This window comes from Periplaneta americana, chromosome 7 (assembly GCF_040183065.1).
Source record: "Periplaneta americana isolate PAMFEO1 chromosome 7, P.americana_PAMFEO1_priV1, whole genome shotgun sequence".
NCBI classification, from domain to species: Eukaryota; Metazoa; Arthropoda; class Insecta; order Blattodea; family Blattidae; genus Periplaneta; species Periplaneta americana.
In genome coordinates, this window is record NC_091123.1 from 160,140,059 (window position 1) to 160,265,499 (window position 125,441).

Consider the following 125,441-nt stretch of genomic DNA (forward strand, 5'->3'; position numbering starts at 1 on the left):
ACTGAATGTGGAATTTTAGACTTACCACGTATTGGTTTCGTGCGGAAACCAAGCAAATGTGCACGATCTCGCAGAAATTATATCTTTCCTAATAACTAATCTAGGTTCAAAACGTTTTATGTGTAACACTGTCATTTTAGGGGTATAGGAACTGGCCATCCTATCCCATTATCTCTTGGCTTAGTTGCCTCATAAGTAATCCCTTGTTGATATCTTTTGTGAAGTTCAAACCTGTCTTCGGACAGTTGACTAAACAACAAACTGGAATTTCCTTAACTTGGAAATTGTCACGATTATGCACTTAAACCTTTTGTCGCCTAGTAAAGTTGTATTTCTTCGTGAACTTAAACGCTGAAATATGAGACATAGATCCACTATCAGAATTACAATCCGGTACACAACACAAACGGCCCATTTCACGACATAATTAAAACAAGAAAACATCACAACAAAACTACGTGGTAGTCATGCTTGGACCGCTACCGGCGCCATTTTGGCCACTATCGATACCTATACTATTTTTGCTGTAAGAAAAATCCTAATGTAAACATAAGAACGTTGCTGTCATAGCCGTGATTGGCTCCCAGTCGAAACACTCACATGACGCAGGAAAATATAGTTCGTATTTGGAAACCATAATCTTGTATTATTTGAAAATAAAAAATTGAATTCTAATTGTTAAATACAATGAAACATATAACTTCACTTATATGTAAAACGCTATGTAAAAGAAAAGCTATATTTTGTTATGTGCTATGAACGCGGATGAATACCAACAGTAATACCGAGGTAGTCTGTTCTTGTAACAAGCTGGCGTCACTTGAGCTCGTAGTTGATCACGTAAGCACGTGGTACTGAAGTATGGCTTCTGCATCCTCGATGTGTATGGCTATTAATCATAACAGTGGAAACCCTCTCAAAAGCGGACAAAAACAAATAGTCTTAACTGTATATAATAAGTGAGTTTTAATTACAGTAATTATAAAGTAAATGTTTCCTAAGCAAACGAATGCATAGTAGTGAGGTTAGGCCTACTTGACGAGTAACGGGAAATGTTTAGCATGAAACAGAATGTACAACAGTAGGCGGGAACACGTACTCAGAATCTATGGCGCCAAACAGTGGCCAATTAAGCCTCACTTCAGTCACGTGCTATTGTTTACATTAGGATTTTTCTTACAGCGAAAAGATTATACATTAAGGTCTGAGTATTGGAGACGGTCTTGCCAAATTTCTTCTTTTTTTAACGTTACGTATTCCATCTGTCTTTTTGTTTTTAATTACGTTATGATCAGTAGCGGCTCGTAGTTAAAGGCTCTTAGGCGGAGCCGCCCCTATAAAAATCTCCTACAAAAATCTTGACATTTGTTTGTGTTTAATAGTAGAATAAAGATTTTCAATAGAGGAGAAACATAGAAATTTTACTCGGCTCGTTCGTTAATAACTGTCAATATATTTGGAACTGTTTTTACCGACAGATGTTTTTGAGATAGGTTATAAGTAATGAAGGCTCAACCTTTCACTGTCCATTCCGCACAATAGAAACAGAACGGGGTAGTTTCCTACTGGATTCTGGCTAATAAGGGTACAGCTAAGGCGTAGAGATCTATGCCTTGAGTCGTTGCCAACATTTTCTAGCTCTGAGTTTTAAAAATCTCTCCTTTGGAGAAGAGAAAAGAAACAATGTGTGACACTCCATTCTTGAGGTTACGTCTCTGCTCTCTCATTCATTTTACGGTAGGTCGTAGGTCTAATTGACATTTTAGGATAACATTGCGATGATAAGATGAAGGAGTCATTTAGCTATTCGTTGACACAATTGGTATACCATAAAGTGAAAGTTTTTCAAACCTCCGTCAGGGAAGGGAAAACAACACAACTGAAATTCTAACGTGCGAATTAGTTTTGGCTTGCTTCGTAATACGAGTATCGGTATTTAATGTGTTTGTGAACTTGTGATTGTGAGAACCTTTTGCGAAAGAGAGAATGGCCGATTTCGTCTACAAGCAAATGAATGAAGGTAAGTCAAGTGCCCGTTATGCAGGGTGTTTAAAAAATACGGGGCATAATTTCAGGTATGTATTTCCCACATGTAGACAATAAAAATAGTTCATTACAACATATGTCCGGAAATGCTTCATTTCCGAGTTATGGCCTTCACAACATTGAAATTCACCGGAACGTTTTTCTTTCCGCAGGTCGTTGTCATTACAGAAGATGTTCAAAATGTCCACCTCCTGCTTGAATACAGACCTCACATCGATGTCTCACTGACCTGCGAACACGATCCCAAACTCCAGGAGTATTGCGAATGTCCTCAGAACATGCCACAATTCGATTCCGAAGGGATTCCAAATCAGGCACCGGAGACGAATAAACCAATGATTTTAAATGGCCCCACAAGTAGAAATCGAGAGGGTTCAGATCAGGTGAGCGTGGAGGCCAAGCAATTGGGCCACCTCTACCTATCCATCGATCAGGAAACCTTCGATCCAAGTACCGGCGAGCCGTACGACTGAAGTGTGCAGGAGCGCCATCATGCAAGAAGTGAATGTGTTGACGATTGATCAGTGGAGTGTCTTCTAAAACATGAGGTATGGTTCCGGTGAATTTCAATGTTGTGAAGGCCATAACTCGGAAATAAAGCATTTCCGGACACATGTTGTAATGAACTATTTTCATTGTCTACATGTGGGAAATACATACTTGAAATTATGCCCCGTATTTTTAAACACCCTGTATAATAATAACAATAATAGTAATAATAATAATAATAATAATAATAATAATGACTTACTGTTAAAAATTCCCAGTTACGGAAATACACGAATAAACAAATATAAATAAATAAACAAATACTCATGCTGGAGACCTTGAAAATTTGCCATTTCAGCCTAGAGCCTTCCTCAATTTTAAACCACGAGCCGCGACTGGTTATGATGACATACTGTATTTAGGAAGAATATCGGGAATTAAGACCGTTGTTAGCCTGCTGAATGCATCATTTGTTCATATTATTTTGGAGCGTGTTGCATGTGCGTTTTATTTATTTATGCTCGACCATGCCGAAATGTAGTTATTATACACCTGGTAGCAACCCTTTAATGGACCTCATTAAAGTACACCTATTCATTAAAGTTCAGGTCTTCCACCAATCAGAAAACGCCATTGTAGCAATATGAAAGCGCAAGTATCGATTATTCTCGGATATTCAATCGAAAGACAACTAGCAAAACGTCACAGAGACTGGAAATCCAATACTATCGCAGAAGGTTATGTTCTGTTACTATAATAATTAGTGTTAATTGTAAATAATATTCAAATAAATTCCATTTGTCATCTCGTTTTTCAATGTCTAAATCAATTTCAAGGTTATATCAAGATTAGGCCTAATGTTCATTTTACTCTCTAGATTATATCAAGGTCAATGATATTTGTTCCTCGGAAAAAATCAATACTTTCGCTTCTGCGCACATCTCACAATTTACGAGATATTGCACATGGTCAGTTCCGCTCCCCAATCACATAAGAATAACATGAATACTTATGAATAATTTCAAGTTAGAAATATGGTCGAGCATAAAAAATCGTATGAAACTTGCCTATAATGGTAATTAAGACGCTGGCCTCTTAATTACTACCATTATAGGCTCGTTGCATAATGTACTATTATAGTGTCGCCCATAGACGAAAGAAAGTTATTCTGTCCCTGTGCAAGTAAGGCTACAAGAATGCCTAATAATAAAATATCTGCAAGGGACAGAGCTTTCCAGTATAAAAAGCATGGGTTTTATTGCACACACAAAAGTACAGTCATATGTAGAATTCTGTTCAGATCCGTGTGACACACTGACACTGCAGTGATAATAGGCTACAGTGAATTGCAGAGTGTGGTGAAAAATAAGCTGAGCTCTGGTGAAGAAGTGGAAGTAAGTTGAATTATGCATTAAAATTTGTATCATAAAAGGCAGCGTGGCGATTTACAAGTAATAAAGAGAAAATACTGTGTATTGAAGTGAATATATTCACGCTTGAAATATAACGATATGGTAGAGAGCTGAAATTACGATTTTTTTATCTCATCAAATTAAGGTATAAATATCGTATCAAAACCACCGCATCACATCACATCGCGATATGAAATCATTTCCGATACTAACATTTGTTGCTTTAGCTGTCACTCAGTTAGTGTGGGTAAGTTTTACATCGTTTACGATAGTGTTTATGTGTTGTTAGTAATCATTAACAAAATCGTGGAAAAAGAGAGAAATGTATGTATGTATGCATGTATGTATGTATGTATGTATGTATGTATGTATGTATGTATGTATGTATGTATGTATGTATGTATGTATGTATGTATGTATGTATGTATGCATTTATTCACACTGCAATGGGTATATACCCGGTGGCAGTGGTAACTAATTACACTCAATAATGACAATAATAAGCTTGTTAATTAAAAATACACTTAATAATATTTACTTACTGGCTTTTAAGGAACCCGGAGGTTCATTGCCGCCCTCACATAAGCCCGCCATTGGTCCCTATCCTGAGCAAGATTAATCCAGTCTCTACCATCATATCCCACCTCCTCAAATCCATTTTAATATTATCTTCCCACCTACGTCTCGGCCTCCCCAAAGGTATTTTTCCCTCCGGCCTCCCAACTAACACTCTATATGCATTAATACCAATAATTAATACTAACAATAATTAATAATAATAATAATAATAATAATAATAATAATAATAATAATAATAATAATAATAATAATAATAATAGGGAACATCCTAAATTAAATGAACCACTATCACTTAAAATAACATTTAAAATAAATCTAATTTGTATCTTAAAACTAAGATCGAACTAAAACCCACGAGTATGATATGTTCATATCTGCACAAGTACCTTTCCACATTACACTCATTTCGCTGTCAACTCACTCACTGCACTGGAAATGTAAATTCTTAGAACGAAGAAGTGTAAATTTAAGAAAAAATACTGAATATACTTGAGTCCTTGTTTGTTTATCAACATTTTCAAAATAACCTAGTTTATTAGTTCTCTTCCTTCTATTCTGAGTGCATTTAAGTCAGTACTTCATGTTATAACAATTCAGGGATCCAGTGAGACAGGGACATAGCGGCAGACATTAACAAATATCAAGCTATAATAATAATTCGATTAAAATTGCATGTGTTTGCATTTGAAATGATGTCTAAGCAGAAATTGCTAATGTCATGTCTGTCATTTTAATAGGGTGACGATCCTACTCCTGAGGACAGAGAGGAAGCCCTAATGAAGTGTGCTGACGAAATAAGTTTAAAATTTCCAGGTAATATCAGATGATGTACGAGAGAGGATTTAAGAAGTAAGCAAAACGAAATAATGCAGAAAAAAGCTACAAGTTTTACCTATTTTTCAACACAGGAACCAAGTCTCTCGACACATTTCCCCCAATGTGACATCAGATTCAGTACACCTCGTTCATAAAACTTCGTTTTCTAGGCGTATAACCATCTGTGCACGACTGATTTCACTTCTACATCCGAACCAAAACGTTGGTCTCCTAGGAATTTTTTAATTGGCCCGAAGAGGTGAAACTCAGACGGTGCGAGGTCTGGACTGTAGGATGCGTGATTGCCGCCTCAATGCCTCTGACATTGGGTGGTGTTGCAGCGGTCACTGGTCGGCCGGAACGTGCTTCGTCTGTAAGATTTACTCGGTCCTCTTCGAAGAACCTGCACCACCTGGAGATGTTGCTACGATCCAGACAATCAGCACCATACACCTCCAACATTTCCCTATGGATTTCACTCAAACTTTTTTGTTTTTCCCAGAAAAAACGGACTATACCTCGCTGCTCTTCACAAGTAGACGATGCCAGCACACGTTCCATCTTTATACAGTAGTTACCGCTCGTTCCGCCAGGGTGACACCTAATCGAGCCATTACTGCCTGTAGTGCAAAATTCAAACTAACTTTCTGCCAACTTTGAACGTGCTAATCAAAATAGTATACTGTAAAGAAATTGTTGTGCGTTACTTTCTGACTCTACCTAGTTATACACTAATGTTTTGGTTAGATTTTATTGGTTATGATTTGTTGTACAATTATTCATAATACACAGTTTTCTAATGTATGTAACGTACCCAATAAATAATTTCTTGCCTTAATGTCACTGACAGACATTGACGTGGCATATTATCACTAGAGGCCGGATTTTATGTAATTACTAAACCTCGGATTTTTAGGCACCTAAAATAGGCACTGAATTTATCAAAATAGACATTACAAACATATATTTAGGCACCTAAAAATACAATTTAAAGCAGCTAAATATACTATTTTATGCAGGTAAAATGTAATTTCTATACACACAAACTACAGTAACTATAAAAATGCAATTAATTACTGAGTATTAAGCATTACGGTATACTGTGACATAAACAGTAAAAAAATGTTTCGGTTAGAAACTTTGTTTTTGTTAAGTTTTAAATTATGAATAATGGTACGTAATTTCTAATGAATTCATCGGCTTCATTGCTCTAAGGCTGCTAATACATAAGTGTTCATATTGCAATTAAATTAATTAATTTACGAATGAATTTACATTTAACACATTATTTTTAATTGGCATTGAAATACATAACATCATTTTCTCTAATCTTCTAGTGTAAAACTTTGCCTTTTCTTCCAAGATACCATTTTATAAGCGAAAAAATTCTTCCCAGTGACACCGAAGTAATGGATGTATATCTAAATCTAGTAATATTTGCCATGCTGATTTATTTAGGGACAACTACAACCTCCTGATTCACCACATTTCTACTGCTTGCTCAAGTACTCAACAAAACCAGATACCTTCCAAGAATTTCTTTATTCCTACAAACAAACTACAGTATTACACAATATCTGAACCAAACTCATCCCATGACATTCAAAGCTTTCCCTTTCACTGCTACATAAAAATTAAAAAATATATACGTAACAAATAAAAATAGGAAATTTTAGGCTCTAAAACCTTAAAATAGGACTCAATGGGCAAAACAGGCATTTTAGACACCTTAAAATTGCTTTCAAACATTCGTACTTTATACTGTATAACATGTGAAGATATTTAACTAGTTTTAGTTTATCCCTACAGAAAAAAATAGGCATTTAACCTAAAATCCGAGCTCTAGCAATTACATATTCTGTTCCTATATAAAATTTGTAGCTGTAAGAAACGCTGAAATGTCGGCTTATCATACCAAAGGGATCATTATTACAAAGTTTTAAGTTACATATTTTTACATATTTTGGTACTCTGGGCATATATTACATATTTTACATATTTTGAAGGATATTTCATGTTTTGAAACAATACACATTTTTTCAAGCTTTTATCATCCAGTCTGCTCTCTCGAAATCTTAAAATTAGAATTTATAAAACAGTTATACTACCGCTTGTTCTTTAAGGCTATGAAACTTGGACTTCCACTTTGAGAGAAGAACAAAGATTAAGAGTGTTCGAGAATAAGTTTCTTGAGAAAATATTTGGGTCTAAGAGGGATGAACTTACAGGAGAATGGAAAAAAATACACAACGCAGAACTGCACGCATTGTTTTCTTCACCTAACATAATTAGGAACATTAAATGCAGACGTTTGAGATGGACAGGGCATGTAGCACATACGGGTGAATCTAGAAATGCATATAGAGTGTTAGTGGGGAGGCCAGAGGGGAAAAGGCCTTTGGGGAAGCCGAGACGTAGATGGGAAGATAATATTAAAATGGATTTCAGGGAGGTGGGATATGATGGTAGAGACTGGATTAATCTTGCTCAGGATAGAGACCAATGGCGGGCTTATGTGAGGGCAGCAATGAACCTCCGGGTTCCTTAAAAGCCAGTAAGTAAGAAAGTAAGTAACAATTTTGTGTTTCCAGCGGATGTTGACTTCCTGCAAACATTGCAGGATCCGCTCACGGAAGCAGGAAAGGTAAGTAAAGTGCAATATTTTCAGCTAGATATGTTATAGTTTATATCGAATTTGTGTATTACTTTTTAACAACTCAGATGGTTAAATAAATTGTAATTATCCTCATATTTCTTCAGTTCTATTTATTAATGTCATATTATTTATCTAAAATTTAACACTTTGTTTCAGTGTCTCGTAGGATGCATGTTCGAAAGAAATGGCTTGGTAAGTAAAGACAGCATTAAAAGTAAAGTAGCCACGTTCAATTAGTAGGCTAGCGGTGTCAAAGAGGACGGAAGCTTTGTAGTTTCAATAATTTTAATTATGTCGCACTGTCCATTGTCGTCAAGTCTTTTGAAGGCCGCCCTAATACTCCACGCGGAGTGTATGGACGGAAGCTTTGTAGTTTCAATAATTTTAATTATGTCGCGCTGACCATTGTCGTCAAGTCTTTTGAAGGCCGCTCTAATACTCCATGCGGAGTGTATATATAAACCAGAGTTGCAAATTTTAGCAGTGTGTCTTGTTCCATGTTATATTAATATATAGCAGCAACAAACAAGACGTGACAACGTCGCATTTTCATTTTATTATCGGTGCATGCAATAAAGACCTACAAATCTTAAAAGGAATGCCGCTGCCTGATAATTAAACGAGGCTACTATATAAAACATTTTTATCATGATCTTTGCAATACACATCGACAAATGTACGAAGTCTGCAAGTACCCATAAATGTGTCTGAATTAGAAATTAATTGTATATTAAAATGTGGGCCTCCGCCTACGTATATAAGGAAACTATTCACTATATTTCAGGTATTAACTCTGATTGAATTGTGAAGAAGATTGTGATTATTACAACCATTTGTTGAGTCTTGATTTCTCAAACGTTGTGGAATTACTTACAGCTTCCATCCAAGTATGGCCGATCTCGGGAATTTGCTTTCGAATACAAACGTCACAACGATAGATTAGAAGTTTGGGCGAGAGTAGACTAGAGATGGGAACTATATATCGGTTTTTACGAAATACCGATATTTTCTTTTCGATATACCGATATATCGATATCGAAATTTTGATTCAATATATCGTAAAATAAATCGGGTTTCTCATAAATTTATAGATTTTTTAGTGGATTATTATCATTATCAACAACAACAAAATCCACACTAGACACTCCGATAATTTCCGAGAGATGGCGCTACTGAAGGTGGACAGTTACATACTAGAGTTGGGCAACACGATTCTTTTTCAGTAGTCGATTCCAACGATTCAATCACATTACGAATCGATTCTAACAATTCGTTCACGATTCTTCTCAGTCTGCGATTCCAACTATTCTTTTGAATCTTCAACGAGTTCACGATTCTTCCCAGTCTGCGATTCCAACTATTCTTTTAAATCGTCGCAAGACACTTTCCTTTGCAAACCACGCGTAGAACAAAAACGTTCTACATCTCTCGCATATATGGCATAAGAGGCGAGACATTGGATTGTCTCTTTCTCATTGGCTGGAACCATTCAGTATGCGTGCAGTTCTGTGTTCTGTAACTTTCTCCATTCTCCTGTAACTTCATCCCGCTTAGCCCCAAATATTTTCCTAAGCACCTTATTCTCAAACACCCTTAACCTATGTTCCTCTCTCAGAGTGAGAGTCCAAGTTTCACAACCATACAGAACAACCGGTAATATAACTGTTTTATAAATTCTAACTTTCAGATTTTTGGACAGCAGACTGGATGATAAGAGCTTCTCAACCGAATAATAACAAGCATTTCCCTTATTTATTCTGCGTTTAATTTCCTCCCGAGTGTCATTTATATTTGTTACTATTGCTCCAAGATATTTGAATTTTTCCACCCCTTCGAACGATAAATCCCCAATTTTTACATTTCCATTTCGTACAATATTCTGGTCACGAGACATAATCATATACTTTGTCTTTTCGGGATTTACTTCCAAACCGATCGCTTTACTTGCTTTAGGTAAAATTTCCGTGTTTTCCCTAATCGTTTGTGTATTTTCTCCTAACATATTCACGTCATCCGCATAGACAAGAAGCTGATGTAACCCGTTCAATTCCAAACGCTGCCTTATCCTGAACTTTCCTAATGGCATATTCTAGAGCGAAGTTAAAAAGTAAGGGTGATAGTGCATCTCCCTGCTTTAGTCCTCAGTGAATTGGAAAAGCATCAGATAGAAACTGCCCTATACGGACTCTGCTGTATGTTTCACTGAGACACATTTTAATTAATCGAACTAGTTTCTTGGGAATACCAAATTCAATAAGAATATCATATAATACTTCCCTCTTAACCGAGTCATATGCCTTTTTGAAATCTATGAATAACTGATGCACACCCTTATACTCCCATTTTTATAATCATTTATATAATGTTTAATTTTTTTTTTTAATTTCTGAATTGCACATTGTACTATGATTGCTACCTACTGTACTGATTTTTCCCTCTATTCCATATATAGATTTTGTTAATTGATTTCCGGACCTATATGATGACAGGCGGATATAAAATAAAATAGGCTAAAAATAAAAGAAAATGTTAATTTTTACAAATGTCTGGTCATTTCTGTAGATCCTTCCCCTCAGTGAATTCACGTACATATTGCTCCTATATTAATAAGTATGTTTATGAATAAATTAAATAATATTTTGTACCATTCTCGAAATTCCTATAGCTATAATTTAACGAAATACATATGATTTTGTAACATTCGCTACTTCTTGAATACTTAAACTATGGAGTAACATAGGTTTATATGAAATAGTAATATACGTTACAAGAGCGGTATGTTGACGTTTTCATATTCGAGGAAAAGATTGAAAAAGCGAAATGTAATTCAGCTTTTTTAATTTCCGAGAACATGAAAACAAACATACCGCTCGTGTATCGTACATTATTTTGTGCGAAGATCGTTTATTACATACCTGAAAGAGGAATTTCTAATTAGTTGCAATGAAATCTCCATGTTGGTTTCTGTTTAATGACGGCAACTTCGGAAAACCAAAATATCTTTCTTCAACACTGTTGCTATAAAATGTTTTCTGTGTTTACTATACTCCAGCAGGCCGTGATATACGTCTGTCTTTTTTTTCCCCCAGTCTATAAATGCGAACTTAAAACAAACGGTAAGGTTATGTAATGATTTATTTTTCATTTTAATATTTTAACAATATTATTTATATAATATATTGCAGTAATAACATCGGCATCTGGAATCTTATTGATTTTTTCAAGGGCTTCCTTAATGTTACTTGTATCAAGAATGCAATAAGTTTCGTGGAGTAGTAGACTTTACTTAATTTTTGCAAATATTTAAAAACAATAATTAACAATGCAATTTAGGTGAAATTGCAGTGGTAAGTTTCCAATTTATAATTATTACTATGTTAAACGTCTCTAAAAATAATATGTTAAAAGCCTAAACAGTAAAATGAATGTCGCGCTTAAGCGGTAAGAAGAGGGAAATTGTTATGTGTGTTACGTTGGGAATACTGAATGTGGTATTTCACACTCACCGCGTATTGGTTCTGTGCGGAAAACGAGCAAATACGCACGATCTCGCACAAAAGTCTTTTACGAGTATAAGTTCAACAATAACGCTTAATATTTAATTTTAGCTGTAACTTGTTTATTTTTTCAGTTGGTAGATGGCGAATTCATTGAAGAAGGTTGTAGAAATTGGTCTTACAGAAGCAAGATACCCTTAGAAGTGGCTATGAATGTATATAGAACTTGTTCTCCAATGGGTAAGTACATGGACCGCATTTATAAAATCAGGCCTAAAAGCTGCATAATCACTAAACTTATGAAAAATAACGGTCGAGTTGCTATATTTAATATTGTTTTATTGCATTATAATGTATTAACTTGTAAGACGAAATATGTATCACGGGTTTGTTTAAACAGGATGTCAAAGTCTCAAATAACAGGAAATCTCATAATGAAATCAACCTAATAGGAACATATACAGCAGGGATGTCAATCAGAGCGTATATGCGCTACAGAGAACGCTTGCACCACTGGAGCACGTAGAGAGCGCAGCTATGAATATGTGCTTCAGTGAGGGTTGTACTGAGTTTTCATTTCAAAGTGTGTCATGACGTCACTGTTGATGAATCAGCGATTTGAAGCGAGCTTTTGTGTCAGAGAAGTTGCCTATTAATCAAGGCATTCAATCTGCACTTGAGAACGTGAACGGTATAACTTGAACGTTGTAGCAACAGATGGCGGTCTGTACGGTCTGTGTGCTACCATAACCTCTTTCGAACTGTGTTTTGCGCGGGCAAGTCGTACGCAGGGTATTTGTTATCATCGGTTGCGTACGGCAATATTCCACAATACGAGTGTCTTAATTACCATTATAGGCAAGTTTCACACGACTTTTTATGCTCGACCATATTTCTAACTTAAAATTATTCAGAAGTATTCATTTTATTCGTATCTGACTGAAGAGTGGAAGTGACCTTGTGCATAGCTCGTAAATTGTGAGATGTGCGCAGACGCGAAAGTATTGATTTTTTTTTCGAGGAACAATAATGTCATTGACCATGATATAATCTAGAGAATAACATGAACTAATTTTGATATAACCTGGAAATTGATTTATAATTGAAAAACGAGATGACACGAGATTTGAATATTATTTACAATTAACGCTAATTATTATAGTAACAGAACATAATCTTCTGCGACAGTATTGGATTTCCAGCCTCCGTGACGTTTCCCTCGTTGTCTTTCGATTGAATATCCGAGAATAATCGAAAATCTGAACTTTAATGAATAGGTGTACTTTAATGACATGCATTAAAGAACTGCTATCAGGTGTATAATTACTACATTTCGGCATGGTCGAGCATAAAATAATTTAAAGAAAAGGGTCCCGTTAAGTACGTAACAGCTACCGGCGTAGCTAAGTCGGGTGAGGAGTTTTCCTGCCGATCCGGAATTGCACTCGGACGCGGATTTGATTCCCGCTTGGGGCTGTTTACCTGGTTGGGTTTTTCTGAGATTTTCCCCAACCGTAATAATAATAATAATAATAATAATAATAATAACTACTGTAAGCTTATTGTAGTCAATTAGAATGTGGCTGGACTGAAAACAAGGCCTACTGACCTTAGCTCTGCCAGATTAAATAATAATAATAATAATAATAATAATAATAATAATAATAATAATAATAATAATATGGACATGTTAAAAACTTTTTCGAACTAGAACTGCAACAGGAAAACAATATGGGTATCGTGTTCAAACAGGATGATGCACTTCATTGGGTAACAGACTTCATGATTATCTGGGTAACACATTTGGTAACAATTGGTATGTCGAGGAGGACCAATTATATGGCCTCTATGATCCCCAGACCTGATACCACCCGATTTCTTTCTCTGGGGTTTCGTGAAGAATGATATGTATACCAAGGATATTCATGATCTCAGAGCAAAGATATTCTCAGGTTTTTAGAAAGTTACCCCTGAGATGTTAGACCACACGTGGGAAAAATTAGCCTCAAGATATGAACTGTGTCGTGTTCGCAATGGTGGGCACGTTGAGGACTAATTTGGACAAAACTCTCATTCTTGTAGAATGCATGTACAAATTATTTAACAGTAAAAAGCAACAGTTCTCATTTTATTACGTTTTTATTTCATGTCTTCCCAAATGGATCACTCTGTAGTTACATCGCTTGTTTATTGTGTCGTGAATAATTAAATTTGTGAATGAGAGAAAATGTCATATTCGTAATTTTTCAGTGGGAGATGGAGATGATCGTTGTGATACGGGTCCTAAGCTCTGGGCGTGCTTAAGACTACATTTCACGAGACCAGTCCAGGTACGTAAGCTATTGTACCGTTAGTGAGCTACGTACAGATGCCTCAAACTAGCAAGCTGTCTCGTTCGCGCAGGCGCATAGAGCACTTCTCCCCTACCACTGTCCGTCTACTGCTGTGCACTGTGGACTAGAACGGTACAGCTCAGTTCTAATAACAGTTGAGAAGGCTGCATAGGGAGGGTACATCTTGAATACATTGTCAAGCGGTCAACTTTTCAGATAATGTGACTATACCTGGGTATCGGAGCCTAGGTGGGCCCCCTCCGCTAGCTCTACTACTTCCCCTCTCCAGGCAGCTTCCTAGTTTGAGGCATCTGTAGTTGGCGGAATTTTCGTAATAGAGAGAATAAAATACGTTTATTTTGATATTACTTTTAGTAATAGCTGTATGAATATTTTATCCATTACCTAATAGCCCAGATCTTATATTAACAAATTGATCAACTTTATGGGCTTTGAAAACAGCAACTTTTATCGATTTCACTATTACTGCCATCTAGCGAATGCAGAAAAAATCACGTTAGAACTCTCATTTGAATTGCATGCAGCAACTGCACTTCCATCTAGCGGTCGTTACCAGTCGACAATGGCGATCCTAATGGTTGTTCTCTTCCACATGTTGCCGCTTTTAACATAGGGATGACCAATCTGTTATATTATGTGATCAGGGCTAATAGGTAGGGTAAGGTTGCCTATATCGCACCACTTTAGCATTTATAATTTTTATTGAACAATACAGTTTTTATTTTCTGCTTTCCTTTACAGAGATACATTCCCAGAACATTTACCTTTCATGTAAAGAGGACTCCTTGAATTTGATTTAATATTTTTTAATTAGAATGACATTTTCGAAACACTTGTCTGTGGTGCCATTTTGGCAACTAGTTTCCTAAATAGCACCTGCGGTTTCTTACATCGCACCTCTTTAACTGTAGGGAACAGGATGAACGAAGGATTTTAATATTGAACATATTGAACAGTATTTAATATGAATTATGTAATAAATTCAAATTACAAATTTATTTAAATTAATGAAAGAGAGTAACGCATCTTCAAATGAAATTGAAAAAATAGAGCGTAAATTACGTAATATTTAAACTTTCTGAATGCGTTTTTTATTGTTATACAATTGCCATGTGCTTCACCAGGCAGTTCAGACTGTAAACTGCGTCACCTTTTCTCCACGATTATCTCGAAGCCACCTAAGAACTGCTTCATGATATAGCTGTCTGAAGTGATTTGAAGATAGAAACATCTAAAGGCTGGGCCTATGATATTATGACGAGGAAGCTGAAACAGGAGCATACCATTTTCCCGAGATAATCTAGCTTCTAAATTTTTGGAATGGATCGTATAGGTCAGTAGTGTCAGAGTTGTAAGCTCCAAAAGCAGTTGTGGAGCTAGAGTCGGAGCTTGAACTTGCTTATGTTGTGGAAGCACCGGAGCACGCAACAGGCATAGTGGAGCGCTCCGCTCCGTTTAGGCTGTGTCTGACAACGCTGGTATAGGTGGACATACAGAAGCAGCACTTTTTTCTATGGCAGGTTTGAGTGGCAAATAAAATGTTTGAGCTATTCGACAAATAGTTCACTCTTGATGAAACCTGACTCTGAGCACACAAATAACGATCCTGGAGGAGCACCAGCTGATAATGGAGGATGGACTGTTTGACGTTTAAAAATTATCACAGATGGCACAAAATACCTGGTGCGCTTGTACAACACACACTTGTTGTATTAACGCTCTTTTCACCACTTGATATTGCACCCACCTGATGCATTCCTAGTTCAGTTAAAATTTTTGGGGCCTTCTTTTGTATGGTTAGAATTGCTACAGTTGCTCATATCGCACCGGTGCGAATTAGGCACCTACAAAGTGGTGCGAATTGAGAAACTACGCCATAAGTTATTATTTCCTTCATTCTAGCCTATAATCACCACATGTTCGAAAATCCTACTAAGTTAAATGTTCTTTAATACCTCTTTAAACGAATAACATCTTAAGATTATGGATTCCTTTGCATAGAAATCCGTTATTTAGTTTCAAAATGTTAGCTAAATATACATCCACCTGAGCGATTATATTAGATACACTATCACCACGCTGCTGACACAAAGAAGTGGCAGAAATCAAGTGACATGGTGTAAGTTCATATGGTAGATTGTAACAATACCACTAGATGCCACATTACTACAGTAACTTGTTTTAAACTAGCAGTGGTGCGATTTAGGAAGCGGTGCGATTTATGCTACTCTACCCTACATATGCGGAGATAAAAGGACTTCTTTAGGGAATACATTAGGACGATGAAATTAGCTAATTCATAAAGACATTTTCTTATCTTGAGAATACGAATGCGCCCACATGCATAAAGAAATACAAATACAACCTTCCTTTTTGACAGAGCCCAAAGCTTTTATTGTAGTCCGAGGCTTAGGGGAGAATCGGGTAGTATCGGACATCGGGTAATATCGGACAGTGACTTTCTTTCATCTACCACACGATGATAGTACCTGATTGACATGGTTACGTTTCTATGATGTCGCATAGAGAAACGTAACCATGTCATTCAGGTACTACCATATGGTGGTAGATGAAAGAAACGTACTGTCCAATACTACCCGATGTCAGTCCACACCTGTGGAGTAACGGTCAGCGCGTCTGGCCGCGAAACCAGGTGGCCCGGGTTCGAATCCCGGTCGGGACAAGTTACCTGGTTGAGGTTTTTTCCGGGGTTTTCCCTCAACCCAATACGAGCAAATGCTGGGTAACTTTCGGTGCTGGACCCCGGACTCATTTCACCGGCATTATCACCTTCATTTCATTCAGACGCTAAATAACCTAGATGTTGATACAGCGTCGTAAAATAACCCAATAAAAAAAAATACCCGATGTCCGATACTACCCGACTCTCCCCTATGTGCTTACCACTGCTGTTCTGTGAATGATATTTGTCGCCGAACTGCCGCGCTCTTGTACGAATTCAGCACTCTGCACCGTGAATTTAATCCGAGCTTTGGTAATGAAGATGATGGCATTTGAAGAAATGATAGCAAAATGTCTCCGAGATCTAACGTCGAAAGTTATGTAGCAATTCTATTTCAGTTAGTTGAGGGAAAACCACGGGCAAAACACCAGCCAGGTGACTTGTCCCAACCGAGATTTCAATCCGTTTCCTCTCGTTTCACAGTCAGATATACTAACCATTACTCCACAGTAGTGCACTATACATATCTAAAAATGCTCAATGAAAAAATACAAAATGTCAAGTACACTGCCGAGCAAAATAAAAACGCAACACTTGAATAAATTTGAAATATGAAAATATAATACAAATTATAACATTACTGTGTGCTTCTACGGACCTGTTTGTCTTAAGCAAGTATTAATTCATGTTTTGGGAAGGAAAGTATACTGATTGGGTGGTTTATGACACCCTTTTTGCCACTTCCAGTCCCTTACTCTATATTGATTGCTGTGCCATTAAAATTTACAACCCTAAACACAAGCATCCAAAACAAAGCTACAACACTATTGTTTTCTTTTTATGTTTATAATGGAATTCTCTGATAATGAACTCAGTTTTAAACAATATTTGCGAGAGTTAATATGCCGTTAAGCCCCGAGGACGCCACTAGAGTAATCGCGTTGGTAGAGGATGACCACAGCTTACGTTATGTTACTCAGGAGTTGCATACATGGCCCCGTAGCTCTTGAAGATTATCTGAAGCATGGTGACGGATATTCCTTCCTAAAATATCGCACAGATGATCAGTTGGGTTAAGATCCGGACTGAGTGATGGCCATTGCATGAGTTGGATCCCTACTTCATTGAGGTGCTGGAGGATATATCGCGCCACAAGAGGACGTGTAATGTCTTCCAAGAGCACGAAATTGTCACCAATAAATGATGCAAAAGGAAGAACATGTTGCCCAAGGATTTCTTTTATGTAGCGATGGGCAGTAAGAAACTCACCCTCCACAAAGACAAGGTCCATTCGTAGAGTAAAACTGATGCCTGCCCACACCATCACTGAACGGCTATGAAATGCTGGCCTTGATGAAAATTTGCATGGAGAATGTCTTTCTCCAGTCCTCTTCAACGCTTTTTCTCTTCCATCTGGTGATCTGAGGCAGAATTGAGTCTCATCTGAGAACAAAACTGTTCTCCACTGTTCCTCAGCCCATTCCTCATCTTCTTTTGCAAACTGTAAGCGAGTTTGACGATGTTGTCTTGTAAGTTCTGCGCCAGGAGCAGGTCTTCTGGAGATCAGGACAGCATCACGTAACCTCCTCCTCATAGTACACTCACTGACATTCACACCTCGCACTTTTTCTAGTCGATTTCTGGCTTAGACTGCAGTGGTGCGGCGGTTACGCAGCACTTCAAGGCGCAAGAACTGGTCATCTATTGCAAGAAGTTAATCTTTTCTTACCATATCCCGGTCTTCGAGAATATGAACGAAATTCCCTGTACCTCTGCACTGTACGTGAAACCGTCGACGGAGTTGTATGCAACACCTGAGCCACATAACGTAAGATGCTGCCATCCCCTACCAACGCCACTGCTCTAGCAGCTTTCATGGGTTTTAACGGCATCTTAACTCTCTTAAACGTTGTTTAAAACTCAGTTCAATATCACAGAATTCCATTATAAGCAAAAAAAGAAAACAAAAATGTTGTAAATTTGTTTTAGCTGCTTGTGTTTAGGATTGTAAATTTTAATGTCACAGCAATAAATACAGATAAGGGACAGGAAGTGGCAAAGATGGTGTCACAAGTCACCCAATGGGTAAACTTTTCTTCCAAAAACATGAATTAACACTTTCCTAACACAAAGAGGCCCATAGAAGCACACAGTAATGTTATAATTTGTATTATGGATTGATATTTCAAATTTATTCAGGTGTTGCGTTTTTTTTTGCACGGCAGTGTAAATGAAATAAATTTAATATTGTTAATTTTTGTAGATCCATGTTATAAAAAGGTAAATCGCATAAACCTTAGAAATGTAGCGTTTATGCAAAAGTTGATTTTTATATTAATTTGCAAAATTATACTTGTTTCATACTTCATCACTCTGACCCGGGTGGCAATACCCCTCTAACACCCTCATATCTCTACCTATGCGTAGGTATACTCATGTCTGATATTGACAAAAAAATGAATTCGTTAGGGCCTAATATGTGATAAGAACTGTTAACGGTTTATAACTGTGAATGTCTATCCTGTTAAGTGTCAAATAATGGAATTGTTATTCACATTTGTATTCTCATTTGCATTTCAGAAATACGAGTAGAGACTATAGGCCTAACTGGATCTGAGATCTGAAAATGCCACGACCTTCAGCTCAATAAGAAGATATTTTATTTTCTGTCGGTATTACACCTTGCAATGCATGAATATAAAACTGTACACAGAAACAATGTCACATTTACTTTCACGACTTTTCATTCAATAAAGGAAAAGAACACAATATGTCGTTACTTAATTGAATATCATGGTTATAATGGGTTCATAATACTAGTTCTATGACTGTGAAAACAGTGCCTTTCAACCATGTTTTGACTGTGTCAGGATTAAAGAATTCTCGTTTAAAACCAAAAAAATTGTTTGGTGTTATTGTAACATCAACAAGATTATGACGGACACATTCAGAGGTCTTACATTCACGGTGTTTTGCCACTCCTATAATTTAAAGGAAGAAATGAACGTGGAAGAAATAAAACTACTTTAAGGAATAAAACTGCCTATGTTACAGCAAACTTAGATTGTGCACCAATATACTTGGGTTAAATCCCAAGCGGCAAAGTTTTATGGAAAACATTTATTAGATGCCTGTTTTGTACTTAAAAACAAAAAAAACTTTGTCTATCCTTAAAAGAGCCCTTGTTATTAAAATTATAGATTGTCATTGTAAACGAGGATTCTTTACATAATTTGCTTTCGTTGTACGCGTGGACATTGCATTGCAAATGATAAGAACAAATGAAGGGTTCGAAGCCATAGTGGGCCAAGCGCCATATATTAAAAAAGTAGAAAACAAGGGTTAAATTAAGTGACTACCATAATTCAATGGAACATATAGCAAGTAGTATAAAGTATGCACATTAAAACTAAGTGACATGTCAATCTTCATTAAATTATGGTATTTACTTAACTTTAATCCTTGCTTTCTCCGTTTGTAATAAATGGCGATTGGCCCACTATGACTCTGAACCCTTCAAAATACACTATCTACCAAAAAGTAATTTGGCACTGATATTTGCCCCTTTAGAACCTCGTGTTACCACCTCTTGTTGCTATAACAGCAGCCACCGTGTCAGGCATGTTCTCCACTACTTTGTGTAGGATATCCACTGGAATGCGTCGCCATTCCTCCTGCAATATGGCTCTCAGTTGGACAATGGAAGTTGGACGAATTTCCCGAAACATCAATCGCCGGTCCAATTCGTCTCAAAGGTGCTCAATGTGATTGAGATCAGGACTCTGTGCAGGCCAGCCCAACCGGTGAACATTATTGTCTGCATACCATTGCATAGTAGCCACCGAAACATGGCATCTAACACGTAAAATCCTGGGTGCCCAATTACTTTTTGGTAGATAGTGTATAATCAATAAGCAATATGTATATTGGCAAAACCTCTTGCTCTTATAGAATTTTCTTAATAGTCTTGCAATACGGCCACTCAGTCTTGTAAAATGGCCACTACATGGTCATATTACAACAATGTGCATATCGATATAGTTAATGGTCTGCAGAACAAATGGCACTACGGATAAGAATTTCGACCAAAGCCAAGTGAACACAAAGAAGTTAGCTATCATCACAATAAACTGTATTTGAGGAAAAGACGTAGTGGATAAATATAATATGCGTAGTTTAAAAAAATAGTACCATTTCTTACTCGCTTCCAAGTGCAAGCGATATTATAAAATACCTTCAATTCCTAAAATACTCGCTACACAATCGAACCAAATTCAAAATTAAAATTTTTTTTTTATTTATTTATTTATTTTTTTTTTAACTGCCCGTATTATAGGGCTTGACCCTATAAAATCATAAAAATGAATCATGTATTGAAATGTTTCTGTCCGGTATTAAGAATATTTATGTGTCCGAAATATGAACATAGCACTAATTATCCACAAATTCCCGAACAATAATCAAAGCCCTATTCTTTGGAATGAAAACATAATAAATTTGTTGTAAAATAATTTTATCTTCTTTACAGAGGATCTATTATAACTCAACTAGTGGCTTGTGCAGCAAATGCTGCAAACTAAGTTTATTAGACGTTCAAATAAACATTTTTCAGATTTACAATATTTTGAATGAAGAATACCAGACATTTTGAAAGTTATTTGCTTCTGTAATAATGAAACATACTCCCTCTGAATTTTTTTTAAGCTAAATACTTTTTTTGAACCTATCCACCTTCAGTTTTTGAGTTTCATCGCGAAAACGCAAGTAACAATGTCAGGACGATCAGTGGGTTTTTCATGTGGGAGTAAAGCAATAGTTATTTCAGGTCATTGTGGATTGTAGGTGCAAATGTCAGGTTTGCTATGCTTTCGAACAATAGACATAGCATCTTGGTATAGCTGCTGCATGTAGAGCTTGAATTGTAGAGGGTAAACTCATTTTATCTCGCTAAGAGATCTTGCTGAAATAATCGGGAGACTACAAAATTTTGTAGGCTTCTTATTTTATCATAAGTAATACCGTTTGGTCTTTCCTTAGGAAATGTAATTTTTGCGCTCGCTCGAGCCAATACTGAAGAGAATGACGCATATAAATATCTACACCACACCGCCATCAAGTACAGTAGCGTGCAAATTAATCCGAACAACGTAATTACTTATGCAAAAACACTCAAACGGGATAAAAAAAAGGATCTAAGACATACCTCAGTAAGCTATGTGGCCTCCCTTGTTCCTAATAACAGCTCTGAGACGATTTGGCATGGATTCCACTAATTTCCCACAAATATTCTTCATTTCTTTATCGCGAAACCATACACCAATGAGGGCAGAAATCATCTTCTCCTTTGTAGAACAATCCATTTTTTGCATTCTTCTTTTGCAAATTGACCACAAGTTCTCAATGGGGTTGATGTCGGGTGAGTTTCCTGGCCAGGGGAGTACCTGAATATTCTTCTTGTTGAAGAATTCTGTAGTTTTTCGAGATGTATGGCATGGTGCCAGGTCTTGTTGGAACACACCTCTACCATCCGGAAATGATTTTTGCAGCTGGGGTACGATTCTGGTTTCCAATAAGTGAATATATTTGTCAGAATTCATCATTCCCTTGATAGGTATTAATGCTCCAGGCCCTTCATGTGTAAAACAACCCCAAAACATTACTTTAGGGGTGTATTTGGGTGCTTGTTGGAGATGAGCTGCTGTTAATTTTTCGGATCCTTTCCGTACGTAAGAAACACGGTGGCCGTGGACCTCGAAATGAGACTCATCGGAAAAAAGTACATTCTTCCACTCATTCACTGTCCAGTGTTGATGTAATTTTGCCCACATTAAGCGTTTTTTTTGCACATAACAAGGGTTAGCAGTTGCTTCTTAATAGGCTTACGAGCCCTTCGTCCAGCTTCCAAAAGCCTACGCCGCACTGTTTTTATTTTTTTATTTTATTGGGTTATTTTACGACGCTGTATCAACATCTAGGTTATTTAGCGTCTGAATGAAATGAAGGTGATAATGCCGGTGAAATGAATCCGGGGTCCAGCACCGAAAGTTACCCAGCATTTGCTCGTATTGGGCTGAGGGAAAACCCTGGAAAAAACCTCAACCAGGTAACTTGCCCCGACCGGGATTCGAACCCGGGCCACCTGGTTTCGCGGCCAGACGCGCTGACCGTTACTTCACAGGTGTGGACACGCCGCACTGTTGTGACGTGAATATTCGCCCCAGTGGTAGCCATTAACTCGCGGGTTAAGTCGACAGCAGTTAGTCTAGGATTTAATTTACTTTTCATGACAATTAAACGATCATCTGCAGGTGAAGTCTTTCTTTTTCGGCCACAGTTGCCTTTTTTTGGGGTGTGATGGAACCAGTCTCCCTTTATCGTTTTATGATCGAATTAACAGTAGCCAAACCGATGTGACATTCTGCAGCAATTTGCCTCTGTGTCATAGAAGAATGCTCTGCTAATGTTATAATTTTAGACCGTTTTCGTGGAGTTGTATCCATTTGTGAAGACGACAGAACGTACACAGGATTGCAGTATTAAATCAACACAACTGAAATGCTTATAAATACAAAACGACAGGCAAAATGTCACATACTGTATTATAAAAAAAAATAATGACAGACCTTCAACAATGGAATTACACGTACTACAGATGTCAATTAAAGCTGTATGAGCAGCTGTGAGGCCAACAATGGCAGAAAATGTAAAAATATATCGTGTTCGGATTAATTTGCACGCTACTGTATATGAAAAAGACCCAACCTCACTTGATTAATAACTATAAAAATATTTGATTTTTAATAACAATATTATTATCTTACATAAGTTTTGTAGTTATGTAGCTATACTATATACCCGCCATTCAGTAAATGATAGAAATGGAGATCTAATTTAAGATATTCTCTACATCTACTTGCATAACCCCAAAACGTTTCACTTTCATATCATTAATATGTAAAATTAATGAAAAATAGTCACATCATGGCATTAATTATAATAATATTTCATTTCTAATGGTAATAATGTCATCAAACCACCTCAAAGTTTGTAGATTTTAATATCCAATACACAGCTGTACTAAGAAATTTACACACCGCAACCTGTAAATTATTTTTAGTAAGTCTTGAAGTTTTTAATAACCAATGAATTTTAGTTCTAAATATGTCAGCAATCCTGCAGGTCATGGCCTTCGTGTAATATCCTATTCTTTATTGTAGTGTGTTTGTGTTTTGTTTTATTCTTAAAAGTCATTATTTCTCAAAACTGACGACAAATGGATTTTGGAAAATAGGAAAATAATGTAGGAAAATTGATATTTCACTGAAACTGCTATTTTTCTGAAAAACTTTGGATTCCAAGCTTCAAAATGAGGGGTCATTTATTAAATTCCGTTCAGCCATTTTCCCATAATTTCCATTACCAGTTCAAATTATATATATATATATATATATATATATATATATACATATAGATAGATAGATAGATAGATAGATAGATAGATAGATAGATAGATAGATAGATAGATAGATAGATAGATAGATAGATAGATAGATAGATAGATAGATAGATAGATAGATAGATAGATAGATAGATAGATAGATAGATAGATAGATAGATAGATAGATAGATAGATAGATAGATAGATAGATAGATAGATAGATAGATAGATAGATAGATAGATAGATAGATAGATAGATAGATAGATAGATAGATAGATAGATAGATAGATAGATAGATAGATAGATAGATAGATAGATAGATAGATAGATAGATAGATAGATAGATAGATAGATAGATAGATAGATAGATAGATAGATAGATAGATAGATAGATAGATAGATAGATAGATAGATAGATAGATAGATAGATAGATAGATAGATAGATAGATAGATAGATAGATAGATAGATAGATAGATAGATAGATAGATAGATAGATAGATAGATAGATAGATAGATAGATAGATAGATAGATAGATAGATAGATAGATAGATAGATAGATAGATAGATAGATAGATAGATAGATAGATAGATAGATAGATAGATAGATAGATAGATAGATAGATAGATAGATAGATAGATAGATAGATAGATAGATAGATAGATAGATAGATAGATAGATAGATAGATAGATAGATAGATAGATAGATAGATAGATAGATAGATAGATAGATAGATAGATAGATAGATAGATAGATAGATAGATAGATAGATAGATAGATAGATAGATAGATAGATAGATAGATAGATAGATAGATAGATAGATAGATAGATAGATAGATAGATAGATAGATAGATAGATAGATAGATAGATAGATAGATAGATAGATAGATAGATAGATAGATAGATAGATAGATAGATAGATAGATAGATAGATAGATAGATAGATAGATAGATAGATAGATAGATAGATAGATAGATAGATAGATAGATAGATAGATAGATAGATAGATAGATAGATAGATAGATAAAGATATTACAACAGGACGAAATAAGAAGATGTTCTATTAACCTTTGCTCACTTTCCGCGCTACATGGAGCTAAGATTTCACGTACAATCTCACTCCCATGTGTCGCAATCAGCTGTAGAATGTTATTGCTTTCTATGGACTAGCTAAACGAATGTATAAATGATTCTCTACAAGCACAGAATGACAAAACGTTAGGAGTGTCCGGAAATAGGATCTGTCCGGTAATTGACTCCCCTACCCTATTATTTACTAAGATTTCCCATTTATTTTGTATTTTTTTTTTTAATTTTATCAAATAAGAACTCAAACAAATAATAAAAAAACAGCTTCAGAATACTCGAAACACACAGATTTACAAATTTTAAAAATTTCATGGACCTAAGTAAAATAAATCCTGAGAAAATATTCTTTTTATTTAACATAGGGAAATATGTAGATTCCGTATCCACTTAAGTTCATTACAAACAAAACTATAAATAAGATTTACTAAATTTAGAAACATATTATTACTTACATAAAATAGAGAAGAGACCGGCAATATGGTGTACACTCACTATACGATTAAGAAATTTTGGCAGAATGAAGAAGTTTCAGGCGTGTATTCTACTAGCGTCTTATTCCTGGCGCTTTTCTCGTGTACGACTCGAAGTATAACAAATATCAGAATGTAGGGTGACCAGACGTCCTCTTTTATCAGGGCATGTCCTCCTTCTTAGGCCTCTGTTCGGGGTCCGGACGGATTTAAAAAAAATCAAGAAATGTCCTCCTTTTTGTAACTTATATGTCTGATATTTTGAAATGATCTGATTTGACGCCCTTTTCAAGTAAGTTGCCTGTAGGTGGTAGCAGCATCGACGGAATATACTCTTTGCCAACGATCACAACTCTCTTTGCTCCTCCTTATGGTCGTTGCTCATAGGTAGCTAGTAAATCGAGAGATCGAGGTGCGAATGTAAATCTAAATATCGGTAGATATTTTTGTCCTCTTTAATAATATAGTTCTCTTGACTTTCATAATGTGTAGCTAATAATCATTTTTTAATAAAATAGATATTAACACACTTTTAAGTATCATATAAGCCTAAATCTGTACTGTAAATATTTTGTAATAAAATAAATATTGACGTAATTTAAAGTATAATATAGGCCTAAGCCTAAATCTAAGTATATATTTTCTGTCCTCCTTCTTGAAGCTTTGTGTCCTCTTTTTTATCGAAGTGAATCTGGTCACCCTACCAGAAGACAGCATTGTCCTATTATACAAAATCCCTTATCTTAACAAGCTGGAAAATAAGCCTCCGTCATCCAATTTCGGAACCAACATGAAATCTTAATGGAGAACAATACTTTATTTCGATCATAATATAAGGTAATATGTGTAACTCGGAACTAATCATCCTATTAATGAAGAACTGCCGATAAACTGTTTATGTAATAGACAAAATTCTTGAAGTGAGTGGATTCATTTCTCCACAATAAAATTGTCTCTATATCGTCCTTATTTAAATTTGAAAAAGTTTATCTGGAATATAATAAAGATGAAGATGAACGAAAGAAACATTTCCGACCTTCTGATCTGAAGTGCATATCAGAGGTCATTTTAAAAATACCAAATGAATACTGGAAAGGATCCGTGAGTCTTCAGATTTCTTCTTTTCGTCCTGGTTGTTAACTGTAGGGTTGCCAACTGTTTTTGAAGAAAATACGGGAGACTCAGCGATCTGCAAAATTTCATGCAAAATAACTGAAAAATTATTCAATTCAGTTAGGCTTAAATTACGAGTATTTTTTAGACATTTTGCCTCGCGTAATACTTTCAAACAAATTGTAAACATTCCCTGCATGAGTAGTTGAAGTCCACTGTGATTGCCAATTCTCATTTAATTAGATGTTTCGTGCTCCTGTTTCGAACATCAGCTCACTTACAGTTCATAAGAGAAAACACCCTCTGCATGAGCTTTGCTGCCCCGATATGCTTATAACACAACTCACTAGTTTTTTTTAAATTTCTAACTCTAACATTGTTTGATTTTAAATTGTGAGCCCTGAAACTATTCTGGCACAGAAATTGCACATTTCAGTGCATATCTGGAACAAGTGACTCCATAATATTGTAACTTTTATTCAACAATAATGTGACTTATTTCCTACTTTAGTCACACAACAATGGGTATTCCACTCAACACAGCAACACAGTAGTCGTTATTGCACTCCAACGAACGACATTGATAATTCACGTGTATTATTGAGAAGAACAACAATGTACTCTTAATTTCAACTAATGTTCACAAAGCACTATGTGCAGAACAAAACTGTCAGTTCTCAGTTCACAGTTCATTCGCCTTGGCTAGTTCTTGTAGCTCACTCCCTCAAGTTCACGGTACGTTGAAACCTAAACCTTTAAGATACAGTTCACTGCACTTCGAACCCAAGACTTCCGGATACGCCGCAATCGCCTGGACGCTGCCACAGTTGTGGACCTACTCAAGTTCACTGCACGTCGAACCCAAGTTCACTTTGCTCCAAGACTTAAAGGCTAACTAGCTCTCTCGCAATTGACTAACTGACTGACTCACTCGCCCCTTTTATTTATTAAATCACACGTTCTCGAATCTTCGGTTCGCGTGGCTTTGCGAAACTTCCAGAGGCATACGTTTCTAGATGTTTCCCTCTTCCACCTCTGCTCCGCATCGCCCCGCGCCTTCCCTTGCGCTAGATGCGTGCGCAACTTCTGAGATAACCAGATCTTCCAACATGGCGCCACAATATAAATCACCTTTGATCATGAAAAAATTAAATGTTTCAAATATAGTTTTGCATTCTGAAAAAATACTGGGAGGAAAATGTTCGAAGAGAAGAAAAATACGGGAGACTGTCAAACGTTAGGGCTAAATACGGGAGATCCCCGGGAAATATGGGAGGGTTGGCAACCCTAGTTGAAAGAGATGCACTGTTTTAATCAGAAACTGAACAAATGACAAGGGTCGTTTTTAATAGCTGCTACGCGTGTTATGTTGACGAATGACCTCTATTGGTCAATGTTGATAGTCTTTCGGTTAGTGAAATCGATTCTGACAAGAATGGTGATTATTTTGCGACCGATATTGCAGACGAAATACTACTAAAATAAAAATGTTTTTCACTGTGGACATCTTACCGGGAGGTGTTCATCCTCCTGGGAGTGCCGAACGCAATATTTGTGACGCCATTCTTCAATTTTTCACAGCTGTTATCTGGCAAAGAAAATTAGTAACTTATTTGTTAAGGTATATTTGTGTGGGAGGTGTCTGCAACTGTACATAAATACGTGGAGTGTTGTAATACTTTCCACATCAATATTAGGCCTATTTTATGTACAGTAAGTGACTTGACATCCCAACAAACAGATCTTTAAGACGGCCACTACTACGATGTAAGGATGTTATTATACTGGACTCACCTCACCGACCCTGTGAATAATGCAAAAGGATTGCATCAACTGTTACTTACTCCAAAGCTACTTGAAACCACGCCCCTATTCGCCAGCTTCCGCCACAATACAAGCTTCATAAAACATTAACGAATTACTATACCTGTACCGACTTCTGCGGTAGCTGAATGGTCAGACCTTTAGCCTATCAGCACCTCTTATTAAATCATCTACAACCCCACTCTCAGCTTCCCCTATGATGTTCTTGTCCAACTAGGCCGATAACGTGAGTCACTCCGGAGCTGAAGTGAAAAGAAGCGCAATAAGCTCTAGCTTTCATGCGTAGATTAAGAAGATTATTTCATACTTCATTAGCATAATGTTTATAATGTCCTTATGCCACACTGTAGAGTAAATCGGGGGAGATGATTATCGGGAGAAGATGTTTATTTCTTTGTAGTTTCACCAGCGAATAGGAATTATAAAGAATGGACACTGAGCGAATTTTCCTGTGTTTTGTTTCTCTGTGTGCCGGCGTTTAGTTCCACTTTCAAGCGCTAGAGGTTAGTGTAATCGAACATACGCTAAGATAATAATTGAGTATAGAGTTGAGACACACGATCCAAACATCGCCTACCTTATTGCATAATCCAGTAACGCTTTGCTTCAAATAAATTCAAGTTAACAGCTTTTCCTTATTTCTCAGTGGCAGACTAGTTGTAATAATATTATTTTTATATTTCAGATATAATAAATTATATTATAAAATAATATAATACATTATAAAATTAAGTATCGAATTCGTTTAATATTTGTATATAACATAATATAGGTATATGGTTTTACTTCTCGTAAGAGTTTTGTTTTTCCATTTCCAGACCTATCAAATCATTACATATTTTAATTGTTGTCGGGGTCAACGTCTCAACTCTCATTATAAAGGATCTCTAGGGTCTAGACATTACAGTTAGTAACGGATTTATTATTTTATGGATCCAATTTATTTTGAGTACATAATGTACCTAGATGTATTAATTATATGTGTTATATTTCCGCTGTGTCGACTGCTAGCTGGTGTGATGTCAGCGCCAACTCTAGGGAGAAAGCAGAATCTCACGCTCTAGCTGGCTTGAAGGTCATTGAAATCAGTCCGGCTACATCAAAGGTACCGACGCGAAGTGTCCATTCTTTATAATCCCTATTCGCTGGTTTCACATTCTTCCAATATGTATACATGATCACTGAGACAGCTGAATGAATGGAGAGTGGAAGCTAACTCATTTTTGCGCTTGTTCTTGTTGTGAGGAGAAGAAAAACAAGGAAACAGTTCATTTTTTCTGCTATAAAATAATTGCAAAGGTATGTTAAAATTTTAATACATCCTTGAATTTGTTATAACGATCAAATTTTTTTAATGGTTAGTGTAATGAAGGTTCTCAAGTTTGTATTGTGAATAACCAACGACCTTGTTTCGCCATCTTAGGTCGCGTAACTGCATTAGGCATCTTACCCCGATACACTTTATTTTCGGAGTAAGATCACAAGATCACAACTTGTTGGAAGAGTTTTATTTTTTGTTTTACTGTAGGAAATGCCTAGACATTACGTAAGGTCCTCTGATAGAGGTCAGAGGAGTGAGGGCAGTCTTCAACTTGCGAACAGGTGGTATGAACTGTATTAGAGCATCAAACAAAAGAAAGGCAAAAAATGAAAATGACTGTACAGTTTGTAAGGTGAACTACTATGATCCCAAAAGGATCTCGAGTGGCTTCATAAGTCTTGTACACGGCAACAAAATCTGTGCAATGACTGTGTTGCTATGTACTGGCAAACGAGTGAGCATGAGCTTTATATAGATTGCATATCGTTCAAGTTGGAACCTGAAGACTGAAATTTAGGGACACGTATTAAACAGATAAAAAAACGGCAGATAGACAACACATAAAAGTCGAAAGAAATTTCTCAGGCGATCTCATTTCTGTTAAATTACGTAGCTCAATAGTCTGTGATAAAAATGCAACAAGTTAAAATATCAGAGAACGTGATATAATTAAAGTTAATGAAAATACCATTAGAAAACACTACAGTTTGAGAATTACTAATGTAATATTAAACATTCAACATTTATATAACGTAGTGTTGACTATATTTCGCTGCATTAAGGTAGGGTCAACTGTTCACTCGTCATTTAAAATGTAATGTAGCGTGTAATAACCCTATTATAAATCTCAAATAGCATCTAAAATTGCTTACGTCCGCTTACGCCAAACATAATCAAGGTAATATGCGTTTTTAGGCTTTCACGGTGATGGTGATCAGAATTAGACTTTGATATGATACCTCTTGCACAAAAGGAGAGATCTATAACTGAAACTTGATTAATATATTTCAGTATTATTTGTATTTATCCTGGTAATAATGAACACTTTGACTCGTAGACATTTTGTTTTTCAGCATTAACTTCCCATGATTACTTATATGAGAAGATTCGAAGAGAACGGCAGTTACGTAGACCTTCGGCTCCCCCCTACTACCAATAATGCACAACACAATGTCAATACGGCGGTTGCTGTCGTCTGCGATACAACGAACTTTTCTGTTGATTTTCGAGTTCATTTTTCTTCTGGTTATTATATGCTTATTTAAGTTGTGTTAACTCTCGCTAAGTGGTTTCATATTTTATTTTATCCGTCTTAGTATTTATTTTATTATTGTAAATATTTTTGTTTTATTATTATTATTATTACTATTATTATTATTATTATTATTATTATTATTATTATTATTATTATTAATGAATTAATTTGTATTACCATCTTTGTATCATCTTCGTCACGGATATTCTATTATTATTATTATTGTTATTATTATTATTATTACTATTATTTCTATCATCAACATTATTATTGATGTCTGTAAAATTTATGTAGACTACTGGAATGTACCCGAGCACCAGCATATGCTCATTTCGGGTATCTATTCATATGTATCATTTCAAATGCAAATTGTGAATAAATTTGAAATTTGAATTTGGGATATTTCACAGTGTCTATTGAATTATCATTTGTTTTATACTACCCAGGATACTTTAAAGTTAAAAAGTGTTCATATTCACCCCATTTTACGGTATCAAAATGACAAAAGAAGAAAAACCACTGATTAAATATGAAAAACATATCTGATTACCAGGAAACGATTGGCATTCATACAGTTCTCTCTATAGATTAAAAACTCAAAAAAGTTTCATATCCATTGTTCAAGAATTAAAACAGAATATCAACATCCCGAATTTAAAAGAAAACTTACAAATTAAACCAAATCCTTTAACTCTATTAAATATAGAGTATAATCTAAATTTAACAGAAGAAATACTGAAACACCGAAATAATGAAACAATTGTCTTTAGAGGTATCCTCCACAAAATTGGCTTCATTTATACACCGATGGATCCTTGATCTCCAGGGAATAAAGTGCAGGTACAGGTGTTACGTGCTGTCTCTTCTCACTTTATAGATCTCTTGGATATGGAACAAGTTTTGATGGAGAAATCATTGCAGTAAGTGAAAGTCTCAGGAATCTTCTATGCCACATCAATAAATTTAAGAATGCAGTTATATTGTCAGACTCCAAAGCAGCTATTTCTAGCCTATCAATAGTTTCTAGATACACATCTTCATCTCAAACAACCGAAATAACTATACTTGGGGCAGAAGAAATCGGCGGGTATGGCGAACCCCTCATTCACTACCCCTATTCCTACACCCCTCAGAACCCGCTTGGTGTTTGGTTCTGTCCCAAATAACTTACTCCTCCATTCACACGCTTTGCACTATAGGAAAACTTAAAATAACAAAATAATAACGTGATTTCTAGTCATTACAAAGACCTGATTTACTGAATATTGTTGTTTTGTTTAGCCAACTGTTCGAACACAAGTCTAAAACTCATAAGTGAAAAAATACAGCATCACTCATGAGGTAACTAAGCCAGGAGATAATGGGTTACGATGGCCAGTACTTTTTCCCCCTCCACTGCATATATCGCTGAATAGTAACATATTACACTAATCAGACATTGGTATTGTCATTTATAATTTTTCGCAAGTAGCCATTTCACAAATGTACCTAATAATGATTATAATGTAATGTAAACCTAATACGAGAAATCAAATATTTAGCATTACACACAAGCATTTAGCACGCATGGGCGAATCCAGAAATGCATATAGTGTGTTAGTTGGGAGGCTGGAGGGTAAAAGACCTTTGGGGAGGCCGAGACATAGAGCGTATTCCGAATCTCAGCGCTGAGCAATCTGATGGCATCACGGTGTTCCGAATTTCACCGATGGAGTCACTGATGCTCCACCGGCGTCGCACCGCTGCCATCAGCTTGCAGAGGTGGTGGCAGTCTCCATCAGCCGCCATCAGTGAATCTGATTGGTTCTTGTATAGGGCGGGAATTAGCAGACGAATGACATCGTGCACTGTTGTGTCATGGCGGTGTGTTCTGTTTTAGTTCTGCTGTATTGTTTGTAATGATCACAACGTAAAAACAATACGTTAATGGCTTATGAGCGAATATGTCAACGGACCAGTTATTACTACCGGTTCAAGAAATAAATTGTTTATGCTCTCTTTTCTTTGAACGAGATGGCAGTACGGAAATTTCGCAAGATTTTGCTAGTGTAGCACAGACAACAACTTATACAGTCGCCATGACAGCCATCGATCCTTCCAGCAGTTTTGTTCCTATTTCGCTGCAGCGTGACGTCATTGTTGTCCACCGGTCCGGTGAGATTCGGAATACGCTGTTAGATGGAAGGATAATATTCAAATGCATTTGAGGGAGGGTGAGATACGATGATAGAGACTGGATTAATCTTGCATAGGATAGGTTGATGGCGGGCTTATGTGAAGGCGGTAATGAACTTTCTGGATTTTTAAAAGCCATTTGCAATAATAATAATATATTAATAATAATAATAATAATAATAATAATAATAATAATAATAAAAATAATAATCTTCTCCATCTTCTCCAGTGGCTTTTAAGGAACCCGGAGGTTAATTGCCGTCCTCACATAAGCCCGCCATTGGTCCCTATCCTGAGCAAGATTAATCCATTAATAATAATAATAATAATAATAATAATAATAATAACAATAATCTTCCCCATCTTCTCCAGTGGCTTTTAAGGAACCCGGAGGTTAATTGCCGTCCTCACATAAGCCCGTCATTGGTCCCTATCCTGAGCAAGATTAATCCATTAATAATAATAATAATAATAATAATAATAATAATAATAATAATAATAATAACAATAATCTTCCCCATCTTCTCCAGTGGCTTTTAAGGAACCCGGAGGTTAATTGCCGTCCTCACATAAGCCCGCCATTGGTCCCTATCCTGAGCAAGATTAATCCATTAATAATAATAATAATAATAATAATAATAATAATAATAATAATAATAATAATAATCTTCTCCATCTTCTCCAGTGGCTTTTAAGGAACCCGGAGGTTAATTGCCGTCCTCACATAAGCCCGCCATTGGTCCCTATCCTGAGCAAGATTAATCCATTAATAATAATAATAATAATAATAATAATAATAATAATAATAATAATAATAATAATCTTCTTCTCCATCTTCTCCAGTGACTTTTAAGGAACCCGGAGGTTCATTGCCACCCTCACATAAGCCCGCCATTGGTTCCTATCCTGAGCAAGATTAATCGAATAATAATTATAATAATAATAATAATAATAATAATAATAATAATAATAATGTTTTATTTTTTCTGGCAGAGTTAAGGCCTGTGAGGTCTTCTCTTCCACTCAACGTATTCTACATATGAGTATAAGTATAGTTTCAGGGTAATTGTAGGATCTTCGGTGATGCCGAATAGAGACGACCAGCTATTGTTTGAGAGACTTTGTGCGGTCATTGGGGAGCGGTCTGTGTTTTCTAGTGATCGTTAGGGTCCTGCCTGTGTCGAATCGTGGATTCATCCATTCATATATCTCTACCTTCCTGAATTCATACTGACGAAAACGTCACTCACGTGGAAGCCTTGATAAAGAACGACCATCCAGTGACCTACAGAGAGATAGAAGAATCTGTAGACATCATTCTCAGCAGGTGTCCGAAAATCTCCATAATTATTTTCGTTTCACTAGTTTTCGTTTCTGTTATTAATTTTAACATGTGCTACAAAAGCTGCTGGAAATGGGGACTAATAACTTCCTTACAACCATTGCACTTGGAAACCATGTTCTGGTAGTATACTTTCTTAAAGTGTTTGATCTCTTCCATCCCGACCAGAATATGTGCCATCAAGTTTTATTCAACTCGATGGGAGTCTATACTTCGTTCCATAATGTCTGACAGGCGACGTAAACATTTCCGGCAGAGAAAGAGAAGGATAATTGCTATTCAACTAATGGCAGAGGTTTCATTCCACGCTTTTCTTGAAGTTGGGCGGTCTGAAGCGTTCTACCTCCGATCAACTTCAAGACAAGCTTTGAATGTGACCTCTGACATTAGTTTAATAGCAATTATAGTTCTCCCTCTCTCTGCCGCATTGTTTACGTCCCCTGTGAGACATTGTGGAACGAAGTATAGGAAACAAGGCTGCTCATGTGGTCCAGAGAAGCACAGAGAGACAGCACAACATACTGATCGCTTCTATTCTGGCACCTCTACAAACCCTAAGAATTCGTAAGAGGAATTCAATTGAGGGGTTAGCTGGAAGAATTGCGTAACTCACAAAACATAGTTTTGAGATAATCAACAAAATCTATCTGCACCCTGCATCTCTTGCTGGAATATGACGCTATTCATATATATTGTAGAGTAATACGTTCTCTTGTGATTACCGTACAATGATTTCCATGGTTAATGTTTAAATATTGTACGAGAACAAAGCATTCAATTTTTTTAATTACGCCCTTCTTCCATAGAAGAGGGTTGAAAAATACTGCAATACTGTTAACCTTTCTATTTTTCTATAGGAAAGTCTAAATATAGGTCTACACTACAATAATGAAGATAATTACAATGTATGTTCTGCAAAAAATAAATATATAATTTATAATATGTTCGTTTACTAAATTCTTATCACAATATTAAAAATAATTAATCCCACTTATTTCATGTTATCATTTTAACTAAAAGTACCTACAATATAGGCCCGGCTTCTTCAACCTTTGTTAAAATGCACCTAACATAGCGTTAATTAACTGGAAGTTAAAAGTATGAATTGCTGTTAAAAATATTGCGTTTCTTCAACTTTACATTTCAAATTTTAACATTCTATTTGTTAACTCTCTGTTAGGACCAGAGATTCTAGAGTTTAACCATAACTTATACCGAAGTATAGGCTCACTTATTTGCGATTCTCGCTTGTTTCCGTTGTTTGATTCAGAGAGGATAGAAGTCCTTCTATTCTCTCAGGTTTGATTTCTGCTTCTTTCCTCGTCTGTATCACAATAGCGTGGAGCGGCGTATTGGTATTGCTGTTGTGAAATGGAAAACACTGGAACAAAAAGAAATCGTGGGACTAATTTCTCTTCGTTCGAAAGAAACCTTCTGCTGGAAATTATTTCGCAGCATAAACCAATTAATGAGAATAAACAAATAAACGGATCTACGAGTAAGTTGAAAGCGAAAAGTGAGGCTTAGCAGAAAATAGCCTATACCTTTGTATAAATTTCTGGTCTGTCAAATCACAGAAATCATCCCCTCTGTTTATGTATTCATGGATATCATTTTCTAAATAATCCAGATATATAAGTTCAGCATCTAACGCACCAGCCATATTGGATACTTCTATCCTAACAGAGAGTTAAATGATTTAACTGCATGAAATTGGGCAGTTAAATTAACATAGGTTTTAACAGCCTGTTACTACTAACAGTAGTTGAATAAATGCTTCAACTGTTAAGTTTACAGTTAAAATGGAATAACACACTGTTATAATTTAACAAAGGTTGAAGAAACCGGGCCATAGACTTACAAACACTATACCACTTTAAGTGATATAATAACCTCTAATAAGTGGTCTGTTTGCCTCTCATATCTGTCATGACAGTATCACCTAGTTTCACTATATTTTGTATAGTTATCATCGTTTCTTAGATGTTTTAAACAATGACAGATAAAGGACTTGCATAAAAATTCTTCTCAGTCATGATACCGTATACCCAAGAACATTCTCGGTGCTATGGTTTTATAGTTGTTTGACGTTGCTTAATGGTCCTCCTCTCCAAATATCCCATAAGAAATGTATCCTGTTGGTTTTTGATTCCAGTTTCCCAAAGTCCTCAATGGAAAATGGCTTGTTCCTCTGTAGATATCTCATATTTCTTCTGGCAGCAACTGGCTTAAATGTTTTGCTGCTAACATGTCAGAAATACGGTCGTTCCTAAATGACTGACTGCTAGCTGGATCTAACATATTATAGCAATGCATACGCATATATTATTAGTATCTTATATTCATTCTCCATTGACAAAAATAAATAATAATACTGTATTTCTTTCACCGTTTCTCCTGACCTACTTGTGTAAGCTTTGCCGTAATTTCGTCGTCGCTTGATAGATTATTCTTTCATAGTTTGTTAAACTGTTTTCGTTTTCTACCTTTCCGTTTGTAATTCGTTGTCGCTGATACTTTCAACATCAGAAAGGTTATATTCGCTTCTATTAGGCGAAAGATAGGATAGATCAGAACATTCGTCAGACAACGCTAACACCCTTGCAGTTACCTTCGCCGGTCCTCGAACCACAGTACTGAGATGGAAGACGGACGCAATTCAGTAATACCTCTCTATTGCAATCTATTGGGACTACAGCAGCGGTGGCGAAAATGTAATCGTGCGCCGAGCCACTGTGTAACATGCAACGTGCATAGCACCTATGGAGGGAGGCGAACACCCGAAGGGGAAGTGAAGCAACTGTCTGACTTATTAACGGATTTTCATTTTCCTTACGTCAAGCACTTAAATATAATTTTATGCAGTACAACGCTACAAACTAATGTTTAGTACGTGTAACGAAGAAAGAAATGAACAATAAATGAACAATATCACAACCTAAAATTAACTGTCTTCAGAATGTCTCTGCGACAAAGTTTCAAAATCAGGAATTATATCACTTACTGCCAGTCGTAGTTGATCACGAAGGTAGCCTATTTGTCTGTTAGTCGTGATCTAAATTTAGTTTTTACTATTTTAATAGTTGAAAATACTTTTTCACAAACGTAAGTTGTAGCAAACATGGCTTCAACATAGCAAGCAAAAGAACGAAGTTTCGGATATTTATTTTTAGCAAAGATTTGAAAGTTCAACATTTGTCAAGTTCTTACATCTAGCTTTCATTTGGCATAGTAAATGAGTTCAAATTGAAGAGCTAACCGCATTATTCGTACATCTGCTGAAAAAGGGTCGACGTACAGAGATGATGATGATGATGATGATGATGATGACGACAACAATAACATTTAACCTTTTAATGTTTCATTAGTAACATGTAGTATAATGCCGTTTTATGTTATACAACAGTTTTCCTCGTAATACTTGTGAACAATAATCATACATTTAATATTCTCATCATATTGACAGCAAAAAAATGCGTCCTCCCATCCTACTTGGAACTTTCGTACATGGTTTCGAGAGAGACATATGCCACTCGCAGGTCAGAGACAAATACAAATGGAACGGAGTTTGACTCCCGTGAGTGAGAGGGTGGGGGTTAGCGGAGGTTAGAAGCAAGCGAAATGCACAGCTATCACAGCGAGCCACAATGTCTCGCGAGTCATGTTCTCGCCAGGGCTGGACTAGAGGCATAATATTGTGGTGGTTGACAGAAACGCCGCCAAAGAATGCATATAGCTATTTTACGGATAAACGCCGTAATTCGAATTACGCTCTTCTTCCAGCCAATCCCTCAATTGCATCCTGTATCCATTTTCATTAAATGAGGTAAACATTACTAGCATTGGTATGAGCGTCACTCCATGAGCACAAGATGTCAGATGGCCTTTCAATCAACCATTATACATTTATTAGAGGGAAATTGCCGTTTATTGCTGATGTATATCAATGACGTATCATTACTGCCTTGAGGAAATTGCTTATTTCCTTCGTTCCTGCATATTATACATAATAGTTTTGTATTTTGAATGTTCATTTGAAAATGATTGGATTGAAACGGAAGACAACTATTTACGCTATACAATGGACATAATATGAACTGCTATGACTTGACAAGTGATGAAATACGTGCTTAGAATTAGCTGATGTAATATGTGGAAGGAGTTAGAAAATGTTTTTACTGGTGCCTGCATGGTATAAATGTTACATCGAACTAATAATCTCCTCACAAGATGAAGGGACCTCTGATACTATCAGCTGTTCTCGCAGCAACCCTCACTTATCTAGTATCGGTAAGTTCTATTTTTTTTTCATACTGGTATTGCAGAAACTTGTTAGGAATTGATCATTGATGTACCGTCAACTGGGGTAACATCGGTCCAATTTTTTATCGTTCTATAAGTAAACTTTTATAATTGGATACTTTAAAGTAGAAGGGTGCAAAGTGCCAAAATGAAACATTGGAGATAAGATAAACCAATGTAGGTATGAGAATAATTGTACACATATTTGTGTCATGTATTTTTTTTTACTGATAGAAAACAGCAATAATACAGTGTAAATAGTGGTATGTAAACACATTATCTCTCCGGATTTAATTATATAACACAAATTGTGAAAAGGGTTAAGTAATGGGTACAGTTGCAGTAGAATGGTGCAAAGTCCAATACTTATTTTTTCCTATCCTGGAGCAATTTTTACTCATAAATCTGCCTGTAGAACTGTCTGTGCTCCTCATTTGGAAGATAGGGAATCATTGCTTGTAGATCCCTCTTCTTTTCTTCAGTAATTTCTCTATTTTGTACTTTAACTTGAAACAACGCTGACTGCACACCTTTTACATTTTTTTTCTTTTTTAAGCACTTTAATGGTATACACTGCTTCATTATCATGGGAATGTTTCACAGAAACACAACCTGCTTTACTAACATCATACTGAATGCAACATACCTTAGAAATATTCAAGTTCTTGATGGAAATTAGTTGATCAGCAACATCTTAGTTATTAAGGACATCTGACTCTAGCATTGGAACTGTTTGAAATGGTTTTACAACTTGAATGTCTTGTACGATTTTAAGCAGGTCACTAAGAAAGAAGGCTTTTGTCACTTTTTTGTCTTTCAATCAAAGCGAAATCAGAATCACATTGTAAGAAACTGTAGCCACTGAGAAGGAAACTTTGTTCTATGTGCTCAAATAAACCAATGGCAACTAAAAAGAGACACAAGAAAACCATTACACGGTTTTTGTTTTGAGCTGTACAGTTGTCAGATTCTTCTTGTTTGTTGTGTCCATATTGATCAATTTTAGCAGACACTAGGCAATCTCATTGGCACCTCTACTCGCGATGCTTTCATCCCACATACACATGTAAGACTGCATTGTATCACAGACACAAACTGCGAAAGCTGACGTCTGTAAAACATTTCGCTGTGTGTAAGTGCGGTCACAAACATGACCTGTTGAAGATCCATTGCAAGGGAACAAGCATTACTATCAGGCAACTATGAAAGACTGGTGTCAGTCTTCATAATATTTTGTGCACACACTGCCCTTCTATGATGTAGCTCAAGAGGGCGATTACCGTCTGAAACTGCATGGTGCTGGCAACGTGACATCTAAATATCTCGCTTATGAAGCACAACTGGCTGTAGCCTTTTTCATACATCATCCTCCTAGGCACATAGCTCTTTTCTGCTTAATAATTTCGTTTTCCATGATTTTGGCACTTTGCACCTTTCTAATTTAAAGTATCCAATTCGTGTGTTTGTTAATTTATTTTAATGAAACATTTTAGAAGATTTTTATGAAGTAATACTGGCTCCGAAAGCAATGCAAATATGTTGCTTTATATTTATCTGAGTTCGTAATTGTTTAAATATTAGGCCAATGTTATCTTGAAATGGAGTAACTTTGCCCCAACTTTCCAATTTGCATAGTACACTGTATTTAGGATCATCTTGGGCTACTGTAACCCCAAAATGAGTGCTTGTTTACCCAATTAATATGATAAAATGCACTGAAATGATACTCACATGACAATTTAATTAAGAACAGTGCATATTTTATTAGGAAAAACACACAAATTGAAGGTCATAATGGAAATGTCTAAAATCCACAATTTTTTAGCTAGAAAGTTAACATTTTTACTAAATATGCATATTAACATCATGATCAGACATTGTAAATTTGAATCTTTTCTCATAAAACTAAAAAGAATTGAATTTACCTATTTTATTTCTTTTTTAATTTTCTTAGTGAAAATCATATTTCTAAAAAAATATATATCTTTAAATCTAAAATTTTCTTAAAGATAACACTGCATATTGTGCAATGGAGCATCAGTAACGCCCTACTCTAATTTGTTCATTTGTTAAACAAATTAATTTCTTCAATGTTTAAACATTAATGAAAATAATAATAATGTTTTACGTATAATTCTTTAGCAATAAAACTATGCTGAATACAGCCAATCAAATGCTCCATTTCACAACAGAGATATTAATGAATAAGCATGCCAAGTTTCATCACTCAAGCTTTAACCACCGAGAAATAAAATGGACACTTGCCTTTAAAAACGTAGGAAATTTATTTTTGAAATAATTAAATTTAACGTTTTGGATATGGTACATGTAATTCGTACATTAATATAACTTGTACCAATTATATAAAAGTATACTCATAACTAAGATATTGAGAAAAAATTTTTATGAAACCGTAAAAAAAAAAATGATAAAATTTGTCAAAATTAGACTATTTTCAGTAGCGCATTGCATGAAATAGTCATTTCGAGCATCGATTCAACATGATCATATTTGCAATATAATTACTTCAGTATGAATTCCAGGTGCCCGGAGTTTGAATTTTTAAGCATTCTGGCCAATGAATTACATGGTTTAATTCTATGTAACCTACAGTCTGATCCGTTTGGGTATGGATAATATTAATTTATTATTATAAAGCTATTATGATAGTAGAAAACATTTCTTGTTGATTATATTATGATTAAAAGATGGGAGTTTCCATATATGACAATCAACAATGCATAATCTGAAAGGACAAATGAAAATCGTAGATGATTAAAATGGCTACTACAAATCAACAGCGGGCACAATGTGTTCTTTGGTATGCTAAATTGGAGAGTGTTGAAGAGTTCAAAGGGAATTTCGACGTGAGTATGATGTGCGTAATGTACCTAAATACGATTCTATAATATTGTGGTATCGAACTTTGTAGAAACAGGTTCTGTATTAAAAAAACATGCAGGAGATCGCAGGCGAAGCCCAGTACGAGAAGCAGCTCTCTCTTGGTTTGGCCCCCAAACTCCCCAGATTTAACCCCTCCTGACTTTTTCGTTGGGGGTTTTATTAAAGACATTGTCTATTCACACAAATCCAGAAACATTGATGATCTGAGAGTAAAAATTACTCAAGCTTTTCAACAAACCACCCCTCTTATGTTACAACGGAAAAGGGCTAAACTGCATCACCGTTATGAGTTGTGCAGGGTGTGCAATGGGGGTCATGTTGAGCTCTGAGAAATATCCTATCATTCAGTGCTGAATGCACGAAGTTTCAACAAATAAAGTATAGTGGTAAATGTTTTACGATGTTTTTATTTTATCCATTCCCAAACGGATCACCCTATATTATACCCTAGATCATATATATAACAGATAACTCATCGCTATGTTAAAATCGGCAGCACTTTGAAGAGAACAACCGCCAGGATCGCCACCCGTCCGTCGTAAACGAACACGAGATGGCAATACAGTCGCTAATGCAATTCAAATGGGAATTATGACGTGACTCCTTATGTAACAACTAGATGGCAGAGTAGTAAACCTGACAAAAGTTGTTAACGTCAAAGCCTATAAGGCCGACCTATCTTTACATATATGATCTGGGATTATACTAATAATCAAAGTCATGCAATAATTTTAATGTCCTTATAGTTCGATATTTAATTCGCATGTGCTAACATAATTACTCCTAGATTAATTACTGAGAAAGTTTTTCTTACAATGCAATGTACTAATTTCACGCTTATTATTTTGACAGTGTGAAAAAGTTACTGATGAAGAAATGGTTAAAATATTACGAGAGTGTATAAGGATTACCAACGTAAAATCACCTGGTAATAATTTTATATCTTCTTCTTAGTTTAAAACCTGCGATAAAATCCTATTTATTCCTAAATACAGAGGAATAAACTGGGTTTTATGTATATTTTCTAGTGGCACGAGTAAAACTTCAAGTGATTTGGGAAGTGACTTAATTAGCTTAGAAGGAAGGTCAGTGCCGAGAGAGTAAGTGAAAGTGTTTCTGTGACTGCAAGGGCTGAAATGAGGAGAAGTGAAGAGAAGAAAAAAGAAGAAGAGTTTATGATACGAGTGGGTGAAGTGAATGTGTCTGGTCCAGTGATGATTGGAGATATAGTGAGTAGATTAAATAATACATTTCAGAACTTAAGTAAGAAGGTAAGTGAGAAGATAGGGGCAATGAAAATAGGAGAGGAGGATGGTGGAGGAGGTTAGGTAGGACAGTGAAGCACAGCATGTAGAAAATAAGTGAGATAGAAAATGTAATGAACTTAAGAAATAGACATAATAACGAACCGATGTATAATGGCGTAGTAAGGTTTAGCAACAAGTATAATTAGAAGCAGAGTGTGTTCGATATAAGTGAACTGGAAATCAAGAAAGGAGTTGTAAAAGTGCCAATTTTGAATGATCTAAATTAAATCGGAATATGTATGATGAGACTGTCCTGTGTTAAACTTCAACGTACCTCGTTTACATGTTTCGACCTATTTATGGGTCATCCTCAGAATTAGGGTCGACCTGGTTGGCGAGTTGGTATAGCGCTGGCCTTCTATGCCCAAGGTTGCGGGTTCGATCCCGGGCCAGGTCGATGGCATTTAAGTGTGCTTAAATGCGACAGGCTTATGTCAGTAGATTTACTGGCATGTAAAAGAACTCCTGCGGGACAAAATTCCGGCACATCCGGCGACGCTGATATAACCTCTGCAGTTGCGAGCGTCGTTAAATAAAACATAACATAACCTCAACCTAACCTCGTTGTTGATCTTGGAGCCTCTTTTTCTGTTTCCTGTGAGGGTGCGTTCGTGTGGTATAGTGTAGAGTCAAAGAGTGTGTATGTTTTGAAGTTGAGTTGTGTGTTGAGAATTTCGTTGGGGTGTGTTTTCGTGTGTCTGTATATTTCATATTCTTCTAGTGTGTTTAGTTTCTGGCTTTTTGGTTGGATGTGTAGTATTTCCATGTCTGTGTTGATGTCTCTGTGGGTGTGTTTAGCATTTGTGTTCTGCATATGTGGAGATGTTTTGTAATTTTGTTATGGCTGTGATGTGTTCTTCGTAACGTGTTTGAAACGATCTGCCTGTCTGTCCTATGTAGACGTTTTTGCAGGTGTTACATTTGAGTTTGTATATGCCTGTGTGGTTGTATTCGTTTATTTGTGTTGTATGTGTGTTGAGATGTTTTTGAAGAGTGTTATTTGTTCTGTATGCGATGTTGTAATTTAATTTCTTGAAAGAGGTTGCAATTTTGTGTGTGTTTTTGTTTTCGTATGTTAGTGTGATGTATTTTTTGTGTTCTTGTGTTTGTGTTGTATTATTATGTTTTTGTGATTATGTTTTGTCTTACGTTTCAAACTAAAACTGGTTTAACAATGTGTACACATCTTCCAGTGTCCAATATTCTAGTTTTTGAAAATTAATTTTAAACATTCTCTCCAATCTTCTATGTTAATCCACTCTCCTTCCTCCAATCTTCTTTCCTTCATTGTTGTTTTAATTCCATGAATCCATGTACTATTAGTTAAAATTAATGGGTTTAATATAAATGTCCGGTCAGCGTGTCTGGCCGCGAAACCAGGTGGCCCGGGTTCGAATCCCGGTCGGGGCAAGTTACCTGGTTAAGATTTCTTCCGGGGTTTTCCCTCAACACAATACGAGCAAATGTCGGGTAACTTTCGGTGCTGGACCCCGGACTCATTTCACCGGCATTATCAACTTCATTTCATTCAGATGCTAAATAACCTAGATGTTGATACAGCGTCGTAAAATAACCCAATAAAATAAAATATAATATAATATAAATGTCATGATTATAACGCCCCACTATAAAAAACGACCTGTATATGTTCAAAAAATATATATTAACAACAAGAACAATCATTCAGGAAGTCCCGGGTTCAAACTCCTTGGCCGGTCAATCTGAATGGGATTTTTCATGGTTTTCCTCAGTCAGAAAGGCAAATGTCAGATTGGAAATTTACATACCAAAATTTATCATCTCTTCAATCACCAATATCATAAGCATTAATCAAAATCGAAAATCAGTTACATAAACACAAGTCATCTACAAAATACAACAGAAACAGGAACTCAATTGTAACCACGGCCTACTGGTATATCCACAGATTCTAAACACGGGATATGACCACAGATGTTAAAACATGTATGAATAAACTTAAAAAACAACAATAATAATAATAATAATAATAATGATAATAATAATAATAATAATAATAATAATAATAATAATAATAATAATAATAATAATAATAATGAAACCCCAATTATTTTATTTCAGTTTGCTCTCCACATTTGTCTCGTAGGATATGTCATTATAGCATGGCACATCTAGCTAACAAAGGACTCTGAAGCAAGAGCAATTTGTATTCGTTCGTCAGTGGTGGTCCTGGTACATTTCTGTTTTCTAGGAACTCAACTGCATTTTACTAAATAACTATTACTTTAGTCACATATTGAGGATCACGTAAGAGCAGTTCCTAAAAGGCTAATTTGGCCGTCTCTTCAGTGTTGCCAACTGATACCAGATATCACCAAAGAGGGTAACATCACAATGTTATATACAATAATAATAATAATAATAATAATAATAATAATAATAATAATAATAATAATAATAATAATAATAATAATAATAATAATAAAGTATGAGACAGACATAATTACTCTTGACAATTGGTTAAGCGCAAATAGGCTTTCTTTGAATTTGAAAAAAACTGTGTATACGATTTTTACTAAACCTTCATTTTATTATATTATTCCGAAAGAATTAAAGTTTAATGATTCTGTAATACAAAAAGTTGCTTCAGCTAAATTTTTAGGTTTGATTGTTGATGAACATTTAATATGGGATAAGCATATTTTGGCTGTCTGTGAGAAAATTGCTGCAATGTCTGGTATTTTGAAAAGGCTTAATAAAGCTTTGCCTATATCTTGTCTCTTGAATGTATATTATGCTTTTATCCATTCTCATTTAATGTATATGTCATTTATTTGGGGACATAATGAGAAAACTGCTTTGAGACCTTTACAAATTATTCAAAATAGAGCTTTAAGAAATTTATTGGGTTTTCATTATTTGACTCCAGTTATATATCTATATCAATTTTCTTTCGTTCTACCAGTTGAATCAATTATATCAAATTAGGTGCTGCCATTTTCATGTACAAAGTTATTAACAATTTAATGCATAGTAATATTACATTTCAGTTTAATAAAGATATGCATACTTATTTAACAAGACAAAAAGACAATATATATTTTTCTCAGTATAGCTCCGTAACTTATGGAACGAAAGGACTTAACCAGTTTTTAACAACAACTTTTAATCAACTTCCTTTAGAACATATACTTTTACCAAATTGCTGGTGCTTTAAGAATTGTTTAAAAATACGTTTTTGGGAAGATTATTTATTTTAATTCTCAGTTGATTTATTTATTTCATGGTTTCAAACTTTTTCTTCTTTCTGCCCAAAATTTTATGTTATCTTACTATTTGTTCTTATTTTGCTTTCTTTCTTTCATAAATTCTTGTGTTATTGTTTGTTTTTCACAGACTGAAGTTTCATGACTTTTCAATTATATTGTGTAACATATGTATATGTTCTTGTATAGCCCCTAATTATGAGTTATACTCTTTGGGGCATACTCAATAAAGTAATATATATATATATAATTATTATTAACAATAACGATGTCTTGCCCATTTACCACATCTCATCTTTATGTTGGTAGGTATTTTCTAAATGGTTCAATAATTTGTGAAAGAGTAGGCCAACATTTTCCGCCTGACTTTTCGCACATTATGTTGGAAATTAGTAGATTAGTATGATCTAGCATTAAAATGTATTTCGTCTGACAACATGAAATTCATTGCTTTGACTAAACAGTTTACGATTCTCTAGACCTAACCTAAAAATGTATTTTGTTTGATCACGTGAAATGATTAGTACAAACTCCGAAAACCGAATGGCACTTTGAAATGTGTGCTTAAGAATACTTACTCCTAATAATTTTGCTATTATAGTTATAATTGCTGCTGCATGTATCATACCATATGTTATATTTATTTACACTTATCTGACTATAATATCGAATTGTTACCATAACGCAACATATAAAAAAACTATTATGTATTAATATAATACTGATATTAATTCATTATTATTATATTCGAATTTCACTAGCTTCTAGCATCCAGTAATCGGAAGAGTATTTTACATTCCTCCTGAGACAATCTGTATAAGTCAAAAAGTTGTGTAATACATATTTTCCTTGATGATACAGAACAAAAACTATAAAAACAATAAGACTGATTAAACTGGTGTTACAGATGAACTTCGGTGTTTCCACAACAGAGAAGATCCAAAAACTCGGAGTGCAAAAGTGAGATATAATTTCGAATTATATGTTTTAAAATGTCAGTAATATCTTTTCCTCACTAATATGAAATCAAATTTTCTAAACAGTTTAAAGTATTCACTCTTCATAGTTTTTGCTTATCAAATTTTCTAAATAGTTTAAAGTATTCACTCTTCATAGTCTCTGCTTACCAAATTTTCTAAATAGTTTAAAGTATTCACTTTTCGTAGTTTTTGCTTATCAAATTTTCTAAACAGTTTAAAGTATTCACTCTTCGTAGTTTTTGTTTATCAAATTTTCTAAACAGTTTAAAGTATTCACTCTTCATAGTCTCTGCTTACCAAATTTTCTAAATAGTTTAAAGTATTCACTTTTCGTAGTTTTTGCTTATCAAATTTTCTAAACAGTTTAAAGTATTCACTCTTCGTAGTTTTTGTTTATCAAATTTTCTAAACAGTTTAAAGTATTCACTCTTCATAGTCTCTGCTTACCAAATTTTCTAAATAGTTTAAAGTATTCACTTTTCGTAGTTTTTGCTTATCAAATTTTCTAAACAGTTAAAAGTATGCACTTTTCGTAGTTTTTGCTTATCAAATTTTGTAAACAGTTTAAAGTACTGGTATTCACTCTTCGTAGTTTTTGCTTATCAAATTTTCTAAACAGTTTAAAGTATTCACTCTTCGTAGTTTTTGGTTATCAAATTTTCTAAACAGTTTGAAGTATTCACTTTTCGTAGTTTTTGCTTATCAAGTTTTCTAAATAGTTTAAAGTATTCACTCGTCCTAGTCCCTGCTTATCAAATGTTCTAAAGAGTTTAAAGTATTCACTCGTCCTAGTCTCTGCTTATCAAGTTTTCTAAATAGTTTAAATTATTCACTCGTCCTAGTCTCTGCTTATCAAGTTTTCTAAATAGTTTGAAGTATTCACTCGGCCTAGTCTCTGCTTCAGTTTAAAGTATTCACTCGCCCTAGACTTTGCTTATTAAATTTTCAAAATAGTTTAAAGCATTCACTCGCCCTAGACTTTGCTTATCAAATTTTCTAAATAGTTTAAAGTATTCACTCTTCCTAGTCTTTGCTAATCAAATGTTCTAAATAGTTTAAAGTATTCACTCTTTCTAGTTTTTGGTTATCAAATTTTCTAAATAGTTTAAAGTATTCACTCTTCATAGTCTCTGCTTATCAAATTCTCTAAACAGTTTAAAGTATTCACTCTTCTTAGTCTTTGCTTATCAAATTTTCTAAATAGTTTAAAGTATTCACTCTTCCTAGTCTTTGCCTTTCAAATTTTCTAAATAGTTTAAAGTATTCACTCTTCCTAGTCTTTGCTTATCAAATTTTCTAAATAGTTTAAAGTATTCACTCGCCCTTGTCTTTGCTTATCAACTTTTCTAAATAGTTTAAAGTATTCACTCGCCCTTGTCTTTGCTTATCAACTTTTCTAAATAGTTTAAAGTATTCACTCGCCCTTGTCTTTGCTTATCAACTTTTCTAAATAGTTTAAAGTATTCACTCGCCCTAGTCTTTGCTTATCAAATTTTCAAAATAGTTTAAAGTATTCACTCGCCTTAGTCTTTGCTTATCAAATTTTCTAAATAGCTTAAAGTATTCACTCTTCCTAGTCTTTGCTTATCAAATTTTCTAAAGTATTCACATGTCCTAGTCTCTGCTTATCAATTTTCAAAATAGTTTAAAGTATTCACTCGCCCTAGACTTTGCTTATCACATTTTATAAATAGTTTTAAAGTGTTTACTCGCCCTAGTCTGTGCTTATTGAAGACGATTTAACTTTGTAGTTGATTTGGTCCTTGAAATGTTATTGATTTTGAATTTGGTCCTTGAAATATTATTGGCTTTGCTTATGTATATAGCAGTCTATAATTTTCAGCAATTTCAGACCGATTACCATTATTTTTCAATTTACTTTACTGCATAATACAGATTTATTATTTCGTACTATTTAATACAAAGCAATGCTTCTTTTGCAGTGCTTCATAGGATGCCTGCTTGAGAGACTGGGCTTGGTAAGTAAAGTAGCCTATACAAGTTAATTTTCTCACAAACTGTGCAAGACAAGGACTCAAAGGACAAAACTCATAATTATATTTCATATTTTATAAAGAAATTGTGTATGTAAAGAGGAAACTACCTACACCTCAAGTCAAGTCTAGTGTAATGTGGCTCTGAATATACAGAATGGAACGTCAGTAATATAATTAATTTCAGGGGGTTATTATTTCAGACATTTCGAACAAAAAGGTTCAATAAAATTTTACTCGTTTTGCTTCCATCTCTTGATAAAGATTGTTATATATGAAACATAACGTATTTTGGGAAAGCCATTGATTTAATTCTCAATATTCTCAGCCAATTTAAGAGAGTAATGTATTATGATAATAAACGATTGAAAGAATTTTAGTTTTGTCTTTTAAATGTGCAGAACTTTGATCCGAAAAAATGTAACTTTTCCTTCTGCATAGGAGTTTTAAAATGTGACATTTCCTCGAATCATATTTTTGTACATTTAAAGGACAAAACTAAAAATCTTTAAATTATTTATTATCATAATATACTGCTCTCTTAAATTGGCTGAGCATATTGGGAATTAAATCAATGGCTTTCACAAAAGACGCTATGAAATGTTTCATATAAAACAATTTGTTTTCTCGAAAAGAAGCAAAAACGAGGAAAATTGTATTAAACTCTTTTGTTTCAATCTCAAAGAATAACCTATTTGAAATTAATGACATTACTTAGGTTCATTCTATATTTAGAAAATTTGTTCATCTTATATTATTGAAATATCAATAAGAATAAAATTAGCACAATAAAGAAAGAATAGCATCATGAAATCGATACGCATGTTTTCATTGTATAATAATAGCGTGTTTCGGAGAAGTTCAGCTGTTTGTGCAAAAAATGTATTCACAACGCTAATCCATTAAATGTGATACTCTCTTTGCTGCCAATCGTGTCAACTTTGGTATATAAGCTACATATATTACGTCGTTTTGGGACTTAAAGTAGAGTACCCACACCGAAAAGTGAAAATGATTATACAGGGCGATTGAGAAGGAAGAGTAAATATTTTAATGGATAGTAGTTCGACTATTCCGACATAATTTGTTGCAATACACAGAACATGTTTGAATAATTTGTTGTAATACACAGAACATGTTTGAATAATTTGTTGCAATACACAGAACATGTTTGAATAATTTGTTGCAATACCCAGAACATGTTTGAATAATTTGTTGCAATACACATAACATATTTGAATAATTTGTTGCAATACACAGAAGATGTTTGAATAATTTGTTGCAATACACAGAAAATGTTTGAATAATTTGTTGCACAACACAGAAAATGTTTGAATAATTTGTTGCAATACACAGAACATGTTTGAATAATTTGTTGCAATACACATAACATATGTGAATAATTTGTTGCAATACACAGAAAATGTTTGAATAATTTGTTGCAATACACAGAAAATGTTTGAATAATTTGTTGCACTACACAGAAAATGTTTGAATAATTTGTTGCAATACACAGAACATGTTTGAATAATTCGTTGAACTACACATAACATATCTGAATAATTTGTTGCAATACACACAGAACATGTTTGAATAATTTGTTGCACTACACATAACATATCTGAATAATTTGTTGCAGTACACAGAACATGTTTGAATAATTTGTTGCACTACACATAACATATCTGAATAATTTGTTGCATTACGCAGAAAATGTTTGAATAATTTGTTGCAATACACAGAACGTGTTTGAATAATTTGTTGCAATACACAGAACGTGTTTGAATAATTTGTTGCAATACACAGAACATGTTTGAATAATTCGTTGAACTACACAGAACGTGCTTGAATTTGTTGCACTACACAGAACGTGTTTGAATAATTTGTTGCAATACACAGAACATGTTTGAATAATTTGTTGCACTACACAGAACGTGTTTGAATAATTTGTTGCATACACAGAACATGTTTGAATAATTTATTGCAATACACAGAACATGTTTGAATAATTTGTTGCACTACACAGAACGTGTTTGAATAATTTGTTGCAATACAGAGAACATGTTTGAATAATTTGTTGCAATACACAGAACGTGTTGAATAATTTGTTGCAAACACAGAATATGCTTGAGATATAAGTAGTTAGCTGAATAAAATATCATATTTTCCATATTAGTGTAAGTTATACAAAAACTGAATTAAACTTGTGTTGTTTCGTAAATTTAACGTGATCATTATGTTTAACATTTAAACGGTTGAACACATCACACATGTCAAATTTTCTAATTAAAATGAAAACGCATAACATTATTGTTTAATCCATCACTGGTTTGTTTTCTAGTTGATAGAGTGCGAATTCAATGAAGACAATTGTAGAAGATTTGTTGTTAAAACGGGAGGAAAGGAGAAATATGGTACTCAGTTGTATAACATGTGCAAAGAAAGTGGTAAGTGTCTTATTTTAGTTCCTATACTATAGAAAATTATATGAAATTGTAATGTTTTGAAAATTGGGCCTCCTCTGACTTCAGGAAAACAAAGACCTGAAAATGGTATCTTCACTTGACGGTGTTGTTACAAATACCTAAATTCATATTACTAAAATCGACAACTGAGAACAGGGGGTTTCAAACAACAAAATTAATACATTATGAAAGAAATAAATGTTTAAATTTTATTAAACGTAAAAAGATTCATAGTTTCATAAGAGTTATTTACGATACAGGAGTTAACATGAAATTTTATTTTTGTAAGTAGGGATGTTTGCAAAATGAGGTCGCAGGCAGAGTGAAGCAACCGTAGAAATATATTAAAATCATTATTTAACATATTTCTCGTACATAATTTTTATACTGCCGTTCTTCCGTGGTTGTATGAGACAATGTTATTACCCCGACTTCTCTACTGTAATAGTGAAGTCACATTATTAATTTGTTTACGTTTCTTAACCAAAACAGACCTGACATTTTTTTAAACAGATTTATTGATCGGTTACGATTATTGCCGCGGAAAGAATTAATTGATAATAGGCGCAAGTAGTAGAAAGTCAGTGTTAAAAGTAGGCTGTTTCTCATACACTATCGTATAATTGTCATTTTAAACAAGCTTTCTTAGTGTTAAAAAATCTACAGGGACATCATTTTATTTTACTTCAACTTTTATTGTACCTGATTTTTTGAATGTACTTCACTTCCACCCCTTCTACTAACGAAGTTCCAACTGTCCTCCACACAGAAACAAGGCCGCAGTACTGAGTTAGTGATTATAGTACGTTTGAGAAATATGTTCGCGTTCTCCAGTGACGAAAACTTCCAATATTGAATCATATTTTTGCACAGGTACTGTCGTCCGTTTGCCTACGTCGCATCCCGATTTCCCCCACCTGCTTCTGCTCGCTGCACTGTAAAGACTAGTGGCTGGGCTTTTTTAGCTCTTTTCTGAAAACATTAATTTTTGTTAGGAATTATTTGGACGTCTACGTAATATTATGCAACTTAAATAAAAGGCCTCGTTAATTAATTAACTATCACGTGATTCCCCACCCTTTCTACGATCCTGCGACATAACTACTTGGATAGACAGTAGATAGCATGTCTGAGTAATTTTATCTGTGCGGGTCGGGCAGAAGTGAAGATTGAATTTACAATACGTAAGGTACTCTTTTATAGAGTAGGTACAGAATTATTTCAACATGAGTTACTAAGTATGAAGGACGAAACTGGTAATTGGAATTAGATGCAATAGTCTAATAGTGCGATAATAGGCACAAAAGAACTGAAGCCTGTATCGAAATGAACGACCATCATTTTCAAAAATGTATTTACATATCCATATTAAGATTATTTTTCATTTTAACTTAACTCTCTATATTGTACGCTAATGTGCTGTAGACAATATAATATACACTGCATAATGAATACGTTCACATGGATAACTCATTTCGTGAATAAAAAACTGAATGTTAATACTGTACTGTATTTTGATTAAACAAAACCTAATTAAAATTATCAAAATCAAAATCGCGATATTTCCTACTTTACGTAAATGAACTACTTTTCGTCCCTCCTGTACCTAGTAAAGTGATTTGTTTGTATTTTACGCCAGTATCATCGAACTCCAATCGTGGAAGGAGGTAGCAAACGGTGTTTCCGGGTCTCAATCATTAATCCAAAAGTATAGCCAGGTTAATATTAAAAATGTTAGTACAAATAAAATGATGTCCCTGTACTTTTATGAATGGCTGTGTAAAAATTATAGGGTAGGTCGAGGTAATTAGCGTATAATGGGGTAATTTAGGTATAAGTTACAATTTATTGAATAAAACTTACCTAATCTTCAAACACATGCCAATTTAATATAGATTGTCTATTTCACAATTGAATGTTAAAAATGTGTGTTGATCACACTATTCCTGCCTGGTAAAAAAAAATGTTTTTTTTTTACCAGTCTGTGAAATAACCTATTACATTCAAAGCAATAAAAAAACTGGACCGACGGAATAATCAAAGTCCCCGAAATGAGCCACTGCGCATGCCACGCCCGCATTCACAAGATAGCGAGTAATCTATTGAAATTGTTGTAGTTTAGACTGCTGACGTAGCTCATTTCGAAAGCCATTAGAAAATAAGCTGGTAAAATTCACGTTCTGGGAATAATAAGTTAATTAACTAGTAAAATATCGCTGGAATCGAAAAGTATTGGGAATAAATTTGAATAAGAAACAAAAAAAGTTTCCTACCCAGGCAGGATTCGATTCACGAAAGTCTTAGTTACCAGTCTATCGTGCTGTCACTGTGAACAAAGCTCTGAAATCAGCTACAAGGATCGGTCCGGTTTTTTTGCCACTACTGTACATTAGACAATTTTAGAACATATTTTAAATAAATTTTAATAATATATCATAACATTTTGTTAGTGAATTACAATTTACAAACGTGGATATAATAATTATTAAGTTAATTGAGATCTAACCTAGTTTTTCGTTCCAGATATGCCACGTATACAAATTATGGATTGGTGAAAAACAAATAAGTATCCGAATTAAATATCCCAGATTTTAATGGGTTATATTAATTTAAGTTTACAAAATAAACCTTTTCAAGAACTTAAGTATTGACTGGAATTTTCTTATGTTGTTAGTCTGAATTAAAATTTTAAATACCTACCTAACTTCTACATTTTGTTCTAGGACACATACAGCAATCTATGTTTGGGATAATTTGATTTCATAAGAACTTAAAAGACAGTTTTACTTCAATAATACACATTATACCCAAATTTTCCCATCCATAGTGTAAATTGAGTATAGTTAAATTTAGGGTTATTATTATAAGAAAAGTCCAACATACTTGAAAATGCAATAAAATCATTCTAGAAAGCCACAATGCTAATATATAAAAAAAGACTGGAAACTTTTATCAACAGTAATCTCACTAGACGTTTTGATTTATCTAGAGAAAATCAAAACTCGAGTGGGATTTAATTGACTATTACACGATTAGAAGAAAGTATATAAAGATTAGAAGTAACGAAGTACTCCAATACAATAAAATATTAATTGACTTACGAAAATACAACTGTCTTCAAATGTATTATTGTACCATCTCAACATTATAAATATTACGCTAGATGCATGCTAGATGGCAGTAGTGTCTTTATACAGACACTGTAATGATTAGTATTCAATAAATCTTAATATTAAACAATCTCTGATACGTGACTATCCATAATATCATATAGCAGAAATTCTTCTTATCCTCTCAGAGCAGAAGCTATAACATAACCTAACTAATATACACAAATGTTAGAAAAAGTTTTAATTAACGACGATGACATAAAAAATAAACATTAATAATTTTAAAAGGAATAATTATTGAATGTACAATTTTCAAATTTGAATGTGGTTGGTGGTTCAATTGATGTTATATTGGACGTGTGCTTAATAGAAGTGGAACTCGTTGATTTAGGCCTACATGGTGTATTCAACTTATTCAGGATTTCCGAATGGTGCTCTTCATTTATTTGTAAATCGGATTTCTGAAGATGCATAGGTATGATCAGTGATTTTTATTAATTCTTGTTCTTGAATGCCAATGCGAGTCATATTTGAAACTGCTGTGCATCGACTGGAGTGGTTTGTAATTTTATATATATTTTTGACGTCCAGACCAGCGCAGTTTCAAATGTTGGCAAACAAAGAAACAAATGCTAGGGACGCGATAAAATTAAACAAATGCTAGGGACGCGATAAAATTGTGCGATAACCAGCCATGATTGGTTGAAATACGTCCTTTCGTACCGTTTTATTGGTCAAAAGTAGTATGACGTAGTAAGAGTGTAATAGTCATGGTAACTGACTATGGGTCTCTAAACTTAAAACTTAAACTACCCTATACCGAATGTGGAAGGAATTGTACATGAAAATGAAAGCAAATAGAGGAAAGAGTGATTCATGAAAGAGAGCATTCAGATAATGGGTGCTATCTTACGAATCAAGAAAGAATCAATCAAAGGAAGGTAGAGTTATTCAACCTTGGTTTCGTCTGAAATTTGGTAACTTTGTTTTTTAAAAATGTTAGTTAATTTTTTTATATTTAGACAGAGTTGGCTAGTGTCATCTGAATATGAGCAGTTCATAGGTGAAATGGCTCGATAGGAGGTTACAGAAACTAATTTATCATCACAACTTCATCAGCACCATCTTTCTTATTAGCATTTTCGTTAGGTAAAGGCTATAGGCGAGTGAGATCTGCTTCTTCATAAAGAAATGCTACTGAAATAGCCTATTACACTATAGGTTAGAATATTTTTACTCATTTCAACAATAATTTAAAAATATTACATTGTAACTGTTGTTTTTATAATGCACTGAACGGTCCTATTCTTTAGTTTGTTTTTATTAAATTCATTCTCCCTAAATATGCAAAGTAAAATAAATGCACATACCATTGTATGACGGATGTTATCTAACACAAAATGTAACTTATAGTGGGTGATGGAGATGACTGTTGTGATACTGGCCCCAAGGTCTGGAAGTGCATCATAGATATAGATGAATCAACTGGAAGACCTATTTAACACGTAAGTTTTCGCAATTAACTTTGGCAGTATTTGAAAAGAAATGGGAATGAAGTAGCTTTTATTGTTTTGTAGTCGTATCAAGTGACGTTGCCAATATGACAAATAATAATGGAAACAAGATTACAATCGAATAGAACATGATAAGAAATCAGGAATTTTACAATATAGTTATCAACAGTAATCTCACTAGAGGTTTTGATTTATCTAGAGAAAATCAAATCTCGAGTGGGATTTAACTGACTATTACACGATTAGAAGAAAGTATATATAATGATTAGAAGGAACGAAGTACTCCAATACAATTAAATATTAATTGACTTACGAAAATACAAAACTGTCTTCAAATTTGCACCATCTCAACATTATAAATATTACGCTAGTAGATGGCAGTAGTGTGTTATGAATAGCTGTTTTCTTATCAGTTTTGCCAACTATGGAATCTTCATTGAACTCCGTGGACAGTTACTGGTCAAGAAGGCTTTGTTGATTCAGTTTCATTTTTATTAAAACAGTTGCATTCCACTTCAATTATCCCGATCCCAGTAATCAACGTCACTTGACAGATGATTTTCAATAAATCTTAGTATTAAACAATCTCTGATACGTGACTATTCATAATATCATATAGTAGAAGCTATAACATAACCTAAATAATATAAACGAGTGTTAGAAAAGTTTTAATTAGGGATTATGAAATAAACAAGAAACATTTTAATTAACGACGATGAAATAAAAAATAAACATGAATAATTTTAAAAGGAACAATTATTGAAAGTAGGTACAATTTTCAAATTTGAATGTTTTAGTGGTTGGTGGTTCAGTTGATGTTATATTGGACGTGTGCGTAAAAGAAGTGAACTCGGTGATGTACACGGTGTATCCCTCAACTTATTCAGAATTTCCGAATGGTGCTCTTCATTTATTTGTAAATAGTGTTTCAGGGAAGATGCATAGCTATGGCCAATGATCTTTATTAATTCTTGTTCTGAATGCCAATGTGAGTCATATTTGAAAGTGCTGTGCATCGACTGGAGTGGTTTCCAATTTTCTGTTTTTTGACGTCCAGACCAGTGCAGTTTGAAATGATGGCAAACAAAGAAACAAATGCTAGGGTAGTGATAAAAATAAACAAATGCTAGGGACGCGATAAAATTAAACAAACGCTAGGGACGCGATAAAATTGTGCGATAAGCAGCCATGATTGTTTGAAAGACGTCCTTTCGTACCGTTTTATTGGTCAAAAGTAGAGTGACGTAGTAAAAGTGTAGTAGTCAACATAAAATTTAACGCGGTAAAAAGCTAAAGAAAGTAACATCTACAATTGTAGTTCTTATTGTAACTTCCCGTACTTATTTTATTAACTGCATATCAGAAAATAGAGAATGAAAGCAGTTGGTGCAATAAATTTCCGCAATCTCGTAATTTCGTCCAAGTGAAAAATACTGTGCGGAATATGTGGTAATTCTATAGAAATTCTACACTAATGACGCCCTTTTCCCAATCTGGTGTGTGGGCTATGAACGGATATTAGAATGAGGAGAAACATATGATGGGAGATTGGGAGATCCCAGATAGCAACATTGTCGATGATTACACTGGTCTACAAAATCATATTTTTTTAATTATCGGAAATGAAAGCATGCGTCTCTAAACCAGTTTTTCGTACTGATTACGAAAATACTTTTTAATTTTTTCTAGCACATACAGTTTTTACAGTATAGTATAGGGGAGACTATTGTACCTTTAGCATAGTGTACCTTTGAAATGTTTTGTTTTTTAATTTTTGCTGTTACCTAGAAGACTCAAACTGAAGTAGAATGTAGAGAAAGCCGCTAAGTAGCTCTGGTCGTAGTTTCAGTTTGATTTACTGCAAAGTGTGAGTTCTGTAAACAAAAGAATTTTTTTAGTACCAAAGGTAAACATTTCGTTCATTGATATATGTTTTCTAACACAAAACCAGATTGTATTTGTTAATATCTTACAAATACAGTGTGTTTCCTATCATGTGGTGAGTAATAACATATTTTAATTTCCATGATTTATTCGAATCTCTAGTTCTGGGAGCCATATTTGTTTAAAAGTGCACCCTCTTGTACCTTTGAACACAAAACATCTTGTACCATGGAATATGTTCCAAGGTACAAAATACTTACTTACTTACTTATTGGCTTTTAAGGAACCCGGAGGTTCATTGCCGCCCTCACCTAAGCCCGCCATTGATCCCTATCCTGAGCAAGATTAATCCAGTCTCTATCATCATATCCCACCTCCCTCAAATCCATTTTAATATTATCTTCCCATCTACGTCTCGGCCTCTCTAAAGGTCTTTTTCCCGCCGGCCTCCCAACTAACACTCTATATGCATTTCTGGATTCGCCCATACGTGCTACATGCCCTGCCCATCTCAAGCGTCTGGATTTAATGTTCCTAATTATGTCAGGTGAAGAATACAATGCATGCAGCTTTGCGTTGTGTAACTTTCTCCATTCTCCTGTAACTTCATCCCTCTTAGCCCCAAATATTTTCCTAAGCACCTTATTCTCAAACACCCTTAATCTATGTTCCTCTCTCAAAGTAAGAGTCCAAGCTTCGCAACCATATAGAACAACCGGTACTATAACTGTTTTATAAATTCTAACTTTCAGATTTTTTGACAGCAGACTAGATGACGAAAGCTTCTCAACCAAATAATAACAGGCATTTCCCATATTTATTCTGCGTTTAATTTCCTCCCGAGTGTCATTTATATTTGTTACTGTTGCTCCAAGATATTTGAATTTTTCCACCTCTTCGAAGGATAAATCTCTAATTTTTATATTTCCATTTCGTATCAGTTTTTATTTTTCTTTTATTTTAAGCTCATGTCACGAAGTAAGTCTGGAGTTAAGAGGTTTCCAATTGATTCGGATGCCTTGAAGAAAGCTGTTGAAGCAGTTATTGCTTCTCTAGGAGATAAAATCTCACTCAGAGAAGCCTGCTCTGGTTTATGATGGCAAATACATTTTAAATATGACTGTCAGTTCTTACAGCTATATTCCCACCTACATTCCAGCTGTTCCAACTTACAAGAGGGTATGTTTCAAGGTACATGAACCTGTTGTACCTTTGAACACATTACATATACCATCATTTTATTTTTTCCATTCTTAATAGATCTGTAAAACAGAAAAATACATGCAGGAAGTTGTGAAGGAATCTTCAATAATTATTTCAAGCATTTTTTTATTTAAAATATTTCATTTTTCAAAATTAAAAAAAAATTAAATTTTAAAAGCGTTTAGAGGTACAACAATCTCCCCTATAATATGTTATTGCGGAAGGGTATATTGATATCCGTAAATCTGATGAAATGATAATAATAATAATAATAATAATAATAATAATAATAATAATAATAAACTTATCTTCTGTGATTAAAAGGTAGTTGACTTCCTCTTTTTAAGGTTTCTGGGGCTTTCCAGTACAACATCCAGCAGTAATTCGCCATTATGAAATGATTACAGAAACCTTGGTAACGTTGCTCCATTGATTTTATATCCTGGTGGAAACTTTCCCCTTGCTCATCGCTTACTTCACCAATGTTTTCTGGGAAGAATTCTAGATGGGAATGCAGGAAATGAGCTTTTAGTGACTTACGATACCCAAGTTCTTTGTATGAGTGTAGAAGTTTGCGGACACCATTCTTGAAATCAGGAGCTTTCTTCATGCCTAATAAATTTCCGCAAACCCTTTGAAACTTTCCCAAGCTGCTTGTTCTTTGTCTGTCAGAATAGTAACGAAAGCTTCATCTTTAAGGATTTCTCGGACTTGGGGTCTAACAAAGATAACTTCCTTTAATTCTGCTTCGCTAAGTCGAGGAAATGTATCTCTCAAATACTGAAATCCTTGTGACTTTATATTCGCCATTGTTTTTTACTATACACTTTATCAATCTCAATTTTATATGTAGAGGAGGAAGAAATATCTTCTTGGGATTCACAAGGTGTTGGTTAAAGTTAAAGTTATGTTTTATTTAACGACGCTCGCAACTGCAGAGGTTATATCAGCGTCGCCGGATGTGCCGGAATTTTGTCCCGCAGGAGTTCTTTTACATGCCAGTAAATCTACTGACATGAGCCTGTCGCATTTAAGCACACTTAAATGCCATCGACCTGGCCCGGGATCGAACCCGCAACCTTGGGCATAGAAGGCCGCACACACACAAGGTGTTGGTATTTAACAGAATGTTCTCCTGGTTCATACATCTTCCTTAGTTCCCAGTCATGTTTAATACAGGATGTAACAACTTTAATGTTTAGAATTTCTGGAACATGTTCCCTGACACATTCTACGTTGATTAAACCTAACATACCTATATCCGAAATTGAGAGGTTACAGAGATAACAGAGCTGGAAAAATAGAACTTCTTGCAGCTCCAAGCATTATACCGTTTATACAAGGCCTATTTTATGGCATTACTAAGTAGAGATACATAAGAAACATTTGAAAAACAGTGAATGAAGGAAATTTTACTTTTAAGAGAAATTAAATTAAAATTGTTTAGGTTGCTAAGGAAACGAAACAGACAACAGTTTAAAATAACAGTTGTGAGAAAAATAAACCGTATTGTGACTAGTCTTTTTATTGAGTTTTGACCATTAAAACATGCCTTTTGTGTACACACATCAGGCATACGACGACATAGTTTATGTGTATGGACTGTGTGATGGCAATGCAACAGCAGCTGTTTTGGCATATCAAGCATGGTTCCCAAATCGTAGGATTCCTAGTGCACAGGTATTTTCACGTGCCTATTGGCAAATTTCAAGAAGTACAGTGTTTGGAATCTTAAGGACATTTTTTTTCAACTTTGCACTGCTTCTTTCATACTCACAAGTAGTTGATATTGAAATGTAATATGGTACTAATAAAAATAATGACATAGACATGTCACTTTCGGAAATTGGTGTTACTTCTTTCAGTATTCAGCGATAAAATTAAACTTAAAAATTTAACTTTGGGGTACAAATACTCCAAACCTATAGAACTTTGGATATAGGTATGTTAGGTTTAATCGACGTAGAACGTGTCAGGGAACATGTTCCAGAAATTCTAAACATTAAAGTTGTTACACCCTGTATAATGCGGCTACCCAAAAGGCATAAGAAACAGCAAAACTTTGTGAAGTCAGTTTGCATGACCATCAACATGCTAAAAACCTTGAGATCTCCAGAGATATTCCACTGGTAACGATGGTAACAAGGTGTCTCTAGTAGCAATTTCGTGTTGACATAGATTTTCTTAAGATGCACAGAATGGGCAATTGGAATGAAAGGTTTAAAATTACCATTATGGAGAAGTACAGCCTTCAGACTTTGCTGTGAGGAGTCAATGAATAGTTTCCAATCTGATGGTATATGCTCTTGACGCAGTTCTGTGAATAGGGCATTAATGTTATGACAATGAACCATTGGTTGGACCATCAACCACAAAAAATTGATTTAAGTTCTGATTCCTTATCTGGAAATGGCAAACTCTGACATCATCCTTTAAGGGAACCAGGTAGTGAATAATTAGGGGTCAAAAATCCTATTTTTTTTTATTTTGTGTTTTAAAAAAGTTCAAAACTTGCTCTTTGAAACAATATAAATATTGTGAGGTTATTTTTTTTTTCAGATAAGCCCTTTAAATGACCTCTTTAAATCTGGCGTGCATGTAATTCATACATCCCTCATTTTTTTAACTGCAGTTTTCCATAAGTTGACATTTTTCAAACTTAAGTGCATTTTTCTCTGAAACTACTGAATCAATTTACATGAAATGTTTACAGTGTTTTCTGCAGCCTGTGTTCTACAAAGTAGACCTACGGATTTAAGAATATCACACACATAACACGAGAAAAAAAATATATATACATACATTGAAAAAAATTACGAATAAAGTTAAACGAAGTTCAATATATATATATATATATATATATATATATATATATATATATATATATATATATATATATATATTCTGTTTCACTGAAAATGAAATATTTAACTAAATTTTGATCTAGAATTTATCATAGACATTACTAGATAACATAAAAAATACAAGATGTATGAGTGAAAATTGTAGCAAGTAATGTGCACCTGAAGAATGAGGTACATTTAGCAAAGTGGAAAAACAGGTTATCAGTTAGAGCTTTTATTTTGCACTTGGATAAGAAACTAATTAGTTGTCTTTTATGCCACTGAATTCAGAACGATTGATTGTATAACCGTGGAAACTTTTATTCCACTCCGAGCACTAAAAGCCTAAAAATATTAAACTAAACTTTTGTACTGAATTTTTTTAATCGCACAGGCATCACTACCTAGGTACTCCCCTTAACATGTCCCTTTCCTTCAACCTAGAAGCAAGAAGTTCTGCTTTGTATTTCGGTAAAGAAAGATCTCTAATTATGTCATTCAGTTCCTGCTGGGAGATATTCATCATCATGACCCCATCTAAATTTTTAAACTTTGATTAGTATGAAAAAAATGATCACACCAAAGATATGCGAACCCATGCGGGACGTAATAAAAGATAGCATAGCATTAACACAAGAGTCTAGGGAGCGTAAGCAATTCTGCTCCTCGCAATGCCGAATGAGGACGGAAAGAGGCGAATGCTATACATGCTATGCCGAATGACAGCGAAAGCCGTAGAGAGGAAGCAGGCAATACTGCTCCTCGGAATGCCGTGCGGTGTGGAGATTTTGTATTTTAAATTAAATTAAACTTATCTTTAAAGACCTGTATTTCAGCATCTGCGTACATATGACATGATTCACCATTACTGTGTTTGTCCGAAGATGAGAAGGGAAATTCTGCACGTGCTCACTGATGTAATAATATAGTTTTTATGTTAAAATACATCTTGAGGTAGGCCTAACTGAATTTGCGGTCATTATCTGTATTATAATTAAATATAAATAAATCTAATTACAATTAAAATGGCAATGTTAATGCACAAAACAGATGTATACGTTCATTTGAACTTCACAACAATGTAAACGCAAAGAACAATTTGTTTAAAGCATTTCTTAATTAATTTTTGATGTTTCCAATTCCGCCAACATAATATAATAATTTCTGAATTCCCATAACAATTGTAAAATAAGAAAAATACCAATGTACAACAATGCTTTCCGGCATTGTTAGTAGTAAATATATCCTACATCAGTATAGTAATATATACCAATATTCCTCAATTCAATGAATATTTGTGAAGGAACTATAAAAAAAAACCTTTAAAATTAAGATTATTCTAATAATTTTCACACCTCTGTAATACAGACAATGACCGAAAATTCAGTTAGGCCTACCTCAAGATATATTTTAACATAAAAACTATATTATTACATCAGTGAGCACGTGACCGCACGGCATTCCGAGAAGCAGTATTGCCTGCTTCCTCTCTTACGGCTGTCGCTGTCATTCAGCATAGCAGGTATAGTATTCGTGTCTTTCCGCCCTCATTCGGCATTGCGAGGAGCAGAATTGCTTACGCTCCCTAGACTCTTGTCGCATTAACATCGTCAGTATCTTTGTCTTTCCTGTTGCATCAATTTAATATAAACAAGTAATACGGCAAACTAGCTGCGGATGTTATGAGAATTAAGCAATATAAAAAAAAAACGTAATAAAATATGTACATAAAACATTCTATCTGCTTAATAACAAAGAATTTTCTGAAGTTATTTATACCATTTTCACATGGATAACAGTCTATCATCTCCCAAAATAACTGTGTGTGCTAGAAAAAACTAATTACAGATTTGAAATCAGCAGTCCAAATTTAGCCAAATCCGCGTATTACGTTCCTTGACGAGTTTTCTCTTTTGTAGACCATTGTTATTGTAAGGAGCACTAGATGGCAGAACAGTTGAGGAGACAAAACATTATCTTATAGATGGCTCTTCTGTCTTAAGTTCTCTCTCTTCTCCACTCTTTTCTTGTTTTTAGTAGGTTATTTTTACGACGCTTTATCAACATCTAAGTTTATTTAGCGTCTGAATGTGATGAAGGTGATAATGCCGGTGAAATGAGTCCGGGGTCCAGCACCGAAAGTTACCCAGCATTTGCTCATATTGGGTTGAGGGAAAACCCCGGAAAAAACCTCAACCAGGTAACTTGCCCCGACCGGGAATCGAACCTGGGCCACCTGGTTTCGCGGCCCGACGCGTTGACCGTTACTCCACAAGTGTGGACTCTCTTTTCTTGTTTTTCCTTCCTCCACAGTCCTTCCTTCGTCATCTTCTTCAAACCTCGCTTGTTTATTTCTTCTCTATTACGTCCTGTATTATGACATTTTATTAATGTACAACTTACCTTGTGTGGTTTCCATCTTTCGATCCAGCGTCGTTATTGTTCCGAGATGTTGTCTTAACGATCTCAAACAGATTTTAAATATTTAATTGTAGTAAGACTTGATGAAGAATGCGTTTGTGGCAGCGTACCAACTTAGATAACAGTTGTGTAGCTTACTTTGTGGGCGAAACGTACATTTTCACGAAAGTAATCCGACTTTAAAAGCCTAAACTAACCAAACTTAAGGGGAGAGGATGGTATTTTTTTAAATTTTTTTCCTATTTAGTATAAATTATTAATTTTTTGTATGTAGAGAGCTCATATCTGTGGCAACTCAACCAAATAAAAATATTTAAAAAAAAAAATTATTTGGGGGCCCAAATTTGAAAAAAATATACCCAATGCAGGATTGTATTAAAACCGATATATCTAAACCGTTTTTAAAGATAGATTCAAACAGTTTTTGCAATGTATTTGCAAAAGTATGTTCTACGAACTGTCTGTAACAGAATTTTGATATTAGTCCCTACGTTTGTAAAATAAACAATTAAAATTTAGTAACAATTTTCTGATTTACTTTCTTGCAAATAAACGGACGTATTTTTAAAATGAAATCAATTAACAAAATTCTGTTACAGAGAAAAGTTTCCTAATAGTCTAAAGAATGTGTGTTCTAAATTTCTTGCATGTATCTTTGATAGTTCAGAAATTATATCCATTTTGTCTGGCAATGTAACAAAAAAAAATGAAGTTACTGGAAACCGATAAAAGCGGGCGTGTGATTTAAAAATCCATAGCGCAGGAAGTTTAAAAATGACGTCTCAACGTCCGATAAGGGCACAAATACCCACAAAATGTTATGCAATGCATTCCACACATATCAAAGGGTACTTTAAAGAAAAAAAAATGAAAATTTAATTTACCGGAAACAACAATAAGAGTGGGTAAGCGATTTAAAAATCCATAATGCAGGAAGTTTAAAAATGGCGATCCACACATATCACAGGGTATTTTAAAGATTTTTTTTTTTTTGAAAATTTAGTCATTTTTCATCAAAAATACCATCCTCTCCCCTTAATCTGTCACAGATTCGTATATGCAAGGTATATAAGCGGAACAGATATATTGCATAGCCATCTTTTCTGAGTGATGTTTTCTGTCGAAGATGATAGGGAGCGGAGATAATGAGCGGAGCCATGTTTGGAGAGGAACAAACTGGCGTCACTGTGTTTAAACTTCATGATTACACAAGAAAGTAATAAAGGAGATTTACGTGGAAAGTATGTGTCGCTGCAACGTGAAACCACTTGTTTATTACTATTTGTATGTCAGCAAAAAATATAGCCTCCTTTGGTGTAGAATATCTGAAAAATTGTCTGATATTTTAGTGCAAGGAATTTACTGCGTCTGTGACGTCACTTAAAAGCGAGTTTCATCGTCATATGTATTGATATCATTTAATTGAAATAGTGTCACGAAGCTCAATACGTAGGGAATATTTAGATTTATTTAATTTAGATTTAGATTTTATTTAATAATAACATATACATAAAAACGTTACATTAAAAATACCCCGAAAGAGCAAAGCTCGTGTTCGGGGACAGTTCCGTTACATAGATATACATACTTTGTACACAAAATACTTAAGGAAAAAACTCACATAAAGATTGTAATAAAATTAGTAAATAATAATACTAGTAATAACTGAGTGAAAAAAAGAGACGATGTTGAGATTGATGGATTAATATTAAATTATTATTAGTAGTGTAATTAGTGCAGGTCATGTTGATATAGTAACCAAGATAAAATAGAAAAATACACTTAGGATAGAAATAAACTTGTATATACAGGGAAATCTGTCATATAATTTTTTTAATTCTGGATTTGAAAATTTCATTGCTTAAAGTAGTCAATTCTGGATGAAATTTTATTATCGAATTATATAGACGGTGACCATAATTTGTACTGTGTAGTAAAGCAGCAGATGTGAAATATTTAGGTTCAACTAATTTAAGAATTTCATTTCGTCTCGTATTATGAGCATGTGGCTGAGCTACAAATTTCATTCTATTTTTATGATAGAATTTCATTAAAGAGTATTTATAAATTTGGTCAATTCTAAAAACATTCAATTTGGAATGGATCAAATTTGTTGGATAATCCAGTCGCCTTTTCAAACAAATTTTGATTATACGTTTTTTGTAATATAATTAGAGGAAAAATAGCAGTTTCTGTAATGCCTCCCCATCCAGTTATACCATATTGGATATGCATCCATAGATAGTTGCTAACCACTAGGATCGCTACTATCGCCTCATCACAAACAATGCGAAATAATACCGGCACAGTCTATTGTTCCTAGTACCCTCAACAACTCAAACTTCGTGACTGTGGCAGACTTTGGTACTGTGGTACATGTGATAAATTGAAATTGTCTGTTTGTTCCCGTGCTTTGATTAAACGTCGCAATTGAAAATGTAACTTTCAGAACAACGAATGAATATTAAATGTAGTGTTTCGCTGAAAAAAAAAAACACGTTTAGAATACTTGAAGAGACACTGGGTAAAGCGGTAGCACGACCAGCAGTCTAAACGTCAGTCATGTTAATGAAAAACGAAATCATCCCCTTAGAAACGAAATTTCCCTCCGGACGAGAGCAAAGGCAAATTATTCTGAAGTTTTTCTTTCATGCTTGGAGGCTCGTCCATTACGAATCCATTCCAAACGGGTGTACCGTAACAAAAGAAAAGTACTATTACGTCGAAACTCTTCTTCGCCTCCGGGATGCACTGAGAAAGAAACATCCGAAAAGAGTGAAAGTGTAATATAATAATTTCATATGTCCAAATATTTATACGTAACCACACGTAAACAGAATCGTTAATGTATTAGATAATGCTTTCACACAGAAATCTGATGATGTCAAATAAGGCGAAAACGTTCATTGAAAAACATTTGTTTTTGTTGTATAGTCAACTGTCCGAAGACAGATCTGATCCCCACAAGTTATACCAACAAGACCCCACTTATGAGGCAACTAGGTCACGAGATAATGGAGTACGGTTGCCAGTTTCTTTTCCCCCTCCATTGTGTACATCGCCGATTAGCTACATCCTACACTAATCACCAGGCTTAGGATCCGAGATACTTTAGCAACCAATGTACGCACAACTTCACTATAGAGTTCCTTGAACATAGTAGACAGACATACTGTGAATGTAAACAACGACGTCAATATGTTGCATTATGTTTTACTGTTAATAGTACAATCTAGTGACGGTGGAAAATGAAGTAGGATAAATATCTCAAGTTTTCATGTCCCTCGGCGATATTGAAGGCGTTAGCGTTACAATGAACAACCATATACATATTTGCAACTAGTTCGAAAAACTGTTTACTGTAAATTGAAAATGCACTGTGATGGCCTGAGTTCGTTTCGTAGGGAGAGACGGAAGAATACTGTACCACTGATCATGAACTGGATTGTACACTAACGCACAGGTTGCATACAAACAATTGTTCTTCCTATGATACAAATTGTGAAGTGAGATATACTGCCTAATAATAGATGTACATATCAGAGGATAGAAAAACATTTATAATATATTAACATGTCTTTATCCTAATGATAGTCTTCGAGACTTGGGACCCGATGCAATAAGTTTACTATGCATGCACTATAGGTTGTTGACTCGCTGCAGGTAGTGAAAGATAGAGATGTGTTGAAGTAACAACGTTGCTATTTAGAGTAGAGTACGGTAGTATGGGGAAACACACATATGTACATTCTGAAAGTAAATATAGGGGAGAGTCGGGTAGTATCGGACATCGGGTAGTATCGGACAGTGCGTTTCTTTCATCTACCACCATATGGTAGTATCCGAATGACATGGTTACGTTTCTCTATGCGATATCACAGAAACGTAACCATGTCAATCAGGTACTATTATCGTATGGTAGAGGAAAGAAACTCACTGTCCGATATTACCCGATGTCCGATACTACCCGACTCTCCCCTACATTACACAATGACAATGTCAAAAGAATGTGAAAAGCATTTATTCTCCTGTCGTTTATAAGCATTTGTGTTTAATTATAAACGGTGTTAAGGTGGAAATAAACTTGTAGCAATTTTAAATTCTTCATTTATCCTATTGGTCGTCTTTAGGAAGTACAGTTACAGTACCGAATTGCAATGTACTACAAGATACATTTTCAGTGTCTCAAACGTAAATCTTTTTCGGTTATCTGCCAAACAAAGTTTGTACTGTGAAAAATCGCACTCTTCGTCGCATGACGTGATAGAAGCTAAACGAAAACACCTAACCTCATTGCAATCTCTAAGAGACAGTCCTTTATTCTCGGGTGACTCTATGTCCACTAATATGTTACACAATGTTCCATATCTGTTATTTTTACATAAAATTGATTTCCACATCTGTTCTACACGTCCAATAACCGGTGTACTTGTTGTCTCATTAATTCTCTGTGTCATTTCCTCAACTAATTTGAGGGCTTCCGGCATCTGTTGCTCTGACTTTTCTAACCGTGTAATAGCTTCAGACACAGTTTGAAAATAGGTTTGTATGAAAACCAAATTATTCGTCAGAATCTTCAAATCCAGAGCGTTTTCCTTTGCGTATTTGTTGGCATTCATTCTACAGTACCCCCACCTACTGTACGCTTTACCACTATACTCAATACGCCGTTATGCGGATTTTCCACTGAACTGCTCTATTGGGTCCGAAGTCTCGAAGCCTAGTAATGATATATTCAATATAGGCCTGAGAATGATTATTTGACTGGCAATAAAAATTGTGTATATTCATTCAGGTGGAGCAGCGTAACCCGGAGTGAGACTAGTGGCCAACAGGCTTGGAGCTCACATATTTACAGACGTGGACAAATTATTAGCAAAATTGAAGATTTGTATTATATATTTTTACGAAATATGATTCTTCAATTCAGACTAGTTGACATTTTTGCGTATTTCCAAATTATTAGTAAAATTGAAGATTTGTATTGTATATTTTTAGAAAATTTGACTCTGCAATTTGGACTACATTTGATATTTTTGCATATTTACAAATTATTAGCAAAACTGAAGATTTTTATTATATAATATTTTTACCAAATTCAACTCTAGAATTTGAACTACAGTTCACATTTTGGATATTTCCAAATTATTAGCAAAACTGAAGATTTTTATTTAATATTTTTACAAAATTTGACTCTTCAATTTTGACTGCAATTGACATTTTTGCATATTTATAAATTTTTATAAAATTAAAGATTTTTATTATGTATTTTCACAAAATTTGGCTCTTCAATTTAAACTATAGTTGACATTTTTGCATATTTCTGTCTACTATAATGATGGAAATATGCAAAATTGTCAACTGTAGTCTAAATTGAAAAGTAAAATTTTGTAAACAGAATTATCATAAAAATCGTCAATTTTGATAATAATTTTTTCCACGTCTGTAGTTTCGTACAGCCCCCAACCCCTTGCAAGGACGCGTTTTGCGTATTTTGCGTACCTTTTAAATTTGTCCTCCCAATTCTCCTCTTTCGATTTTCGATTTTTTTCGATTCGATTTCATCAAAACCTGAAACAAAATGAATTGTAAAATTTATAAAAGAATTGTAGTATTATTATTTATGTGTATATTGTTGTTTTACATTTCAGATACAGAAGATTTGGATGGATTTCAACCTTCAGATCGACGAAGGAACATAATATTACAAAACTGTATTTTCTGTAAATCTGTTGTTTTCACTCTCATCATGTATGAATATAAAGAGAGATATAAGTAAGAGTATCCTAGGCTTTTATGTTACCCTACACCTTACCAATTCCTAAATGCTGAATAGGCTAAACGGCCCAAGCCTGGAATATATTGTTGATTTATTATAATTTATATTATTAATAAATAATGGGGATTAAAGTTGAATTATTAGCTAATAATTAATAATACTGAAATATTGTAGAGAAAATTGTTTTGAATTGACATCGCTTCAAATATATCAGTGGCGACTCTTGCATATTTCTTAAGAGGAGGAAAGACGTTAACAGCACAAAATGACACCTTCTTGAATGAAACATGCTACAAATTAGCCTACAAGCATACATGTAATACCAGGTAGTGTTGGGGTTGGTCTTCCCTTTTGTGTAGCAATAACATTGAACAACAAATTTTTACTTTTGGTCTTGCTCCGAAATAGAAATAGGTGAATAATACTAACATATGTGCTCTAAATCCGAATTTAAAATCAAAATTGCTCCATCACGTACCATTTTCCGGGAAAAGTGAATTTAATTTTTTTTATAAAAAAACTTCTTTTTTTATTTTTCACGGCTACTGATAAAATTACGACAGACTAGGGATTCAAAATGCCTCACAATACTTGAAAAATGTGTACTGGATACAAGAATTATGTTACATAGTTTAAAACACAAAAAAACACAACAACAATAAAAATATTTCATGTGTATAATGAGGAAAATCTCGGAATTTGAACTTATCATTTAAAAGATTTTCTGGACGACTTTCGCTTACAACCAAACCCGGGACTATTTTTTACAAGGAACCAACAATAGTCTGCAAGTATGCTGGATGATGATCTCATTTTATATCACCTTTCCATTTCAGATATTTCTTGATGAAATCTTTCCCCATGCTCGTCGTTTACCGCTCCAAGGTCAGGAGGAAAGAAATCCAAATGAGAATGCAGAAAGTGTGTTTTGAAATACATATTACACCCCATTTTGTCATAAGAAGTTAACATGGTTTCCACAAGTTGGATGTTGTTGTCTGCCCTAGAATTTCCAAGGAAATTTGAGCAAACATCTTTGAAAGCGCGCCATGCCATTTTTTCTGTAACGAAAAGTTTTTCCTCAAAGAGTCAGCCATAATTTTTCGAGTTTGTGGACAGATGAAAATGTTCTCTTTTAATTTGCCTTCACTCAAACTGATAAACTTTTCTTTTAAATACTGAAAACCACACCCTTGTTTGTCCATTGCGTAGAACTGTTATGAAATTTACTGAATAAAAGGAACCAATATCTGTTTATTTATTAGAAGTACAAAATAACGTGCTAACAATCATAAGAAACCGGAAATAGGTCATAAACTCATAAAATGCATTAGCTTTTGTTTTGGTTTACAACCCCCAACCCGCACCAGATGTTTCCTGGGAGAGCATTTATAGAAAAGTTAAATCATAGTATATCTTAAAAACCTTACGTGATACGAAGGAAAAAGATGCATTTTCTGATTCAGCGCACACCAAACCATAAGAGACATATTGTTTTAAGTCGGAGCAAAATTCTTGTTGTTTAGTGTAATCTGTTCTTGTAAACTGAGTTTCCTAAATTGTCCAAAATATAATGTGTTTTCACTTCCATCACTGTTGAACAATTGCGCAAATTAACATTACAGCATCACACGTGTGGAAGAGACCAGCTACTAACACATAACCGTTTTACGGAATTGGGAATGGGAATAATCTGTTAAGAAAGCATAAAAACTGTACCCATCCAAGTGATCTGTGTTGCCACTTGTACATTTTACAAGTTCAATGTCACATGCTTTTGAAGAATGTCAGGTCTTGTAAAATCATACTACCATTATCGTTAAAATATAGTTGGAGCATTTAAGGTTTAAGTGAGCTATCGGTGGCCGATTAATTTCTTTATATTACAAAATTTCAAATATATTTGTACAAAACTGACAACTTCGCTGTCGCCCTATCTATAGGTATCCTACAAGCAAAACTCAGCTCGGTCTCCTAGCGGCGCGCATGCTATACCCCTCTTACCCCGTACAGTAGGCGTGAGAGCATGCTGAGAACAGAAGCATACGTCATCTGCGCTAGATAGTCACGCCCCCTGGTTTCTGCACGCTGAGTTTTCCTTGTCGGATACCTATAGTAGACAATGGGTAGTAAGAATAGAGCTTAAGTACTTTCTCAAGGTTTATACTTTTGAGTATGAGCACTTACTGTGATTATATACTCGTAACCACTGGAACATACTCATATTCGTAAGAATAAAGACATTCTACCTAACGCGAATATATACTCATATCTACACCCTTCTTGATCGTTTAAAAGTTAGTATGTACTCATGTTACCTATCCTCTTTGACCACATTGCATCACGATGCTCAGTTTTTTTGTTATAGACTTTCACATGCTATCCGCATGCTGTAGTGGTTTGTGTTTTGCTTTTTATAAATAAATAAATACGTAAATAAACAAACGAACAAATAAGTGAATAAACAAATAATTAAATTAATTAAGAAATTAAATAGTAAAATAAATAAATTAAATAAACAAATAAGTAAATAAATAAATGAATAAATAAATAAACATGAAAGAGAGAGTGAATCAGATAAGTGACGTTAATAAACAGGAAACAAGAAAATAGCACTGGGAAATCGTCATTACGGGATGTTGGATAGAGATTACAATCCATTTCTAGAATTCCAGTTATGCTAATTCTATTTTTTATTATAGAGAGTTTTATATATTGCATTTTGCAATTCAAATTTTACAAAATAAACTGGAATTGTTAATTATATTTAACAATACAATCTAACCTTATAATCTGATAGCCATTCATATTTTTATAGGTTATGTTTTTCATGAATAACAAATACGTGTTTAACCTTTTTCACATCCACTTTTGTGAAGCGTTAAAGGCTTCTGAAGTTCACATCTTTTTCTATATTTTTCCATGAGGCACTAATCGTTCATAAATTCTGCCTTTTTTTATTTAACTTTAAACTAAACACAAATCAACAAATATTCAGAATTGAGCCTGCTACAAACCATACTCAGAATAACATGAGAACGAACTTATAAATATGAGAATATACTAGCTTTTATTCTTATCAAGCATGAGTATATATTCTGTACAAGATGGACACTTGAGTATATTCTACTATGCTTCCATGTTATGAGTATGTAATCAAAAATGAGCAGGTACTCAAATGTTTTTATTCTTACTAACAAGAGTATATACTAAAAAAAAGTCCAGTATATACTATACACTCATGTTTATTCTTACCACGGAATGAATGGAAATTAATTTCAGGGGTCAAAAAGATATGTGGTACTAACGTAGAACTACTTCTTCTTTGTACTATATAAACCCGACTTTAACTTTCAAATTTCCTCGAAAATTTCAAACCATAGTAGCCTATATAAAGTGCAATAAATAATATTTGACTTATAATTTTAAAAAAGTTTATGTGGTGTCTTTCATAGCTATGCGTAAAACTGTTTTTATTATGCCTCCTCCTATCTGTTATAGTCTGGTTGAATGCAACATAGCTAGATGGCAGCGGTAGCGAGCTTGCTGCACGACCCCTCGCTTTCTGTCTGCTACACTATTTCCAGCCCATGCGGAGAACCAGTTGTTTGTTCTCCATAACAGGCGAAACTAATATGTTCGAGGTATACTTACTATTAGCCAATGTAATCAGATGTAGGATTCTGGGTAAAAGTATGAATTTCCTTTTCAATTATATAGTTACTTTCATGCTTTATTAAATTTAATGCATATTGAAAAAAATATAATATATAGGGACATTACTTTATTTTTACCAACATTTTTAACATTAACCTGGCTATACTCGGAAACACTGTTGCCCCCTTCCATTACAGGAGTTTGATGTTACTAGTGCAATATGTAAACAAATCATTTTACTAGGTATAGGAGGAGAGAAAAGTAGTGTATCCATTTATGTTGTAGGGAAATACGATATTACGATTTTCAGTTTGATCATCACTTTTACGGAATTTATCAAAATACAGTAGAGTAGTAACATTTTTTTTCAAAAACTCACTTTTTAGGCGGCTATGTTCGTTATGTAATGTCTACTTTATTTAGCATATTAATTATTGATGTTAACATACAATATAGAGAGTGCATTTAAATTGAGTGGGTCATAAGTAAAGGGCTGTAAGTGCACTTAAGTTACTTTTGAGAAAATGGGGTTTACATATTTAAGCTTTCGTAAAATCGGTGAAATTTTTATTTAAATTTTAATGTGTGATGCGATTAAAATATCCCTTTGCCACTAAAGTTGTAGATACTTTAGCTTACACTGGATGCACTTAACTCATGTTATTACAAATGTCACTAGCATTCCTTTGCTTCTAGCCATCTCAATTCAAAATAAGCTAATCTGAATTTTTAAACAAGTTGCTGAAAATGGTTGCCGTTCATTACAATGCAGGCTTCAATTCTTTACGCATATTATTAAAAACATTTTAAAGCATATTGTAACGTTTTATACTGAACAACAGTATCATTTTATTATCTCAACAATAACTCTTCACTTTCTACAATTTAATTTTACTCCCGTCAACAATGGGATTTTCTCTCCACACAGTAACACAGTTTTCGTTATTGCACTCCACTGACGACAATGACAATTTACTTGGACTATTACGAACAACAATGAACTGTTAATCTTAACTAATATTCACAAAGCACTATTTACAACACAGAACTGTCAGTTCTCAGTTCACAGCTCGTTTGTCTTGGCTAGTTCTTCTAGCTCAGTCACTCGCGTTCACAGAATCTCGAACCCCAGACCTTCAGAGACGATTCGCTGAACTTCGAACTCAGGTCCCCCAACTGCGGTTCACTGCACTCGAACTCCGGGCTTCAGGCTCCACAGTTATGGACACAACTCAAGTCGCACTCTGGTCTCGAAGCTGGCTTCACTGCTACACAAGACTGGCTTACTGACTGACTGACGTTCACTTGCGTCTTCTCTTTTATAACCAAACTATAGTTTCTGGAGAGTTCGCCAAAGATTCCACTCTCGAATAATCCGAATTTCCACTTCGACGGACTTCTGGACGATTCGGGAGGGTCTGTCCCCCCTTCACTCCGCACGTAGCAGTTTGCTTCATTCCATTCTCGGCAAGCACCAGATGCGCGCGCAACCTCCCTTCGCGCGTCGCAGTAGTACACCGCCCCTCTACCCTCTCAGCATCCAGACGCTCCCCTCGCCGCCACACCTAAGCGACCAACGGACACGCGTTCGAACCCCGGTGTAGCTGTCACAATATTCTCTGAAATTGAATTTATCGTTTCTTCAATATAATTTTTTAGTACGATATTATTAATATAGGTTCTTTCTTCCATAGAAAACGCAACCATATTTCTGAAACACATTATACACTGCAGTGTTTACTTCACTGTTGAAGACTTCGAATGCAACAGCGGCCGTAAGTTTGTGTGTCTGACGGGAGCAAGGACATTAGTGGAGGGGTGGGAGTGAAGTACATTCAGAAATGCAGGTACAATAAAAATGCAAGTAAAAATAAAATGATGTCCCTGTATATTAATTACTGGCAGAATTTTAAATTTAATAAAAATTCACCACGCTACTCACGACAGCCATTGAGAATCACAACCAATGTTTGTTTTTTTTTTATTACGACTTTCCTCAAATTAAGTTCCTTTCGGTTTTCTCAAAAATTAATTTTCTTCAAGGCACACTATCTCTTTCGAACTTTCCGCTCCGCCTGACGCTACAACACTTTGACATCCAAGCAGGATTGGGCGAGTAAATTATCTGTACGTACTTTAGTGTAATTTACATGTAAAATACGTAATGTAGAAAACTGTTTTATACACGGAGTAATAAACTGACATTTATTGATTTTGACAATCTAAACATCAATTACTTCATTCCTTTTAAGTCCTGGTAAGAAAAATGTCTGTTGCAGCAGAAAAAAATTTTTTGTAATTTTATACAGTAGTTTTTATATAGATTATAACATTTGTTCTTACTTACTTTCATTCACTCTAATACTTAGAAAAATAGCAATGCCTTTCTTACTTCCACGTTGTTTGTTGGAAAAACCCCATAACATTTTTTGGAAGACTTTATATATATATATATATATATATATATATATATATATTATCAAACACAACTAATTGAGAATAAGCCTAACATTTAGCAACTAATATCACTTGTGAAATACATTTTGCGAATTAAAATAAAATTAAACTAAACTGTTTTTATTGATTTCCCAAAAGTTTTGTTCTTGTCATGTGTGAGGTTTTAAAAATAAACTATTTTAGTGGTGAAGGTCTTTTTATAGTATAACACTTAGAGGTAAATATGATTTGAACACAATAACTCATTAAATGTAAAATTTCCTAAATTTTCTGTAGTTAATAACTAATCATTAAAGAGTTGGCAAGCATGGCTGAATAGACTTTTTGTATATCAGAACATAATGAACTTATTTTATCAATCTTCGCTTCCACCGACATTACTATGTTTGTTGGTCGTAGGCCATGTGTACAGTTCTGTGTAGAAACCTTTCTCTTCATCCGGTATGAATTGCAGAATGTTCTTAAGGTCTCCATTTTTTTAACATTAATTGATAGTCTCGAGTTATAAGTTAGGTTTGTTGGGAATTCAAACGGTAAATTTTCATCACAAACTGAACAAAGGAAGACTAAAATATAAGTTCTTGGAGGTATTTTACACTTTTTACATTTATTACGTTAATTGCGCATTATTTACGCGTATTTTACTGTAATGTAAATAACTTTTTTTACGCGTAAAGACCCAACCCTGCATCCAGGTCACGTGCCCAAGTTATTCCACCCTAGATACGCCACTGTTCATCATATTTTTCAATATAATCATCGTTATAGTAGATCGAAACCAAGTTAGGGGATATATAGGGTAAACCGTAAGTAATGTCTTTAGTTTCAGGGGGTTATTCTTTGAAATACTTCAAACAAAAAAGTTTAATACAATTTTGCTCGTCTTTTGCTTCCTTTCCGAGATAAAAATTGAGGAGCGTTTTTGCAAAAGTCGATAGATGCAGAAATTTTAGATAGTGAATTACATATGGATATCGTATGTTTTCTACCTCCGGAATCGATCTATGAAATCAGATTTACTAAAACTTGATTCATACCGTATGTAGAGACTACCAAATCTTCAAGGTTTTTTTCAAAACTCGATAGATCCTGTCACTTAGTGTAATTTCTGTAAAATCTCGATTTCTGCATCTATCGACTTTTGCAAAAACGCTCCTCAATTGTTTTATTTAAAAAAATTTGTAGCGTGTTTTGATTTAATTCCCGATATGCTCAGTCAATTTAAGAGAGCAGTGTATTATGATAATAAATTATTGAAATAATTTTAGTTTTGTCCTTTAAATGTGCAGAAATTCGATCCGAGGAAATGTAATATTTTAAAATTCCTTTTCAGAACGAAAATTTACATTTGTTTGCATGAAATTTCTGCACATTTAAAGGACAAAACTAAACTTCTTTCAATCATTTATTGTCATAATACACTACTCTCTTAAATTGACTTAGTATATTGGAAATTAAATCAATGGCTTTTTCAAAACATGCCCTGAAATATTTCATATAAAACAATTTTTATCTCGAAAAGGAAACAGAAAAAGCAAAATAGTATTAAAAGGTTTTTGTTTGAAATAACTCAAAAAATAAACACCGGAAATTAATACAATCACTTATGGTTCACGTATATAAACCTTCGCTTTGCCATGTGCTATCGCAGGAGCGCTATTAAAGGTACGTTTTCCTCGGTGCGACTATTGCGATGATCGTTCAACGATGATCGTCTTTAACGACGATCGTACGTCTTGAATAGTCATTCAGGAAAAGGTTGAATATAATCGTCAGTCGCTAACGTTTAGCCTATTGTGAGAAAGACGTGTATCATGGCTCCTTCGTTTTCTGATGCTGATGATGAAATTCTTCTCGAGGAAGTGGCGATCATCCCTCACTGTGGCAGCTGTCACATGCGTCCTACAAAGGGTCAAGGACAATATATGGGCTGAGTTTGTCAATAAAGTTGGAAAATTAAGTTATTAATTAAGTTATTTAAATTTTTTATGCAATCTCTCTTCATTATTGAGCTGAAGCAGACGGTGTTTTTTGGCTCTTTTCATCCCATACGTATGGAGAAATATTTCGTCGTCTTCCATCTCCTCAATCAAAGGCACTTAAGTAATCTTTTACGTCTACTTATTAAACTCATTCTGTTAAACACAATCTTCCTTTAGAACAGCCGTGGCGAAAATGTGACTCACGAGCACATTGTGGCTCGCAATGATAACTATGCATTTCTCTTGCTTCCTACCTTCTCCAACCCCCACCCTCTCACTCACTGGAGTCAAACACCGTTCCATTTGTATTTGTCTCTGACCTGCGAGTGGCGTATCGTCGCAATGTCTCTTTCGAAACCATATACCTCTACAAAAACGAAAGTTTTAAGTAGGATGGGAGGACGCATTTTTTTGCTGCCAGTATGATGAGAATATGAAATGTATGATTTGTTCACAAGTATTACGAGGAAAACGGTTGTATAACATAAAACGGCATTATACTACATGTTACTCATGAAACATTAAAAGGTTAAGTGTTATTGTTATTATTATTATTATTATTATTATTATTATTATTATTATTATTATTATTATTATTACTCGTATTATTATTATTACCTCTGTACGTCGATCATTTTTCAGCAGATGTACGAATAATACGGTTAGATCTCCAATTTAAACTCACAGATTTACAACGTAATGTTAAATAAAAGTTAGATGTAAGGACTTGAAAAATGTTAAACGTTTCAAATCTTTGCCAAAAAATAAATATCCGAAGCTTCGTTCATTCGTTTGCTCTGTTGAAGCCATGTTCGCTGTAACTTACGTTTGTGAAAAATGATTTTCAACAATGAAAATAGTAAAAACCAAATTTAGATCACGACTGACAGACAAATACCTTCGTGATCAACTACGACTGGCAGTAAGTGACATAATTCCTGATTCTGAAACTCTGTCGCAGAGACATTCTGAAGACAGTTAATTTTAGGTTGTGATAATGTGTCCTATGTTTTCTTATTCATTTCTTTCTTCGTTACACGTACTAAACATTAGTTTGTAGCCTTGTACTGTATAAAATTATATTTGAGTGCTTGACTAAGGAAAATGAAAATCCGTTAATAAGTCAGACAGTTGCTTCACTTCCCCTTCGGGTGTCCGCCTCCCTCCATAGGAGTTATGGACGTTGCAGGTTACACAGTGGCTAGGCGCACGATCACATTTTCGCGCCACGGATGCTCTAGAACGATGCAATTGGGAATGAAAACACGCGACTAGTGAAAAATCAATAAATCGTAGACGCTCCGAGCAAAATGGTAACCAACGATTATTGTTCAACGTTTCATCATTCAACAATAATCGTTGAACGATCATCGCAATAGTCGCACCGAGGAAAACGTACCTTTATGACTACATCCGGATATCGTTAGGTGTCTTTCCGTCAACTATAACTGTTACGTTTTTTGACAAAAATTGCCGTAAAATGACCATGTATTATAAATGTGTGAATATCAATGAGATATATCCTGTGCACCTGTATTATAGACCAGTAATTGAATTTCTGTGTCAGAAGTATAATAAACTAGAGCGGAAGGCATCGATTTATATATCACAACGGAAATAAAATTATGATTATGAACTCACATGAAGAAATTCAAGCTTGAAATACAATGACGTGGCGAGAGGAAGCGTTTGTAATTCACCTTATTGAAATATGGTATAAATTTGACAAGAATTTGTCGATCATCATATTATTACAAGATGAAGCTTCTTTCGTTCCTATCAACTCTGGCTGTCGTCACTCATATATCACTGGTAGGTTTCCATTATTGGTAAGTTTAAAATATTTTGTTACCTGTTGTTAGTATAGTATTCTTATGAAGAGCAAAATTGACGAAATTTTTCCAATACGTACCCCTAATCTATTCCTTTCAAAATTGTACAATTATTTCTCTAGCACCTTCTCCATCTTTTCCCAAACACCCCTTTATTATTTTCTTCTTGCCTTCTGCTATATTTACCCTACTCATCACTCCATATGTATGTATGTATGTATGTATGTATGTATGTATGTATGTATGTATGTATGTATGTATGTATGTATGTATGTATGTATGTATGTATGTATGCATGCATGCATGCATGTATGTATGTATGTATGTATGTATGTATGTATGTATGTATGTATGTATGTATGTATGTATGTATTTACACTGCAAGTGGGCAAGCACCCGGTGGCAGTGGTATACACAATATAAACAATACACAATAAAATTACAATACACAATACAATTATGCAATACACAATACAATTATATACACAATACAATAAGAATACACATTACAATTTAACACAATAATTACAACTAATAATAAAACATAAAATAACCTAATTTTACAATACAACCTACATATGTATAGGCCCTACATAAGTTTCAATAGTCTTTCACTTTACTTTCATCTCACTCACTGTAGTGGCACTACGACGCATTTCACCGACACTTTAGGACACATTTCATTGACACTATAGAACACATTTCATTGCCGCTATAAATTATCACTGATCGGAACTATTCACTGCACTGTAAAACCATAACTTCACTGACTCACCTCGCTTCACTGATACAACAGTTCAAATAAGACAAATAATTACACACTTATGCATACTTATAAACAGAACTACATTTAAGCTAAACATTTCTAGTCTAAGATCCTCTTACATGCTATTTTTAAATAATTTACCATTCAAACCAATGGAGTAACTCGTCAGGCTAAATAAATACACGTCACCTTAAAAAATTAAATGTTAAATGTCACCTTAATTTTAATTTGCACTTTATACACAACTTTTCAAGTTATTCTTGAATCTCCTTAAGGAAGGACAGCCCTCAAAGACCGCTGCAGGTAGGTCATTCCAATCATTAATTGTAGTTCTATTTAAAAATGAGAATTTACCTACATCCGTTTTCTGTTTCCTACATTTGATTTTAAAATCATGATCATTCCTACCATAGTACGTTGGCTTTTCTAACCGAGCCGTTATGTCTACCCATGCTTTCTGACCTAGATGTGCTCTATACAATGATGTTATTCTAGTTTTCCTACGTCTGTTTTCCAAAGTTTCCCATTTAAGTTCTTTTATCGTATCGTTTCCATCTTCTCTTTTATCTGTAACAAATTTAGCTGCCCTATACTGGATTCTTTCTAAGGAATTTATTTTATGTATTCTATAGGGATCCCAACATGTAGTTCCGTATTCCATTAACGGTCGCACTAGCGTTAGATATGCTATTTCCCTCGATTTGGGGCTAGCCTTTCTCAAGATTCCCATAATAAAGTGAAGTGCCCTCCATGCTTTACCCGTAACACTATCAGCATGCTCTCCCCAAGAAAGTTTGGAGTTTAAATACACTCCTAGGTATTTACAACATTGTTCTTAATGACGTGACTGAAATGATATAGCAGTGCAGATACTACAAAGGTTTGTTCGTACAGCAAGTTTGTGATGGTTCGAGAACTGTTTGCAAACTGTTCAAACTTCACCTATTGCGCATGATCGGTTTGAAAACTAATTTCAAACCATCCGTGATTTGAGCTGTACGAACGCATTTTCAAACTGGTTGGAACCACTGCCGTTTAGATAAGTGTTTGAACTTACGACAGCAGAATAAATTAATTGAAATATTGTGATACTTCATATTGTTGAGAGAGATTCTCTGCTACATGGCGGGTTACACGAAAATATAAATTCGTTGTTATTGCACCTAGGGATATGTTGAAAATAAGTTTCATTTTAGGGCCTGTCTCTTTCCTCAAATAATTCCAGCAAATCTAACTCATCCCCACTGGTATATATTCTATATCGTTATCACTATAAATGTTTGAATCAGACATCTGAAAGAACAATTACAGGCCTAAATTAGCCTAACTTCTATTTCAAAACACTTTTGGAAAATAATTTTGCTACAATTAATCTGGAAACGACTTCAGAATAATACCGCATATGCCTAAGTACATAACTTATATGCCGTTATTTCATCATTGGTGCAATACATCTTTTTTATGCACCAAAATTGGATCGGTGTCGGGTAGAGTTCCCGGGTAGCTCAGTGGGAGAGAGTTGGTACGTTTAACCAAAGGTCCCGGGTTCGATACCCGGCCCCGGAACAATTTTTCCCTCGAAATAATTCAAATTAACTTTACAGGGAGTTATTCCTGAAAGCTTAATTTGTGTAACATTAACTTCGTCTGTGCTATATATTGGTTTTATAAATTAAATAAAAATAGCTTGACGTGGAGTATCCAGAGAATTAAATGTTACATGTATTGAATAGAAAATAATAGTACGCTTATAACTTAAGCGGTAAAACTTTAGAATAGTACGCACTCTTATATATAGTATTACTTTCCTGAAAAATGGCAATTATACGAAGACAACAGTACTAAAATACAATTGATTGTTTATTTAGGGCAGGGGTCTCAAGGCCAACGCATAAAAGTTGTTACAGAGAGAAAATGTTGATAGCGTAGTCAGTGAAGAGATAAGCGCAATACCCGAAGATAGCCGATCGTTGATTCATGTCACACGCATGAGTGAGCTAAGTTGTAATGTCAGGGGAGAAATTCCACAAAGCTGCACTTTTGAGTTGTACTGTCACAATAGACGGTTGTTTTCGGAAGGAATACAATTTCGTAAGTAGTTTGCGGTAGTAGTAGTAGTAGTAGTAGTAGTAGTAGTAGTAGTAATAATAATAATAATAATAATAATAATAATAATAATAATAATAATAAATTTATGTTTAGTTATGTATTAATGAGTAAAAAGAAGACATCTGAAGAACCATACATGTTACGTAATTATTTAAGCACAAGGAACTGGCTACCCTACCCCATTATCTCCTGGCCTAGTTGTCTCATAAGTGGTGCCTTGTTAGTATCACTTGTGAGGTTCAGACTTGTCTTCGGACAGTTGCCTAGACGACAACAATACTTCATTTCTAATAAATGGTTTTTGGTATCTCTCTTTGTTTTAAGTTTATACTATATTTAATAAAATAAAATTCAATTAAATAATATTACAATTAAACTTGTTGATTGTTAAGGTACGTGTTCTTACGATACGTCAATATTTATATATTAATTATAATAATAGTTAAATAATATGTTTCGTAATGTTCTCAATAATTAACAATAAACAAAACATCTTAGAAATTCACAATTATTTTAAATTAGAATTATTCAAATCTTAAATCTGATCTCAAATTCTTTTCTCAAGTCCTTCAGTACATCATTATATTTGTTACACTGGTCTTGATTCAAATTAGGTAACAATTTTAGATTAATGAAATGGTAACAGTTACCCACTGAAACTTGCGATTCCCACTTTCCCTATGAAAGCTTTTATTTCTTCATACATTTGCGGTAATAAGGACATTCTTTCTTCGGAGATGGAGACAACATCGTAGCGGTTGCAGATATCTATTCAAACGACGCGATCAATGACGTCATCCGGAGATACACGAACTGCTCCTGCATCTTGTTCCACTCTTACATAAAAAATAGATAGAGAGGAGGAAGTGCTCCGAGAAAGCCCTATTGAGACGTCTGATTTAGGGCATACTCATATAATAATAATAATAATGATTTATTTTAGCTGGCAGAGTTAAGGCCGTAAGGCCTTCTCTTCCACTCAACCAGCAAAAAGTGTATATACATATGCATGAACTTACAAAGAATCCAACAATTTGATTGAGATGAGAGTTACATGTATACAAAAGTTATTTACAAATTAAACAACAAAATACTATGAACTATTAATTAAACACTGAAATAAACTGTGTAGCAGAATTAAACTAAAATACATAGAATGTTAATATATTTCAAATAATATTAGATAATAGAAAGAGATTATTACGAGACAATTAAAATACAGCACAATCAGGATGCTGTCTAAAGAAAAAAGTAACAATGTAGTCAGTGATAGCTTAAATCAGTATGATTGGAGTGAAATGCTAATAAGGTTATCTTTTAAGCTGTTCTTAAAGGTGTTTATTGTCTTGCAGCCCCTAATACTTTGTGACAAGGAATTCCATTGACGCGAGGTGGATATTGTAAAAGATGATGAATAACAAGATGTTCTATGAAGAGGTATACTTAGCGTGCCACAGATAAGTGATCTGGTATTTACGTCGTGGTTAGAGTATAGATAAGAGAAACGAGACGAAAGGTAATTTGGTGTTGAAGTGTGCAGAATTCGAAAGAGTAAAGACAAAGAGTGTAAAGTTCTACGTTCTTTAAGTCGGAGCCACGAGAGACTTGCGAAGGACGGTGATATGTGATCATACCGTCGGATGTTGCACACGTATCTGACGCACATATTCTGAGCTCGCTGTAACTTGACTGACAATTCAGAACTTAGGTCACTTAACAAAACGTCACAATAATCGAAGTGCGGCGTTACTAGGGTTTGCACTAGGGTAAGTTTTAGTTGCTGGGGCAAGAAGTTTCTCAAGCGACTCAAACAGTGAATGGAGGAACAGATTTTTTTTATCGTTTCTTTAACTTGAAAATTCCAACTTAGATTATTATCAAAAAAGAAGCCAAGATTTTTTACGACAGATGAATAAGGGATTAGCGTGTTGTTAAGAGTAACAACTGAAAGATTACTGTTATTAAGGGAGTTAACTAAACGCTTATGTCCAATAATTATGGCTTGAGTCTTACTTGGATTAAGTGCGAGTCCGAAATTGGCCGCCCAAGTGGAGACAGTGGCTAGGTCACAATTTAACTTGTCAATCGATTCATTGATCGTAATCGATTCATTGATCGTAATCGATTCATTGATCGTATCGATTCATATAGGTTATGATGTAAATAACATGCAGGAAACAATGGCAAAATTATCTTAATGCGCATGCGTCATCTATGATTTGAGATTGGTGCACTTAATTCGCAAATCAATTCCGACTGTCAGGATTCTATTTGTAACAGTTTGACGTGCTGTATGAACGCGTGACTATTGGTCAGAAACAGTTTGAGTTTGAAGTTTGCGCTGTGCGAACAGTAGAATTCATGTGCGCATGACCGGAACTGTTCAAACCAGTTTGGAACTGCTGTGCGAACAAACTTAGGGGAGGGACGGGCAGTATCGGACATCGGGTAATATCGGACAGTGAGTTTCTTTCATCTACCACACGATGATAGTACCTGATTGACATGGTTACGTTTCTGTGATGTCGCATAGAGAAACATAACCATGTCATTCAGGTACTACCATATGGTGGTATATGAAAGAAACGCACTGTCCGATACTACCCGATGTCCGATACTACCCGACTCTCCCCTAATATTGTCACCAGGATGAAAATGCAAATAAATGTGCAAGTCGTTAGCATACATAATAAATACAATAATAAACGAAGACTTGAATTCGATTTCACTGTGGGCACACAAATTTGGATTAAGGTCAAATCCAGAGAAGCAGTCTTAATAGTAGTACTATTCCAGACATAATATTGAATGGGATTAAATACTTAGAAGGTCGAAATACAACAGTGTTCACAAGTTAAGATTTAAAATAATGGAGATAATTATTACAGTTGTCTGAACACTATTTATTGATGAAATAATAAAATAAATAAAATTGATTAGAAACCATCCCCCATCCCCCATCATCAGTGGTTGTACCACGATTACGGTGTAGTCCCCGAAACATGTATGGTTTCTAACCAATTTTATTTATTTTATTATTTCATCAATAAATAGTGTTCAGACAACTGTAATAATTATCTCCATTATTTTAAATTGAATGGGATTATTGTTAAATACAGTGAAACAGTTACAAACCTTAGCATTTTTATAGATAGCGATCTAAAATTGGAACACTCAGGTAACACACACATGCAAAAAAATATTTTCTCTACTTCACTCCTTGTTTCATATGAAAGAATTTCTACCACTTATTCTTAAAAAGAATAGTATTCAGACGCTTGTAATGCCACACTTTGATTATTGTAATTCCTTGATAACTAAGTAACTTTCTTTTTTTCTTTCTAATTAACTAATGTAAGTTCACTCTTCCATATGTATTTGTTATTTATAATATGTGTACATGATGTGATATGTTAGTCTATTTGTAAAAACTGACTCATTTGTTTATTATCGTTAGTAAAATGAAACTGAGAATAGATTTATTTTATAAAGCTGTTGCATGGCCAATGTAAGTAAATACAATAATTAAATTGCATTAAAGTGTAATTTAATAACAACACAGAACTAAAAATACGCAGTTCTTGTTTAAATAAGTAAATAAACAAATAAAAAAAATGAGTAACAAAAATCATACATATCTGATGTCAACATATTTCAGGCATTTTACATTCAACACCAACAATTTTACGTCCGACACTAAAAGAAATTTAATTTTTGGAAGAATGTGAAGCAGTAAATAGGGTTGGAATGACGCTCCAATTGTAACTTGTCTTAACTTAAATATAAAAATTACTTCACTCAAATTCAGGGTTGATATTTTCAGGCCATGCGAGAAGATTACTTGATTTCCAAAGACATTATTAAATATACAAAAATCTTCTGAATTTTACGTCCGACACCATGGAATTTCCCTCGAGTATTTGTGACAATGAAGCAAAGGCGTAAAAAAATATAGGCTACTAATGGAATTATTTTCATTTTAATAGGGTGAAGAAGCTGAAAAAAGTGATATAATGATGACGTGTATGGCTGAGGAGAACACAAAGGAAGAAGGTAATAGTCACTCATTTCATATTTACATAAGAATACTGTTTTTATTTAATTTTTAATCATGAAATTGTCTAATAGATATTCAGAAACTATAGCCTATCTAAAAATGGGACCTATATTTAAAAGCCGGAAAAAGTAATTTTTGAGTCAGATGTTGGTATCTTCATTTGTAAGCACAAGACTGAGCGAATTTACTCAGACGATAGCGTTTGAGACTCGCATTCGGAAGGCCCAGGGTTCAAACCCCGTGGCCGACCAATCTGACTGGGGTTTTTCATAGCTTTCCTCAGTCACAAAGGCTAATGTCGGATTGGACATTTACATGTCATGTTTCATCACGTCTCAATCACCAATATAACAAACAACAATCAAAATCTGTAATGAGTTACATCTACAATGGTAGAAATGGAATACTGGTATACTCACAGATCGTAAACATGCGATGTGACCAAAGCGTGTATAAATAAACATAACAAAATATAGGTTTTGGATTGAATGGGGCCGTACTCTGCTTATTGGCCAAAGCCTCAACAAAATGAAATTAAATAACAAAATATGATCCCTAAATTGTTAAACTAAGATGAACTGCATAATTTCCTATTTCAGTCAAATTTGTACGAATAAGTACGAAATACTATCAGTAGTGTTCAGTGACCATGTATTGTGGGTCCCTATCACCACGGCATGGCGCGTCCTCAGGTTGCGGATAGAGGAGACGGCCTCCAGATATGGAGGGTAGCTGCGAATATATTGAATAAGCAGTCGTGGACAGCCGATAAGGGGTGGTCCTCCAGCTTGGGGGTTGGGCGAAGGGCTAATAACCCATCACCGTAAAAAGCAGCTTGTTACGAAACCTAACAATAAGCCTCGGAATGGGACTGATTCTCCGGCACGACCACAGAAAAGGAATAAGGTTACAAGATTAGGTACATGGAACGTAACTAGTCTTTATAGAACAGGAGGGGTAACATTAGTAGCAAAAGAACTCCCTAGATATAGAATAGACTTCGTGGGAGTACAAGAGGTTAAGTTAGATGGGAATGGCATATCACAAATAGGCGATTACTTGTATTATGGGGAAGGAAACATTAATCACCAATTAGGAACGGGATTCTTTGTACATAAAAGAATAAAATCAGCAGTTCCAGAAATGCATATAGAGTGTTAATTGGGAGGCCAGAGGGGAAAAGACCTTTGGGGAGGCCGAGACGTAGATGGGAGGATAATATTAAAATGGATTTGAGGGAGGTGGGATATGATGGTAGAGACTGGATTAATCTTGGTCAGGATAGGGACCAATGGCGGGCTTATGTGAGGGCGGCAATGAACCTCCGGGTTCCTTAAAAGCCAGTAAATAAATGAGTGTTCAGTGGCGGCTGACGGAATTTAGATGTGATACTTAAATGTTACAAAACGGTATTAAATAAAAACAAACTATAACATAAGTTTAGCTTACTTATTTGAACTGGAATCCCACAGAAACTATCAATGATAGTAGTTCCATGAAATCAAGAATTTCCGTCACCTATATTTCATTGATAATATTCCGAGTGCATTCAGTCTGTCCTCCCACATACTCTGCGTTTGTATCTCCAGTTCAAACGCGCTGGTCTTAGATCCAGGCAGCCCGGTATCACAGTAAACAAAAGCGTTTTACTCGTATGCCATGAATATAAACAAAGGACAGTCCAATTACAGCAAACAAAAGAAGCGTTTTACTCGTATTCCATGGATATAAATAAAGGACAGTCAAATTACAGCAAACAAAAGAAGCGTTTTACTCGGATTACATGGATATAAACAAAGGACTGTCAAATTACAGCAAACAAAAGAAGCGTTTTACTCGTATGCCGTGGATATAAACAAAGGACAGTCAAATTACAGCAAAAAAAAGAAGAGTTTTACTCGTATGCCATGGATATAAACAAAGGACTGTTAAGTTACAGCAAACAAAAGAAGCGTTTTACTCGTATGCCAGAGATATAAACAAAGGACAGTCAAACTACAGCAAACAAAAGAAGCGTTTTACTCGTATGCCATGGATATAAACAAAGGACTGTCAAATTACAGCAAACAAAAGAAGCGTTATACTCGTATTCCATAGATATAAACAAAGGACAGTCAAATTACAGTAAACAAAAGAAGAGTTTTACTCGTATTATTCGTTAGACTTACATTTTTAGGTTTTCTTAATTTATCAACAATACATTTGTACAGAAGTATGTAACGTGAGTACTTTTTGAAAAGCTCTTAATAAGAATTATTCGAAAATATAAAAATATATTGGGTATTCCATTTAAAATAAGAAAGTTGGAGTTACTTCTGGTTAAACCGGAAGTAGAAAAAATTTGATAATATCAATATTGAGTTCTTAGTATACGGCTATGGGCGAATCCAGAAATGCATATAGAGTGTTAGTTGGGAGGCCGGAGGGAATAAGACCTTTGGGGAGGCAGAGACGTAGATGGGAGGGTAATATTAAAATGGATTTGAGGGAGGTCGGATATGATGGTAGGGAATGGATTAATCTTGGTCAGGATGGGGACGGATGGCGGGCTTATGTGAGGGCGGTAGTGAACCTCCGGGTTCCTTATAAGCCATAAGTAAGTAAGTATCCAGCTATCCCCAGACACCAAGTCTCATGTCACCAAACTACATGTTTCAAAAGTTATTTAGGTGGTCCCGGACATTTAACTAACTCTGTAGCCTATATTACAATACTATAAAGATAATCTTAACATTAGAATAGCCGAGTGGTCATTTTGACCGTTTCACCTGGCTCTACAAGAGGCTGAGGCTGGATGACCCATCTGTCAGCGTCGGATTCACAATGTCACTCAGGCCACCTGTCGTCCTCTCTCTTCTTCAGTGAGACAATGGGTAGGAACAGGCCTGGAGATTATTCAATTCCTGTGTTTTGATCTAACGTAAGAAGCATGATTTCTGTTGCCAGAGGAGTAAGAGAAACAGTAGGTCTAAAGTATATTTTATTGAGTAAAGTAATATATTATATATACCCATATATAAGAGGAACATTGAAGTATTATTGAGTGTTGTTTATTTTGTTATTTAGCGCTGTACTATGTATATATTAATAGAAGCGGTCAAAATGACCGCATCGGCGTTTCTAAGCACATAATTAGTTCCGGCAGTTCCAGTGTTAAAATATATGAATACATTATAAGAGGAAGATAATGATAATGCTATTAATTGGGTATGCTTTCAGATATTCGCTTTGTTGAGAAGAGGACACAACCAACTACACCAGAAGCTGAAGTAAGTCCAACAAATTAGAGAAGTGTTTATAGTACATGGTGCATGCATTTAATTTCTTTCGTATGAATAAAAATGAATCTCTTTCTAAAGATTGTATTAATATTTCTGTATAATGTAACCTTTATTATTCCTAGTTCTAGTACTGACTCAAATGTATTGGGTTATAGTATATCTTAGGCATATACAGGGTGTTAAAAGTATCCAATATTTTAGGAGGTGATAGTATGCATCAAAACAAGAAAATAATGTCTAATAAACATGGGTCCTACGACATATACTTTCTGAGATCTGAACATTTCTTCATAGGAGGTGCTCAATCTGACGTCCATTCATGGCAATGCATTTTTCTGCCCCACAATACACCAGACTACCAGATAATCATACCGTAGTTGACACTTTTGGCATGGAATACTGATACGTCGCAAGGAATACTAAAAACAAAAGTCTGGTTGCGGATATGAGCGGGGTTCAGCAGAGATGGTGTTGTGAATTTTCATAATCAGCATGTGTGGGCTGATGAAAATCCCCATGCAGTTGAAGAAACAAGGCATCAGCACCGATTCTCAATTAACTTATGGGCAGATATTCTTGGTGATAGATTAATAGGGCCATACGTTTTACTACAGAGATTAACTGGGGACTTTCTTATTAACATATTAATACAAATTTAAAAGAGTGCGTGATTCCTTACGCCGAAAGGCATTGGAATGTATTGCCATGAATGGACGTCACATTGAGCACCTTCCATGAACAAGTGTTCAGATCTCAGAAAGTATGTGTTGTAAGACCCATATTTATTAGACATTATTTTCTTGTTTTGATGCATACTAACTTACTTACTTACTGGCTTTTAAGGAACCCGGAGGTTCATTGCCGCCCTCACATAAGTCCTCCATTGGTCCCTATCCTGAGCAAGATTAATCCAGTCTCTATCATCATATCCCACCTCCCTCAGATCCATTTTAATATTATCTTCCCATCTACGTCTCGGCCTCCCTAAAAGTCTTTTTCCCTCCAGCCTCCCAACTAACACTCTATATGCATTTCTGGATTCGCCCATACGTGCTACATGCCCTGCCTATCTCAAACGCCTGGATTTAATGTTCCTAATTATGTCAGGTGAAGAATACAATGCGTGCAGTTCTGTGTTGTGCAACTTTCTCCATTCTTCTGTAACTTCATCCCTCTTAGCCCCAAATATTTTCCTAAGCACCTTATTCTCAAACACCCTTAGTCTCTCTTCCTCTCTCAAAGTGAGAGTCCAAGTTTCACAACCATACAGAACAACCGGTAATATAACTGTTTTATAAATTCTAACTTTCAGATTTTTCGACAGCAGACTGGATGATAAAAGTTTCTCAACCGAATAATAACAGGCATTTCCCATATTCATTCTGTGTTTAATTTCCTCCCGAGTATCATTTATATTTGTTACTGTTGCTCCCAGATATTTGAACTTCTCCACCTCTTCAAAAGATACATTTCCAATTTTTATATTCCACCTCCTAAAACATTGGACACTTTTTAACACCCTGTATATCTTATAACATGTGTGACATTGGTGAGTAGAAATTCTGAACATTACAGGTCATAAACACAATCATAGGTAAATACCAAGACAGGATCTGAGAGCTGAGATTAGTGATAAATTTTCTAGCTACGTAGTAGAGGAACGACAATTTATACAGGAATCTCAGATCCTCGAATGCCATTCATTATCACTTTTTTTCCAGAATGGGACGAGAACACTAGAATCCAAACAAAATTCATAAAATGCGTCTAATAAAAATTGCTTGCATAATTTATATGCAATTAAAATTCTAAACCGCACGAACTGTTACGCAATGGATGAAGTAAACAATGACCTGAAATCAATTATTTCATGGACGAAAAAGTTTGGACTGAAATTGAACTCGGAGAAATCACAGGCAATCATAATGGGACATCAACGACTTTTAAGTAAATTAAACACAGGTGACTTATCTCCTGTTAAAATGAATGAAACTATTATCCCTTACAGTGATAGAGTAAAAAATCTAGGAATTTATATGGACAAAAACTTAAGTTGGAATACTCAAATCACAAACACATGTAAAATAATTTTTATGAAAATTCACTCACTGAAAAGAATTCGAAATTTCCTTCCGTTGCTTCTCAAGAAGAATTTAGTACAGTCGCTCTTGATGCCTCATTTTGATTACTGTGACACTCTCTACACTGACCTTAACATTAGACTGACAGACAGACTACAGCGTGTTCATAATGCATGCGTTCGATTTATTTGCAACGTCCGTAGATCTGACCGTATCTCACCTTCACTAAATATGCTGTCCTGGGTCCGTCTCAAAGAGCGAAGAACTATTCACTCTCTCACTTTACTATTCAATATTCTTCAAAACTCTAACCCTAGCTACCTAGCTTCTCGTTTTCAACATTTGTCCTCATATCACGAAATAGATACTCGCTCACAACACCATATCACACTCTCCATTCCTAAACACAGAACATCCTTCTACTCTTCATCTTTCACCATCTCTGCAGCTCATCTCTGGAACTCTCTACCACAACATGTCAGAGACTGTCGGATATTGTCTAGTTTCAAAAATAAATTAAAATTGCACTTTTTCAATTCAGATTCCTTTCAATTATAAGCCCTTTTCTTTGCGATAGTTTTGTAAAAATATAGGCTATATATTTCTTTCCTTCATTTCCCCTTTTTGTTCTCTTTATCAGCCAATGAATTTATTATCATAGCCTTTTATTGTGAATTTTATTTAATTTTCTTTTTTTTTCTTTTTTATTATTATTTTATTACATTCTATTTTGTTATATTCTTCCTTACGTTTTCCATATTAACCATTTGTACTAAATGAGTTGCTTTCACTATATTCAAATGTATTTTACTTTCTTTTCTCTATTATGGTATTATTTTCATGTTGTTTAGTGTCGATTTTATTATGCTATTATTATTTTTTTTTGTAATATGTTAGTATTCTGTTCTTTAACTTTTTGTTAAATTTTAACTGCTTGTATACTTTCTAACCTGGTAGAGTGTAAGAGAAGGCCCTATGGCCTTAACTCTGCCAGTATAAATAAAGAATTATTATTATTAACTGTCTTACTGTATAAAGGAAAATAAGGGAATGATTATAAATGTTTTCAAAAAAGTTTCAGCAACTTCTGACAAGTAAAAACACTCAACGTTTGCATGAGGCAGCTATCTACTTGATCGACCCCTGAATACCTTACATCACGATTTCATAATCTATCCACACATCATAATCTGTATACCCGGTTATAACACGACACTCTATTGTCAGTCCCTCTCCACATAACTATCGCGTATTCTTCGTCTTTTACAATAGACACTATCCGTTCTTGGAATTCATTACCTACAGACGTTAGAACCTGCCCGACCTTAAACGCTTTCAAATCCAAAGTGAAACATCTTATTTTACAACGCACAGTGTCTCAGGGTATATATTAGATTTCACAATAATTATTGTAACTAGTTTATTAAGTAATCATGTAATTTAATTTGTCATTAGTTTACGTTAGTATTTAGGTTCGATAATCCTCTGGCTTATGTATCTCTTTCTGTTTCGATTTTGTCTTAAGGGTACACTCAACTTAAAAATTGGAGAAAAAGTATCATAGAGATGAAAAATTAAATTTCTACACTAATTTACGTGACAGAACTAAATCAATATGCAGAATTCTTCCCCTATTCATTGAGAAGTCACAGTCAAATGCACAAAGCCAAAAAATAGAAAAATTATAATTAAAAGTGATATTTCAATTAATGATTGATTAAAAATTGAAATATTTTTTATTTTGAAAAGTATTGGATCTAATGAGCTGAGATTTTGCATGTTACTTTCCATGTGTATATTAAACTTTTTTCTCCAAATTTGAAAAAGATTGGTCGAATAGGAAAAAAGTTACAAAATATAGTTGAGTGTCCCCTTAAGTATACCTATAACTTTCTTTGGTATTAATATTACGAGTATATTGTCATGTATTTCCTTTTCAGCCTATGGTTGAGTGAAAGAGAAGACCTCAATGCCATTAATTCTGTCAGAATAAACAAAACATTATTATTATTATTATTATTATTATTATTATTATTATTATTATTATTATTATTATTATTATTATTCATAATGTTCTGCCCAAGGGCAGGTCTTTCACTGCAAACCCAGCATTCTCCAGTCTTTCGTATTTTTTACCTTTTTCATAGTCTCCGCATATGATCTATATATCTTAATATCGTCTATCATCTGATATCTTCTTTTGACCCGAACTCTTCTTCTGTTCACCATTACTTCCAGTGCAACTTTCAGTAGGCAGTTTCTTCTCAACCAGTGACCCAGCCAATTCTTTTTCTCTTCCTGATTAGTTTCAGCATCTTTTTTTCTTCACCTACTCTTTCCAACACAGCTTTGTTTCTTATTCTGTCTGTCCATTTCACACGCTCCATCCTTCTCTATATCCACATTTCAAGTGCTTCTAATCGCTTCTCTTCACTTCGTCGTAATGTCCACGTTTCTGTTCCCATACAATGCCACACTCTACGCAAAGCACTTCACTAGTCTCTTCCTTAGATCTTTTTCCAGAGGTCCGCAGAAAATGCTCCTTTTTCTATTAAAAACTTCCCTTGCCATTGCTATTCCCCTTTTGACTTCCTGGAAGCAGCTCATGTTACTGCTTATAGTATACTCTATTTTATTTCAAGGAGTGCAGTTCAGTGGCTCCTTTGAACACCCACTTACAGATTTATGACTTCCTACACAAACAACTCTGACATTTCCATCCTGTCCCCTCGTCCCAACATTGCACAGTTGCCACAATCCTGATTACCCTCGAAATTATGCAGTGAAACTGAGGGGATCCTTGGAATTCGGAAAAGATGCGACAACTCTGCCTCCACGTGGATTTGACGGGAGCCTGTCAATTCTTCTGAATGAAGGTTGTGATTGGTTACTGACAGGAGAAGACAAGATTTCCGTCACAGTAAGGAAGACCTTTATTTATGACAACCAATTAGTAGTGGGCAGTAGAAGGTCTGTCGGCAAAGTCTTTTCTATGAAACTGCACTCTATGAAATAAAATAAGGTATACACCCCAAGTATTTGGAGCTGTCCACTTGCTCTACTACCTCATTTAGAATTCGCAAGTTTACTTTCTTTACTTTTCTTCCTATGACCATGGTCTTCGTCTTGTTGGCATTTATCTTCATTCCATACTGCTCACAGCTGTCATTTAGCTCCAGTAGCATATCCCTTAGTATCATCTCCTTTTCTGCTAGCAACGCCGTATGAACAGCAAATCTTATACTGGGTGTTCAGTTCAAAATGTGTCTTGGCTCGCTGTATGCCTTCATGTGGCTAGCTGATGAGCCTAGAGAATTCAATCTTCCTACACTTCCGCAGCTCAGGTGTATAATCTAAGAGGCAGAGAAGTTGGCTAGCAAGTACGGCGTTCATTCTGAAGAGTACGTGCCGATACGTACGGTAACGCCAGTAGTGGCAGGAATGTGAACTGTTTGGAAATACGTACTGTCGGGATATGGGGAGAGGGTTAAGACGATTACTTACGTATTTGTTTACATTAACTTCGACGGTCAACATGGACACGGAGCATTTGATTTGTGTTGTGGAATGTTACCGTACGCAACCGATGATAACAAATACCCTGCGTACGATTTGCCGGCGCAAAACACAGTTCGAAAGAGGTTATGGTAGCACACAGACCGTACAGACCGCCATCTGTTGCTACGACGTTCAGTTATACCGTACACGTTCTCAAGTTCAGATTGAACAACGCCTTAAATAATAGGCAACTTCTCTAACATTTAAGCTGAAACTCGCTTCAAATCGGTGACCCAACAACAGTGACGTCATGACACACTTTGAAATGAACACCCAGTATGCTTTATTGTTCTTCCTCCTACTATCACTCCTCCTATGTTCTGAAAACAGTCACTAAATCCTCCAAGTATATTTTGAACAGGGTAGGTGATAAAGGACATCCTTGTCGTACTCCTCTCCCTATTTCACTTCCTTCTGACATTTCTTCTCCTATCCTGACTTTGACTCGTTGTTTCATATAAAGACATCGCACCACGTAGCAGAAATTAAACCATTTTTACATATGCGGAGATTGTTGAGGAGTGCCTTCTAGCTGTATGTGATACTTTATTTCCTAAATTTCCAAATTCAAAACATAGTACAAGTGAAATGAAACAACCTGTTCGTATTGACATGATTTTGCAGAAGAGTTGCAGAGTTCGCTCTTCAGCTTCAAAATACCAGTAATATGTGTTAGTTTTGTTACTTTATAATAATAATAATAATAATAATAATAATAATAATAATAATAATAATAATAATAATAATAATAATAATAATAATAATAATAATAATAAGTTAAATAATTAAAAAATCCGCGCATTTTAAGCTTCAATAAGACTGTGAAATGCATTGCTGCTCTCGGCAAATTATAGGCCTACTATTAAATCTCTCACTTTTGGTTCTTCTCTAATTTCTAGTAGCCTAAGTACCAATGCTCTATAGCAGGCCTGGGGGATTTATACGTTAGCTTGAGCGAGCTCCAGATAGCGATCTCCTTCTATTCCCGCATCGTTGACGTAATCGATCAGTGGCGTGCAATGTGTAAGCTACATTTACATTTTGTTGTGAACAGAAAATTAAATGTAGCTAGTATTTATGTACATATGTAGGCGAAGCACGTCTTGCACAGATTGTGAATGGTACGCCACTGAATCTTTGCGTCGTTTATCGTTTCTATCCACTTGGTTTCTCTGTGAGCGCGAGCGCGCTGAGAGGAGGCTTGCCCCCAGGCCCTGCTCTATAGAATCTCATTAATTACTGGTTGTGCTTATTGATGGCGTTACTTGTCAAAAATGTGACGTTCAAAAATGTATTCAGGTTTCTGCCCAGCGATAGTCCTGATATATTGTATTTTATGCTCGACCATGCCGAAATGTAGTAATTATACACCTGGTAGCAGTCCTTTAATGCATGTCATTAAAGTACACCTATTCATTAAAGTTCAGGTTTTCGATTATTCTCGGATATGCAATCGAAAGACAACTAGCAAAACGTCACGCAGGCTGGAAATCCAATACTGTCGCAGAAGGTTATGTTCTGTTACTATAATAATTAGCGTTAATTGTAAATAATATTCAATTAAATTCAATTTGTCATCTCGTTTTTCAATGTCGAATTCAATTTCAAGGTTATATCAAGTTTACTCTCTAGGTTATATCAAGGTCGTCGACATTCGTTGCCCGGAAAAAATCAATGCTTTCGCGTCTGCGCACATCTCACAATTTACGAGATTGCACAAGGTCAGTTCGCTCCCCAGTCACATAAGAATAACATGAATACTTATGAATAATTTCATGTTAGAAATATGGTCGAGCATAAAAAGTCATATGAAACTTGCCTATAATGGTAGTTAAGACGCTCGTATGAAAATTATGACATCCTCGCGTCTTAATTACTATCATTATAGGCTCGTTGCATAATGTATTATTATTTGAAGATTGGTTAATCCAGTGGCACTCAATCTATAGTCGTTTCAAGCGATATGCATCCCACGTGAGTAATGAATTCACAAGTAATTATAACTACATACTTAATGCTTTAACAGAAGTGTATTATACGATGTGGATCCTTGGAATTATTTGATTACTGACACATTGAATTTGTTTGTCGGTTAGTTCCTTTCTGCAGAATGTGGCCCAATTCATACCTACGCACTTCACAAAACTTGAAGTTGACTGCACACTTTTTTATTTTTGTCTGTGTTTTGTAGCTTTTCATTTTAAATTATTAAATCAATTTCATCTTGACGTGACTCCTGGCCAAAATGATTTGTAATGCAAGCCATTGTCGCCATGTAGCAGTGCGCACTGAATCTTAGTTAAGCCTGTTCAACGAAAAGAGAAAATTAGAGATGATAAAGTCCAAAACGAAAGAGCTGAAACTCAGATTGCGATAATTTTTATATTGAATTACTGCTGTAATTGTTCATATTTGAGATATTCTTTACCTTTATCTTTAGAAAGTAGAATGACGTAACATAAGTGAAATAGTCTTTGTAGTTATTTTCATTTTGTTTTACTCTATTGTAAGCAAATTTACTGAAAATCTGACACTTTCTTACAGTGCTACATAGGATGCATTCTCGATGCACTTGGCTTGGTAAGTAAAATCAACATAGATTTTTGTAATACATTATTTTCATTTCATAAAATTTCTTTGCACATGGTGAGAAGAAAGAATATTAAGTATCCAATACAGCTTAAATAAAAAGATCTCTCACATTGTATACAGAAGAGAACTGAAATATCAATTAAATTTAATATAGTGCAGTTTATTAACATACTTAAGTCACTTCTTAATAGTTTACTGTTGAGAAACCAAAAGCAATGAAAATGGCAGAAATCTAAGCACAACCCGCTGCCGTCATCCAGACTGTTGTGATTTTGATACACTTGGACATGTGCTTGGACAATGCCCTAAAGGCGAGCTGCTGATCAATGCTAGACATCATCGTGTACGACATGCTTTGGCGATATCGTTAAAACTTTAAATTGGGAGATTCATTAGGAAGTACATTGTGTATCATCAGATGGTTCTTTCAGACGGGCAGACATTATTGCTATTAATGGACGCTTAAAACGGGCTCTTGTTCTTGACCCTACTATCTGTTTCGAAAGGAACCTAAATCAGGCCACCGAAGTTGATATTGAGAAGAAGTCTATATATAAAACCTTGTCTGCCTTATCTTTCTCAAAAGTACAACGTCCCTCTTATATAATAATCTGTCACTGGTTTGCTGTTTGGCAGTAGAGGTTCAATTACAAAATTCACATGGAATTATCTTAAGGTATGTATTAACGTTTTGGAGGAAAATCTACATTTTTTAACCAACCTTTTTAAGATATTTATCAGACAACATATGAAAGTAGACTAACATAACCATATATCAGAAACTTCAGTTTCACTTTTTGATTCCTTAAAAAAAATAATTAATTAAAAATTATTCCATTTCTTCAAAATGCCATATATTTTCTAAAAATTACTCAATTTTGAAATTTCTTTCACTGAGTTATTGCTGTTTATACATACAATGCTCTGTACTAGGATTTTGCAGCTAATATTATTACAAAGAAAATTTTAGTCATAAAAACGCCATTTCAAACGTTAATACATACCTTAAGGAACTTCACATGCCTTTTGATTATGTAATGTATATTCTTATAAATATTATCAAGGATTCTCTTCAAATATTACATCATCATCTCTATTTCAATTAATCCACTTACATTATTTGCCTTCAACAATTAACTTTCTTTTTTCTTTAATATTTCAAATCACGTTATACTGTACTTGTTTATTGTATTCAGGACCCTTGTGGTCATTCAAATTCTTTGAGCTGATGTCTTTAATGAATAAATAAAAAAAAAATACCTATAGGCCTGTACCATTGTTGTACTTAAGACATATCTTGTAGTTTACTATTATAAATAGAGCTAGCAAATTGGTACCGAAATTATTAAGTTGTGTCAGCACGGACTACATCTCCATCGAGTAAGGAGTAGTAATGCAGCTCTGAACATTAACAGACCAGGACAACAACCATGTAGGCCTATAGCCGTGTGGTAATCAAACTCGTCTTTGTGTCAATGATCTTTACAATGACCATAGAACAAGGCACTCAATAAGGAAATAATACAAGATGCGGCAAAGGAATCGGATGGTTTTAGAAGGCCGTTTACTCAGCAACATGAGGAGTTATGGATATCGATCGACCGTCGTTTGTTAGCATTTTTGATGCCATTTTGTGTAATCTTCAGTGGCGGCTCCTGCGTATTTCTTAAGAGGGGGAAAGAAGGTAACAGGACGAAATGATACCTTCTTGAATGAAACATGCTACAAATTAGCCAACATGCATACATGTAAGACCAGGTAGAGTTGGGGTTGATCTTTCCTTCCGTGTAGCAATAAACTGAGTTTCCTAAATTTTCCAAAATATATAATGTTTTCACTTCCATTCATTGTTGAATAATTGCACAAATTAACAATTACAAGGAAATTTACCTCGCAGCATTTTTCGAGCACACTACAGCATCAGACGTGTTGGAAGAGACTACTTATAGCTACTAACACGTAATCGGAACCGCGGAAATGGGAAAAAATCTTAGGAAAGCGAGAACACTGCAACCACCCACGTGGTCTGTGTTGCCACATGTACATTTTACAAGTTCAGTATCACATGCTTTTGAAGAATTTCAGTTCTTGTACAGTCATACTACCATTATTGTTCAAAGTTGCCGGTGGCCAATTAATTTTTTTATGTTAAAAAATTATGTAGTTTGGAGTACCACTTTCAATTTCAAATATATTTGTACAAAACTGACAACTTGGATGTTGCCCTGTCTAGTACACAATGAATGGAAGTGAATTTCAGTGGCCAAAAAGATCTGCGATACTAACGGAGAACTACTTCCTCTTTGTTTTATATAAACCCGACTTTAACTTTCAAATATCCTCGAAAGTTTCAAACCATGAATAGTAGCTTATATAAAGTGCAATGAATAATATTTTTGATTTATAGTTTAAAAAAAAGTTTATATGGTGTCTTTCATAACATTGTGTTAAAACTGTTTTTATTGTGCCTCCTCCTAGATGTGTTATAGTCTGGCTGAATGCAACATCGTTAGATGGCAGCGGTAGTGAGCTTGCTGCACGACCAGTCGGTTTCTATTTCCCGCCCATGCGCTGATTCAGAGGAGGATCTCCTCCTCCGTTAATGCACTCGCTTTAAAACTTTGCTTCTTTCTCTGGCCGCTAGTGCGCTGTTGTCTATGTGTGCTAACTGTAGTAAAGGAGGAATGGATTGGCTTTCCTCTACAGAAACAATCTCGCATCTTTTTCACAGTTTTCTAGCAGCACACGAGCGCGCATCGTTTAAAACTCGATCAACCGAGGTTTTCTTATAGCTGTGAACTTAAAAATTAACGAATCTTCCTTGAATTTCAAGGCACATATTTTATTTGGTATTTACTTTCAAAAGAAGAAAAATGTGAGGAGAACGTTCCTCCCTTCCCTCCCCCGAGGAACCGCCACTGGTAATCATGGAAGTATTTAATGACTATTGGGACTTCTGTGGGTTGGTATATATACTTGAACACTATTATTCTTCACATATCTCACGGCTTCAGTCATTTACACATTTGTGGGTTGCAGAAGAATGGTTGTTATAGACAATTCATTATATCCAAAAGTAATTATGTATACATGACTGAAGTTTTGAAGAAGAGGGTTTCTCTTCATTGCTATATTTCCCATGTAAAAAGAGTTATTCTGCGTGTTTTTTTTCATAGCACCGTTTTCCTGAACTGCTATTCGTTTCACAAATTATATTTTCAAATTATATAATTTCCAGCAAAATTTTTCTCCATTTGTTACTCTGATTACCAGCAAATTCTTGAAGAATTGCATTCAACTTCATATGAATTAGGATTCAACTTTCGCCATATTGAAAACCGCTTATTAAATATCACAACTCCACTGCGAACGTTAGTACTGCTTCTGTACTGTGCATGTTATTGTAATGTAGTAACTGAAGTCATCCACTCATAGTTGAGATATATTGTGAGTTGTTTATATGAAGAGTATAGAACGCAAATGCAATAGATCTATAGGTCTATGCCTAGCTGCACTCAACCTGAAAAGAATGTTATGGTACGAACTTCCTAAGACTGATTATAATCAATAAATACATAATATAATAATTTTTTTGTAATCTACTGACGCTATTGTAAATACAGGGCATCTTACAATTTTATAGCATTGTCTCTTGCACTTGTCATTTTAGGGTCGTTAAAAATAAAATAGTGGAGGATGTTAAAATGTTAGATATGTAATGAAGACCTAAGAATTAAGTAAAGAACAATTGAGTAGTAAAACATCTCTCTGTTGAAGGTTGTTTCGTTTATCTCGTGAACTATAAATATATACAGTAGAGTACACCTTGAACGTAGAAGTAACAATATGGGTCTAAAATGATTTTGCACCCTAGAACCTACAAATTGTGACAAGGGAACGGATTTTTATCTTATTACTAGAGATGAGAATTCCATGCAATTGCATGTTTTTATAGGAACATAGGACATAGCTCAAACTTAGTACTTAGCCTTTTCATTACTTTCAGATTCCAAATATGTAATTTTTTTCAATAGTAGATGTTATACATTGTACACACTCTGTTGATGAACATAAATTGGCGCTTAACAATTTTTTTTCTTGCTTGTTTAAGTTTTACATTAATATTGACCTCCTTTACAGTTGGATGACGGGGAATTAATTCCACGGAATTGTAGAAAATTTTCTCAGAATGTTGTAGCAAAGGAAAAATATTGTCTGAAGCTCTATGAGAAGTGCCATCGAAGTGGTAAGTGAAGCATTGTTATAAAGTTTAAATTAAAAATGACATTCATAATTGAACGTAATGAAAAAATAAACCGTATCCCGCTTAAAACACCAATAAAATAAATGGCTGTAACTTAAAATATAAACGCCAAAATAGTACATTATGCAACGAGACTATAATGGTAGTAATTAAGACGCGAGTATGTTTATGAAACGAGCGCAAGCGAGTTTCATAATTTTCATACGAGCGTCTTAATTACTATTATAGGCAAGTTTCATACGACTTTTTATGCTCGACCATATTTCTAACTTGAAATTATTCATAAGTATTCATGTTATTGTTATGTGAGTTAGGAGCGGAACTGACATTGTGCAATAGCCTACCTCATAAATTGTGAGATTTGCGCAGACGCAAAGTATTTATTTTTTCCGGGCAACGAATGTCGACAACCTTGATATAATCTGGAGAGTAAGATAAACATTAATCTTGATATAACCTTGAAATTGAATTCGACATTGAAAAACGAGATGACAAATTGAATTTATTTGAATATTATTTACAATTAACGCTAATTATTATAGTAACAGAACTGACTTTATTTCAAATGTAGGTTATTTATTGTGCAATTGGTGAAATCGATACTTGCGCTTTCATATTGCTACAATTCTGATTGGTGGAAGACCTGAACTTTAATGAATAGGTGTACTTTAATGAGGTCCATTAAAGGGCTGCTACCAGGTGTATAATTAATACATTTCGGCATGGTCGAGCATAAAGAAATAAATGTACCTAAAGAGCACACCAGGTTAAGAAAAAAAGCATTGAACATATAGGGCCAACCATAAAATGACCAGTTGGCATAAAAACGCCTACCTACCACAAAGCTTCTACACTGTACTAAGCACCGCCCCATAAAACCAATGCTTTTTTTAGGTTTGATAGTGAAAATATTGCAATTTATGTAACAATGATTGTCACAGAGATTGAGAAATGAGTAAATAACAACAAACTGTTAATAATTCTGTGAAGCATACAATCGAAATGCATTTTCTCCAAAATTACGAAAAATGGGATTAAGATTATTTTTCAGTGCAGATTTAGCAGGAACATGATAAACTTCTCTGCTGCATTTTGTCTGCTTTAACTTCAGTAGCAAAATAACAGTTTGGAATCTAACTGCAAGAGGAAGTGCAGTTTGCCTCCATGGTTAAAATCGACCAATCAGAGACTCTCATTCTCTATCATATTGTTTGTTCTTCTGAACAGTATCAGTTTTATTTGCAGTCAACTCTGGATATAGTGAACTCGGTTCTAATGAACATTCGGCTATAGTGAACCTTAAAAATTGAAATTACAAGAGTTGTTTGATTCCGTGTATAGTTGGTATAGTTCATGTATTTAGTTAGCATAATTTTTGTGTTCAATTGTATGGTTTTGTGTGTTTTAGTTTGGATAGTTTGATTCCGTGTACAGTTGGTATAGTTCATGTATTTAGTTAGTATAATTTTTGTGTTCAGTTGTATGGTTTTGTGTGTTTTAGTTTGGATAGTTTGATTCCGTGGATAGTTGGTATAGTTCATGTATTTAGTTAGTATAATTTTTGTATTCAGTTGTATGGTTTTGTGTGTTTTAGTTTGGATAGTTTGATTCCGTGGATAGTTGGTATAGTTCATGTATTTAGTTAGTATAATTTTTGTGTTCAGTTGTATGGTTTTGTGTGTTTTAGTTTGGATAGTTTGATTCCGTGGATAGTTGGTATAGTTCATGTATTTAGTTAGTATAATTTTTGTATTCAGTTGTATGGTTTTGTGTGTTTTAGTTTGGATAGTTTGATTCCGTGGATAGTTGGTATAGTTCATGTATTTAGTTAGTATAATTTTTGTGTTCAGTTGTATGGTTTTGTGTGTTTTAGTTTGGATAGTTTGATTCCGTGGATAGTTGGTATAGTTCATGTATTTAGTTAGTATAATTTTTGTATTCAGTTGTATGGTTTTGTGTGTTTTAGTTTGGATAGTTTGATTCCGTGGATAGTTGGTATAGTTCATGTATTTAGTTAGTATAATTTTTGTGTTCAGTTGTATGGTTTTGTGTGTTTTAGTTTGGATAGTTTGATTCCGTGGATAGTTGGTATAGTTCATGTATTTAGTTAGTATAATTTTTGTATTCAGTTGTATGGTTTTGTGTGTTTTAGTTTGGATAGTTTGATTCCGTGGATAGTTGGTATAGTTCATGTATTTAGTTAGTATAATTTTTGTGTTCAGTTGTATGGTTTTGTGTGTTTTAGTTTGGATAGTTTGACTCCGTGGATAGTTGGTATAGTTCATGTATTTAGTTAGTATAATTTTTGTGTTCAATTGTATGGTTTTGTGTGTTTTAGTTTGGATAGTTTGATTCCGTGAATAGTTGGTATAGTTCATGTATTTATTTAGTATAATTTTTGTGTTCAGTTGTATGGTTTTGTGTGTTTTAGTTTGGATAGTTTAATTCCGTGTACAGTTGGTATAGTTCATGTATTTAGTGAGTATAATTTTTGTGTTCAGTTGTATGGTTTTGTGTGTTTTAGTTTGGATAGTTTGATTCCGTGAATAGTTGGTATAGTTAATGTATTTAGTTAGTATAATTTTTGTGTTCAATTGTATGGTTTTGTGTGTTTTAGTTTGGATAGTTTGATTCCGTGAATAGTTGGTATAGTTCATGTATTTATTTAGTATAATTTTTGTGTTCAGTTGTATGGTTTTGTGTGTTTTAGTTTGGATAGTTTAATTCCGTGTACAGTTGGTATAGTTAATGTATTTAGTTAGTATAATTTTTGTGTTCAATTGTATGGTTTTGTGTGTTTTAGTTTGGATAGTTTGATTCCGTGAATAGTTGGTATAGTTCATGTATTTAGTGAGTATAATTTTTGTGTTCAGTTGTATGGTTTTGTGTGTTTTAGTTTGGATAGTTTGATTCCGTGAATAATTGGTTTAGTTCATGTATTTAGTTAGTATAATTTTTGTGTTCAATTGTATGGTTTTGTGTGTTTTAGTTTGGATAGTTTGATTCCGTGAATAGTTGGTATAGTTCATGTATTTATTTAGTATAATTTTTGTGTTCAGTTGTATGGTTTTGTGTGTTTTAGTTTGGATAGTTTAATTCCGTGTACAGTTGGTATAGTTAATGTATTTAGTTAGTATAATTTTTGTGTTCAATTGTATGGTTTTGTGTGTTTTAGTTTGGATAGTTTGATTCCGTGAATAGTTGGTATAGTTCATGTATTTAGTGAGTATAATTTTTGTGTTCAGTTGTATGGTTTTGTGTGTTTTAGTTTGGATAGTTTGATTCCGTGAATAATTGGTTTAGTTCATGTATTTAGTTAGTATAATTTTTGTGTTCAATTGTATGGTTTTGTGTGTTTTAGTTTGAATAGTTTAACTCTGTGTATAGTGGTATAGTTCATGTATGAAGTTAGTATAATTTTTGTGTTAAATTGTATCGTTTTTGTGCGTTTAGTTTAGATAGTATGGGTGTTTAGGCTGTACAATTTATGTGTGCAATTGGTATAGGTTTTTGTGTATTTAGTTTGTGTGTGAGTTAAGACTATGTATGTGTTCAGTTTGTGTAATTTTTTCTTTTTTTCTTTTTATCGTGTGTTTAGTTTGCATATTTTTTTTGTGGATGTTTAGTTTGCATAATTTATGTGTTTAGTCTGTATTGTTTTTCGTGTTTAGTCTGTATAGTTTGTTTATGTGTTTAGTTTGTAAGTATAGTGTAAGCTCTTTTGGACTGGCTCCCCAAGTGTAGTAGATCTTCAGCTCACCCTACACTCTCCTGTAGGAGGCCGTTGCCCTTATGGGATTTCAGGCGTTTCATATTTCATATTTCGTATCCTGACAAATTCTTATTTGAAGTCAGACCTTCTTGTGTAAAATTGAATGAATGTGTTGAGAAAAACATTCTAAGTTTCTTACTCCTCTAGTCAAAGGACAAAAGTAGGATTAGTGATTCCTAGATAATGAGCTGTACTGTAAATCCAGGCAAAGCGTGACGACCTTGCCTCACTCCATCGTCAAGGGGTTTCCATTCTGTTCTCAGGCACACTACTCTACTGTTATTTCTAATCCCCACCGTCAAAGGGTTCCTTTTATTCTCAGAAACATTTCCATTATGACGGATAGCATCGAAACAACGGAAAATGAAATTGTTTTCATTTATTAAAACGGGACGGACATTATGTCCAGAGCATAAATGAAGGTAAGATTCCGATAGCTTTCAAACTTCATCAACCCCATCCCAGTTTCCATTAAGTGACCCGGGAAATTCCAAGGCTGAGTACGCAGTCACACCATAACACGTTTGTAATTTCTACCTGAGCAGTCTGTTTCTAATGTTCGAACAGTGATTGTATCGTATAAAAATGTCGAAGCTTAAAGTGTTTTCTTTGGAAGATAAGGCGAATATTATATGTGACATTGAACGTGATCTTTTGCAAGCGGACGTGGGTCGACAGCATAGTTTAAGTAAATTAACTGTGAGTAACAGCATACAGTGTAGTTCATTTCATAAAAATGAAATATTTTAATTACTTGTTCACAATTTCATTCATTCCTGTCATTTAAGGTTAGGGGAGAGATACTTCGGATTTAGTGAATCTCGGATATAACTGAACGAAATATGCAAGTCCGCAGAGGTTCACTATATCCGGAGTTGAGTGTATTTGTGAAATTTAAGCCACCACAATTGAATAACAAAACTACAGATTAGCATACAGGCAAAACTGAAACCCCTGATCGACCAAGATACAAGTAGGTCCATATTAATAATATTGTTTAAAATGGGACAAAATTGACATTTTTAATAAGACGACAGAACGGTGAGTAAACATAAAAAACGGTACTGCCCCGTTAAAAACGGTACGTATGGTCGATCAATCCATATCTGGTGGGCATTCCCATAACTGTCATATGGGGAGGAGCTCGATGGGAGACTAGCAACTCCATACTACTGGAGAAAAATTGATCGCCTTTCAAATAATTTATAGATGGCGTTATATGAATACTAAAATGAAAAATTGAGACTTTCTCTCTGGTAAGATATTATACAAAAATTTATAAACAGAATAATAGGACAAACGTAAGAAATTATTTGAATTACCATTTAATAATTATCGGCAAAATAAAATTGTCTCTTACGACACAAACAAAAATCTGAAAATCCATAACTATAAATGAAAAACATAGCGCGAAGATGTCTTCTAATAATATAAAATATGTTCAAAGTTTCATTCATATCGCACACACACAAAATTATGTGTATTATATATATATATATATATATATATATATATATATATATATTACACTTTCATCCTGTATATATATATATATACAGGGTGAAAGTGAAATAACCCTGCAGATTCTCAAAGCGAATAGCTCATGTTGCATGTAACAAAAAACTATAATATCATATTGGTGGAAAGTTCATAGGTTTTCAGAATTTTTTTTTTTTTTTTTTTTTTCAAATGTTCAACACCCTTTTATTCGGTAGCTATTGCAAGTAGGATCATGAATTTTGTCCATATCGATAGAATATCTAATAAAGAATAATTTATTCCTCTGGCGTATTTCGATATCGTGGGCGGTTTTCGTGCAAATTTAGGGGAGAATTGGGTAGTATCGGACATCGGGTAATATCGGACAGTGCGTTTCTTTCATCTACCGCCAGATCGTAGTACCTGAATGACATGGTTACGTTTCTGTATGCGACATCACAGAAACGTAACCATGTTATTCAGGTATTATCATCTGGTGGTAGATGAAAGAAAGTCACTGTCCGATATTACCCGATGTCCGATACTACCCAACTCTCCCCTAATATAAAACCCATTAATTTCAAGCCACTGTACACTGCAACCAGATAGCGACATTGTAGCTAGAGAGGGAGGTGAGGTAGTTCACGTTCGAAGAGAGACGTGAGTTCGTTTAGCTTTTACATCTATATTACGAGAAGAAAGAGGACTGTGTTAGCGGCGATGTTGCCAGACTGCTGAAACTTCCAATTTAATTTTCTAATTGAACCGGTGAGTGGAAAAAGAGAATAACTACATTTTTTTGCTAAATTGAACTGAGATAGCCATTTTGTTCCTCAATGACAGACCGAATGGGTGAACTGAAAAAGGGAATATTACTAGCATTCTTACCCGGGTAAAATCTCATGTCTGTTCTATGTTGAGTGGAAGAAGGAAATAACTTCTGTAGTAGTTCCCTTTTTCCACTCAAGATTGTGCCAGGGCTGACTCGGCTGTTCTATTACAGCTAATATTGAAAAAAAGTTTTATAATAAACTAATAATAAGCTACATGAAGTAACTGATACGTGTAAACAAAGGGAAAATGTTGTTGGGCTATTATTCGACTACATGCAGAACTTGTCACTTCCCTTTATTCCTGTACAGGAGAATGATGTTTTATCTTCGCAAGCTTTGGATGTACATATTCTGTATTCATAATCTTTCTAACAACACGTCTGTTTTCTACACATACCATAAGGGAAAGGGGGTCATGTAGGTATTCAAAATCATGTGAAATTTTCTGAGAAAAACAATGGTGCAATCCGTTTTGAGATATATCTAATAGTTTTCAAGTTATGATACAAACATTAGTTACTGCATCTACAGATATTTTGTAACATGGTACAGTACTAAGGTGGCTATGGAAAAGGTGTTTTTATGCAATTCTGGTAATTAACTTTTCCTGCTTTACTGTTTGGTTAACCTGTGACAGTTTCAATGCATTGTTGTGATTATTTGAAGCTTTCCTGTAACAAATTTCTTGATTTTCGTGATGGCATTATCGAAAGTGGAAAGAATATTGATATCATTCTTCATTCTGGTGGGTTAAGCCACATACATGTTGCAGCAGACTGAACGAACAGTTCTCTGGACATTGGATCGGTCAGCGTGGACGAGTGAATGGTCGACCAGGTCTCCAGATTTAACACCTCTTGATTTTTTCTTTTGGGGTTACATAAAGAGCTTGATATATGAAGAGAAAATTGAGAATATGGATAGAACATTTTGTAGCATTCCTAGGATGATTTTAGCACAGGCTTCAATGATACATTTCATTAAATGTTCCACATTCTCAATTTTCTCTTCATCCTACCAAGCTCTTTATGTAATCCCAAAAGAAAAAATCAAGAGGTGTTAAATCTGGAGACATGGCCGGCCATTCTACTGGTCCACGTCGACCAATTTAATGTCTAGGGAACTGTTCGTTCAGTCTGCTGCAACATTTCTGTGGCTTAACCCGCCAGAACGAAGAATGATATCAATTCTTTCCTCTTTCGATAATGCCATCAAGAAATTTCTTACAGGAAAGCTTCAAATTATCACAACAATGCACTGAAACTATCACAGATTAACCGAACAGTAAAGCAGGAAAAGTTAATTACCGGAATTGCATAAAAGCACCTTTTCCAAAGCCTCCATAGTACCGTACCATGTTACAGAATATCTGTAGATGCAGTAACTAATGTTTGTGTCATTATTACAGTTATCTTTAAATAACTTGAAAACGATTAGAGATATCTCAAAACGGACTGCGCCATTGTTTTTCTCAGAGAATTTCGCATGATTCTGAGTACATACATGACCCCCTTTCCATTTAAAATTTCAAAGTTGCATTCAAAATGGCGGCTTTTGAAATAGCTGAGAGCTAGAATCGAATGTGTCACTGGTAGAGCATTTGGTCTTACAAATACTGATAACACCTATAGTAATCGAAAATCAAGCATATAGAAGATATTTATATGGTCCTAGACTTTTGATTCATCCTGTATATTTTTTTCCATAAAATTGTAATGTGGAAGTCGTTATTAACCTATTTAATCATTTATATACATTTTTAAAGAAGAAAAAAATGGAGGAGAGGTTAGGAAGCTAATAAAGTAAGTGTATGATTATTGAGTGGAAAAAGGAAATAAGTTTTAAAATTAAAAAAAAAACTTGTATACAAATATTAACAAGGCATAGAGCAAAATTTGATAATAATATATCAACTACAAACAATAGTGAACATTTTTACTGTTGACAACATTTAAATCAAACTTAACAGAAAAGCTGTAGAAAGTTTTTTTTTTTTTTTTTTTTTCCTGAAAAGTTGGGTTCAAAGTAGTTATTCCCTTTTTCTACTCACTGATTCAATTAACCGTGCATTTAATCACGAAACGTAATACATATATGTAGATTTTCTATTCATTTAAGTGTATCCTATCGCCCCTTTCAATCTGCAGGATTATTTCACTTGCACTCTGTACACAATGTTTCCTTTTAAAACATGAAGTGTGACACTGAACATTATACCAGAAGGAATTGAAATTTAAGCCTAATTCTGTGTCTCATACATGCCACTGTGTTTGATTTTGCAGTGGGTTCAGGAAATGATCGCTGTATAACTGGACCTTTGCTTTGGAAGTGCATGATATCCTTGAACTAATGAACTACATCTATGACAAGTAAGATCCCTCAATTTGTTTTTAAGCTGGATTATTAAATCAATAAAGATTATACTATTTAATTTTAATTGTAATGGTTACTTTTATTATGTCACTGGACGAAGTAGAAATCAGAATATTATGTAGCTGTAAACTGTACTGAAATACATGTTTTCACGATTTTTCGCCGAAAAAAAAATACTTTGTTTCCTTGGGTAACGCTTCTGTATGCACGGGTTTAACCTCAGACTGTAACTTCCACATATCCTCGTCCAACATTCAGCACCTCCAAATTGCACTTTCGTCACTCCAAGTCCCAAGTACACAGGTTTGCTAGGATATAGTTCAACGCCGGACAAGGAGTGGGTCGTGCAGCACGCTTTCAAAACCGGCGCCTGATTGATGTACACAATGTAAACATCACTTATTTCACAATGCGGAACAGGTAGGGGAGTAGTGGGTACAGTGAGACACAAAATATTAAGACATATGTATGCAAGTGATAATTCAAGTAGGCTATTTTTAAAATCAAATGCAATAGAAATAGACATTAAAACGTGGAGTATAATAATACATAAACAAAAATGTTAATAAATAAAGGACATATTATACAATACGTGTTTGTCAAAAAATGCAAATGTCTCACTGTTCCCATTCAGGAGGGTACAGTGAGACACCACAGAATCTATTAACGGACATTGAAATGATTTACATTTACTTCAAAAGAAAGGAAAGCTTGATGTCTCTTAATCTTGACATGTTCTGTAGGCTTATTTAGAATCATTTTGATGTCTGACTTCGAAACCATTGAAACATCTGGAACATTTGGAAAAGTGAATTTTCCATGACATTTCAAACTTTTGCGAAAAAATGAAATGAATTTTTGGTGACAACAAAGCTTATAATTATAAGAATTTAATGTAATTCTTCATTATTTTTTAACATTTTCTTAAATTTTGTGAATAATTTTTATTTATGAAACCATTAAAACGTAATGTATCCATTATTTTAAGCTATAGTTCCTAAATTGGTTACTAGTATGTTCATTTTTAATATTAGTTACTGGTAAATGTAATATAATTACAGTTTGTTTTTTCAAATCATTGGTACATGGGAACAGTGAGATGTCTCAGTGTACCCTTCAATGGCATGTCTTACTGTTCCCTTTACGCATAGTTCATTTAAAAATGACGCCATCACTTCAAAATTAAAACAAGAAAGACGAAACTTTGCCAAACATAATCTCAAATACCATAGTATTAGGTAACAAGAGATTCATATTTATATCTCATTTGTATATCCAATATAACCTTCATTAAACACAAGCCAAAATTTTACTTCTAGAGTGAAAAATTACTAATTATTTTTTCTTCACTCACCTTTATAACTAGAATCAAATCGAGTATGAAAATACTGTTACTTGACTCATGCAACATACAACTTCACTGTTACCAATATCTCACCTTCAAAATTTACCATCTAATAAAATATGTCTCACTGTTCTCCCTGTCTTACTATACCCACTTCTCCCCTATTGTACGAGTAACATCAGTTTAAACTGTGACATTGCACAGAGAACTCACAATACAGTACTTGAAAACAAACCAGCTGCAGTCTTGTGATATTTGGACAATTGTGGAAGATAAATGCACGATGATTTATAAATATTTTATGGACGATACAATAAAATTCTCATAAACAGACGATTTGTATTTACTGTACTGTTGTTTTAAATTTCAGGCGCAGAGATATTACTGAAAAATAAATGCAGCAGCTTCCTACAGAAAATGTTTTAGATTTGGATCTGCTAGTATTCACTGTTTCGTGTATGAATATCAAGAAACATAACAAGAGGTCAGTAATGTTACAATTATTGTTATGATTTATATAACTAAAATAATGCGAGAACAATAAATTGTACTTAATTAATAAAAAATATATATATAAATTAATAAACTGGTTTTATTTCTTCAGTGATTTACGATTATTAAGTTAATTTTTTTAATGTATCAGAAATAATTTGAAAAAAGAATTCAAATTAAGAGAGAGATATTAGTATTTTTATAGTACTTATTAAATGTGTGTAAGACAGACATTATTTTTATATATGCGTTTTTATGTTATCCAGCATATTGTAAACGTTGTGGAAGATAAACGTCTGTGAAAAAATAACCAAGTGAATGAGGTGAAGAAAAATAATTCTGAAGTTTTCTTATTGCTGCGAAAGCATATGCTATAGAAATAGAATGTTTTTTTATTGCCAGAATAATATAATACAAGGAAATTGTAAGTATTAAAAAATTCTAGCACTCCACTGAAAAAGAGTGACGTCGTGCATAGGGGAGGATTCGATATATAATAAAATTACATGCATAAATTACTTACTTACAATTAATCCAGTCTCTATCATCATATCCCACCTCCCTCAAATCCATTTTAATATTATCCTCCTATCTACGTCTTTTTCATTCCGGTCTTCCAACTAACATTCTATATACATTTCTGGATTCGCCCATACGTGCTACATGCCCTGTCCATCTCAAACGTCTGGATTTAATATTCCTAATTATGTCAGATGAAGAATACAAAGCGTGCAGTTCTGCGTTGTGTAACTTTCTCCATTCTCCTGTAACTTCATCCCTCTTAGCCTCAAATATTTTCCTAAGAACCTTATTCTCAAACACTCTTAATCTCTGTTCCTCTCTTAAAGTGAGAGTCCAAGTTTCACAACCATACAGAACAACCGGTAATATAACTGTTTTATAAATTCTAACTTTTAGATTTTTTGACAACAGACTGGATGATTACAATAAAATAATACCTATAAAATTAATAGTCACTCAACAAATTGCTTACATAACATTTTTAAGCTTAAAACTGTTCGAAGTATATAGATGAGGATATTTTTTATTAATTTGTTGTAAATTCTAGGGCCGATATTACTACTATGATTAAATACAGTGCTCGTTAAAAACTTGGGTTCAAACAAATGTATTATAACCATGCCTTTGGTTTTGTTTTTCTGAATATATGTTGTGAAATATGTGTAATTTTTATGTATACATTTAATAATACATTGATGAATTTTCAAGACTTTAAATTTTAAAAACAAATTTTCAATAACGTAATCAATGGGTTTTTAGACATATTTTAATTACTCTTCTCTGTAATAAATTTGGTGAATTAAGGTTAGTTTTATAAGTACTACCCCATCCAAATATTTCATATTGGGTTATAGACTGAAATAGGGCAAGGTAAACTGTACGTAGTACATCTATTGGTAAGTAATTTCGTAACTGAACAAAGTAATATATAGTTATAAGTAAATTGTTACAAAGATAGTTGATATGTTTGTCCCATTTCAGATTTTATCAATAATCATTCCTTAATATTTAACCTCTCAAGATTATTTTATAATTGGACAAATACAGCTAATTGCGGAACAACCAAAACTGTATAGTTTAATGTTTAGGGAAAAATTCGGAAATATATAACATTTACTGGTTAATAAAAAAGGAAGAACTATAGTTTTTATCAATGTTAAAAGAAAGAATATTCAAATCAAACCAAGTTTTTATTAATTTTAAAACTATTATTTGCGTTAAAATAAGTTCCTTACCAATATTTTCCTCCAAACAATAATACTGTATCATCAGCATAGAAATGTAATACACCTTTGTGGTTTTGCAGATCAATTTCTAATAAATCACTAATGTATATCAGAAACAAAATAGGACCAAGACCTGCACTCTGAGGAACACCAATATTAATATTGCAAGGTTCACTAAGAAAATTCCCATTTTTTGTCATATGAGTTCTATCGTTCAGATAAGATTTTTGAATGAACACTTCTGAATTACCACATCGAGACATTTCAATGATGTGCCCTTCCTACAAAATAAACAAAACATATACTAAAACAGTATATTAGTTAAAACAAAACCATGTTAGCCAATAGAAAAAAATATACTATTGGCAACAAATCAACACGCACATTACATTACACTGGCTCAACAAATCAACAAGACTATTAGCAGGCCTGGCGGTTTAGGCCCCGTGGACGTAAGGTTAATGGTACATTTACCATATAGCATACTAGATGTTGGGAGCAGACGGTCATTTAAACAATAGTGTGTATGCACCGGTGGACTATCGGCTGTGTGCACGAACAGTTCCAGGATGCTACAACTACATACTGTACCTACTACTTACGCAGACTACAAGTTGTTCCTAAAATAGGTAGTCAAGGCTAAGTTGCACATCCCTGTTAAGGATACATAACTTGAAATAATATTAAATCTCTACATACCTTACTCACATATCTACATTTTTAGAGAACTTTTGAGTAATTTAAATAAGTTACGTATATAAGTTATCTAGTAGACTTTCTGAAAAGCCGATGTACAAACATTTTCGAAATGGATTACGATTGGATTTCGATGTTTTTCCCTATCCCTATATTATATAAATAGACAGTGGATGCGGGATGACTTAAGGAAAAGTGAAGTTGTTTCGTATCAGAGTATATGGCACGTGCCGCGTCGTCCGTCTTTTGTGTACCTGGCGAGTACAGCAGCGTACAAAGCGAAGGAACCCCGGTCCGTGCAGTTGTGTTATCCTGCTCAAGTATTTAGTACGAGTTGAATAGTGTAGTGCTGATCCATTTACAATGGCAAAACGTTAAATTCGTTTAGAGATACGAAATGCAATTAAGAAGTATGAGAGTGACATTTTATGTATTAAGGAAGACAATATCGTGTGCAATGTATGTAAAATTGAAATAAAAACCAGAACAACTCAGGCTATAGACAAACATTGGAACAGTACATCGCACAGGAAATGCGTTGAAATGAAATCTGAGGAACCATCATCATCATTTAGTTCTGTGGGTCTAAACGACACGTGCAACATGATGCTCAGTGCAAATATTCCTCTAAAGAAATTCTCTCAATGGAAAAACTGTTTAAGCGATAGGCGAAGACGATTCAGCTTCGACAACTTACGAGAATATATCGTCGTTTACTGCAACGCTGGTAATTGCATCAATGATGACGAGGACTGAATTTGCAAGGTATGTACTACAGTATGTTATTTTTCTTTTCCTTCTGACTGTACGGAGATACAGTAGCATGTTGACGTCGTCTGTTTACGTTTAACCCTTTCTAACCCAAATTAAATTTACAAGCAATCCATGTTGAAACAAATAGCTGTATTAGGACCAATTCAGTGACCACGTTACGGGAGTGGCAACATTTGAAACAAAACTATATTGATGAAAATGTATTGAAATAGAAGTTATCCAGCAAAATTTACCTTCATATGTAACACACAAGTATATAAATGCTATAAAGTTAATTATTGCCATATGGTATCTATAGGTAAGAAAGGGTTAAAACCTGTTCAGCCAATGGTCTGAATGAAAAAAATGTAACATATAGTAAATGTGCACCTACATTCAATGATAAATCATCCCGCATCCACTGTTTATATATAAATGATTGTATCATGAAAAGACTTGTGTTTGCGTACTTATAGAACTTCAAACGTTGAAATTTGAAAATTCCTTATAGTGGGATTTTTTTTTTTCGATTTTCTTGAATTTTACACATCTCTATGAAAAAGTCAATTTTGTCGTCAGGTTTTGTTTGTGACTTGCAATGCATGTCTGCAATGTCCATATTTTCCATTAAAGCAATATTTTTGTTATGGGTTGGAGATGGACTACTATCGTTTTCATTCTTACATCGATGCGCATCATCAAGACGTCTCGGCAACAATGTAAAAATGATCTTACGTTTTCGATGTACCGTTATTTAATTGATTTTCAAACTTGGAGATTCATTATTGAGGAATGTGCTTTTCTTGTTGAACACGTCTTTCAACAAGGCAATAAATACTGATTTGCTGAACAAATTCCGAGAAACAATTTACCTTACTGATTTTATATGTTATTGAACATAACAGGCAAAGCCCAATTACAATGTTAAAGACTGACAAAGTAAATTGAGGCTGTAGCCGGAAAAAGGGCCCATAAGCAACAGTCATGTTTCGAAAAAACAATGATTGAAAGATTTATTTTTATGTAATTTCGATTTGAATGAACTTTTATCAAAATAACAATTTGCATACTGTTACAATAATATTTTTCTACAAGTTTTTGTTAAATAAAGCATTCCGACTTTAATAGTGTTATAAATATTTGTATTTTATTGGAACATTTTATAGGCCCTTTTTCCAGAGAAAAAGTTTATTTTATCAAAATACTTTGTGTGATTATATTTTAGCAGAAATTAAACATCAGCATTAACCAGTGCACATTAAAGAGGTTCAAAACAATTTTAGTAAAATTATATTTATTTATAATCGGAATAGGTAAAAATATCTGTTGGGTACAGAATACAGATTATAGGTTATTTAGTATTAATCTGGAATGGATTCACACTCACTTCAAAGTTTATCTTCAGAGTGCAGTTTACACTTTAGTGCACATACTGGTTAGACTTACACTCACTTTGAGGATCATCTTCACTGATGTTTCCTGAGTTCCACAACTACGATGAAGGATGGATAGAACAGAGAACTACGCAAGGGTGCATGGGTTCATTCAATTAGCTATCCTGCTCTCTGTTTACAAGATATTGAAACGAAACTTTGTAAGCAAGTAGATTTTAAAACGGAGAATCGAATTAAACATTCTCCCGAAAAAGAGCCTATAGACCTATGGGCCCATATTCCGCCTACCGCCTCAATTATAAAACATAAGCAAGGAAAAGGAAACAAACGTACTCTTATTAAAAACTGAAACAAAACCTCATCGCAATGCAGTTTGTCGACTTAGAGAAATTTCGACATACACGCTCAGTGTTAGATGGCGAACGAACTGGAAAGCCACCTAAACTAAACAAAGAGAAGATGTTGAACATTTCCGACTCTATGCAGCGGACTCCATCAAAATCATTGCGTAAGTTGGCACAAGAGGAAAATATCGGGCTAGCAACCGCGCATAAAGCGATTATGAAAACATGGTTTACAATTTTTATTGAAAGGAATACTGTTGCTAGCCTATGCTTTATGTCACCTTCTATACAGACGAGGCCTGGTTCGACATTTTGGTTATGTTAACACTCTAACCACACGATTATGATCATTGGAGAATCCTCGTACTGTGCATGGAAAACTCTTGCATCAGAAAACTGGAGTGTGGGTTGAATATCCAGGCGGCGCATTGTTGACCCTTTTTTTTTTTTTTTTTTTTTTTTTTGTTGACCCAGTGAACAGTGAACTCCATTGTTCAATGCTCCAAGATTTCATGGGCAAACTATTGGAAGACGAAATTCACTACTCCTTGTTTCAACAAGATGACGCTACTGCGCACACAGCTAACAAACTATACAATTTCTGGATGAGTTATTTGGAGAACGTGTCATCTCTAAGAGCCTATGGCCTCCTCGCTCGCCGGACCTGACTTTTATCTGTGGAGAGCGGTAAAATCTTTAGTGTATCGTAACCGCCCAAAAACGCTTTGTGGCTTAAAACTGCAACAACTGCTTACATAAGAAGTAAATCAAAGCAAAAAGTGTTTCCCAATAAAATTAATCAGGTTCAGGTTTGTATAGCTGCTCGCGGACGTCACTTCCAACATCTGTTATAAGTGCACAGTGACTTTTCGAACATCCTGTAACTACTTCTAACACGACTACATCTAGGTGTAGTATTACTACGAATACTACTACTGCTGCGTCTAGTATTACCGCCGCTGCTGCGTCTAGTACTACTACTGCTGTCTAGTGCTATTTATTAATGTTAAAGAGGATATAGGTAGCAAAATGTGACGGGTTTCTTGGAAGGAGAATTGTATACATCATTGGGCAATAATAATTTCCCAAATCTCCGACTTAAATTACAGAATATATTGAAGTTACTACAACAATCCTAGCACGTTTTCTTATGTTATAGTTGGTTGTCAGTGGCATGAATACCTAATTTGTATAATCACTGCAGAACAGAGATATGTACGAGCATGGCTACGAAAAACATTTCTGGCAATGAGAAATGCGGTAAAAGTTTATTTTCTTTATCGTAATCTTAATGACTTGCAGAATTTTTTGTAAATGAATTGTTCTCACTAGCCTGCGAATTTCAACTTTGTGTTTGTTGTCTAAACTAAGTAATGTGATTTTATATAATGTCGATGTGCTGAATCCGAATTTTCAATCCGTTTGCTTCTATCACGTCAGGTTTGTTTGCAAAATCACTTTAAATATATTTTATAATTACGTGAATTTCATCACAAACATTTTCATTTCACTTTTTTATTTCAAATTCGAAAACAATATTTAAAAGACACAACTTGCTGAAATTATGTGTATGGTTGTTCATATATGTCACTAGAGTGTTTTTGCATTGTTTTGTCTTGTTTACTTCACTTTTGGATGTATAAATTAGCACAATGTATCACACAAAAAATTACACCACTTGCTTCTTAGTTGAGAAAGTCCTCCTGTTTCTCTTTCTTTTATGTTTCTCTTCAGGCATTTCACGCTTTAACATCCAACAATAATCACCAAGCATACTGATGCTCCCGCGTCCCTGGTACCTTCTTTCGAACTCCTGCAGATCCTTGTGAAATCGTTCATCTTACTCCTAGCTGAAAAATCCTAGATTTTCGGCGAAATATTCTAGCTGAGAAAACAGAAAATTTTGATACTCATGTTACAACCAAATTCCTTGTATGCTTCAAGCATGTTAGCCACAATGTTTCGGTAATTAGGATCCTTGTTGCCAAGAAATTTTAAAACAACTTCACAAGACAACATCCATGCTGATTTCTCCTTTTCATCCATACTGTTTCTAAATGCTGCACCAGACATGTTTTCTTATGTCAGAACCATTAAATATATATCTTCTTTCAGTTTGCTTCAGCTAGTAGTGGAAATTTCTCACATAACTTATGTACTTAAAACAGCCTCCTTCCTTATTTAAAGCTTTTACAAGCTGTTTCATTAAGCCAAGCTTGATGTGGAGAGATGGCAGCACAACTTCAGAAGAACTCACAAGGCTTTGGCGCACAACATTCTTACAACCGACTTCCAAATTTTGTCGAGGTGGCCAGTCTTTCATAGTCCAGTGATCAACTCGTGCCCTACTATCCCACAGGCAAAGCATGCATGGAAATTTGGTAAAACCAAATTGACCCAGCAACATAGTAAGAACTTTGAAATCATCACAAACTTGCCAGTTGTGTTCCTATAGTCTAGTCGCAATAACAGCAGTTGCAAATTTGTGTATGACTTTTTGAATATCACTGAATAGGCAACAGGCACTGAACCAAAAATGTTTCCGTTATGGAGGAGGAAATCCTTTAAACTTCGCTTGGAAGCATCAATGAACAGTCTCCATTCACTTAGGTCATAGTTTGAAAGTCCAAGTTTTAGCATAAATTCTTTCACATTACTGCAATATACAAGATTATCATCTTCGGAGAGAAAGTATTTGAAACCTATTTCACGTTGTCAGTACCAATAGAATGATGTTTAAGATTTTCTGGTCGCACAGGGATTGGTACATTAGGCACAGGTAAAATGGCTGACCTAACAACTGAATACACGATTTGATTTTTATGTTTAGAATCGTACCCCTTCACATCACACGAACAGAAGTAGCAGTCATTACTATGGTTCGACTGCTCTCTCCAAACCATAGGTACTCCAAAAGATAGCAACGGTCTTCTCCAATTGATCAAATGACTAAGCTCTTCAGTGCATACTCCACATATTTTGTGTGGTGCCCAAGCTTTACTTTGGTCTCAAAGTTTGATTCCAAAATAGGCATGGTATGACTTTTTCACAAAATCTGTAATATTACACCTCTGCTTAGGCAATGTGTATATCCTACATAAGTTATATAACAAAAGTGATCTGGATTATTTAGACATTCTCGATGCAACATGGTAAATACTTTCTTACTGAACTAAAAACTTTCAACATTCTACTCCACAATAAAACTTCAAACTGATTTCGTTTCGTTTCCAGATGAAACGCAGACTAATGAAATGTGAGAGAAACTAGACGATTTGAGTTCAGTCTCTCACCAAGGAGTGGCTGACATTTCTGTCTTTCACAAATAAAAATAATGACAAGGCTGCACGTTATTTCGCCCTAACATCCTTATGCGCTTGCACTCCCTATCTGCTAAGAAACATCCAGTGTCCTTGGTTTTCAATATAAACGCCTTAAAAATATTGTGACAGCGACGTGAGATTCGAACTCACGACCAGCGTCCCGCAAGAGAGAAAATCGCGCGGAGCACTTTGGAATGGCGCGCGGCTGAGAGGGGAAAGGGCCAACGCGGCGAGAGAGTGGAGAGAGTTTGCGCGCGCATCTTCTGCTTGCCTAGAGAGGCCGAGAAATCCGTCGAAATGGAAGACTCGCGAATTCGAGCTTTCGAGGCTACGTCGCTGTGGTTATAAATTACGGTCGCGAAGGAACGACAGCAGTTTTCAGTTGATTAGTCAGCCAGTCAGTGAGAAAGCCAGAGCAAGCAAGTCTTGTGTACCGGAGTTCGACTCGAGTGTGCGTCCGCATCTGCGTCAGCATCCGAAGGCCTGAGTTCGAGTGCAGTGGACCGCAGTTGGAGGGACCTGAGTTCGAGTACAGTGAACTGTCTCTGGAGGTCTGTGGTTCGAGATACTGTGAACTCGAGTGACTGAGCTAGAAGAACTGTGAACTGAGAACTGATAGTTCTGATTTGTAAATAGTGCTTTGTAAATATTAGTTAAGATTAACAGTTCATTGTTGTGCGTAATAGTCCAAGTAAATTGTCATTGTCGTCGGTGGAGTGCTATAACGAATACTGTGTTGAGTGAAGATCCAATTGTTGACGAGAGCGTTCAAGGCGAATTGTAGAAAGAAATCATTGTTGTGACGAATAAATTACATTGTTGTTACTAATAAAACCACACTGGTGTCAGAATCGGGATATTATCGACAATGGAGAACCTACAGCAGATCCTGCAAGCCATCGCGGAAATGAAAGCTGAAATGAAAAAGGACATAAGTGACGTAAAAGCAGAAATGAAAGACGACATGAACAGGCACATCAGTGAGGTGAAAAGTGACATAAGTGAAGTGAAAGGCGACATAAGCGGAGTGAAAGGCGACATAAGCGGAGTGAAAGATGACGTCACTTCGCAAATTGAAAGCGTTTCGGCCCACGTAGATGGAATTGTCGCCATCGTGAAAGACGAACTCAAAGCCGATCTTGACAACCTAAACAAGAATTTTACAACTATAAACGAGACAGTAGCCGAGTTGAGACAGGATGTAGACCATTTCGATGGCAAAATCCGTGATCTCGAGCGTCGTCAAGAGCAGACGACCGAGTTGCTGGACAAGCCGAGTGAGATGATGGATAAACACGCTGAGGAAAACAAGCACATTCTCGCGTTGGTGGATCGCCAGGCTAGAGAACATAAACAGATAGTTGCCGAGGAGGTTCGACGTGCCATGCAAGAAGCGGCCACGGAGTTGAGGACTCCATATAGTGCCCCTGCGGAACCATCGGCTTCAGCCAGACATCACAACGTCAAGACGCCGAAGTTCGACGGCACGACGTCTTGGGCGATATTCCGTCGCCAGTTCGAGGCCATCGCAGAGCACAATGGGTGGACGCCAGCAGAGAAAACTACTCAGCTGCTGCCCGCGCTTCAGGGACAGGCGTCGGAGATTCTTCACAGCGTTCCAGAAGACGGGACAACCGCTGAGATAATGGCGGCCCTAGAGGGACGTTATGGTGACCATCAACTTGCTGCAGCATTTAGGACCCAACTAAAAACGAGGGTCCAACAGTCAGGCGAGTCCCTGCAAGAATTCGCGATGGCGGTGGAACAACTTGCCCATAAGGCTCTCAGGGGCCTACCTAATGATTTCATCGCTGGAGAGGCGGCCTACACCTTCGGCAGCGGAGTTCGAGACCCGGAAATAAGACAACAGCTACTCTTAGCAGAGCATCGCACCATCAACGCAGCTCTGGCGGCGGCCCTCAATTTGGAGGCGGCCAAGTCGGCGGCGGGAGTCTCAACACCGCACTGGATCAGGAGCGTCACGGCGACGGATGCTGGGGGGCGCCAACCGAAGCCACCCGAGCGGCAGTCAACGGAGCGGCGGAGACGACGGGCGCCCACCTGCTGGTCCTGTGGCAAACCGGGACACTTGAGAAGGGACTGTGACCAATCCGGCCACAGGCAGGAGAGAGAGGTGGCCGACCTCGAGGAGCGCCAGCAGTCAACGGAGCGGCGGAGACGACGGGCGCCCACCTGCTGGTCCTGCGGCAGACCGGGACACCTGAGAAGGGATTGTGACCGATCCGGTCACAGTCAGGAGAGAGAGGTGGCCGACGTCGAGGAGCGCCAACAGTCAACGGAGCGGCGGAGACGACGGGCGCCCATCTGTTGGTCCTGCGGGAGGCCGGGACAACTAAGGAGGGACTGCGACCGCTCTGACCACCGGCCGGAGAGAGAGGTGGCTGACACGGAAAGGAGTCAACAGTCGCCTGAGCAACGGGGACGACGGGTGGTCCTGCGGTGAACCTGGGCACTTGCGGAGGAGTTGCGACCGACCTGGCTACAGTCAGGAGAGAGAGGGGGCCGATGCTCGGAGGAGCACGTCGGCGCCGTCATCACCGTCCCCTCGGCTCGTCCTGAAACCGGTCGACAGAAGGTGCGACGATGGGCTGATTGCTGAAGGACGGATAAAAGGCCGTCCATGCAGAGTACTGGTGGACACCGGGGCGATGCTCACTATCGCCAGACCAGACGTCGTGCGGGGCCTACCTGGGAGGACGCCGCTGCGCCAATACGAGCTACGGACTGCTTCAGGCGAGAGCTTGCCCATCCAGAGAGAGGTCTTCCTGGACCTGACCTTGGGGAAGAGGAAACTGGAGATGTGAGTGTTCGTCGCCAACATCACCGAGGACGTCGTCCTGGGACTCGACGCCATGCGGTTACTCGATGCGCCGGTGGACGTCCGGCGCCGAATACTCCGTCTTGGTCGGGATGAAGTGTTCCTGATGGACGCCGAGGACCAGCCCGTGGCAAGCGAGCTCTCCTTGGAGGGCCAAATGGAAAAGCAAGATGGCGCCCACGCAGTACGAGTATTGCTGCCCAGCCAAGCCCAGGATGGGATAACGCCGCCATAAGGAGGGAGCAGCTGGAGGACCCAAACATTGGATAGCTACTACGTGATGTGGAGTCCGGCCAGAGACCAGTATGGACCGATATCGCCAACCGTAGCACCACTTACAAGAGCTACTGGGCCCAGTGGGAATCCTTCACTGTCAAGGACGGTATCCTGAAGAGGATTTGGGAGTCGGCCGATGGAAGGACCCGCATAGAACAACTTGTCCTGCCCAGGAGCAAGGTGAAGGAAGTGCTGGAGGAGACTCATGCTGGAGTGACTGGAGGCCACCTGGGAGCCAACAGGACGCTGGACAAGTTAAGGCAGAGGTTCTATTGGTTGCATCAGAGAACCGACACGGTACAATGGTGCCGAAGATGCGACACCTGTGCAGCCAGTCGCGGACCAAGGACCCGCAGCAGGGGAGCCATGCAGCAGTACAGCGTGGGAGCTCCTTTTGAGAGGATCGCCATCGACGTTGCTGGACCGTTCCCGGTCACGGATCGCGGGAACCGCTACCTGCTAGTCGCCATGGATTACTTCACAAAATGGCCAGAGGTGTACGCGATTCCCAACCAAGAGGCTTCGACGGTGGCCGACACGCTGCTTGACAACTTCATCTGCCGATTCGGGGTGCCCCGGGAATTGCATAGCGATCAGGGGCGCAACTTCGAATCCAACCTGA

At 35.1% G+C, this 125,441-nt stretch overlaps 2 protein-coding genes and 1 long non-coding RNA gene across 3 annotated transcripts; all 3 read left to right on the top strand.

The window, feature by feature from the left end:
- The first annotated feature begins 11,627 nt into the window (after positions 1-11,627).
- On the top strand, positions 11,628-19,282 carry LOC138702742 (uncharacterized). Its single transcript, XR_011332892.1, has 3 exons — positions 11,628-11,735; positions 13,746-13,825; positions 19,113-19,282. It is a non-coding gene; the product is annotated as an uncharacterized lncRNA (long non-coding RNA).
- Positions 19,283-38,795: 19,513 nt separating this feature from the next.
- On the top strand, positions 38,796-70,521 carry Obp22a (Odorant-binding protein 22a). Its single transcript, XM_069830100.1, has 7 exons — positions 38,796-38,855; positions 42,624-42,699; positions 47,231-47,283; positions 49,247-49,282; positions 51,639-51,744; positions 56,286-56,377; positions 70,389-70,521. The coding sequence occupies exons 1-6, from the start codon at positions 38,796-38,798 to the stop codon at positions 56,372-56,374; spliced, it is 420 nt and encodes a 139-aa protein (XP_069686201.1). The 3' UTR covers positions 56,375-56,377; positions 70,389-70,521.
- Positions 70,522-80,382: 9,861 nt separating this feature from the next.
- LOC138702744 (general odorant-binding protein 69a-like) lies at positions 80,383-113,489 on the top strand. The gene is made up of 7 exons (XM_069830043.1): positions 80,383-80,424; positions 87,306-87,372; positions 90,596-90,645; positions 98,841-98,876; positions 103,029-103,134; positions 111,519-111,605; positions 113,325-113,489. The coding sequence occupies exons 2-6, from the start codon at positions 87,333-87,335 to the stop codon at positions 111,584-111,586; spliced, it is 300 nt and encodes a 99-aa protein (XP_069686144.1). The 5' UTR covers positions 80,383-80,424; positions 87,306-87,332; the 3' UTR covers positions 111,587-111,605; positions 113,325-113,489.
- The last annotated feature ends 11,952 nt before the right edge of the window (positions 113,490-125,441 follow it).

Bases quoted from the DNA above. Each gene is read 5' to 3' on its own strand.
- Obp22a (XM_069830100.1), top strand. From the start codon at position 38,796: ATGAAGGGACCTCTGATACTATCAGCTGTTCTCGCAGCAACCCTCACT. The intron at 49,283-51,638 runs GTAAGTAAAGTA...TTTGTTTTCTAG, and splicing joins TGCTTGAGAGACTGGGCTTG to TTGATAGAGTGCGAATTCAA. The intron at 51,745-56,285 runs GTAAGTGTCTTA...TGTAACTTATAG, and splicing joins TAACATGTGCAAAGAAAGTG to TGGGTGATGGAGATGACTGT.
- LOC138702744 (XM_069830043.1), top strand. From the start codon at position 87,333: ATGATGACGTGTATGGCTGAGGAGAACACAAAGGAAGAAG. The intron at 87,373-90,595 runs GTAATAGTCACT...GTATGCTTTCAG, and splicing joins GGAGAACACAAAGGAAGAAG to ATATTCGCTTTGTTGAGAAG. The intron at 98,877-103,028 runs GTAAGTAAAATC...CCTCCTTTACAG, and splicing joins TTCTCGATGCACTTGGCTTG to TTGGATGACGGGGAATTAAT.